The 118,172-nt window shown below is 55.0% G+C and overlaps 2 protein-coding genes across 12 annotated transcripts; both read right to left on the bottom strand.

Annotated features, from left to right (window-relative positions):
* Positions 1 to 4,540: 4,540 nt before the first annotated feature.
* On the bottom strand, positions 4,541 to 61,802 carry SLC29A1 (solute carrier family 29 member 1 (Augustine blood group)). Of its 6 annotated transcripts, XM_073338503.1 has the most exons (14): positions 23,970 to 24,473; positions 22,884 to 22,963; positions 17,603 to 17,687; positions 14,962 to 15,043; positions 14,643 to 14,833; positions 14,231 to 14,370; positions 13,747 to 13,881; positions 13,202 to 13,299; positions 12,813 to 12,909; positions 12,436 to 12,527; positions 12,195 to 12,303; positions 11,649 to 11,734; positions 7,612 to 7,811; positions 4,541 to 5,752 (listed from the first exon to the last, which is right to left on the bottom strand). In XM_073338503.1, exons 3-14 carry the CDS (start codon positions 17,629 to 17,631, stop codon positions 5,641 to 5,643), a joined length of 1,371 nt encoding a protein of 456 aa, XP_073194604.1. In that variant the 5' UTR covers positions 17,632 to 17,687; positions 22,884 to 22,963; positions 23,970 to 24,473; the 3' UTR covers positions 4,541 to 5,640. The 6 variants fall into 6 exon arrangements, with proteins under 6 accessions (XP_073194604.1, XP_073194607.1, XP_073194608.1 ...); XM_073338506.1 differs by lacking the exons at positions 22,884 to 22,963; positions 23,970 to 24,473 and adding an exon at positions 61,738 to 61,802; XM_073338507.1 differs by lacking the exons at positions 22,884 to 22,963; positions 23,970 to 24,473 and adding an exon at positions 47,742 to 47,764.
* Positions 61,803 to 67,047: 5,245 nt separating this feature from the next.
* LOC140909372 (uncharacterized) lies at positions 67,048 to 114,444 on the bottom strand. 6 transcript variants are annotated; one of them, XM_073338500.1, is made up of 35 exons: positions 114,349 to 114,444; positions 113,687 to 113,755; positions 110,734 to 112,131; positions 106,710 to 106,817; positions 101,068 to 101,229; positions 99,900 to 100,031; positions 99,469 to 99,660; positions 98,779 to 98,862; positions 97,496 to 97,614; positions 97,212 to 97,326; positions 96,216 to 96,302; positions 95,629 to 95,744; positions 94,517 to 94,664; positions 93,682 to 93,791; positions 93,190 to 93,280; positions 92,893 to 93,042; positions 92,384 to 92,521; positions 91,471 to 91,727; positions 90,936 to 91,059; positions 90,385 to 90,579; positions 89,307 to 89,462; positions 87,718 to 87,938; positions 86,573 to 86,750; positions 85,898 to 86,056; positions 84,783 to 85,175; positions 84,140 to 84,259; positions 80,062 to 81,924; positions 78,414 to 78,494; positions 77,349 to 77,435; positions 76,044 to 76,135; positions 75,588 to 75,673; positions 71,985 to 72,051; positions 71,334 to 71,506; positions 70,088 to 70,231; positions 67,048 to 67,739 (listed from the first exon to the last, which is right to left on the bottom strand). In XM_073338500.1, exons 3-35 carry the CDS (start codon positions 111,151 to 111,153, stop codon positions 67,522 to 67,524), a joined length of 6,786 nt encoding a protein of 2,261 aa, XP_073194601.1. In that variant the 5' UTR covers positions 111,154 to 112,131; positions 113,687 to 113,755; positions 114,349 to 114,444; the 3' UTR covers positions 67,048 to 67,521. The 6 variants fall into 6 exon arrangements, with proteins under 6 accessions (XP_073194601.1, XP_073194600.1, XP_073194598.1 ...); XM_073338499.1 differs by lacking the exons at positions 113,687 to 113,755; positions 114,349 to 114,444 and having other exon boundaries at positions 110,734 to 112,464; XM_073338497.1 differs by lacking the exons at positions 84,140 to 84,259; positions 113,687 to 113,755; positions 114,349 to 114,444 and having other exon boundaries at positions 110,734 to 111,905.
* Positions 114,445 to 118,172: the final 3,728 nt, after the last annotated feature.

Here is a 118,172-nt window from a genome sequence, read left to right as displayed (position 1 = left end):
TGTTGGTCAGGGGTAAATACACCCACCAGGATGGGGCTGTACAATATGCTTGGCCTAAATACACCGTTGGGGCTAGGTGCTCGGAGCTGGATGCCCCCCGGGCCATTTGTCATTCCTGTCCCATGCCGGTGGCAAGATGCTTTGCAGCACAGCGCCACCTCTGCTACCTCCTGGCCTTCCTGCTGACTTCTGGGCGGGGACAGAGGCTCCCTGGGACTCCCAGCCTCCGCCCCTACTGCAGCCCGCAGTGTGGGGCCCACCAGGGTTTCCGACTTAATTCAAGAGGAAATGAGCAGGCGCAGGCGATGAAGGATCTGCCCAGCCCGGGGCCTCCCCCTGGGGCCGCTCCCCAGAGGCGCGCGCGCGCGCGCGCGCCCGCGGGGGGGGGGCGCCGCCTGGAGGCGGCAGCCGGGGCCGAGGTCCCCGATCCGGATAGGGGCCGCCCAGCCTCCTCGGGCGGGGCCAGCTTCCCCATAAACTCCCTTCTGGCGGCTGCCGCGCCCCGGCCGGGGAGGGAGGCCGCAGCCGGCTGAGCAGGACGCGGGGAAGCCGGTCCCCGCGCGAGCCCCTGGGGGCGCCTCGACCCCCCCCCGCCGCCCCCCAGCGAGCTGCGGCGCACGTGGAACCCGGGGGGCGGGGGCGCGCGCGGCGTCCTGCAGGCTGGGATTTGCACAGTCACCCCGGGGCGTGACACCCGGCGGGGGGGGCAGCCGCTCCGCGTGCCAGAGTGGAGGGGAGGGCGGGACTATTTCCTGAGCTGCTGTGAGAGGCGGCGGAGGGACACCGGTGGCTCGGCCGGGCTGTGCTGTAACTTTCTTCCAGTAGTTTCCATGCTAGGCCTCCCCCTCCCCCTGCCGCCCCCCCCCGCCCCCTCTCCCTGGGGAATCCGCGGTGGCTGCAGCAGCCCAGTGCCTGACACTGCAGCACCACAAGGGGGAGCCCTGGCGCAGGGGGAGCTTAGCGGGGGAGGGTCCCCCCCGGGCCCTCCCCTTGCTGCCCACTCCCCTTCCCAGTTACCCCCAAGCCTCCAAAGCTGCCCTGCAGCCAGATGTCCACAGGGGAGGGAGCTGTGGCTACCCTCTTGGCACCTATTGAGCCCCCCAACCTCCTGTGAGCTTGGGGGAGGGGATGGCTGCACAGAGGGGGGTGCTCAAGATGGGGTGGGGGAAAGGCCCCCCGGATTTACCCCACATCCTAGATAGGCTGACACTTTACAGACTCAGAATGAGATCAGCTCCCTGCTGCAGGGAGCCTGGCAGGCCCACATCTCAGGACGGAGGACAGTATGGTCTAGTGATTAGAGCCAAGGGACAGGACTCCTGGCTCTGCTGTGTGACCTGGGGGCACCTTCTCCCCACCCCTGGACCTCAGAGTCCCCATCTGTAAAGTGCTCCTCTTTGTAAAGCACTGAAAGGCCTGGGCTGCCCAGTTTGTGCACTGATTTAATTACCTCCATCTTGGTGCAACCCCCTGGAGTGGTCTTAAATTGGTTTAAGAGTGGAGCTGCCCTGATTTAATGACCTTGGTTTATCGGTGAAAAAAGAGAAATTGCTAGATAAGGACAAACGATTGGAATAGAACCCAGGAGTCCTGACTCCCAGTCACCCCTGCCCTAACCACTAGGCATCACTCAGTTTATCCAGGCATCACTTTATTTCCACACTTACCTGTCTCTTTCCCTCCCTTGCTCCCGCGTTTGGTTTGTTTGCAAACATTCATGTTAAGCTCCTGTTTCCAAAACAAACAAAAGAAAGGAGGGGAAGAAGAGGAGGGTGATGTCTGAGCCAGTAACTGCTGTCCTCCCTTGGTGAACCAGTTTGGGCCTCAAAATGGGGTGGGAGGGGTTGTCTCTGGGTCATAACTTCCTCCCCCCGGGCTGGCAGTGCAGGGATCTCCCTCAGATCACAGGAGCTACCTGCCCTTTGGTAACACCTGAATAGTTTGTCATGTCAATTAAGTCTCAATGGATGGAATTGCCTGCAGTTCTGGACCCCTCCCCATGGCACCACCTAGTGCCCAATCTCCAGTATGACAGGTATTTGCATTGCTGTGTTGCCAGCAGGGACCCAGCATACATGGACCAGTGGAAACAACCAGCGGCCCTGCAACAGGGAAGGACTGCAAACCCGGCGCCCAGGTAGTTGCCCTTGGGATCTCTGGGCCTCTCAGCCCCTCTTCACAGTGTGAATTGAGTAAAGGCGTCTCCACTGTGACTGGAGCACATTCCTTCCTGGTGGGGCCTGGCCTCTGAGGATGGGGCAGGTGTAATCATAATTAACCCAGGCAGGGATTGATGCTGTGACCCAGTTTGGGTCCCATCCACACTGGCTGGGCCACATCAGGGGGGGAGCCACTTCAGTCACAATTCAGCCTCTACTTTAACAAACTTATTGCCCCCATGACTGGGCAGGGATTGCTCTGTGGCACCCCTCAAACACCTCGCTCGGCAGTGGGGACAGGACTTGGAGCCTTCTGCTCCGTAAGATCCAGCAACAAGGAGAATCTCTGTTGCCACCAGTATTGGACCTGTGACCCTTGGGAGCAATTCCAACACCATCCCATCTGGGGCAGCTCAGGGAAAGTTGGGACCAAGACTTCTAGGGAGGGAAGGAAGTGCTTCCCATTAGGGATGAGGGCACCCTGCAGATCTGCGATGAACTGGAGAGCCTCACCCCTGGATTGAGGCAAATGTCCCCTTTGCGGTGATGATAGTTTTTCCAGAAACCCAAAGGAGAGCTGAGAACAGGGCTTAGTTGGGGAGACCCTGTGCACCATACTTCCAGTCTCTCCCAATGGCTTTCTCCTGCTTTTCCTGCATGTTTTCAGTCTGCAGCTGGGCAGGTGCTGCTCTGGAGAGACCCTGCTTCCCGAACAGGCAACAGGTAGCAGGGTACTGGAGCACCAGTCAGCTACATTTGGACCAAACCCTTTGGAATCAGACAGCAAATACCTATGAGGAGGCCAGAGTCCCCCACCGTTGGGGGTCTCCCCAGCTGCCCCCCTCCATGAGCATGTCTAGGGGGAGCCCTAGGCTGGAAGTGACCTCTTTAGTCTGGGATGGACACCCCCTGGGGCCTAGGGAAGGAGCATGTGTCCTCTGGCCTCCTCCTCCTCACAGAGAGTGGAAATGATCTGAACCCTGCTGAGATGCCAGAACAACACTGCCATCTCCACCCCGGGGCACATCCTGCCCCGTGGGAGGTTCCTCTGCCATCTCCAGACTGAATGCATGGTTACAGTGTTGGTAACCCTGGGACAGGTGGGTGGGGAGAGGTAGGAATGAGATGCCAGGACTGGAAGGGAAACACGGGAACGTCTGGTCCCTGAGGTTGGCTGTCTGGTGTGTGTCCCCCCAGTCCTGGCTCCTCTCACACACAGGGCCCTTGTTTTCTGGCCTTAGGGAGACAGCAGCTCTTCTAGGGCTCAGGGCCATGGGAAGAATGACTGGACAACGTGGCTGTTGTTACAAACCTGGCCAATGAGTACATGATTCTGCTTGACTTTCCGGAGACCATGGGCATGAGCTCTGTGCTGAGCCAGATGCACACTGGGGTATGCAGCTCGGGATGTGCCCCGGCCAGTTTGAATTTAGCTAACAAGAGCCCGTAGCTGCAGCAGCATGGATTTCAGCACAGCCTGCCCAAGATCCTGGGATATATTCCCATTCAGAGCCTGCACCCGTGTGGCTGTGTCTTCTCTGCTATGTTTGGCTGTCCTAGCTCACATGAGTATGCCTCTGCGAGCTGCAATCACACCTTCAATGACTGTTTACACGTACTCCAGGGGAGAATCAAAGAGCAAACCCTGGGGGTTTTGCACAGCTAGGTTTGGTGCCAGGGATGCAACTATCCTGGACATGGGTTACAGGTGGTAGATGGAGGGCATCAGTGGACTATGCTGGGGTGAAGCTGGCAGGTGTATGGGCAGGTAGTCCTGGTGTTCAGAGAAACCAGCGCTGTCCCTAGGAGCAGGAGATTGTTTCTGGGGAAACTGCTTCCAAGAGAGGCAAAGGGGCTGGGACGCTCAGACAGGACAGAATGCTACAGTTCACTATTGTGGTCACTAGGGGGCACAACAGCTCAGCCAATGCACCTGCCAGGGCAAGTTTTGCAGAATGGATTTGATTCTCAGAATAGCTTAGCACCCGCACCCCACACCACCTCTCAGAGCATGAGATCCCAGCACCCCCAGCTTGTTGGTGCCAGCCCAGACCTCTGCTCCCACAGCCTGCCCGTACTGCCCTGGACCCCCAGCCTGCTCTCAGTACTCAAAGCACTGGCCATGTCTCCATGCGCTGGGGTTATGGTTGGGACCCCCTGCCCCCTCACTGTCCATGGAGCCCCCCCTGAAATGGGAAGCCAGAGTGGGAGTGAGCTGAGCAGGGGCTGAGGAGAGAGACACCAAGATGTCTCCACACCAGTCCCTTCAGCCCTGGGGGCCTGGCTCTGCTGGGGCCGACGCGGGTGGCTGAGGCCTGCATGGTGCTCGCGCTCCCCTCCCCCAGTGGCGGCGTGGGAGTCAGTGGCAGACACATGAGGAGGCATGTTCACTCTTTGTATAGAAAAAGGCAACTGTACAGCTACATTTACAGAGACAAACGGGCCGGGCCCCCACTCGCGCCAAGGGGCACCCAGCCCGGCAAGGCCTCACGGAGCATGGGGTGGCTCATGGCAGTGCTGTCCTGCACTAGCCTTCTCACTCTCTGCGCCCCGCCCCCAGCCAGCATCCCTGCTCCACTCCGCCAGTGCCTCCTGCTGGGGAAGATCAAAGTCTGGGGCAGTGCAAGCAGCTGGGGTCAGTGTCACCTGGAGGGAGGGCAGGAGCAGGGGAAAGGCCAGGGCAGGAGGAGAGGAAGGCAGTGCAGTAATTAAGGCATCTGACTGGCATTCAAGACACCTGGGCTCTATCTGCAGCCCTGCCCCAGTTCCCCAGCTGGAGTATGGGGTCATGACCCTTCCCTAGCTCCCAGGAGGGAGGGGGAGGAATAAAGCCATGAATGTCTGAGAGGCTCAGCAGCCATAGAGATGGGGGGTCACACACGTATATAGGGCGGAGCGGGATGGAGTGCAGTCTGCAGGACTCCCTTTCACTCAGCCAGGCATGGGGCGTTTCCCTTGCTAGGGGAGGGGGAGAGACACTGGACAAGGGTGAACGCTCCAGGGACCCCTTGAGAGGAGGGCGGGATGGGGAGAGCCAGTCACAAGCAGCCCCCAAGGGGGGCAGTGCCCCAGGCACTCTTTTTTCTTTTGAGCTAAGGACCCCAGACTTGGCGGGTGTGATATGAATTTGAGGCAGGATCCTGGCATCTGTGTGTGGGGAGGGAGTCACACGACACGGGGCAGGGGGAGATCTGTGTGTGCAAGGGATCCAGGGGTCACACACAGTATGGTGGGCACACAGGTCCTAGAGCCATCACACAAGCTGGGGGTAGGGCAAAGTGGCCCAGCAATGGGAGCCCCAAGCCATCCTCAGGGCAGGTGGAGGTTGCTCCCCAGGTCAGAGGGCGTAAGGTCTGTTAAAGCAGTGAGAGTTCATAGCAGTACACAGGAGACGTTCCCCACGGCACCGTAGCCTCTATGTGCTGGCTGGGGGATGAGAAGCTGAACCAAGCATGGCCTCATTGTCCATGCTGCCGCCCCGCTAGATCACCGTCCGGAAGAGGAAGGAGAACACGGCTCCCAGCGCCAGGCCCAGTGAGAGGAAAAAGGCCATGATGGCTCCAGCTGTCTCGGCTTCATGGGCGAGCACCTTTCTGGGGGAGGAGAGAAGCGTCAACCCAGCAGCACTGTGCACCAGCCCCAACCCTTGGTGACTCCTGTCCTAAGCCTTCCTGTAGGAATCAGTGCCCTGCAGCTCCCCAACATCTCCCACTCCATTCTCAGGGCTGAAGGGAAAGGGAACGAGAACCTAGAATGAACTAGGAGTTGTCTTTGGGGAATAATCCTGCACCACCCCAAACAGAAGGGTTGGGAGGGACCTCAAGGGGCTTCTCAATGCACACTTCAGCAGAACATGTGGGAACTAGAGCAGGGGGGCTGCCCCCACCCTCGCTCGCAGCCGGCGCCCTCGCTCCTGCCCCGCCCCTCCTGCTCTTCCAGCTCTGGTCCCCCCACCTGTGTGGCACAGAGCAGTTAAAATATTTCTGCTGGACACCCCACCCCTTGTGGCAGAGTCGGGCTGAGAACCCAGGTCTCCCGACTCCCAGATCTGTGCTTCAACCCCTGCTTGTGGGTCAGAGCAAGGGACTGGGGGGATCCTGGGGCACACACAGGGTCTTCTCCCCGCCCTGTGGCCAGGGCCGCTTTAGAGACCCATTGTTCTACCGCCAGAAAGAAGCCTCAAGTGCCTGACAGAGAACAGTTTAGTCCAGTTTCCAAGGGCCCCCAGGATTGTGGTACTGACACTGCAGGGAAGGAGGGGACAGGATGGCATGTGAGGGGGAGCAGCCTGCAAAGGGCCCCCCATGTTGGAGGGCAGGAGGTTCCCTTCACGCCACTGGGAATGCACTTGGTGAGCAAGTTCATTGAACTGCCCGGCTGTTATGCACTGGAAAAACACTGGCGGAGTGTGTGTAGGCCTGACACGCCCGTCGGTGGTGCTCTCGTGCTGCCTCTGCTGACTGTGCTGGAACATGGCAGGCAGAGCAGAAGTCTGCACTAAGGGTGGTGCCCAAACCAGAAACCTGCTCTTTTCAGGCTGTGGGAGGAATGCAGGGGCTGGGGCGGGGTGTCACGCCCAGCCACACGGGGCTGAAGCTGAGCCAGGGGTCGAGCTGGCGCTGTATGCGGAGCAGGGGGTGGGGTTAGGAACCAGGCCGGCCAGCAGCAGGGAGAAGCGCTGGCATGGCTGCCACTTGATAATCACTCACGCTGGTGACGGGGAGAGGGAAAGGGGGGCCGGAAGGGCACCTGCTTCTGGAAGGGAAGGGGGCCGAGGAGGCAGTCGCAGCAAAGGGCAGGGAGGGTGCTGACTGTTTCCCGGGGGGGCTTCTCTGCAGCAGTAACCCCATCCCCACGTCCCCCTGGGATGAGCGCCCAGCTCTGAGTTATGGGCTCGTAAAAAGACCACAGCTGCTAAGTGTCAGGCACAGCGCCATCCTGCAGCTCCCGGTGCCAGCATACCCCTCGCCTTGACAGACTGCAGGGCCCGGTCGACCCCAGCTCCCTGCGCTGGGGCCGAGGCTGTGTCCCTGGCCGAACGCTCTGCAGGGCCAGTCGCCTTTGGCTGCCTAGCTCTGGGGGCAGGTCCCCCCCCCAGCTATCGGCCCTGGCCTCTGTCGCTTTCACTCCTCTCTTAGGAGGCACAAGTCTGAGCTCAGCTCCTGGCTGGGGAGGAAGGAGAAGACTCGTGGCTGAAGCACAGGACTGGGAGCCAGGACACCTGGGTGGCCCGGGGCAAATCCTCCCCCCACCACCCGTTTCTCCCTCTGTAACATGGGGAGAGTGATCCTAACCCACTGCACCAAGGCAACTGGAAAAGCACCCGTTAGATAGGGGAACCCCCAGGCTGGGTCCCTGGGGCAAAATTGCCCAGTGCCCAGTGCAGCAGCATGGGCTGGTGTGTGGTAAGAGGTTGCTTGGCTCCCCTCCCCCAGCCACAGGTCACACTCACTTGGGCCCGAAGCACATGCAGAGGCTGGCCAGGTAGCCGTTGGAGATGGAGAAGAGGATGATGAAGCTGATGTACCAGGCGTCGTGGTGGAAGAAAACAGGCATGTGGCTGCGGGGTTGCACGTTGCATAGCATGAAGAGGGGGATGAAGACCATACGGGCAGCCACCATGATGGGCAGGAGCCGGCTGTCTTTCCCAGGCTGGGAGAGAGAGACACAGATCTATGAGTGGGTAGTGTGCCACAGGACACTGGGGAACTGGGCAGGTGAGGGGCATCTCCCCATGGCACCCTGCAGGGCACTAAAGGTGCATCTGACGGCAAGAGGTGAGGGTAGAGGGGGATCCATACAGGTAAGGCATAGGAAGGAGGCTGCTGAAGGAGCTTCCCATTGTCCCACTCAACTCTAGGCCCCCCCCTTCTAACCGAGGCAGCTCAGTGCTGTGCCTACCCACCTGAAGGGGGTGCTGCTGAGGGACGCAGGCTCCCTCTCTCTGCCCTGCAGTGCCCCTTGCACATCCTGCGCCCCCATCTGATGCGAATGTGGCTGGGGAGGACTGGACTTACTGAGCTCCTGCACTGCAGCTGCTGGCTTAGGCCCCAGGGAGAACAGCGGGGTCAGCAGGCAGGTCCCTGGGACGCAGTCCCTGGCTCCTGCAACCCCTTCAGGTCCATTCCCTGGGACTGGGCTGGGGCTTTTCCAGCCCGCTGACTCGTGCTGCTGGAGCGCTGGGTGGCAGCAGGAGCCAGAATGCTGAGCCAGGGTTCTGCAGAGCCAGTAACGAACGGATGAAAAACAGGCTGATGGCAGCTGTGAAAGCCCTGCACACACGCAGTCCCCCGCCCTCTCCCGAGGGGACGGCCGTTCATGGGAAATGCCTGTATTCCTGGCCGGCTTTCACCAGCTCCCTGAGCTCCCCTGCCCCACGCTCTCTGACCCTTGGCCCTGGCTTGGCAAGTTTCTGGTCAGTCTCCCTTCTCCTGCCTGCTGTGTCTGCAGGTGTGAGCCCTCCCCAGGGAGCACTTTGGTTCCAGCTGGAACCTGCCCTGTTCGGTCCCTTCCCTTCGGCAGGTCCAGCTTTGCTTAGAGCCGAGTGCGCAGAGTGGAAGCCCCCATCTTGGTCTTTCTCCAGCAGGGTGTGAAAACGTGCCCCCTGGACCCGACGCCACTGGGACATCCCAGCCTCTCCTCTCAGTTCCACCTGGGCCTCTCCAGAGCGGTTGCAATGGGGCCACCATGAATGGATGCTACCGTCCTGGAGCCAGGATTGGCTGCCTACATCTGACATGAGCCTTTGTTGTCCCCTCAGCTTGAGACCCTGCAGGGCACATTGTGCTCATGACTGCCCCACCGCTGTGCCAGCCAAGCCCAAAGAGTTTGCTGCGGGATAGGGGCGGGCCAGTCCCAGTGTTTGTGGGTACAGCCAAAACCAGCATCCTGTTGACTGAGTGGCCCCGCCCCGGGAAAGGAGGGCCTCCGGCAGATCAGCCAGGCCAAACCACAGGCAGTCACATCCCCATTTCCATAAAGCTGTTTTGGAACCATCTCCAGCTGGGTCCTCCTGCCAGCAGGGATGTGGCCTGGCGAGGCAGCTCAGGGCCAAGGGCGAGGGCAGCCAGACAACGTGACCCCACTGCTGGGAGGGAGTTTTGGAGAGGCAGCTCCTGGCAGCAGGGGGTCCTAGCTCGGCCAGGCCGGCTGCCTCAGACCGGACAGGCTCCCCGTTGTCTCATGCTGTCAAGAGTTTATTCAAACAAACATCCTGAACAGTAATGGGGGAAGTGTTGTATGGGGCGCGGAAGAGGTAGGAAGAGCCAGAGACACCCCAGCCCCCTCCCCACCCACAGCAGCAGGCGCAAGGGATAGTCACTGCAGAGCAAAACTCTGGACCCACAACCTGACCCACTCTAGGCCACCTGGAATGTGAGAGAGAAAGAGTCCCCCAGCAGCCCTGTTAACTGTACAGGGTCCATGACACATACTCATGCAGATCGGTTTCCAAAACACCTCCCATTCCCTGGACATGGTAGCACCCTGAACGCTAGCTACAGGGGGCGGTGTTTAGCCTCGCTCCTGCATTCTCAGTTCCCTGCTGCTGGCCGTGCCTGGAGGATGGCAGGTGGCAATTCCAGGGCAGAGTGGGTACAGGGCTCAGACCAGCCGACACAGTCTCGGAGGCCCACACGAAGGGCCTCTGAGCCCTGTTATTGGGACAGGGCCAGACCCCACAGCAGACACCATAGAACTCCAGAGCGTCAATGGCACCATATGGGGCAGACCTGAGGGGGCAAGAGAAAGAGACAGAGGGGGGCCAGGGAAGGGGCAGCATTGGGCACTGCTGCCATGGAGGGGACTGTAGCCCATTTGGTGCCCTTTGTGAGCCCAGCCCTAGACTGCCTGCTAGCAGTGCAGCCCCCTGCTGCTCCTCCTCTGCCCTGACCAGCTGTTTGTGTAGCTGCAGCCTGGGTTTGTTTACAAGGAGGCTGCAATTGAGAAGATGATTGCCTCCAAGCCACACTGCCGGGAAAACAGCACCATGGGAATGTCTAACTGGAACTTCACAGGATCCCGTCCCCACGCCCATTCGCCACATCCCCTCTCGGACCTCCCCAACACCAGCTCCCTTCCCGGACCTCCAGCCTACCCATCTCTCTGACTTCACTTGGGCCCACGCCCTCCTTCCCAGCCGGAGTTTTCTCAGCACCATCCTGTCCCCGGCGGTGAGCTGCTCTTCCCTCGGCCCTAGCTCCCAGACTCATAGACTTTAAGGCCAGAAAGGACCATCGTGATCATCCAGTCTGACCTCCTGCACGTCGCCAACCACAGAACCTCACCCACCCACTCCTGTGACAGACCCCTAACTGCTGGCTGAGTTACTGACATCCTCATTTAAAGATTTCAAGTTAAAGAGAACCCACCATTGACTCTAGATCAAACCCACAAGTGACCCAGGCCCCATGCTGCAGAGAAAGGAGAAACCCCGTTATGGTCTCTGTCAATCTGACCTGGGGGAAAATTCCTTCCCGACCCCAAATGATGATGATTTAGTTAGACCCTGAGCATGCAGGTGGGACCCACCAGCCAGACACTTGGGAAAGAATTCTCTGTAGTAACTCAGAGCCCCAGCTAGCGTCTCATGTCCAGCAACTGGAGATATTTGCCGGCTGCCATCCCCACACCTCCTTCCCTGTCACACGCATTCCCAGAGCAGCCCATCTGTTGTTGCTCCCTGGGCTCCTTTCTCCCAAGTAGCTGCTGCCCTCTGCACTCTTCACAAGGCAGCTGATGGCTTCCTACCAGTACCACCTATGGGTCCCTTCTATGCCCTTGGCATCCTGCATCTTGCTTTTCTCTGGGCTCACCACTTCTCTCTCTGCTGTACTTTGCTGCCCGCAGCTGCTGGTGTCCCTCAGGGCACCATCCCCTTGCTTGCTAGTTCTCTCTGGAGTGCTTGTTACATCCACTTCCTGGGGAGTTAATTATAGACCCTTAAGCAAACGTGTCAGACTCAGCTGGGAAAACACCCCGAATTCACAGTGCCTTTAGCTTCTCCAGCCAAAAGAGGCAGGACAGGATTCCAGGGGGACGGGCTCCCTACAGCTCCATGATAGTCACCCCTTGCCCTTTCCTAGCATGTACACACAATTGTACTTGAGCCCCAGCCCACGGGGAGGTAGGGGTCAGCAGCTGAGGGTCACCTACTGTACAGGTGGAGAAATTGAGGTAGGGCGCAGGGAAATGACTCACACACGGGCATGCAATGAGGCAATCAGAGCCAGGGACAGAAACTAGGAGTCCTGACTCCCAGCACCCTGCTCTAACCCAACAGTCCTTGCTCAGCTCCCAGAGCCAGGATCAGAATTCAATGCAGAGCCCCGTGTGCTAACTTGCCAGCACCCACTTCCTTGTGTCCTGCATGGGCAGCTGGGCTGTCAGGACACAGGGCAGCCCTGAGAGGTGAACTCTGATTGGCTGACTGTGCTCCTAAAGGGTCAGGGCCCAGCTGCCAGGCCCGTGCCCCCTCCGCCCCACACTTACCCACAAGCAGACAGCTGTGAGGCTCCGTCCCAGCCAGTCGAAGATATTAAACATCAGGAAACAGGAGACAGGGATGAAGTACATCTCTGGAGAGAGAGGAAGGGTCAGTGACAGGTGATAGGAAGGGGTGGGGTGTCCTGTCTTCTGCATGAGGTGCCCCCCACCGTGCAAGGGGACAGGGGGATCAGGCCCTACCCAACAACACAGCCCCTCCCAGGGGTACAGGCTCGCACCCTCCCTCTCCCTCCAACACGCCTCTCCCTGCAGCTCAGCAGCCAGGACAGGGTCTGGGCCCAGCCCACACCGTTGCCCACAGATCCTGCCCAAGCCTAGGAGAGAAACCTGGCGCCCAGTCTGTCAGAGGACACAGCAGGCCTATCCAGCTCTCAGGTTGCCATCAGATGTCACTGGGGCCTCTCCCCTGTAGCTCCTTCCCCACCCGAGCCCCACTTTCTTCCAGCTCTGCCCCTGGGGGCCACTCCCTTCTAGCCTGCCCTGTCCCTAGTCTCCCTAGCAATGAACGAAGGGAAGCCTGCTGTCACTCACCCCACTTGCTGCTTCCTGCGATCGTGGACTTCACCTCGGCGGTGACTGCCGGGAAGACCCCAATGGTGACAGTAAAGACAAAGCAGACAGACAGAGCCATGACCCAGATCTGAGGGGCGAAAACAGAGCCAGGACCCGTTACCCAAATATGTAGGGACAGACCAGCTCTGGGGGGTCTCCCACTCTGGGTGAGAGACGTGGCCCAGGCATGAGGGGTAGGGGGTATCACCGACTCACATACCTTCTTAAAGATGCTGAAGACGGAGGGCTTCTGGCTGGAAACTTGGGGGGCTGTGTTGTTCGGGTACCTCTGTTCCACCCCATTGGGCTCGCCTGTAGGGAGAGACAGGAAGGGTGAGGGGAGGCCCTAAGGTGGTGGGTGACCCCAGGTGCAGCCAGTAGCTCCACGCTTGAGCCCAGTCCCAGAATCAGCACTGATCATGCCTGCGCCTTCCCCATCCCCTGGGATTCTGGGGTGGGCCACATGCAGAGGGGCTACAGGCTTCCCCAGAACTAGAAGCCTCCCCAGGTCCAGCTCCAGTCCCCAGCTCTCCCTCCAGCCTACCTGTCAATATTCCCCTCTCCCCTGGTTCAGGCTACTCCCCCGGCATGCCCCACCTTTCTTGATCAGGTCGATTCTAGTCTCCAGCTCAGCATGCCCCTCATGGACCCGATACTCGGTCTTGTCCTTCATCAGGTGGTAACGGAAGAAGTCCTGCAGAGAGACCACCCAGAAAGTTTGTGTGTGGGAAGGGGGGTGGGGGGGGAGAGGGGCAGGAGGAGAAACTCTCTGCCCCCAGGGATGGGGGCTGTCTGCGGCCAGGACTGGAGTGTCACGGGGGAAGCCTGCAGGCACGGGAATGAGGCTGGCTTCCCCTTGCACTACGGCTCCTCTAGAGCACAGCACCCCCACTCTCCTCTGCCGGATGGGTGGTCCCCTGCTGGGGTAGGTCCCCTGCCGGGGTAGGTCCACACCCTTCGCCTCCCTGAGAAGGGCAAGTCCTTACCAGGCGGGGCAGCAGGATGTAGGAGCCGATGGCCAGCAGGATCACCACGCAGGCTGTGATGAAGTAGCCGAATGCGCTGTCTTCCAGCAATGAGCCGCCTGGGAGCACGGAGAGGAGAGAGGCCGGAGGTGAGGGAAGGGCAGAGGGGGTTGCTGGGGAAGGCAACAATAGGGGAAGAGACACGCCCTGCCTCTCCCCTCCACGCCAGCTCTGCCAGAAGGACACCCCTCTCCTAGGACAGGATGTTTGCAGAAGCCTGTGGAGACCCCCCAAGCTGCCCCCTGCATGATCACCTACCCAATAATTGGATTTTAGTGCCCCTTCCAGAGTGACCCCCAAGTGTGCCCTTTCCTAGAGGTGCCCTGGCAGCTGGCTCTGAACTGTGTGTGTGTAGGGGGGGCATCGAGGGGACGGGCAATCTGCACACCCTCTGCACCGATCAGGCCCTCCTGCAGCTCCTGGGCACTGGCTGTGTTTTGCAGCAGATCCCACTGAAAGGTGGGTGGCTGTAGGGCTGTAGACAGGGCTTCATGGGAGTTACTCACTGGCGATAGCGCAGATCATGGCCAGAGCTGCGAAGGTCCCTGCCATGCCCTGCCCGCTCATGATAGGGGCGGTGTAGCTGACAGGCAGCAGCCCTGCCAATCCAAAGAGGCTGCCCTGGAGGATGGCACCAAAGGCTGCAAGGACAAAGACAGGTAATAATGAGGATCGGCAAATAGGGGTGACACATAACAGTGCCCTTCTCCCACCCTTGCTGTGAGACAAACAGGGGATCTGCACTACATCGCGGTCAGTGCCCCTGCCCAAGTCCCTATGGCGCCTCCTGCTGGGGGAGGAGTAGCCATGCATTTCAGTGCCAGGAGATCAGACCCAGATGCGAGACCCTGTAGCAGCAGAGTGGGTTGGCACTGCCTGGGGTAACAGCGAAGGGAGCGGTTGAATAGGGCCAGTGCCTCTTTCCACCCCTCTGGGGCCAGCTTCCCCGACCCCAGTAGCATCAAGGATTGCCCAAGGCCCCCCACTCACAATTGATGAGGATGATCTTGACCATGGTGATGACGAAGAAGGGGAGGGGCTCCAGGGGGATCTTTACCAAGGCAGCTGTCATCATGAAGACCAGCAGGATGGCAATCAGGCTGCCCAGGATACGGACTTTCTGGGGGACCCTGCAGGGCGGCAAGAGAGCCCCACAGTGAGAAGAGCCCCCGCCAACAGGGCCATGGGGGGCTGCGAGAGGCACCCACCTCGGCAGGCCTGCCTTAAAGGGGAATTGGGTCACAAAAGCCAGGCGTTTGGTGGGTCTCGTGCCGGTGTCGAGTGGGGATTGGTCCAGCTGGGCTCTGGGAGGATGGAGGGGACCCGGAGGGAGGCTGAGTTCTCTGCTTGGCCAGAGGGGATGGAGATGAGGGACCGGGCCAGGGCAGGGGCCCAGACTTACCTCTGGTGGAGGAAGGAGTTGAGGCAGGTGAAGATGAGCAGGGGTAGCATGGCACAGAGCGTCATGAAATTGTTGAACCTGGCCTGCAGGTGGGTGGGGGGAGGCTCCTGGCCCTTGTCCGTGCTGTTCAGCCCAGCGAGGGGCTCCAGGGAGGAAATGTTCTGGGGTTCCCCAAGGCGGTTGGTGAAATACTGAAAGGGAGAGAGCGAAATGAACGCGCTTGCCTCCGACACACCCATGCCACACGCACTTCCCTCCTGGCGCATACCAGCTCCCAGACCAACATGAGCATGGACCACACGCACCACACACTCCTTACCCTGGTGGCTGTCATGAAGAAATTCCATGGCAGCAGCGTCCCCAGGCCGAGTGTGAAGAATATCAGCCAGACAGCTTTATACCTGTGCGAGAGATGGGCAGAGTCAGAGGGGTCTCTGAGCAGGCTGCTGCTGGGACAGGTCAGGCGGTAGGAGGATGTGTGGATATTGCCCCCATCTCCTGACCATCCCTGGCCCAGAAGAGGGGAGAGGGGAAGGAGGCACTGAATCATGAAATAGCTCAGGTTCAGTGTTCATAAAGGGAGGGCAGAGGAGAGATTTTCTTGGAGAAGGCAGGGGCCTGGGCTACCTGCCACTCTCACAGCTCTGCCAATGCCCCTCACCCCTGACCTGCAGCCCCCCTGCTATCCCAGCCCTGGGCTCCCCACACACAGCTCTGCCAGTGCCCCGCACCCCTGACCTGCAGCCCCTGGCTATCCCAGCCCTGGGCTCCCCACACACAGCTCTTCCTATCCCTATCACTCCTGACCTGCAGCACCTGACTGTTCCAACCCTAGGCTCCCTTAAGCAGACATTAATTACATTCCTCAGGACAGTGCAGGCTGGTGCTGCTCAAGCTCCCTCACACAACACAACACAGACAGACACTAGCCTTTGGGGCACCCCTGCTGAATTCTGCAGCACTCTTACAAGCACTAATGTCACCGGCCAGTTCCCAGATTCAGAGATTCCCAGGACAGAAGGACCATTGTGACCATCTAGTCTATCGCCCCATATAATACGGGCCAGAGAATGGCCCCAGAATAATTCCCAGAGCATATCCTTTAGAAAAACATCCAGCCTTGGTTTAAACACTGCCATTGTTGGAGAATCCACCATGATCCTTGGTAAATTGTTCCAGTGGTTAATTACCCTCCCTGGTAAAACTCTGTCTTATTTCCAGTCTGAATTTGCCTTGCTTTGACTTCCAGCCATCGGATCGTGCTGTACCTTTCTCTGCTAGAATGAAGAGCTGACTAACAACTATTTGTTCCCCATATAGATACTTATAGACTGGAATCAAGTGACCCCGAACCTTCTCTTTGTTAAGCGAAATAGATTGAGCACCTTGAGTCTACCACTATAAGGCCTGTTTTCTAACTTTTTAAATCATTCTTGTGGTTCTTCTCTGAACCTCTCCCCAATTTATCAACCTCCTTCTTGAACCATCTGTGGACACCAGAAATGGACACAGAGTGTGCCAGCAGCAGTCATCCCAGTGCCAAATACAACCGTAAAATAACCTCTCCACTCCTACTTGCGATTCCCCTGTTTATACAGCCCAGGATCACTTTAGCCCTTTTGACCACAGTGTAGCACTGAGAGCTCATGGTCAGCTGATTAGCTGCCAGGACACCCAAGTCTTTGCAGAGGGTTCTCCATTCAGTGGGGCACTGTGCCATTGTGCCTGTTTTTACAGAGGTGCTGAACACCCCGCAGCTCCCACTGGCTTCACCTGGGCCAGCGAGTGCTCAGCCCCTCTGAGAATCAGGCCCTACATGTCCAACATGGGACACTCAAAGCCTATAGCTGCTTTTGTCCACCTAGGCCTTAATGCAGTCGAATGGGCACGCGGAGTCCTGACTGCCCCTTAGTGGCAGCTCTAATCATAGTGCTGCTTAGTACAGCATCTGCCTGTTGGACCCAGAATCCCCTAATGGGAAGTTGGATATGTTGGAGTTCGGAGAAATAAGGCCAGGTGGGTTGTTAGCTGTGAACACCAGGGGCTCCCACTTCCTTACCCACTGTGTATGCCTTCCCAAAGAGAAGAGACTGGGTGCCCCCAACAAGGTGTAACCGGGGGGGAGCTATATCTGACACTCCATATGGCATTGATGCTAAGGCAGGAGAATGGATCCCACTTGTAGGAGAGGGGCAGCTCTCTGCGGAAGGGACAGTGGGGAGAAGGGTGTCTGCTTGGCCCAGGACAGGTTGTGTGGAGCCCCCGCAAGTGCTGGGAGCAGCCCAGCCTCCCACTGACATTAAGTAAGAGTGCAAGGGTTCAGCTGCCCTGTGACCCAAAGGGGATTTCCAAGCTGTTATGAAAGAGGGAGGGAGCAAGCAAGGGTGTTGGCTGCTCACAGGCCCATGGCGGCCAGATACGTGCTGGCAGCTGGCAGATATGGGAGGGGGCCAAGTCTCTTAGCATTTGTCTTCTCCTCACAGTGCGGAATGTTTGCAGCCCGTGAGTTATGGGAAAACTGACAAGAGGAGAGCTGCCAAGGGAGGAGAGCGCCACAGACCCGATCCTGTTGCTTTAGTCACGTCGTGAGCTACAGACTGGGCTCCACCTAGAACGACATATAGCACAGCACTGGCTGCTGCTCCCCCAGCCCTCTGCTCCAGGGCCACGGCAGAAGGCAGGGGAGTAGGGTTTCTGGGCAGCAATAGCTCCCCACCACCCCACCTCCAAGTTTCAGGGACACTGGATTTGTCAAGATCATGGCCCCTGTGGGCTCATCCCAGGGTCCTTGGGCTCTTATGGCAGTCCTGTCACTTGGTGAGCCTGCCAGGCTGCAGGGAGGGGGTCCCGGAAACATTGCTGCAGCTGTGGTTCTGTCAGGAGGGGCTGGTCAGGGGACCAGCGCGGAAGGCGATGTTTCCAGGGGACGTGTGTGCACGCATACTAAGGCCTGGTCATACCTGTCTGAGGGACCGCTGCTCGTCATCATGGTGCCTGGTGGCGGTCAGCGAGGTTTGGTAACACTCTCACTGTGCTGCTGGCGTCCTGCAAATCCAAACCAAACAGAGAGCTTAGTGGGGAGCTGGAATCCTGGGAGCAAGGGGCGCAGTGCTGGTTTTAGTGCTGGGGGCATCCTGGGTGAGCTGGGATCAGCAACACTCTGAAAGGGAACAGTACCCGCACAGATCTGCCTCCCCTTTGCAGAGCTGCTGCTTGGAGCTCTTCGAAACGACTTGCTCAGGACAGGCTGGGATGCAGGGCAGTGGGGTCGGAGGCCTGAAGCCCCTTCCTCCTGCAGGGAAGCCCTGCCCTGACACTGCCCCTTTCTCCCCTGGGTGAGTTGAGCTGGCATTTTTCTCAGCTCCTCAGTCCCCTCTGCATCAGCCAGGCATATCTGTTCCCCTTCAGTTACATACCCAGCAGGTCCCACCCAGGAGGCCTGGCTCCTCCATTCTAGGCTATGTGGAGTCGCCAGTCCAGCAGTGACAAATACCCCATCTCCAGACAAGGGGAATGCCTGGCTCTGGCATGCTCTAGGTTCCTTTAAGCTGGTGCATATCTCCCACCCCCTTTTCTCTGCCATGTACACTGGAGCAAATCCTCCACAAGGGCTGAGGCCCCTCCCAACCCCTCTTTGGTACCAGGTGACAACGAACCTTTAGGCACCTGCTCCAGCCATGTCTGCTTTCTGCAGAGACCCGGCCCTGCTTTATCCCTATACACCAACGGCTCTTCAGCCCTGAGGATGGATCAAGGGCCAGCTGGAGGGTCTGAGCGTAGGCCAATCTCCTCCTCCCACAGAGACTGCAGGATTTGCTGCCCCATCATCAGCAGCAGCCCTAGCCTGGCCCTTGCCAGTTTCAACTGTTACTACATTGGGCACTTCCTCTTCACACGCAGTGGGCATACTCTGGGGTCCCCGTCTAGCTCACTCCCCTCTGCAGATCACATGACCCCCTAGACAGGGCAGAAGTGTGATCCCTTTTGTCGCTTATGGGGCATGACATAGTTACCTAGTACATCTCACCCACTTCCCCCTACCATGGCTACCCCCCAGGAGCTGCCTCCCAGAGAGCCAGCACCCAGCCACAGCTGGGACTGCTCCTCAAGGCTCCAGCATCAGCCTAAGGGAGCCCAGAAATAACAGAGAGCAAACGGGAAAGCCACTGCATCTGGTGGGAGAAAGCCTATTCAAGGCGAGGAGTTCAGCTCAGGGGACACGCGAGTGCAGGAAGGAATTTGGGAAGACCACTATGAAGGTGGAAGGTGCTGCACCAGAAGAGACTAGTGGGCCCATATGCCCAGCATCCTCTGTCCTTGCTGAGCTGGATCAGATCAGTGGGCCCATCTAATCTGATGCCCCCTTACGTCTCCTGCTGCACTGGCTGCTGGTCCCAGTACTTAATGGCACAAGGAACGTTTAAAAAAAATCCTCATCATGCACCTGGCCAGGTGTGCAACCCTCTCCCCAGCCAGCTGACACTGTGAAGCGTGACATCCAGTTGCCCGTAGGTCAGCGTGCAGAAAGCTGCAAGCATTCCTGCTGCACATCCTGCTCCCTAGCCAGATTCATCCTGCCACTGCACAAGGGGCCCAGGGCAACTGGATCCCTCCTGTTGGGAGAGTTCCAGTGGGGCTGACCAGAACCTGGATCCCAATATGCCGCCTGATAAACGCCCTGACTGTGAGACACACCCCTGCTCCCCCACCACACCTGCATGATAGAAGGGCTGACGGAGAGGCCGAGCCCATGCACACAGCTGGGGATGACAGAGCCAACGGAGGCTCTGGCAGCCCCATGCCCATTGATCAGGAAGGCGTGTCTGAAGGCAGTGGAACTGTGTTTTGCCTCCCACGGGAGTGAGTGCCAAGCCCCTCTTGGTCATGGGGGCTGCGTTGGAGCAGATGAGTTGGTGTCAGCTGGCGTCAGGTCACATCACACAGAGCCAAGGGAAGGGAAGTGAGGAAATGGAGGATTTTGCGGAGGGGATAGCGTGTGAGCAGTACTACAGGCTGCCAGCTTCAGGATCCCAGAGGAACGATGGAGCAGGGCAGCAAGGCCCAGGAGCTGGGGAGTTTGCCGGCATGGGGACGGCTCTCCCTGCCAGCAGTGCAGCTGCAGTGAGCCAGCTTGCAGCAGCCTCTGAAAGCCCACCTGTCACAGGGCCCTGTCACACCTGGTTTAGTTCTGCTGCTCTGAGCTGGTGGGTCCCCACACACTCCTCTCCCAGGCCCCTCTCTCTGCCCCGAGGGGGCCACTCACTCCTGTTTCCCTACTGACTGTGAGCCCATGTCACTCTGGGAAGGGTGAGCGGGCTTCCTAAAGGAAGGTGCCATAGCTGCTTAACCCCATGCTCTCATTTTGCTAAGTGCCTCCATTTCTTTCCAGAGTGCTGGCTTATTGCAAGCACACACAGACCAGCACTCATTACTCCCAAATACCTGTAATGCAGCCAGCTCAACACAAGCAAATCAGTGTGAGTGACCCAGCCTGTGCCGCCTTGGGCAACCCAATAACAGTGCCCTACAACCAACCAGCGTATGTAGCCCAGCCTTCACTAGCAATCCTGCGATAATGCCCAGCTCAGCTGGGCTAAGAAAGCCTGCGAGACAGCTGCTGGGCCTGCACTCTTCCTCTCAGAGGATACATGAGCCTTCATGGATCATGAAATCCTCCGCACATCAGGGAGAGGAAATACTTTTTTCAAGGTCATGGCATAACAGCTTCGTGACAGTTCTGCAGAGCTTAGAAATGAAATCTCCCTGCAGGGGAGGGATGTGGGAGCCCTTGTAATAAGCCAGGCTGCTGCTCCCTCTTGTGAATCTGCTACAGGGCTACCTCTGACAAACTGCATGGCCCTTTCAGGGCTTCAGGCCACATGGGATGCCATGAGCTTTCCATGGTCAGTACTTTCACCCCTGGTATGCGCCAAAAATGGCTGTCAAGGACATTGTTCCCATAAAACGATCAGGACAGGACAGGTCCAGATGCCTTTTCTGCCCTTATCTATAGATATTCTTCAGAGAGTCAAAAGTCTTTCCAGATGTCCCAGTGCAGCGGCTGACTTGAAGGGACTCCCATCTGAGTTCATGCTGTCCTTAGGGGAGTGCCCATGGACGCTTTTGATATGGATAGAGTGTATATTTGGCAATTGTATATTGAACGCAAAAATCTCACTGATGCTGCACTATGGTATATCTCAGATTTCACACTCCCACCTGGCTCCCATATGGACCCTAACCTGGCTGCTATTTAAACTAAAGGGCAATTGGGCACAACAACATATGGGCATCAACTGACTATGGACACCTTTAGGATGGTAATTAGAAGGTTTCTAACCCTCAGACAGATGAGGATCTGGACCTCCCAATAGGAGTTGTAGGGGCAAACCATGATCTAGTTTTAAGAGTGAGCTGGACAAATGTATGCGTGCGATTGTATGATGGGGTTGCTTGTGATCGAAAGGTCAGGGCTCAGCAGCCTTGGGGCTCCCTTCCAGTTTGCCTTATGTTCCTAAAAGGTTTTGTTTCAGGGTTCCAGCCGGCCACCCTGAAGGGGTCGGGAAGGGATTCCCCCCTCCCTGCCAACATATTCTGGGAGGTTTTTTTTTTTTTTTTTAAATCTCCTTCCTCTGAAGCATCAGGGATGGCCATGGCCAGAGATGGTTCATTGCACGGGGAGGGTTGGAGCTCTGAGATGGCACCAAGCACTCTCTCTCAGCTACTTGCCCCACATGCTCGAGGTCTAACCGATCGCCATATGTAGGGTTAGGAAGGAATTTCCCCCCCAGGTCAGATTCGGGGAAACCCTTGGGGTTTGGGTTTTTTTGCCTTCTTCTGCAGCATGTGGGTCACTTGCAGGATTATCTGGGTATATCACACTTAATCATTTCCCTGTCATTGCAGGGGAACTTGGTCCCTCCTATCCTCTGCCTGTGGCACATGACAGTCTAGTCTCCTGAGGGCTGTAATACTTTGGTCTCATTGCGGTCGTTGGGTTTCGTGTGCGGGTGCTGGGAGGTGCTGTTGGTCTGAGATATACAGGAGGTCAGACTATTATGAACTGGTGGTCCCAGTTTGGCCTTCAACTCTATGACTAAGGAGGCTGTGGACCCACTAATTTGGAGCTGTCTGGCCTGGTGAGGGTCAGGTCCCTGGTAAACGCAGGTTTTTACAGTTAGCCTCTTGTATTTCTACACCCCAGGCAGAGGCTGTGTGCACAGAGAGCTGTATTTGTGCACGTGTGCATCCAGGAGACGGTGTGTCTCATACTGTTCCCAGAATGATGACAAACCCTTTGATTCAACAGTCACCATCAAAGAGCTGATGAGGAAACAGCCACAGTTTCCAGTCATCCTCTCTCTTCCTTCCTGGGTCCTGTTTTCAGACATCCTCTTTCACTGCTCGCCTGAGCCAGAAACCTGGGAACCCCACAGCCACTTCCCACAGGCTTCCAAACCGAGGCTTTGCCCCTCCTTGGGAAGAGGCAGCAGGATCATGGCAGTCTCTGAAGGGCCAGTGCCTAGAGTCTCTGCTCCATTTTTACAGGGCTCTGTATGCTGGGGCCACTGAGAGAGAGAGACTAAGCTCTTCAGAGGAAGTTGGACATCAGGCTCCCCCATCCTGCTCGGGTGTCTCTAATGGGGGCAGTAATGCCTGCTCTCTCATCCCGGCAAAGCTGCTGACAGCCCTAAGACTCTCATTCCAGAACTCACCCCCTTCCTCCAAGTCAGGGACCCTGCAGCAGCTCCTAGCATTGTCCACAGCCATGACTCTGTCCTGTCCTGCTCCATTTTCACTCCCCCATTTCTTTGGCAGGGAGTGTGAAATCAGCCAGCCCTGAAGAGGAGTCATAATCCCAGCACTCTGGGAGTGAAAGGGTGACCCGAGCCCAGCCCCTCTCAGCCACCCCATTTGCAGAGCCTCAGGTGGGAACTCTGCAGCCCGTGGGAACTCCCTGGGGAAATATAAAACCAAGGTGTTTTATCTTTCCTAGCACCCGGCTCCTTCTTATCACAGCTGCCCAGAAGTCTCGGGGGAGTGGCACAGCAGTGTTTCAGAGCTGGGATATGCCTTGAGTTACAGGCTACAGACCACTGTACCAGCCACTTCCAAAGCTAATGAGCACAGCTCCTGACACTGTGCGGGACCTGAGCTAACGTACCCGGTCAGCACACTCCACGCTACTTGAGGAGCCAAATATAGCCAGCTCCCCAGGCATTCTGACCCAGTTTGACTCACCCAGCCTGGACCTCACTGGAATCCCTCCTGAGTTACACTGGCATGAGAGGAGAAACAGACCTTCCAGGGAGAATCCAGGGCTGCAATAACAGTGGTTAGTTACCGATGGGGTGTAAACGATCACAAACAGCTGCAAGTGGGTGCCTGGAGTAAAGCTGTGCTACTGACCCTGATCTGGCACCAGGTGAGTGTGGAGAAAGAGTGTAACACACATGCTGAGGGGCTCGGTTGGTTGCAGCAGCTAATAGGTGGGCACAGAGTAAACTGAAGAGCTGCTTTATCTTACACCCACCTGTTAGTTACTTCTCCCACCACACACTCCCCGCTTAGTGCATAAGACAACTCCTTTCAAACCCCCACATCCAATGCCAGATCCATGCCAGTCACACAGCTTTCCCAGAGCATTCACTCCCACCTGCTTCCCGACCATTCCACACAGTTCTGCTAGAAGTGGCCCTCAGGCTCAGAGTCTGATCAGAGTTGTACAGTGTAAAGCCAGTACTACTGCCTGGAGTGACTTCACATGTACCCTGCTGTAACTGACAGCACAATCAGACTCTGGGTGTTTACATCAGACTAAAGAGTTTTCCGTGAAAAAGAGAGAGAGCTGGCCCATTGAGTTTGGGGTAAAGTTTCCCTGCAGATTGAACTTCTAGGATCCCTGCCTACTACCCCTTACCAAATGCCCCCATCCTACCAGCCAGGTGCTCTCGATAGCTCCTTCATGCTCTCTGTGCCCTGGGCATGCTCCCAGCTCCCCCAGAATTACGCATATTTTGGAACAGTTCTTAAGAGACTAGCATATAAAGTAGATCATTAGGGAAACTCCCACAAACACAGCCGCTTAAATAACAGCGCAAACAATGCCGTGTTCTCACAACAGGAGGAGGACTCAGCCCCCATGCTCCTGGCTCCCTTCAGCTGCAGCAATCTCCCAACCCCCCTGCTTCCGCAACATGTGACAGAATGGAAACCGACCTGTTGTCTAAACCCAGCTGCAGACCCTTAAATCCCGCAGCTGGGAACAACTGGCTGGTTTGGGGTGAGGATCCCCCTTGCCCCAGTGGACAACAAAGAGAGATTTACCAAGAGGGCAGGTGGGTCTCCGTCAGTCAGGTCGCTCCAGACCCTTCAGGCTGCCCTGCGGCTGGTATCTGAGCAGTCCCACAAGCTGAGGCCAGCACTCTTGATGTGGGAGGGGAAAAGCAGATACAAGAACTGACCCGGGCCTCTTTCTGAGAAAACACAAAGAACTCTCCCCTGACAACCTACTATGTCAGAGGAGTGGCGATAAGCTACTCTCAGTGTGGATACCAAGCACGTGGGACAGGGCCTGTCTCCCCGATGAGATGTCACACAGGGATCCTGGTTACTTATGCCCACTAGAGATTCCCAAGCACTTCTGGTGATGCAGGGTGTTACGTCCTGTGCCCTGGCCTCATCTCAACTTGAGCAAGTCCATTCAGCCACCCTCACTCTCCTTGCTGTTTCAAACAGATACTGAATTCCTGCCTTGCTTCATGGCTTAAAAAATTGTGCCATGTCACTGTGCACTGATAAAAGGCTGCCACGCTCCACCCAAACAGTGGCTGCACTGGAGCAACCGGAGAAACATTGTGTGTATGTGAAGGAGAGTGTTTAACAGAGGTGACGCCAGTGAACAGGGGGTGGGGGTGGGCACTGTTTCTATACAGGCAGTAAATCTGTGTGCATTCCCACTTGAGTGTAACGCAGTACGGATACAGACAGGTTGGAGGGAGGGACCTGTGCCCCAGGGCCAGAGCAGAACTCTGGCTATCTATCTCCACAGAGTTAGCCACACACAGGCTGTCTCTGCTCTGCCCCAGACTCAGTCAGGGAGTCTAAGGGCTGGGGTGTGCAAACTGCTAGCCTGCTGAAGGAAAGATCTATACACATTTGAACTGATTTCCTGCCTGGGCCAGTTTTCTCCCCTAGAACTTACTGTGATGGTTCTCAGGGTACCCAGAACTTGGCACCTGCTGCCTCCAGAGCAAGAGAGCTTGCCTGTGGTAGCTAGGTATTAGCTCCCTGATACCACCAGCCTTCCTAGCTAGTACAGTAGGTTTTCCCCTAAAGTTCAGTCTGTTGCAAAGTTGGCTGACTTCAGACGAACCAGGATCCAATCTTTTATGAAACACGCTCGCTTAACAAGACGTCTTCTCGGTGAAGGGATGCAGAGGATCATTCTCCATGCTGTGATAGAATGAATTAGAATTTTGTTTTCATTCACAGACAGGGTGACCCTATCTGTTGTATCCTTCCTTTTACCTCCAAGTGGTTTCAATGTTTATAGTTTGTCTTTGATGGTTTTCTATTCACTGTTCTCAGTTGCTGCAATTGTAGAAAATTGAGCAATATGTGACATAATCAGTTAGCGCGGGGGGGGGGGGGGGGAGGAAGAAATGTTCGCTTCCACTTGAATGGGCCATCACCAAGATGACTTAATGCTTCCCTGTGGACTCATTTTTACTCCAAGACCATAAGGTACAGCTTTCAATATAGTTACATTATTCCTTAAACATTACACATACACACAATGGTTATAATAAGTATTAATAAGTTACAAGCACTCAGTAAAGACATCATATGCTACCCTTCATGGATAAACACCCAGAAAATGGTGTATGAGGTGGAGTGAGTTTGTCAGGTCTGAGACAGGAGTTGTTTGTAAAGAACAGTGAGCCCTTTGCCCAATGGTACCAATTGGCCTCTGTGTCACAAAGACCCATTCCTACCCAAATCCTAAGTTCACCAGAACTAGGACCCTGGTAGGTCAAAGCAGGCTTTGGAGAAATTAAAAGTGGTTACCACAGCAATAACAAGGAAGAGCCAAGAGCAGCTGACTGTAAAATACCTAGGAAGGGAGGGAAGGAGGTTGGCCTTGCTCAGAGAAGCAGATGCCACTGAAGTATCCTAGGAGTTGCAAGCCAGGTCATTGAGGGTTTACAGAAGGAGGCTCTGCCATAGAGTTAATATTAGTCTATTAAATATCCAGTGCCCACCCAGCATCCAAAATTGTACCCAATGCTTCAGTGTTTAGCCCCATGTCCCATGGTGCCACTTCCAAGCCAGCACCATGGTAGGCAGCAGTCAGTCCCAGGCCTTACTTGGCATTCTCCAGAGTCCTAACCAACCTCCTCCTGCTGAGCTGTCACAGGCTGACACTGCCCCTTTAGGGCAGAGCAGAGCCAGTGCATCCTGAGCCTCATCAGCTCACTCCAATTCAAAGGGTGGGGCGGCACTGGGTGCTACCAAAGATCCGGAAGAGGACCCCCCCCGAGAGAAATATCTGGTGACTCAGGGCTGCCTGGCAGCACTGACTAGAGGAACAAGGAAAGAGGCAAGTTAGCACTACCAGAGTCTGTATGTTTGGAACCTGGGAGAGGGCTGAAGGTGGGAGAGCAGCAAGAGAAGGTTGCTGGCTGACATCCCCCAGCCAAAGAGCCAGAACTGGAGGCAGGAGGAGAAGCAGCAGCAGCGGGAGCTGCCTGTTGGCTCTAGCTGGAGATGGGGACAAAGGAGGGTGGAAGGCAGAGGAGTAAAGGAGGGGCCTACCCATTGCCACCTCCAGGGCTTGAAAGCTGGTACCAGAGGAACTGTGAGAGGGCTGGGGAGAGTGAGGGATGCTTCCCTGGCAAGGATGCTGCCAGCAGAGAGGCTGGGGAGTTCCTGCTGGGAAGAACAGGGGTTGCACGCCAGGAGGAAGGTCTGGGCTGGCTGTCCCAGCAGAGGGACAGGAGGAGTGACAGAGTCTGGGTGTGGCGGGTGATGCCAGAATGTGGTATGTATTATGCCCATGGCCAAGAGGATGTGTGATTTTCAGGACAGCTTGCACTGGGGTGATAAATGGACTATGGTTTGGGACTTTTGGTAATAAACTCACCCCAAGGAAGGGCATTATTGTAGCAAGAGAGCCTGCACTGGAGTTCTTGGGTTACCGGAGAGAGGGACACTAAGGGCAGGCCACACATGTCATACCATGGCTTGCCACCTGAGGTGCTGCAGACAGGGCTGCCTTCTGATACCGGCCATCGTTGGGAAAGGGAAAGGTGGTACAGCAGAACCTCAGAGTTGCAAACATCAGAGTTATGAACTGACCGGTCAGCCACGCACCTTATTTGGATCAGGCAGCAGCAGTGACCAACCCCTCCCTCCCCGCCCCCGCACACACACAAATACTGTACAGCACAGTACTACATTCAACATAAACTACTAAAAAAATAAAGGGAAAGTTAAGAAAAGAAAGACTTGACAAGGCAAGGAAACTGTGCTTGTTTCATTTAAATTAAGACCGCTAAAAGCAGCATTTTTCTTCTGCATGGTAAAGTTTCAAAGCTGTATGAAGTCAGTGTTCAGTTGTACACATTTGAAAGAACAGCCAGAACATTTTGTTCAGAGTTACAAACAAACTCCACCCCAAGCGTTGGTAACTTGGAGGTTCTACTGTAAGTGCTGAATGGGGTAGTTGGAAAAGCTCTTGTTCAGTGGTAGTGCTGGGAAAGCCTTCATCCAGCATAGTGGTGGCAGTGGGGGATCCCACACTGATTCCTGCTTCCCTAATGCACCCTGATTTTCACCCCTTCACAGATCTTCTCCCTTTTTCCCCAGGTCCCAAGGATACCTGAGCGCACACACAGTCCTTGCTCTCCTCACCAATCCCTGCCCCAGAGCCTAACTCTTTGCGGCCTGTGTGTTTGAAACTAGCATTGAAACCCCCATTTTCACATCCCTCTGCAAAGAGTCCTGCAGTTGCTCACTATCCCCCAGTTCACCAGTCTGTGCAGCAACAGGAGAGAGGAGCAAAGTCTCCTTTGTGGGGCAGTGTGCATAGGAGGCGGGAGGTCCCTGGGGGTGCTGGAAGGGAGTGGGAATGAGGGGGGTGGATTCCAACCTTGTTGCTTCACTCTTGGCACAAGGGTCTAGAGTCAGGACGGAGTCAAATAAGAGAAAGAAAGAAACTAGGGGCAGATGAGAAGCTAGCATGAATTGGCAGAGCAACCGAGAGGGTTCCTGGGGAGATTATAACCTCCTGCTCCTTGGGTACTGGGCCTGTTCTGCACAGCTACTAGTCAGTGGGTTAGGCCCCAGCCTCTGCTGATGCTCAGAGCAGCCTGGGCCTTGTTTGTTTTCAAAGGGCAAGGGTGGCTGGTTCCAACATGACAACAGCTAATGCTAGCTTTCCTCAGGTGAGGAAAATCCATCTGTGTTTCTCCTCTGTGTTTCTGTGGCTGGTACTGCAGCTTGGGGGACAGTGATTGCTCTGGGGATTTCAGAAGGGTGGACCCCCAATGTTAAAGGTGCCGATATTCCCCCCAGGGGAAGTGCCTGGGAGCTCTCAGAGCCAAACACACCCTGGCAAGGGATCTTCCCCCTCCCTTGCGAATAAGTCACATTTCTCTGGCTCCTTTCATAGCTACAGGAATCACTTGCCCATCACTGAGACATACTCCTCCAAAGGTGGCTGTGTTTATGTTTTTGTTCCCTCTCCGTTAGAGTGGCCATGTTTGCTGGGCCCACTCCTCCCTGACCACCATCTCCAGGTGGAACTACACAGTGCCAGGAGCAGCCCGGTGGTGTTGGAACAGCCGGGAACAGCTGTGCTGAGCTGGCTGTAAGCTGGGAATCGCATTCCCCCCCACAGGGGGTTAAGCTGCTAAGAGCTGCCCTGAGCTGGTCTTGGGCTAGCAGCTGCCATTCTGTGGCTCTTAAGAGAGCATTCAGAAGCCTAGGGCAGCCAGCAGCCTCTCCCAGGTGCTCACCCTCTGTGCTCCCCAACTCTGGCCTGTTGCTGGTTTAGCCCTGTAATTCACCCCCAAGCCTTAGCTGCCCACAGCAGGTTAGACCCCGACTCCCTGGGGAAATACAGAGTGAGGGTTGCCCTGACCCTGAGGGCAAGGGGCCGCTTGCAGAGCTTGGGGCTGCTGCACTTATGCAGCTCCTCTCCCACTGCTTGGTGAAGGTGTAGCTTCCACTCAGCTATTTCTACTATTCAGCTGCTCCTGCTTAGCTATTTTTAGGAGGCCGCTGGGCTGGGGAGCCCAAATGAGACTTGCAGCTGGTTCCAATTTAGAGGTGGAGGGGGAAATGCAGCCAAAACCGAACAAAATGTTCCGTGGGCTGACCATTACCATTTCCCCAAGTTGCAAAGATTTATGAGGGGGGGGCCTGTGGGGCTCTTCCTTAGGATTGGCAGCCTCACTAGGAGCTAGGCTTGCCACTCAGCTCAACCAGCTGCCTGCTGTTCCCAGCGGGATGTCCGGTGGCAACGAGGCTGGGATTTTCTGCCCTCTCCATCAGTCATGGCCAGTTCTTAGTATGGGCATGACAGAAATGCAGTAACTATTTTGGGTCCCAGCCCCCAGAGGGCAACTGGCCCCTCCCTCTCTACCAGACAGAGGCAGAGCAGGGCCAGAGCCGGTGCTCTGAGAGGGAAAGGGACATGCCTGTGTTATCCCCACCATGGGAAGTGGGGCAGGGAGAGAGGCAGAGGCAGGAGAGGCTTTGGGGCTGAACCGTGGGCCTGGGGAAATGCTTGGCCCTGCTCAGGGATGCTGAAGTGGTGCAGCTTTAGTACCAATCCCTAACGCTCTCCAGCAGCAGATCTGCTAGCACTTTCCAAAGGGGGTCAAAGTATTCTCTCCCTTTTACAGCTGGGAAACGGATGCAGGAAAGTGACGTGACTTGCTCAAGGGCTCTGCAGGTCAGTGGAGGTAGAACAGGTGCCCTGAGTCCCAGGCTCCATGCCCTGGAGGTCAGCTGCATTTGAAAGAGGCTACCCTGGTATCGGTTGCTAGCTCAGCCTCATCAGGTGGGCAGGGGCATGAGACTTCAGTGCCAGGGAAGGGATGGGCAGGTGCTACATGGGGTGGCCCTCTAGCTCTGCTGCTGCCCCTCAAATCGGAGCTGCTCTCTCCCACCGTCCTACTTTCACTCACACTCTCCAGACAGACTATTGATTATATCAGCTGGGCTAGTGAGAAGGGTGGGTGGATGGGGGAAGGACAGGCTGAGCTCTGCAAACTCATCTCACTTGTGACCCGAGTCAGAATGTGAACCCAGCTCTGCAGAGGTGGAAGGCCAGTGCACTAACCCTCTCCCGTCAGCTCTCCACTTTGCACCCTGAGTTACATCCCCCAAACTCTGCTACAGGCTAAACAGGAGTTTCTCTGCACTGGACCTTGGGGTAACAGCCTGATGCTAAGGGGCCATTCGCTCCCCATTCTCCACGACCAGAGAGGTGTCTGTCACATGGCTGGAGCAGGGGTGTCCCTGGCACAGGCATGGCTCCAAGGAGCAAATGGAGAGTGGGAGTGATGCTGTGGCCAGGTCTCCTCACCCCAGCCACATAGCTGGAATTAGGTTGGGGAGGCTTTCCCACTAACATGCCCTCCCCAAAATGGCCCCGACATTCCCCCACCGGCTGAGGGGGATCCCTGGTCTTGCAGGCCACATCCTCCCATGCTGCAGGCAACTCACAATGATGGGGCAGAGCCCTCCCCCCCCCCCAAGGATCGGGTAGCCCCAGGAGATGCTGATCTTCAAACCCCATGGCTGAGAGAGCTCACGTGCAATGCAGCCAAGTACCAATGCCATGGGCACTGCCCACAGCAAGGGAGCTGGCTGGAATGCTAGCTCCACCCCTTCAACACAATCACACCCATGAGCAACTCCCAGGAGGTCTCCCCCCACCCCTAGGCACACAGGGCAAGATGGGACAAGCAGAAGGACCAGCAGGGTCACTGTGAGCAGTCGAGAGGCGGTAGGGTGTGTCCCTGTGTTTAGCGCAATGAGGCCCTGACCTTGAGTGGGGCCGTAGATAGCTCTGCAATACAAATGATGAGATGCCTGTTGCTTGGCCAGGGCAGAGCGGGTAACCTGTCCCCCTGCAACTAGACACCCTCATGCAGACCCCCACTACTGGCTGTCAGTCAAGGACCAGCTGGGGCAGCACATGTCCCTAAGTTCTGGGTTCCCAACCTGGGACAGCTGGGGATGGATTGTCCGGGGTGCACCCACAGCTCCCATGTACTTTAACTGGAGCTGCGGGTGCTCATGCCTCTGAAGTCAGGCCCTGGCCCTTGTCTCAGCAGGCACACCCACAGCTCAGTGAGAGCAGCTGAACACCATGGCACTATTTGCTAAAAAGCTCTTTAAGGTGGGGACTCTGTCTCCACCAACATCACCCACAGGAGGGAGGCATTACTAGCCAGAGGCACAGCTGCAAGACCATGAGCCCCTCCGTTCTGAGGAGGGGGCCTGAGCAGGCCAGCCCCTCCCTGGGTGCAGGCTGACCCACCTAGAGATGGCTCAGAGTCTCACTAGAGCCTGTCCCAGAGTCTTTAATGTCAATACGTGTTGGAATGTTTGTGGGCTGGGATGACTGATAAAGGGCCCATTGGCAGAACCCTGCCTAATTAATAGCTTTCTGGCACATGCGCCTGTGCGAGCCACCGGGAGGTTATTGTCTTTGTTTAGACAGCAAAGTGATGTAGTAGGGCTGGAGTTTATCTCTATTGAAAGTTCCTTTCAGCCCCAGACATAGGGTTTACAGCGGAGAGTAGCTGACAGGAAGGGATGGGGCCCAGTATCCCCCCCAAGCAATGGGAGAATCAGAAATGGCTCAGCTCACTCCCCACTTCAGGTCTGGCCTTTGCCCAAAGATCATGACTGCTCCAAAGCCAGTGCGGAATCCTGCTATCTACTGCATCATGGCAGCCCCACTGGTGTGACAGGGGGTGCCGGGAAGAACAGAGAAGAAGGGGCCAGCCACACCAATGAGATCATCACGCTTTTCAGTTGGCTGGTCCTGGAAGAGCACCAAGAACTGATCCCCCTCCAGCATGCACCAAAGTCATGTTAGGGTGGACTACCCTTTCTACAAAGACCCCACGGGGGCCTTGACTCCAGCCTAGAAAGGAAACTGGCTCACACGGCGATTGGCCAGTGTCTGTCTAGACAGGGCTGGGATGAGGAGATGCCTCAGTCGAAAGGTCTGGATTGTACTTTATGGGAGAAGAGGAGAAACAAAGACTGTACTAGAGCCACAAAGGGAGAAGGTGCCAGAGCCAGGCTAAAGAATCAGCAGTTCCTGGATCCATTTCCTGTGCTCTGCCCCCTAGACCAGGCTGCTCTCTCACTGTCTCAAGAGTACTCCAGTTATTTGGAAGTCAGTTCCTGGAGGATGTACCCAACACAGGGAGTTGAAGGCTTGGCTGGTGTCAGCAGCTACTGGCAGAAGCTACATTCTGCACCAGGCTGCAGCTACATCAGCATCAGAGGGGCCCATCAAATGGAATTGATAGTGAGGCCCTAGCACTGGGGCTGGCCATCCCCTCACTCCCCAGACAGAGCCCCTCTCTGGGCTCACAACTCTAAAAGGAGAAATCTCTCTCTGCCCTTCAGACCCAGCATCCACCGCAGAGAGGAGAGGGAAGGTTGGCCAGAGAGCAGGGCTCTCAGCGGACAGTCTGCATGAGCTGAGGCTGAGCAAGCCCCGATGTAGAGCCTGGTGAAAGAGCAGGGAGGAGCAATCTGTGCCTGCAATCTCCCCTCCCTCTGCCCAGGAAGAGACACCAGCCCAACTAGCCACCACCCTGAGCAGGCTTCAGAGAGGCACCGCTCCCTCTACCCAGCTGGGGTAACAGTAGCATCCATTCCCAACAAGCTTTACCAGCGGTGCACCCAGCAACCACCTCCTTTCCTGCCACCACTGGGGATAGGGGGATCGGCTGTGTTTAAGAACACACAGCACAACAGGCAATGAAGGAGAGTCCCATTTACAACCAGCACTGGAAGAGACATTTTTGAGAGACCAAGCTGAATTGCCTGAATTTCAGTCTGGGCAAAACAGCAAGGTTAATAATGCTCCTCTTCTTGCCAGAAGTGCCTTGAGATCTTGAATAAGCACAAACAGTCAAGCCCCTTGGCAGCATGGCATGCCCTAACGTACACTAGGATATGGAGTTCCATACTTTGAGAAAGCCTGCCCCATACAGAGTCATGCCCATGAGTCCTCCTCCGCCTTCAGCGAGCACTCCTTAGCTTCTGAGAGCTGATGGGGTTGTGACTGTGAGAGAGAGCTGCAGACTTCTTGCAGGCACACCAAATAGGGGATGGGAGATCCTATAGCACTAGGCTGTCCAAAAAGAATAAAATCCCTGCGTAATTCACAGAGCAATACCATGGGAGTACCACAGCAGCTGGCTTCACCAGAAATGGCATCGAACCCACAACTGGATTCTGATGTAAGACATTCTAGGAAGAGACAAAGGCGTTTCCTTCAACCTGGTGCCAGAACCAGACGCGGCTGGTTGAAAACCAGAACTGGCAGCTCTCCTGTGCTCCCAGCTCAGCACAGACCAGGGAGAGGGGGCCAGGATGTGTCTCTACGGTCTAGACATGGAAAAATCCCCCTGGAGAAGAGTTATAAGTGTCTCACAGGATGGAGTGTCCGTTGCTTCCCTAGGGAATCTCTACCACAGGCTGGTGTGGGGAGATAGAGACATGCTGCAGCAAATCCAGAGGCCCCTGGGAGAATCTCCAACTCCTCTGGATGGGGATCTCAGGGTGAGCTGTTTTGGAAGACAGGCCTGTGGAACAGAAAGCTTCTGTTCCATCCAATGGTAGGGACTAGACCAGGGGTAGGCAACCTATGGCATGTGTGGCACTCACACTGCCTGGGTCCTGGCCACCGGTCCGGGGGGGTTCTGCATTTTAATTTAATTTTAAATGAAGCTTAAACATTTTAAAAAGAAAAGGAGTACTTGTGGCACCTTAGAGATTAACCAATTGAAGTGAGCTGTAGCTCACGAAAGCTTATGCTCAAATAATCGGATGCATACTGTGGAAAGTATAGAAGATCTTTTTATACACACAAACCATGAAAAAATGGGTGTTTACCACTACAAAAGGTTTTCTCTCCCCCCACCCCACTGTCCTGCTGGTAATAGCTTATCTAAAGTGATCACTCTCCTTACAATGTGTACGATAATCAAGGTGGGCCATTTCCAGCACAAATCCAGGGTTTAACAAGAATGTCGGGGAGGGGTAGGAAAAAACAAGGGGAAATAGGTTACCTTGCATAATGACTTAGCCACTCCCAGTCTCTATTCAAGCCTAAAGTTAATTGTATCCAATTTGCAAATGAATTCCAATTCAACAGTCTCTCGCTGGAGTCTGGTTTTGAAGTTTTCCTGTTGTAATATCGCAACTTTCATGTCTGTAATCGCGTGACCAGAGAGATTGAAGTATTCTCCAACTGGTTTATGAATGTTATAATTCTTGACATCTGATTTGTGTCCATTTATTCTTTTATGTAGAGACTGTCCAGTTTGGCCAATGTACATGGCAGAGGGGCGTTGCTGGCACATGATGGCATATATCACATTGGTGGATGTGCAAGTGAACGAGCCTCTGACAGTGTGGCTGATGTTATTAGGTGTCCCCTGAAAAGATATGTGGGCACAGTTGGCAACCGGCTTTGTTGCAAGGATAGGTTCCTGGGTTAGTGGTTCTGTTGTGTGGTGTGTGGTTGCTAGTGAGTATTTGCTTCAGGTTGGGGGGCTGTCTGTAGGCAAGGACTGGCCTGTCTCCCAATGTTTGTGAGAGTGTTGTGTCATCCGTCATCCATTTCCAGCACAAATCCAGGTTCCCCCCCCACCAACCCACTCTCCTGGATTTGTGCTGGAAATGGCCCACCTTGATTATCATACACATTGTAAGGAGAGTGATCACTTTAGATAAGCTATTACCAGCAGGAGAGTGGGGTGGGGGGAGAGAAAACCTTTTGTAGTGGTAAACACCCATTTTTTCATGCTTTGTGTGTATAAAAAGATCTTCTACACTTTCCACAGTATGCATCCGATGAAGTGAGCTGTAGCTCACGAAAGCTTATGCTCAAATAAATGTGTTAGTCTCTAAGGTGCCACAAGTCCTCCTTTTCTTTTTGAGAATACAGACTAATGCAGCTGTTACTCTGAAACCTGTCATTAAACATTTTAAAAACCTTATTTACTTTATATACAACAATAGTTTAGTTCTATATTATAGACTTATAGAAAGAGACCTTTTAAAAATGTTAATATGTATTACTGGCATGCGAAACCTTAAATTAGAGTGAATCAATGAAGACTTGGCACACCACTTCTGAAAGGTTGCCGACCCCTGGACTAGACCGTCCCGCAGCATCACTGTGTTATCTGGCTTCCAGGGTGGATGGAAACAGCTGGGCTCTGCCTGTTGTTGTTAAACAGGGTGTGGCATTGGCACACACCTCCAGCTGGAGCAGTGCAAGCGGCTGGAGAAGCCAGACAAGGTGGTGCAGTTCAGATTCTGAGCCGGCCTGCAAGGTCTATGGCAAAGGTGTTAACTCACTGCGGAGAAGGCTGAACTCCATTTTAATTCTGGGCTGGTGTATGAGGTTATGACAGTGTTCTCCCAGGGATGGGTTGCACAAAGATCAACGGGAGCACAGGCCCTTATGTACTAAGCAAGCTGTGTGATGATCAGTTCTTTGCACAGCATCACTCAGTGGGAGAACACGTTCCCCTTTAGAGCCATGACTATCTCGGATTCATTTCTCTTCCTTTCCCCCACCCTCCTTTGTTTCTCTCCCTCTTCCCTGCCTTTGTGTTCTCCTCTCTTCCCTCTGCACATCCCAGTTTCCTCACCTTGTGAACTTCACTCCCAACTAGAGCTGGTCAGAAATTATCCATGGGACTGGCTTTCTGTCACAGAATGCTTATTTGTCTAAATCTAAGCTTTCTGGGGAGATGGTTCCATTTCACTGAGGGTGCCACAGAAAGCAGGCGGGGTTCTGGTTTGCTGATCCCTTGCCCATCCGGCTCCTGGCTCTTGGGGCTTTCAGGTTCCCATCAGCCACCCAAACTCCTTGGTAGCCCAGGGTCTGTAGCCCCGAAGGCTCCCCTTTCTGTCACAGCCAGTAGCTTCCTCCTCCTTGGACAACCTAGGATGTGGGGCTAACTGCAGAAGGTGGAAGACTCTGGACTGCACGTAGGAGGCCCTGCTCCGTGTGTTCCGGCTTCCAGGCAATCACAGTGAGGAGGAAGGTCAGGCTAGGCCAAGTCCTCAAGTGACTGAACAATAATACTAACCCGCCAGCACTAGCCAATTGATTAACATCCTCCACCCAGGAGATAATGAGGTACTAGCATTAATTCCTCATGGTAGGATTCTTCCTCTCATTAAGTAGCTTGGTAAGGGGAGGAGGTGCAGGGACACCCTGCAAGACCCAAGCTCCTCACTTCCTGTGCCTGGGATCCCAGCCCTGCTGTGTGGGTTGAAGCAGATTCCTTCTCACCCAACTCCTCACCCTCCCATTTCTGAAGGTTTGTCTTCCCTGCAGAGCTAACTCGTGTGATCTATGCTCAAGTTACTCCTCTCAAGTTGGCCTAGCTTGAGTGACAGCAGCCACACTATGACATAACATGCCAGCTGCTGTGTCTTCACTGGCTCTGCACTCACTCGCGTGTAGCACTAAGGGTACATCTACATTAGAAACCCTACAACAGCACAACTGCAGTCAGACCGCTGTAATGTAGACACTACTGCAGTGATGGGAAGCGTTCTTCCATCACTGCAGTAAATCCACCCCTCTGAGAGGCGGTAGCTAGATGTACAGAAGAATTCTTCTGTCGACTTAGCAGTGTCTACACGAGGGCTTAGGTCAACTTCAATACGTCTCGTAGGGGAGTGAATTTTTCACACCCCTGAGTGACTTAGCTAGGTCGACCTAACTTTGCAGTGCAGACTAGCTCTGTGATTGCTGGAGCTGTTTCCCATGGCTCCTTGTGCTGCAGTAAACTAAGCCGCTCTTTGAATTCTTTCCCAGTGAATCGTGGGAAGGCACTGGAGGACTAGCAGCACCTGGGTGGAGCTAGCTTGCGTCCGCATTACAGAGTGGTCACGTTAGCGACTGGTGAGTTTTGCTCACTCAAGCTTTAACTTATACCCCTGAAGGGCCACACTCCAGTCAGGGTTGTGGGTGTGTGGACAGGACTCAAGTTAACCGAGTGAAGACAAGCCCTGAGAAACTCAAAGCTATTTAGGGCAGGAGCTGGCTGCTGCCACAGAGACAAGAGGATTACATGTTCTGGGATTTCACAAGAGGGACTGGGGATTTCATGTTTTGGCATAGACCCTGGACAATAAGGGAGCTGTCTGCTCCAGCTAGCTCAAGGGACAGGCCTAGGGAGGCAGCTTGCTGCTCAGGATGAAAAGGGAAGCATATCCCAGCTGTGACATTTGGATGACTTGCATACCTCTAACCCAAGGGAACCTGCCAGGTGTGGGATTGGGGGTCGACACTCATGATGAGTCTCAGGGCCGACCCCAGAGCCTGGTCACCATCACCCCCAACTCATAGCTGGAAGGTGCCCCACTCAGAGAGTGGGCAATGGCTGGTACAACTGAGATCTTAGTCAGCTAAACTGGCACTAGTGCCCAGCAAGGTTGGGATACCCCCATCTGGCTTCTATAAAGTCTACTAAGGAGGGGTGGGCGCAGGGTCCAGTGTGTGGCGGTCTCTGGTCCTGCTCCTATCAGATTCACTATTAATACAGTTGTCACTCTCAGGAAAAGAAAGAGATGCTCACTAAAATTTCCGGGGTGTCTGGTCACCCCATTCAGAGCAATTCCTACCTTGGTCATCCTCTACAGCCACTAACCAGGGGGAGTGCAGGAGACGAGGCAGCAGGGCCAGATACAGGAAGCTACCCCAGACCACCTTCCAGCTCCTCTTACACAAGAGCCTTCCAAACTGAATCCATGTGACACAAAGGGGTTACAAAGAGAGCACTCTAGCTCCCCACAGCCATCAGAACACAGCAGCTTCCCTAGTCCCACACACCAAACCTCCTTCAGAGCTTCCTTCTTCCACCTCCCCTTCCAGCACTGCTCTCCTCTCCAGCACTGCCTACACCCTTATTGGGCTGGATCTGCCCACGGCAGACTGTATATTCCTCGGGGCTGGGATCTTGCCTTAATCCCGCATGTTTGTAAAGCGCCCCACACACAATGGTGGGTACTACTGACCTAAGAGCAACAACATGAGCAGCCCCAAACAGCCGCTCCCATCGTGGGCACTGAAGACATCCACCCCTGCCCAGTGCCACGGCGGTACACGGTAAAGTCCAGCGCCTGGGCCAGGCTGCATGGTACAGTTGGGACACCGCCGCCACCACCTCCCACCCGCTGCCCCAGCAGTAATCATTACAGGGACATTCAGCCCCACCTCGGACAGGGAGCAGTGCCGCAAGGGTTAACGACCATTGCCTGGCTTTGGGGAAAAACACGCTCCTAACACATTCCACTTCCTTGCCCTACTCCAAGGAACTGGCAACTGGCACCTCCCTACCCACGCCCCGTCCACTGGGTGCTGCTAGCTTCCTGTGCCCGAGACGTTCAGGCGGTGACACTGTTGGTGAACTGGGACACACCCCCACACCCGAAGAAGTGCCTGCTTCGGTTACTCCACAAACTCCTGGGGTGACGACCAGCAATGGGGCAGGCTCTGCCCGAGGCATCTGCGTACAGCAGCAGGAAGCAGATTTACACGTGGCTGGCAGGAGAGAGACGGGGGAGCGGCTTGTGGGAAGGAGAGGGGAGGGGGCACCGACCCGCAACACCCGCTGCTCGGTCGCTAGTGCCGGGGACCCATGTGCTGGGCAAGGAGCAGCTCGGCCTCCCCTACCCGCGAGCCAGGCAAGCGGGTCAGAGCCCCCTCCCCCCATCGGGATCGGGCCCCTTCCTCTCCTACTGGGGGATGAGCGGGGCGGGGGGGGGGTGGACTCTGCTTCCCCGGAGCGCGCAGTCCGCCCCCCCGCCGCCAGCGGCTGATGTCCCGCCTGTCCCAGGGCGGCGGCGGCGGCGCAGGAAGGGGGTCGGTGGCCCAGCCTCACCCACCTGCTCCGGGACGGCTCCGCGTGGCCACACTCCGACGGGCTCTCAGTCCGCTCCCGCGCTGCTGCGGCTGCTGATTGCCTGGGTGGTGGAGGGAGCCACATGTAGCCAGCGAGCTGCTCCGGCTCCGCCCATACCCTCCTTCCTCTCCTCCCCCAGGCTCAGACCTCCCTGTTCCCTCGGCCCCAGGCCGGTGCCCTCACTGCCCCCGCAGCACCTTCCCCTCCACCCTCTCCTTCCCCAGATACCCTCCCTCTGCCCCAGGCTGGCACCTTCCTCTGTCCCTCTCCGCTTCGTGGCTGGTACCCGCACCCTCCCTAGCTCCCTTGCTCCTCCTCGCAACCGGCAGTCCTTCCACTCTGGCGGGCACCACCCCCTCGCTTGTTCTCTGATGCCCACCCACTAAAGCATTCCTTGCTCTTCCCCTCTGCAGGGCACCAGGTGCAGCCTCCTCCACTCAGGAACCAGCCCAGGGCCCAAAGTGGGTCATGGATATTTCCAAAGCTAGGGGCTGGGGATGAATCTTAACAAGGCTCTTGAGTTGTCTGCCAGGCACCACAGCCCTTGGCAGAGAGCCCTTCTCCTCTTCAATAAACCCCACTCTGTCCTGGGTGCCTATTAAACAGGCAGCAGGAGCCAGGAGATGCCAGGGTTTATTTATCATTCCAGAAACTCGTGAGCCACCGGCGCCTCCTAGAAATTCTGCTGGGAGTCAAGCTGGCTTCCTCCTCTCCATTCATTGTGTGCTGCACAGGGGATCTGGCATGAAAACAGGCTCTTTGCCCCCTCATCTGCTACTCCTGGGCTTATTCCCCAGCTGAGCTCAGGATCCTGAGGGTCACAGCACTGCCACCCCCACTGCAGCCCCATGCGGAGGAGCAAGAAGCCTCCAAAGGGGCAAAGAGCTTATTTTCTCGTTGTAGTCCCCAGCACGCAGCAGTCAGGGAGAGGAATGCACAGGACCAGGAGCAGAACTGTTTCTAACTGGCCTACTTCTCAGAATCCCTGCTACTCTGAACAGCTGTTCTAGCATCACTCAATAATGATTGCTCTGCCCATTTTTGGCCCCTTCCATGTGAGGATCCCAAAGTACTTTACAGACATCAGTGAATTCAGCTTTTCAGGCCCACTGCATGGTTTAGGATCCTGCTCCTCAGCTTGTAGATGGGGAAACTATAGCACACAGGAGGGACAATGACTTGCGTAAAGTCACACGGTGAGTCGGGGCAGAGGATTCCTGGCTCCCAAGCCAGTGTTTGAACAAATAAGCCATCCTTCCTCTGCTTCAGAACACCGTTCTTCAAAACCAAGTGGCATGGACTGAAGGAGCTCAACTCCCTACACACAACCTCCCCGGTGCGAGTCTCTGCCTACCTCATCAGACCAGTTCCGCTTCTGGCTGACGTCCCACGTTGGCTGTCCCCAGGCTGGGTGCATGTTGCAATACATTTCCCAAAGCACCGGAACACGTATGCTGACTCTGTCTCAGACCTTCTCTAGACTAGGAGTGAAGGTGTGACGTTAGCACACGTTGGAGGGCGGAGAGACTAAAGCTTTACCTAACTTTACCTATACTGGTACAGTCAGTGCAGTGCAACCTCCTAGTGTGACACAGTTATATGTGTACAAATGTGCTTCAGACCAGGATAGGTATTCCCCTTCCTTATGGGAATAAGCTATACTGGCAAAAGGCACCTTTACACCAACATAACTACGTCCACAGGAGGGGTTGCACCAGTGTAACTATATTAGTAAAACAAAACACAGCCCCCACCCAAATATGTGTAGGTCAGACTTCAGCAAGTGAACATCCCATCATAAACCTAGTCTAGGCAAGGCCGTTTTGCTGAGGCTTGCCCCGTAGGGTACGTCTAAACTAGAAAAAAAGGTATATTCCTAAACTGAGTTAGCCATCCCCATTAGAAATACCACTACTTAGTACCTAATCTAAATGCATTATAGAATCATAGACGTGTAGGGGAAGGGAGCTCAAGAGATCATCCAGTCCACCCCCTGTGTTGAGGCAGGACCAAGTATACCCAGACCCTCCCGGACAGGTGTTTGTCTAACCTGTTATTAAAAAACCTCCAGTAATGGGGATTCCACAGCCTCACTTGGAAACCTAATACAGAGTTTAACTACCCTTATAGTTAGAAAGCTTTTTCCTATTATCCAGCCTAAATCTCCCTTGCTGCAGATTAAGTCAAGCACTTCTTGTCCTACCTTCAGGTAGGTCAAGGAGATAAAGAGGACAGGTGCTCTTGTTAACAGCCCTTAACATATTTGAAGACTGTTACCAGGTCCCCCCTCAATCTTCTTTTATCAAGACTAAACATGCCCAAGTTTTTTAACTTTCCACATAAGTCAGGTTTTCCAAACCTTTGACCAATTTTTTTTCCCCCTCTCCTCTGGGCTCTTTCCAATTTGTCCACCTCTTTCTTTGCCATTGTAGGGGTTGACCCTACAGGATGCACAAGAGAGAGATACTTGTATTCAATCATCATTAGGGTTAACCCCATATCCATAGGGCAGTCATTACTCCTAAAGAGCTAGGAGCCAATCTAATCTATAAGTTTGTTTCAAGTCACCTGTCTGCAGACTTAGGGCTTGTCTACACTACCGAGTGGGGTCGATCTAAGATACGCAACTTCAACTACGTGAATAGCGTAGCTGAAGTCGACGTACTTAGATCTACTTACGGCAGTGTCTTCACTGCGGTAAGTCGACAGCTGATGCTTTCCCGTTGACTCCGCTTGCACTTCTCATTCTGGTGGAGTACCGGAGTCAACTGGAGGGTGCTCAGCGATTGATTTATCGCGTCTATACTGCTGATCCAGCAGGTAGTGTAGACAAGCCCTAAGATGGCCTGCCACTGGGGTCACCTTTGCAACCGTGAGATCTAGATTTTTTTTAAAAAAAATCAAATCTTATAGGGGACGCATCAGAGAAGTCAGTTACTTTGTCTCACCACAAACCAGTCCAAGCCAACCATTGATCAGAGCAAACACAATCAGTCATATTTCCAGCTGACATACAGTGATTAAACTGATTAGACTGGCTCTAAACACACCGTTGTACTAAAAGCAACCTCTGCTTGTGCCCTGGAAATTAGCACACAAATGTAATCATATGCTCTCAGTACACAGCACCCCTTCCTATGTGTAACTCAACTAGACAATGAGGTCACAAGCAACGTTCCCTCTAATTTTTGACAGGCCATGTGTGCAAAAAAATTTCTTCTGTGAAAATTTTTGTGTGCGCGGTGTTTCACTGTGTGTGGGGGGGGTTAGGATCTGTGTGCGTGCGCACATGCACACAGCTTAGAGGGAACAGTGGTCACAAGAACCCAGAACCAACGGCAATGGCAGGAAACGGAAACTGCAACTGCTTACCCAAAATCCCTCCTATTGCAGCCATCTTATGTTATTAAGACACACACAAAAAACCCATCTGACTTTTTGTCAGCTTCAGATGGTGACAGAAATTAAAGATGGAAAAACCTCCAGTAGATCCCAGCCTCTCCATATCCCAGGGCAAGATTATTCTCTGTAGTCAGACTTCTGCAGCTGTGGAATATGTTCCAGAATCCAACCCTGGTTGAAGAATCATGCTCCAGCATTGCACTTTAATTTAAAAAAAGAAAATGTTTGTAGCCCTTACAGTTGCAAAAAAGCCTTGAAAATATGATCCAAATGTAACCAAAGCAGTGATGCCTGAGTCTGCAAACAGCCGGAAACAATAGCTCGGAGAGGGATGAACCACCCCATTCACCTTAATGAGGCACTGACTCTGAGACTGAATATCAACATAAACAACACAGGGGCTGCTGATCTGAGGGTATTATTCATTTCAAATCAAAGTCATTCAAAGCCTTCTTTTGTCATGTAAATGAAGCTCTTAACGAATCTCCCATCTGCTACATCAGAATGTTGCAGAATCAAGGGGTCACGCTGCAGAATTCAGGCCCATCTTGCCAGAAGTGTATGGAGCCTGTCCTATAGCCTACTTCTCAGAGCTTTCTCCCCTCTAAATTGACATGTCTTGAGTGATGGGAACTCTGTCAGGGAAAAATCTTACTGTAGGAGTAAAGACAGACAGAACCTAAAATAAGACTCAGAGGCCAACAGAAACAAACAAGATCAGACAGAGACTTGCCCCTGCGCTTCAGCAAACCTAAGAGTTAATGATCTCTAACTTAATATGCCTTCTGTTTCAAGTGCAATGGGTCTGAGACGCACCAGAAGGTCTCACTGAAGTCTATGGGTGCTCAGCCCCTCTGAAGATCAGGCCCCGCATGTCCTCTTGAGACCTCTGCACTCAGGGCTCAGAACTGTAAACTGAAGCAAAAATCCAAGGTAACAATCTGCTGTAGATTCCACAAACTCTCTGAGCAAGTCATCCACAAAGCTGTTATTTGTGCCCCTGTAATTTCAGGAAGCGAGTGCTCTCAGGGATGTGGACAGTCAGAATGCAAGGGGAAGGGAGACACCACCTCCATCTGGGAGGATGTCATAGGAAGTTTCTACTTCAGGACCGGACATTTATATCCCACTGTGTTCCCCAAAGGGTTCACAATCAACATAGTATTTAGCGCTTTCAAGCTTCAAAGTACTCGACAGACATCATCTAATTCATTCACAGACCTCTGCAAGAGACGCCGGAGCTTCCAAGCACAGGAATAAATTTCCCTTCAGTAGAGTCTCTAAGCTTAAAATCCATTAGTGCCAAATCGCACAGCAGCCATCAGTGGCCACCAGAAGACACAAGCCCAGCAGAATGTAGGAAATGACAGAAGGACATAGCAGTTTTTATTTTCAAAGTATTGTATGCACACAGAGGCCCTGATCCTGCAACTGGATCTGTTCAGGCAAACCCTTGGCCCCTGTGGATCCAATTGCAGGAGCAGGGCCTTGGGTGAGGTAATATCTTCCACTGGACTAACTTCTGTTGGAGAGAGAGACAAGCTTTCGAGCTTACACCTGAAGTAGAGCTCTGTGTGGCTCAAAAGCTTGTCTCTCTCACCAACAGAAGTTGGTCCAATAAAAGATATTACCTCACCCAACTTGTCTCTCTGATATCCTGGACTCGACACAGCTACAACAGCACTGCAAGGCAGGTAGGCAAGTCAATGTTGTTATGAGAACTTACCCAAGAACGGAAATCCAAATGGTTGGGCTACTTCTTTAAACTCCACCTAGCAAACAAAAACTTCTGGCAACTGCCAAAGGCAGAACTGAAGCAGGCTTCACTCAATTAGGTGAATTGAAAGTCATTTCAGGGCAGCATCCACTCAATGATATTTACGAACACGTCTGCCTTTGTTGTGTAACTCACATCACAGCGAGAGACAGGAGTGCGTTTGAAGGTGACGCTAATTCTGTTAAGTAGCCCTGGATCTGAAGTGTAATTAGTGACTTGCAGTTCATGTGGAAGGGTTTTCATTACAAGGCAGATGAATCACCCTGTATCCTGTGACTCCACCTAATCCACATGCAGCTAGGAGCCCCCACTTGAGCAGCTACAGTCTTGCCAAATATCTTTCCAATAATATCTCAGTCACTGACCAAAAAAAAAAAAAAAAGAAAGAAAGATTCACGCGCCATCACAGCACTGCGTCTAAGCTATTTGGCAGGAACAAACACCCACAGTAACCTAAGATACCTTTGCTCAATCCTGGAGAAAACCAGGGCTTTGTGCAGAAATCAGCACTGAGAACTTTACAAATTATAGCTACCGCACACTGAGCTAAACTGTGTTCTGGATTACAATTGCTGCCTTGGAGTCTAAGGGGAAGTAAGAGCCCCCCTTATATCCCTGCATAGCCTCCCTAGGGAAGATACACAGGCATAACTGGGGGCTGTGTGCCCACTACTCCTTCCTGACCTGATGGATGGGGCAGGGCAGTGCATTGGCTCCAGCCCCTGTAATGTTCTCATTAACACAGCTGAACCCTCATGGTGTCATCACAATTTGCTTCTGCTACAGGCCAGCAACAATTCTGGAGCAAGGGGGAAGCAAAGAGGACGCTGTTCCTCTCTAAGACCTCCCCCTGCACTGTTTCTAGGGTGGCACAGCTACAAGCCAACCCCGCTTGCACCAGAACCATGATGCAGCCCACTGGAGCTTCTGAAACTTTCCAAAGTGTGGAGCGATGGACAGAAAACTCCTCACAAATGGGCCATTTGTATCCTTCCCCTTCAGTTATTTCTTTTAAAATCCATAAAAAATGTGCTACATGATCTCCTTTTACACATCCCATTTCCTGCAAAAAGTTTAACAAAAGCTTCATTTGTTTTCAGCCATTCAGTGTCTTCTACTTAAGTAACAAAACCCAAAGGGAAAAAAACAAACACCTGTCTTCGAGGGCAGCAGCAGAAAATGGGATTTGCCCTAGGCATTGGGCAATACACCAGATAATCTCAGGGTCTATTTTTTTCCCCTTGGCCAATATTTGATTTCTAGGGCCCTAGAGCTGGTCAATATTTGTATGATCTCAGTCTGTTTAGAATCCTTTACACTTTGCACCCATACAGAACCTTTTGTCTGGAGATCTGAAATACTTTACAATCATTCATTAACTAACCCTCACAACCCTTCCACAACATGTAGAGTACGAGCACTATCCTGGGGTTACAGATGGAGAAACTGAAGTGCAGAGAGATTAAAACGTCTTGCCCAATCTCACACAAATGTGTCAGTGGCAGAACTGGAAACATAGCCCAGGAGTTCTAAAGTATCAGTCTCCCGCTCTAATAACATGACAATATTCCCTTACTGAGCCTGGAAAAGCATCTGGACTTCCAAACGGCTTTAGCTACTAGACTTTGCTTGCTAGTGAAGTACTGTTTGCTCCCTAATGCACAGGCAAAATCTAGTATTGCTGTTGTAACACAGTCTGGGGCTGCCTAGCACCCCTTCCCTGTATAGACAAGAGCAGCAGAGACAAGGATCTATAGACACCTACAAATGAGGAATCACAAGCCTGTAACTCTTATGCGTTCCCATGCCCTTTGCCAGTTGGCACCAAGAGGTCCTGGGGTCACCCCTCCATCATTTTGTTCCAAAACAGAGCTCAGTTTAGAAGGTACTGGAGAGCATAGGAGTCTGGGGGCAAGGAGCCTTTATCCTCTAGGCTACTGCTGATTCCAGTTACAGCTCCGGTCAGCAGTGACTGAGTTGTCCTCTTCTGACAGATGTTCGAGGGCCCACGTGTGAACTATGTGAGTTGGTGGATTCTCAGCCCAGTTCCTGGGGGACGTGTGTCCATGACACAAAAACCACCATCACTTTTGGCACTTATTGGCCCACTTGCTGGCAGTCTCAGCAGAGGCCAAGGAACCACTAAGATGGAGCTCCTGTCTAGAGAGGGTCCCTGCACAGCAGGGCTGAGGACCACTACACTGGCCTGGGCAAGTCCTTGGCTCTGTGTGTAGAGGCCACCCGTCTGCAGAGATCAACCTGGCACCTGTTGTCACCAAATCCATTCAGGGTTTTCTCCAAGTGGATTTCCTGTTCTAAGCTCCCCGGGCCTGACAGCTATGGGCAGGATGCCAAGAGGTCACCCTGCTGCAAAGGGCTCTATAGGAGCAAAGGCAGAAGCACAGGACTTGTGTCATTAGTGTCTCATTAACACAAAAACAAGTCCATAAAACTAGCCATGCAAGTCACTCTGCCATGGTCTGCATCCTTGGGACTGCGGAAACCCTCGCTGGCCCGCAGGCCCTCTTAGCACACCTGGAGCCAGCTTGCTGAGCTAATCCCTCACTACCAGTCATGAGACCCAGAATCTAGTCTCCCAAGCACACCTGGTCTTAACCAACCATCTGTTGTGCACTGCAGAGCAGGCCATGCTGCAGTAGGGAGGACAGTAGCGGGGACAGAGCTGCTGGATGGGCTAGAGCGCTCACTTACCACATCCAGTGTAGAGCAGCTGCCTCCTTGAAGCCCTGCACAGCTGTGGAGCCTTGTAGTGGATCACACACTAGTTTGCAGCAGCGGCCCCTGCCCTGATCCTGAAACTGGAACATGCTAGCCTTGCCCTGGCTCTGGGAGAAATGGGTTGAGTGGTGTAACAGATGTTTCCCATCTCAAAGCTGGAAGCAGCCCCTTAAATCACCAGCTATGAATAGTGCTGAGAATCAGGAGCTGCTGGGAAACCGACAGAGAGTTTATTAAAAACAGAGAGGGGTGGCGGGTGGCAAGGAGTGGGGCTGAGGGCACAGCCATGATGAAAGGGTGCATCTGGAGCAGAATCCCACTCTGCATGTCCCTACAGATGCAGGAAATGACTGCCTTTTCACTGCTGTTCTTATCAAAAAGGGGAAGGGGGCATGTGTGTTTTAATCAGCTGTCCCAAGTGGCGCTGGAACTATTTCAATTGCCAGCCAGTTACTGACAATGGGAAATAAACCCACAAGCTGGGGCCTAGCAATTAGGTTAAAAATGTGACTTTAACATCTGCTGATGATTCATTTGTAGACAAAAATAAACAATATGAGTGTCTCTATTAAAAAACACCAACCGAAGAAACAGCAGCAGCCGCCTGGTGTGTCCTTAGGTTCTGGGGATGGGGTGCAGAGCAGGGGTGATGCATTATTTTATTTTTACCTCCTCACTTTGCCAGGCTGGGTCAGAGATCTATGGGCATGGCAAATCCACCATCACATCTATTACATGAAAGCTTAGAGGTTTCGTGGGAAAGAGCCAGGGGGAGCTGGCTGGCTGATTGAATAGCCCCTTGACAGAGGATGACAGCTCAAAGCAGAGGTTGGCCCTTGTGTGTTTGAACAGAAAGTGAGGAAGAGGTGGCAGGACAGCTGGGAAACTAACTTGGTTTCTTTTTGCGGGCTGGTTTGTTTCCAGGGAAGAGTATGTCACAGTCCTCTCCCAAGCTCTGCCCACAGCTTGAGTTCTACTCACTGGCATCATCACTCATAGTGGACTGTGCAGATCTTCAGTGTGATCTTCCCTCTCCTTTCTTGCATGATTCAACCTGAAGTGAAATAGTTAACAAGGCTGACATTTACATGATCCTCACCTTGATCATAATTAACACCTCACAGAGAAGAATGGGGGCAGTTCACATGTCCTAGAGCACCTGTATCAGGCTCTCTGCAGACTTAGGCATTGCTGACATTTGTGTCACGATTTGAAGTTTTTCCTTCACAATCTGAAGGGCTACAGATTTATTTTAGCTGAATGCTGAGAAGCTGCAGCACAAGCTGCTGATAGCAGGTGAGAATTCTGGCTGCCCAGCTGCCATAAGCCAGTCCAGTTCCACTCCAATTGTCTCTCCAATAAGCTTTTGCTAGAAGCAGCTGCCTAGAGCAGGCTGTGGATAAAAGTGAGGCTTCAAATCAGCAGAGAAGTCAGAGATGGGAGATGCCTTAGTAGATTCCACCTAATCCCTCCCAAGGAGGGCAAGGCAGGATTAGGCCCTACAGCACATCCCCCAGGGCTCTGTCCAGCCTAGGGCCTCCTTCTCTGGGGAGGTAATTCACAGCTAAGTGCCGGGAAGGTCCTCTAGACACAGCCCGCATGTTTCCCTTTCATACTTTTATCACTGGCTCCCCCATCACTGCACAGCTCCTAGCTAAGAGCCAGGCAGGGTCAGGTCCATGCTGTATTGTGGGGGCCTAGACCCAGCCCTGGCTCCAGTAGAAGGGGTCAGAACTAATAACTATTTTCACAGGGCTCAGTGGCCATGCAAATGCATGTGATGACTGCCCTCTGCTGGGGAATGACAGAACGCACCTGTACGTATGATTCCCTTCCTAAAAGCAGAGCAACTGTTTTGACGCCCTCCCTCCCGCATGCGGATAGGGCTGCTCACCGAGTCCCAGATACCCTCTGGGGGCTGATAGCACTTTCTGTGCCCCCCAGGAGCATAGACAAGGCAGCCTGCTTGTGCCTCTAAGTCCCTGATGATGCATATGGAGACACAATGGGTCACAGTGGCTGTTGTGCCCAGAAGGCCACCCCAGGCAGTAAGCCCAGTGACGGGGCGCTCAGACAGACTAACCGATACCAACCCCGTGCTTGCCACGCTGGCCTGAGCTCCTAGTCCCTTCCCTCTGGCACGGACACTCTCCTCTGGGTGAGGCCTTGTGGGACTCTAGCCATCTCTGCTATCCTGGGAGGGGCAGCGGAGGTGTGGGCTCTGCCTTTCCGGCTCAGCGGGCACAAACAAACCCACACTGTCTGTGAGTCAGGCAGCAGCCCTGCGAGGGGCCCCTTGGGCAGCTCAGCCCACCTGCCTCCCCACAGCAGGGCCAGGCTCAGGGGTGTCTAGTGCCCCGTGGACTGTGGGAGGGGGCTGGGTCTGTGGGACTAGCATGACATGAGGCTAAATCCAAACTGCAGCTCCAGGGAGCTGCTGGTCACTGTATAATCACCAGGGCAGTCTGGCACAGCTGGGAAGGAGGGGGAGTTAAAGGCTTTGGGAGGCAGGGCCCCTAAATGCTGACACTGTTGGGGTCACACAGTCCTTGCTCCTGGCCAGACCCCTCCTCCCACACTCATTTAGACCGAAGGACACCCCTATATGTATGTGAGGGGAAGGCCACTCGCTCTCTTAGGAAGCAGGGCACAGGCTGATGGCTTCCCCCCATCACAGCCTGTAGGGGGCTTTCCACTCCACCCAGTTCACAGGCCCATGGGGGAGCAACTGCCCCCCTGCCAAGAGTGCTGTCTATGGTGCCATCTCCTGGACAGGCCAGCTTTGTAAGTGATCTTTTCCCACCTCCTTCTCCCATGCCAGCAGCCTCTCCTGTAGCTCCCTCCCCAGTCCCCCTTCCCCACTTCCCTTCCCCACGCCAGCAGCCTCTCCTGTACCTCCTTCCCCAGCCCCCATTCCCCATTTCCCTCCCCCACGCCAGCAGACTCTCCTGTAGCTCCCTCCCCAACCCCCTTTCCCTCCCCCACGCCAGCAGCCTCTCCTGTACCTCCCTCCCCCATGCCAGCAGCCTCTCCTGTAGCTCCTTCTTCAGTCCCCCTTCCCCACTTCCCTTCCCCATGCCAGCAGCCTCTCCTGTACCTCCCTCCCCAGCCCCTCTCTTTCCTGCAATCCCCCTACCCCTAACACCTCCTTCTTTAGTCCCCCCCAGCACCCTTCACTCCCTTTGCCACTCCTCCACTTCTAACATTCCCTTCTTCCCAGCTCCTGTCCCCTCCAGTGCAGGCCACACCTTCACTCCCTCCTACTGTAATAATTAACCACCTAATGGCTCCAAGAAAAGGAGGACTTGTGGCACCTTAGAGACTAACCAATTTATTTGAGCATAAGCTTTCATGAGCTACAGCTCACTTCATCGGATGCATACTTATGCTCAGATAAATTGGTTAGTCTCTAAGGTGCCCCAAGTACTCCTTTTCTTTTTGCGAATACAGACTAACACGGCTGCTACTCTGAAACCTAATGGCTCCACTTCACCAAGCGGGGGAGGCTGGACAGCTCTGCTGCTGTGGTGCTGAGAGCAGAGTGTGCCCAGTGCCCACATGGCTGACTCCTCAGGCATTACACGCTCACAGCAGGGTGCAGGGGGAAGGAGATCCCGTATACATCACCTGGGAGGGACCGAGTGAGACCCCAGCGAACTCCTTACGTATAATGTGGGCTTGTGTTCGTAGAGCGGTTCCAGGAGTGACCCCTGTTCACATGGGGCCCATGGGGTTTTCCAGCTTCCTGCTGCTCTGGGGTAGGTGCGGAGGGAATGAACCGCTGGAGGCTGCCCACCTCCCATTCATCACCCTTACCCCGTTACCCAGGCCCTGCCCCCTCAGCCACAGGGAAGCCCTTTTCGCCTTGCCTGTCAGGCCCCAAGTGAATTCCAGTGGTCACGTCACTGCCCCCCGCCCAGGGCACTGGCAGAGCACGGACTTGACAGACCAGCTCAGCGAGTGCAATCTGCACGTGAATGCCAGCTCCTTGGCTGCTGGAGCCAGAGCGCTGAGAAGGAGCAGAGCTCTCTGCTGAGAGTGGCTGCTGGAGGCCAGCCAGGCTCATCAAATACAATGAGGGAGAGATGGACAGCTGGGAAGGATCAAGTCCTCCGCAGGGGGAGGGAGCTGTCACAGAGGCCCCCTCACTCTGAGACTGCATGGTAGCTCCCCTTGCAGGACAGCTCCCTGCACCTCCATTCCTGCCCGCCAAGGCAGCTCTCCCCAGCTCAGGACTCCATGCCCGCTCCCATTGACCCACAGGACGGCATGCACAACCCTATTTTATGGCACCTGCAGCTGTGCCGTCTGCGCCCTCCAGCACCCATGTGCAGGTGGTGCCGCTGTAGCTGGCATGGCAGTACTGTCTCCCTGCCTATGAGCTCCCCAGAAATGGGGGCTTCTTACAGATTTCTAAGAATGTGCCCATCACCTCGGCTTCTGGGCACACTTACAGAGCTTTAAAAATCGGAATGAGCCATTCCCACTGAGCGCTGCTCCTTCAAAATCCAGTGCCACACTCCTGTGTAGCTACTCCCTGCACCTTGCACTCCAGGGGCTGCCAAGCTGGCACATGGCCCCAGGGTAGCAGGGTGCCAGAGGAACCCAGACTGCCCCTGGGAGGATGCACTATACCACTGTGTTTTCATCACCTGCTTGTCCCAGCTGCTGAATGCCAGCCCTGACAGCCAAAGGATGAGAAAGGGACTGGGAGACGACCCTCCCCGGCTGCAATCAGATGTCCCGTTCCTTGGCAGCACTAGAACAAAATCAGTGTCTGGGTTCGGGGCTAGCATGACCTTAGCTCATCCCAGACCCAGCTTTGCCACCAGGAATGCCAGGCTGTAACACTGACAGCATACCTGAGTTCTGGGCTTCCCATCCAATCATGTCACTGAGCCACCTGTGTTTGGGGATGGGCAGGGATTTGGAGCTACTGACACTGACATCCCAGCTACCAGCCCTGCAGGCGCTTGGTCTGGCTAACATGCTTCCCTGCCAGGGATACCTGGTCCTCTCCAGCATCACACACACAGTGGATTCAAAAAGGCCTGCAGTAGTAAGCAGTGTTCCCACACCTTCTCCCCTTCGCTGCTAATGCTAATGCCCCAGCAACAGAGAAAGCTGTACCCACACTACCTGTAGATGCTGCAGCTATGGAGCTATCCCTCCCCACAGACTCAAGCTCCAGCCTCTTACTCTTCATTTTAAAGAGATACAGTCTCTAGCTGCCATGGTTATGCACAAAATCTTTCAGTGCAGCCCCAGTCGCCTGCCTGAGTCTGCACACAGCCTGAAACAAGAGCTCCAAAAGGTTAAGTGATCTCCTGAGTATCCCTGACAACAGGATTGTCTGGCTATGCAGACTCTCTCCTCAGACCCTATGCTACCAGCACTCCTAACTATCTTCGAGACACTAATGACTTCCTGAGGAAACTACAATCCATTGTTGATCTTCCAGAAAACACCATCCTGGCCACTATGGATGTAGAAGCCCTCTACACCAACATTCCACACAAAGATGGACTACAAGCCGTCAGGAACAGCGTCCCCGATGATGTCACAGCAAACCTGGTGGCTGGACTTTGTCCTCACCCACAATTATTTCACATTTGGGTTCAATATATACCTTCAAGTCAGTGGCACTTCTATAGGTACCCGCATGGCCCCACAGTATGTCAACATTTTTATGGCTGACTTAGAACGACGCCTCCTCAGCTCTTGTCCCTTAATGCCCCTACTCTACTTGCACTACACTGATGACATCTTCATCATCTGGACTCATGGAAAAGAAGCCTTTGGAGAATTCCACCATGATTTCAACAATTTCCATCCCACTATCAACATCAGCCTGGACCAGTCCACACAAGAGATCCACTTCCTGGACACTACAGCGCTAATAAACGATGGTCACATAAACACCACCCTATACCGGAAACCTACTGACCGCTATATTTACCTACATGCCTCCAGCTTTCATCCAGACCACACCACACGATCCATTGTCTACAGCCAAGCTCTACAATACAACCCCATTTGCTCCAACCTCTCAGACAGAGACAAACACCTTCCAGAACTCTATCAAGTGTTCTTACAACTACAATACCCACCTGCTGAAGTGAAGAAACAGATTGACAGAGCCAGAAGAGTACCCAGAAGTCACCTACTACAGGACAGGCCCAACAAAGAAAGTAACAGAATGCCACTATCCGTCACCTTCAGCCCCCAACTAAAACCTCTCCAGTGCATCATCAAGGATCTACAACCTATCCTGAAGGATGATCCCTCATTCTCACAGATCTTGGGAGACAGGCCAGTCCTCGCTTACAGACAGCCCCCGAACCTGAAGCAAATACTCACCAGCAACCACACACCACACAACAAAAACACTAACCCAGGAACCTATCTTTGCAACAAAGCCCATTGCCAACTCTGTCCACATATCTATTCAAGGGACACCATCATAGGACCTAATCACATCAGCCACACTATCAGAGGCTCCTTCACCTGCACATCCACCAATGTGATATATGCCATCAGGTGCCCCTCTGCCATGTACATTGGCCAAACTGGACAGTCTCTACGCAAAAGAATAAATGGACACAAATCAGATGTCAAGAATAATAACATTCAAAAACCAGTCAGAGAACACTTCAACCTCCCTGGACACTCAATTACAGACCTAAAAGTCACAATTATTCAACAAAAAAACTTCAAAAACAGACTCCAACGAGAAACTGCAGAACTGGAATTTGCAAACTGGACACCATTAAATTAGGCTTGAATAAAGACTGGGAGTGGATGAGTCACTGCACAAACTAAAAACTATTTCCCCGTGCTAATTTTCCCCCTACTGTTTCTCACACCTTCTTGTCAACTGTTTGAAATGGGCCATCCTGATTATCACTACAAAAGTTTTTTTTTCTCCTGCTGATAATAGCCCACCTTAATCGATTACTCTTGTTACAGTTGGTATTGCAACCCCCATTTTTTCATGTTCTCTGTATATATATCTATATCTTCCTACTGTATTTTCCACTGCATGCATCTGATGAAATGGGCTTTAGCCCACGAAAGCTTATGCTCAAATAAATTTGTTAGTCTCTAAGGTGCCACAAGTCCTCGTTCTTTCTCCAGTATTTATCTTCTGTCTAAGCTAACAGAGGAAACAGATGCTTAATCCATGTTTTGGGAAGGCAGATTTTACACGTGATACTTCAGAAAATGTTTTCTCTTTAGATCTAAGCAGTTGCTGAGCTATTGTTAAACATTCCCCAAATGGCTGGAGCGCTCCCCAGCCTTAGCAGCTCCTGACATTTTTACCATCATCTCAGTCATGTTAGCATGCTCCCAAGCAAGAACACTGCATGGAGGCCAATATGTACAGTGCCATGACACCATATCACAAACAGGGAGGAATTAATCTGCAACATCCAATCGTAACTGATCAAATCTTACCGCAAAGGAGAAATGAGGGAAAGCACCCAGCCCTCCCCATATAGCACTCTGAGCAATTTCCCCCTCCTCCAAAAGTCCCCCTCCAAAGAAGACCCTTGCAGTGTAGCCTGAGGTCAGCAGACCTGGCCTATTTTGGCCCTGGCGGGGGGAAGAGAGTTCCAAAGCCAAGGGGCCCATACAGAGAATACCTTGCCCCCTGCCCTCTGTTTCATACCGAACAGTGCCACTACCTCAATTGCAGCAATATGGCACGGGGAAGAGGCAGTCTCTCAAATAGGCAGTTCCTGGGCCATCTGGGGCTTTCCTGGTCTTAAACTCCATCTAGACATCCACAGCATGCATCCCGGAGCACTGATGGCACGTGTTCCCGGCAAGATATACCACTGAGTGGGCAACGCGAGCTTCTTCCGGGATTTAAGATGCAGTGTGATGCAACAATCCAATCCTGAGGTGGCAAAGGCATGAATCAAAGTAGCAAAGTCCTCATGGACAAGCAAAGAACGTGTCCTGTCTCCTCCTAGCCGGATACAAATAAGCTGATTAAATAGTAACTGGCAACCTACCCAGGTTGGGACTGCAGTAACACATGGCAGGCAAACATCCTCACTGTATCTTTTTGTTGCTATCCCCGACCCACCAACGATCTCTGCACTGGGCTGAGCTAGCTGGCACTCAACCATGCTGCAGTCCAGCAAAGCACTGCAAAAGGGACTTGCCTGCACCAGCTGAGTAGGAAGAGATAAGAACTGTTATAATTATTGGGCTTAAAAATTTACTTTATTTGTAAGCTTAAATGTAAAAAGTATGTAAAAGTTTATAAGATGTTACAACAATTTGTAACTCTGTTTGCTTGCTTGGGAATTAACTACGGAAAATAGGTCAAGTAGTTTTTAATGCTAAGTGTTATGAACTAATGCAAGAAAACCAGACAGACAAACTCAATTAGTCTAAACAGAAAAAAGCTGACTAATATGATTTAAGGACTGTTAAAAATAAATTAAATAAACAACAAAAAGACATGACTCCTGAAATCAACAGACTAAAATTAGTGCAGCAAATATGAGGCCTAATTGGTGGACAAAATAGTGAGAGATAAACTACACCACCCGCTTTTTTCCTTTTGGGTTTTTTTAAAAAGAGACTTAAAAAGACCCAAACATCTTGTCTCCCCACCACATTTTAGCTTCTTTTGTTTTGTTTTATTTTATTTTATTTTTCCCAGCCCTCAAGACAGAAGAAGCAGATCAGGATGAAAGCTTTTTTCTTGCGCTTGTTTAAGGAACTTGTTTTTTATTTGAGAGTTAACGTTCAAACAGTTCAAAGGCTAATCAACACTTTTATCTCGTCACCCTTAAAATCAATACAACAGACCACAGGCCCGGAAACGGAATGGCTTAAGGCCATGCCTAACTTTAAGCACATTGACTTTAATGGATCTACTCACAAAGTTAGACATGGCCACGAAGCTGGTCTGAAGACACTGCAGCCTGGCTCTGCAGGTTGTTATGAAAGCCTGCCAAGCCCTGGACAGAAGGGTCTGTCAGAGGAACAATCCTCCCCCTCCACGCCCCAGGAGAGTGCATGGCCTCGTACACGGGACAAAGGAAGATGGCTCCCTATCCCATCAGTGCGGGGAGTACTGGGCCCTGGAGGAGTGATCCCACAGGGCTTGCTGGGGGAGAGAGTAAAGTCCTGGAGTGTTGTGTGCTGGGCACAGTTCACAGCAAAGGCTGCAGCAGCGAGGAGACACAGTCTTAAGGCCCTGCTAGCAGCTCCTTCCATCCCGGGTTGGGAACAGCCTTATCTCAATCCCTCAGATAAAGAACAGCTCTGTGCTAAAGACTATCACAGGTGGCTTTCTGGACTGTGCAGAGGGGCCAGCAAGAGGCCCATAGGGAGGGAACAGGATTCTCTCTCCCTAGCATTTCACTCATTCACTCCCTGGTTGCCAGTCCCTGGCTTGCTGACTTAAAGAACATAAGAATGTCCGTTCTGGGTCAGACCAATGGTCCGTCTAGTCCAGTATCTTTCCTGTCTGCGACAGTGGCTGGTGCCAGATGCTTCAGAGGGAATGAACAGAACAGGGCAATTTCAAGTGATCCATCCCCTGTTGTCCAGTCCTAGCATTTAGAGGCTAAGGACACCCACAGAATGGGGTTGCACCCCTGACCATCCTGGCTAATAGGTCCATCCATTGATGGACCTATCCTCTATGAGCTTATCCAATTATTTTGAACCCAGTTATAGTTTTGGCCTTCACAACATCCCTTAGCAACGAGTCCCGCAGGCTGTGCATTGTGTGAAGAAATACTTCGCTTTGTTTGTTTTAAACCTGATGCCTATTAATTTCACCTCATGAAACTTTGCAGATCATGAAATGTGCTCATGACTCAGGAAGGTCCAGTCTCACAGCAACCACCCAGCAAATGGTGACAGCTCCGCCCAGTCAGAGAGAAATGCCCCAGCTAGTGCCACTGGGCTGCACTGTCCCTTTCACTCGGCCCATCCCCTGCCTGGGACCCCCATATTGGAGGGGGTCCTCCAGAATAGGGCCAGAGCACATTGTCCAGAGGAGTGGGGGTATGTGTGTGTATCCCTGTCCACAAAGGTCTGCAGCTCCAGACCAGGAAATCCTGCATATTTCACCACCACCAAATTCACCACAGCAGCAAACAAGCCAGCTGACAGCAGCAGGACCAGGCACAGCCCAGCTCCTCCTGGTGAGTGGGTAGATACTTCTCATGAACTGCCACATGACCTCTCTGAGCCCCACTGGGCTCTCTAGGGAGCAGCCACTTCTGGGCTAAAGCACCTGATGGGTGACAAAGTGTTAAAAGTGAACTGGCCGGGGAAATCAAACTCCCTCCCATGAGGATCCTGGGTGGCAGCACTAACCTGACTCATCCCAGCCATTGTTGAGCAAACAGGAGGCATTTATGGCCCAATATCTGAACACTTACACTGGCACCAAAACTAGAGGAAGAAAAGGTCTGTTGGTCTCCTGAGTGTCTGAGACAGGCCTTATGTGCAACAGCTTTGATCTATCATCCTCGGGATTAGGGCCTAGGATGCTCCTGCAGGGCCATTCAGCTTCCTTTTGAGCTGGCCCACCAGTATTGAACAGGGGGCACCAGGACAACCTGGTCCCTGCTGTGGGACTTTAGCTGGTGTTACAATTTCAGGCGTCTGTATAAGATGCTGGTTTGGTGTGTGTGATCATGTTGCTGCCCCCAGAGGCCAGATTGAGGGATTATAACAGCCTGCTATTTAGTGCCAGCTAATAGAGTTACTCCCTTTGTTCTTGTGCTTTTGGAGCTCCAGGTATTGGTTTCAATTCCCTATTTCAGCCATGGAGCCCTACCCCTTGTCCCTATGGCAAAGCCAGAGAGGATGGGCAATTATTCAGGTGTGACTGACTACCTGATCTGGGCTGCCTGAGAACTGAGGGAAAGCAGAGAGAGGCAGATGGACTGTAAGAAGACTGGCAGGTAGGCAAGAGCTTTTAAAACACAGTGATGAGTTGGCTAGCAAACCACTGCACTCTGCTGCTTGGAATCCAAACAACTGAGCTGGGTGCCATAAGCCCTGTACTGCTATGGCAACTCTCCCACAGCTCCTGTGGCTGGGCCTGTGTCAGTGGAGCATGAGGATCTGAATGCTATCCCCACTGCTGCTGTGAAGTTCTGAGAGGCCACAATGGGCACAGCAGAGACAACGGTGAAATCCCAGGTGGCCAAGGATTTGCTCCAACATCAGATCTTTCCCTGCTGTTTTAAGTCAACTCCAACTCTGATCCACTCAGACAGCAGGAGGGAGCAGCCTCCCTGCTAACCCAGCAATACACCTGGATGGCTCAGCCAAAGGCTCCCTCGGGATGTGGGAAATCAAGCGATACAGGGCTCCATATACAGCTCACCTTCAGCCACAACAACAGGCAATGGATTTCCCCTTTAAGAAAGCTGGGGAGGGAAAGCTTGCAACCCCATATGCCATGCAGAGAGCAGGAGTTGTCCTGCACTGTTCCCTGACAGGGATCAGGGTAGCACATGAGGCACACGGGAAATGGATTAGGTGGTTTATAGACTTAAATTCCCCTGTGGCTTGATGTACGTAGGTAAGAGGACAAGAAAGTTAAACAGGAGTGTGAATGAGCAGAGTGCTAATCACCCATGATATCAGGGGATGGAGGGAGATGGCGAGCAGCATCAGGGAAGGAAGCTGCCCCTTTTGGCCTCTGCTTCACACCTTGGGCGAGTAGAGAAGCAAAATGAACTGGACAAGATCTCCGCAGCACAAAACTACTCACAGCAAGTGAAGTGCTCCAGAGGTCTTGCCCACTTTGCTTTGCTGTTCCACTCACTCGCGCAGTGGAGTATTGGGGAAAGGGGGCAGTACTGGAAATGGTGCATGTGGGGAATTCGGGGGTTGTGGGTGTAGCTGATGAGGTTTAGGAGTAGCAGATCGGGCTCTATCTCCCTTGGCAGGAAGCAGTTTCAAGATGCAGGGAACTGGTATAAGTTTTGAGGTCCAACTGCGTGGGGCCTACACTACACCGGGGAGGTGGCAGGGAGCTTTCTTAACGGTTGCTCCCCAACAGGAAAGCTGGGCCTGTAGTGAAAGCCCAGGACTGGGAGTCAGGACACTTGGGTTCTATTGCCAGGTCTGGAAGGAAGTGTGGTCTTAAACTGTAGTGGTTAGAGCACATAACTGGGAGTCAGGCAGGACTCCTGGGTTCTATTCCCAGGCTGCGTCACCTCGGGTGAGCCACCTGACATGTAGTTCTAGTCTGAAAAGTGACTCTCCGCCCATTGCCTCTCTCCACTGCACTCACAGAACCAGCCTGCAGAGCCATCTGAGATAGACAGCCCCAGAGAAAGGACTGGGGCTCCAGCAGCCATCCTGAGATGGCTGACTCACTCCTTCAGTTCTCAGCTGATTGTAATGCAGAGGTTGTCCCCAGGGCAGCATCACTTGAACAGCACACAGCAACCCACTGAGCAACAGACTGCCCCTCTGGGCTGCGTGTCTGGGAAACCAGGAGAAGTTTAAAGCATCACACAAGGATGCATGTAGCTGAGTGTTGAGCATCAGGCCCATCCGGTTCCTTGGAGAGGTGGCTTCAGACGGGGCTCAAGGCATACTCCTGATGCCCAGAACAGGAGTTGGCATCCTCACTGGGGAAGACAGCTCGCTGTTCTGGTTCCAGAGCAGTCCCTTGGCAGGATTTGTATTCGACTGGGTAGAAGGACAAGGACTGTGCCCACTGGCAGGGATTGGATGGGCTTGCATTGGAACTGAGCCAGCAGAAGGGGGTTACTTGCTGTCTGATACCGAACAATGTCCCTAGAACCCTGGTTTATTCCACACTGAGAGCCCCACCCTCACAATCCATTGCGGCTGGGAAGCAGCTCAGGCTCCCTCCAACAACCCATGCTGACAGCTGCCCTGGAAGACGAATTGCTTCACAATGCAGAGGGCTGGTGCCCCAGCATTAATATTAGCACTACAGGTTTCAGAGTAGCAGCCGTGTTAGTCTGTATCCATAAAAAGAAAAGGAGGACTTGTGGCACCTTAGAGACGAACAAATTTATTTGAGCATAAGCTTAACATGCATCCGATGAAGTGAGTTGTAGCTCACAAAAGCTTATGCTCTAATAAATTAGTTAGCCTCTAAGGTGCCACAAGTACTTCTTCACAGACATAGGTAGTGACTTACTCACAGTCACACAGCAAGTCTGGGACAGAACCCAGGAGTCCTGGTTCCCAGCCCCTGCTCTAACCACACTGACAAAACACATTCTTGTACTCCTGAAGGCAAACTCTTCACTGCTGGACAAATGCCCAGCTCACCCTCTCTCCCTCCCAGTTAGCTCCCTACTCCAGCTTCTCAGACTGCCCTCACACCTTGCTTTGCTGCTTCTCTTTCCCCGAGGAATGCCTAACTCCTGGCACCACCCCATCCCTGAATTCAACCTATCACAGACTGTGGACATGCTGCTCCCTCCTGATCTGGAGGCAGCTCTGGGCAGTAGGATGGGAGGGAGAGGGGACTGTAATGGAACTGGACACCGCACTGAAGGGACAGCTGCTGCATGAGCTGCCAGCAAGCTGTGTGGCCCTTTAACGGGATTGCAGACTAAAGCTGTGACCTTGAGAGCCCAGAGCATGGTGCGCACAGGTAGTACCTGCACCTTCTTCCTGCCCCTGACACACACACGGGCACCCTGCAGAGGGCCAGACTCAGCCATTCAGAGCTGAGCCTAGCTACAGGCTCAGGATTTGCTGCCTAAGCCCGAGCCTGCCCAGGAGTTCAGAGCAACAGAGAAAGTCCAGTGGTGGAGGGGCACCCCTCCCGAGCAGTTACAAAGATGTTGATGTATAAGCTAAAAGAAAAGGAGTACTTGTGACACCTTAGAGACTAACCAATTTATTTGAGCATAAGCTTTCGTGGGCTAAAACCGACTTCATCATGGTGCATCCGATGACGTGAGCTGTAGCTCACAAAAGCTTACGCTCAAATAAATTGGTTAGTCTCTAAGGTGCCACAAGTCCTCCTTTTCTTTTTGCGAATACAGACTAACACGGCTGCTACTCTGGAACGATGTATAAGCTGAATCTGAGCACGTGTGGGACGTCAAAGGAAAAGCGAGCCATTAGGTAGGGTCTGAAGGGGGGCTGGCACGGGGAGGTCAGTCCATGCATAGCTGGTGTCATGCACAAAGGTGGGAGAGAGAGGAGAAGGGGCAAGGACATAAAGAATGAGACTCGAGATGCAGGCGAGGGCAGAGCCGCATAAGGTGGCAGGGCAGCAGGGATGGTGCAGTCTGAAGGCTGGTCCACAAACAGATTTTGTACTGCTATAGGGGCATAGCTAAATCAGTGCAATGCCTTAGTATGGATGCAGTTATAGCCGCATAAAGGTGCTTATCGCAGTATTGTTCCTCTGTCTGTCATCAGGCCCTTGACAGGGTGGAACCGTGTCCTGGCGAGGGGGCTGCACAGCTCGGACGATATGTTTCTAAACCAACAGTCACCACAGGATACACCCGGTGTGTAGATAAGCCACGCGTGGGGGGGGGGGGCAGGGTGGTGATTGGGAATGAACCGCGGGGGGCTACACAGGAATCTGGGGGGCGGGGGTGGGCAGAGCAGAGGGGGCTGTGGTGACTGACAGGGCAGGAGGCCGGGCAGGGAACCTAGCCGAGCCGCCAAGCCCGGGGGGCCCGCAGCAGCTCCAGCCCAGGGAGGGACTCGGAATGCCACGCGACGGGCTGGGAGCACACTCGGCGCGCGCAGGGCTACACCGGGCAACTTCCGACACGCGGCAGAGCCCGCGACCTGTCCCCGCAGCAGGGAGGCGGGAAGCCGGGGCACGCCCGGGCGGGCGGGCGAGCGCGGAACTCCGCTCTTGAACCTGCAACCTGTAGCTCCCCCTCCCCCTCCCCCGGCGCCTGGGACTCCGCCCGGCGCGAGAGCCGGGCCGCGCCAGCCCCGCGGCACAGTGGCGGCGGGTGCTTACATGTCTCCCGGGGCCGCAGCGGTGGCTGGTTCCTTCTCCCGCCGCCTCTCGCTGACAACTCTCGGGGGAGGCTTAGCGGTCCCTGCTTCGCGGCTTCCCGGGCTGCGGAGCGCTCCCCGGGTCCTAGTGCTCATCTTCTCCCAGAGGCTGAGTGCGAGGGGGTGCTGGGGCACCCTCCAAACAGGCCACTCCCCCTCACCCCTGACCTGCAGCCCCCCCCCCGCTATCCCAGCCCTGGGCTCCCCACACCCAGCTCTGCCCGGACCCCTCACCCCTGACCTGCAGCCCCCCCCCCCGCTATCCCAGCCCTGGGCTCCCCACACCCAGCTCTGCCCGGACCCCTCACCCCTGACCTGCAGCCCCCCCCCCCGCTATCCCAGTCCTGGGCTCCCCACACCCAGCTCTGCCCGGACCCCTCACCCCTGACCTGCAGCCCCCCCCCCCCCCCGCTATCCCAGTCCTGGGCTCCCCACACCCAGCTCTGCCCGGACCCCTCACCCCTGACCTGCAGCCCCCCCCCCCCCGCTATCCCAGCCCTGGGCTCCCCACACCCAGCTCTGCCCGGACCCCTCACCCCTGACCTGCAGCCCCCCCCCCCCCCGCTATCCCAGCCCTGGGCTCCCCACACCCAGCTCTGCCCGGACCCCTCACCCCTGACCTGCAGCCCCCCCCCTGCTATCCCAGCCCTGGGCTCCCCACACCCAGCTCTGCCCGGACCCCTCACCCCTGACCTGCAGCCCCCCCCCCGCTATCCCAGCCCTGGGCTCCCCACACCCAGCTCTGCCCGGACCCCTCACCCCTGACCTGCAGCCCCCCCCCCGCTATCCCAGCCCTGGGCTCCCCACACCCAGCTCTGCCCGGACCCCTCACCCCTGACCTGCAGCCCCCCCCCCGCTATCCCAGCCCTGGGCTCCCCACACCCAGCTCTGCCCGGACCCCTCACCCCTGACCTGCAGCCCCCCCCCCGCTATCCCAGCCCTGGGCTCCCCACACCCAGCTCTGCCCGGACCCCTCACCCCTGACCTGCAGCCCCCCCCCGCTATCCCAGCCCTGGGCTCCCCACACCCAGCTCTGCCCGGACCCCTCACCCCTGACCTGCAGCCCCCCCCCCCGCTATCCCAGCCCTGGGCTCCCCACACCCAGCTCTGCCCGGACCCCTCACCCCTGACCTGCAGCCCCCCCCCTGCTATCCCAGCCCTGGGCTCCCCACACCCAGCTCTGCCCGGACCCCTCACCCCTGACCTGCAGCCCCCCCCCCCGCTATCCCAGCCCTGGGCTCCCCACACCCAGCTCTGCCAGTGCCCCGCACCCCTGACCTGCAGCCCCCCCACCACTATCCCAGCCCTGGGCTCCCCACACCCAGCTCTGCCAGTGCCACTTGCTCCTGACCCGCAGCAGAACAGTGGTTCTGGCCCTTGGTGTGTTGGAGGGGTGAGGGGCCTGAGAACTGTTTCCCCCTTTGTCTGGCCCTTCCCCCAGTCTTGATAGCTACCTGACTGAACCCAGCCTTGAGTCCTCAGCAAGAGTGTCTGCCCCTAGTTCTCTCCCTCTGCAGCCCCTCATCCAGGAGAAGAGGACTAAGGCATCCCACACACCAACGCTCCCTGACCATGAGGGGACACCCCAGCCGCTCAGATCCCTTCCACATTTGCCACCATTTCCTTGGTTCCCAAGGCCAGGGTGCCTAGGGCTGGACTCAGATCCTTCTCCAGGCAATGCTGTGAACCTCCCTCTGCAGGATCTCCCTCCTGGCAGGAACCGACTGAGGTGCTGCTTCTGAGAGCTTCCTGGGGCACAGCAAGCCAGCCCTGTGAGTGACAGACAGAGGCTCCCTCCCCCAGAGTAGGGAGCAGTAGTGGGCATCCCTGTGGGGCAGTAGTTTGCCCTGAGAGACAGGGGACACCCTGGGACAGGGACCAGAACAGCAGCTCCATGTAACCGGTTCTGCTTCTGCCTCCTCCCCAGGGGCCCTTTCACTTCCTCATGTGGTGTAGGCCAGCCCAGCATATTAGCCTTTCTACAGACATTGGGGCAGGAGGGTTCAGAGCTTTGCTCAGCTCCAGGTCCTGGCTCAGTGGGGGAAGGTGCAGACCCAGAGGGGACCGGCCAGCCCTGTGGAGTTTACAGCAGGGTCCCTGAGCTGGTGCCTCTGTCTCCAGGATCACCCCACACCAGAACAGCCAAGTTACCGTTATGAAAGCATAATCTGCGTTCCCAGAGCTGGGCTCCCAGGACCCCTCATCCCCCCACATTCCAGTGCTCCAGCCCTGCAGGGTCAGGGCTCCCCTATCACCCTCATTCCTCACCCCACGGCCTTGTGCATCTGGGTCCCACACGCTCTCCAGCCCGTTACCTCAAGGATCCAGCTGTCTCTGGGGTTTACACTGCCATCTCTTCTCTGCCGCTCTTGGCCGAGTAGTCCCAGTGCATGTCTAGCACCCACAGGAACGAAGCGCTTCTTAACCCCAAAGCTGAGCCAAACCCTTCCACAGACTGCGCAGCAGGTGCAGATTTAAGAGCCATGCTGCTGGCTGGGACTGGCTCAGCACAGCCCCCACTGGTTCAGCCGGTGGGCGCTGCCTGCAGCAGCAGTTTGCAAAAGGAAGCAGCTTCACCCCACAGAAACTGCAGGGGAGGTTTGTCAGTAGAATGTGACCTGCCTGGGAGTCCAGGGCTAAATGACAGAACCCATAAAGAAGGGGGCTGTGGAGTTTCATGGGCTGCAAACGGGCAGGGCCTTGAGTTTAGGGTTCTTCCCAAAGAGGACCCCTCAAGCCACACAGTACCAGGCAGGGGCATGGGCTTCAGTGCAGAGCTGGAGGGGAGAGCGCCCCCTACTGAGACACCTACACTGCTGCCTGCAGCACTGCACCCCCTCCCAGGCTGGGGCATTGGGGTCAGTACTGGCTGTGACTGGACAGCACCCCTACGGTCACCCACACCTCTCTCTTCAGCACCCTGGCTTTTCCTGCTGGCTCTCGTCCCAGTACAAGGCCTGACCCTGTCTGTTACGCTGGCGATTTGGCAATGAGGACGCTTGTCCCACCAACGACTGGACTGAGACCCACCAGCCCCCCTCACACAAGCCCTCAGCAGCCATGGAATGACGCTGGGCCATTGCTGACCAGCTGCTCTTTGAGTAGGGGGTGGCCAGGTCCTTGAGCCCATCATCACAGCCAGCTTCTTCCAGCCTCTGCCAGGGCTTGCCCCCTCCCCAGTCCCGAGAGCACAAGGCTCCTGCCGCGGGGCAAGAGGCTGCCTCTCTCACCTGCTCCCATCAAGAAAGCATGGATGCTGTGTTTACTTTGGCGAGAGTTAAAAAAAGAGGAGTACGTGTGGCACCTTAGAGACTAACAATTTATTTGGGCATAAGCTTTTTTCATGTTCTCTGTGTATATATATCTTCCTACTGTATTTTCCACTGCATGCATCCGATGAAGTGGGTTTTCGCCCACGAAAGCTTATGCCCAAATAAATGTGTTAGTCTCTAAGGTGCCACAAGTATTCCCTGGTTTTTTTGCTGATACAGACTAAAACCACCACCACTCTGAAACCTGTCACCATGTTTGGCGAGAGTGAAAGCAGGTGATTGAGTTGGCCCAGCACCCAGGAGGTGGAGGCAATAGGAGCGGGGCAGGGAAGCTAAGAGGAAGACTCTTTCCTGGGCTGAAAAGGGGGAAGATATTGGGAACATCCCTGCATAGGTGCCAGGCTGAAAGCCCTGAAGACTGACTCCCACTGTGTGCACAGACAGGTAAAGCCTGGCCAGCAGCAGGATCAGCATCCCCTCACATGCCAGCCAGTGTGCCACAGACCTTCCCCTGGGGGAGAGGGGAGCTCAGCCTCCATGGCCCCACCGGCCCCTGACCTCACAGCCGTGGCTCCCAACAAGGTAGCCAATCAGTGTCAGTTCTGCCTGTGATTTTGTGCTATGGCCCTGGGAAGTGGACCAAGACCTGCCCATTTCACTCCACAGGTATCAGCTGGGACTGAGCAAAGATTAGAATGGAACTCGCTAACCACATTCTGGTGCCAGGGGACCCCACCCTTACCTTATTTGCTCGGCCCAGGGGCCCTGAGGTCAGCCCCAGGGGCCGCGCCGGCTCACACATTAGAAGTTGCAATTCGTTTAGAAGTTCCTTTTGGAAATGGGAAAAAACCCAGATACTCCAGTCTGACAGGCCCCATCCCCCCCATCCTGCCGGGACTTGCTGTAGTACCATGCACCAGTAGATCCCAGCCCTGCAGTAAGAAAGGGGCTAGCTAATGGCCAGGGTGCTGCAGAGATGTGGGCAAAGGGAAGGATGGCAGCTGTGAAGCTGGTAGGAGCAGCCCCTTACCCTGAACTTGACACACTTCCTTGGTGCCCACGGCCTTCCCTGTGATCCTAGAGCATCCCTGTCTTTTAAACCCAATCCTAGCATCTCAAATCCAGCAGGGAAGAGAGGCACATGTGTGTGGGGGTGGTTGGGGAGACAGCCCCGCTGGTGTGATATGGCTCCCCTTTCCCCTGGCGTTGAGCACAGTCCCCTACTCCATCCAGTGCCTGATACCCTCCCACTCTGAATGGCAGCCCAGGGAGCCCACTGGCTCCCCTTGTGCCCAGCCCTTGTGCCCTTGTGGTTGGTTAGGAGCAACCAGAGGCAAGTGCAGCCCAGTGCAGTTGCTGCAAAGCATCTGTGGTCTCAGTGGACGGAGTAATGAACCTGCCCCCTACACCAACCATGTGAACTGGGGCATGGCCCGGTGTAAATCCCACCTGAGCAGTGGGTGAAAAACAGGCGCTACTTCTGGACTGAGCTCCCCTCGGAGGGATGTCCGGGGCTGGCCTGACGCACAGCTCCTTCTCCAGGCAGGTCTCCTAGGGGAGGGGGTGGCAGGGGCAGGCAGAGGAAAGCTCACCAGCTTAGCACTCAGTGGTGTGGAATCACCTCCAGGCTGTGTCCCCGGGGAGGGAAGTGAGGTTTCCTGTAGACCCTGCTCTAGTTGGGGTCAGCTGGGCAGCTCGGGGCTGGGCTATGAGCTACCACGGACAAGGAACGCTCCGGAGCAAGGCTTCCCAGAGAGACTCCCAGCTCCCCCTGTAATTTTGGCATTCCAAGGAGCCCCTCGCCAACCCAGAGCAGCGCAGACTAGGCCCCTTCTCCTTTGAACCCAGCACAGCTCCCCCTAGAAAGCACTGATTCCTAGAGCACACCTGGAGGATCTGAGGAAGGCCCCCTGGCATGGGACTCAGGAGAACCGCAGCCCAAGTGAGCCTCCTCCTAACACTGGCCCTGCTAGAAAGGGGAGGAAGAAACAGCAAGATAGTTTGATTTGTTTGGTTTTAATAACAATAATCCCTTTTCCCCGCCCTGGACAGCATGTGCCCCGGGGTGTCTGGGGAACCAGCTGCCCGACACCCCTCCCTGCCACAGGGCTCCATCAGCTCCACTGGCACACAGAGACCAGGCCCTGCAAGCTCAGCGAGAGGGCTCTGATAGATACAGCAATGCACTCCCCTTCTGCTCCTTGTCTGCCAGAGCAGCCTGGCCCCTGGCATCTGCTTCCTTTAGGGGTGGGTGGGTGAGGGGCAGCCCCTGGGCTGGTATGGCCCAGCACAGCAGTCTCTCTCCCCCGCAGTACTCCCATCAGCCCTGGGGAGAGAGGGAGCCCTGTGGACAGGTGCTGGGCGGAGAGGTCCTGCTAGGATGGCACATGAGTGGGAGCTAACAGGCTTGCGTGGAGGAAGCAACGGCAGTCTCAAGCCCTCTTGCAACCTGCATCCCCCCCCATCCAATCGGCTCATTCTTTCTTCCCAAAGAACTTCTTAAAGACGGATTTGTTCTTGTGGCGAGAGAGGGCGCCTTCCCGTGGGCTCCCCGGCCTGGCCACAAAGGAGTGACAGCGAGCCCTGGGCATGGCCACTGCCTGCTCCCCGATGTACAGCGTGATGGAGTAGCTGTTCCCAGCCTCCAGGGGCTCCTTGGGCACCGACACCGGCGTGATCTTCTGGTAAGTGGCTGAAAGAGATGGAGCATTGGACAGGTTGCAGCTTCCCATGGAAACACCACCACCACTGAACTATCAAGGGCCCTAGGATATGGGGCCTTTCCCCTCCAGCCCCAGCTCCTGTATGGCCCCTGGTCAGAGGGATGGTCTGGCTTGCCGGACGGGGGGTGTCATAACCCAATTCCCTCTCAGGAAGTATGAGAGCTTTGACTAGCAGGGCCCCAGCTCCAATCTGGTCCCACATGTGGGGGACTGTCTGGATAAGGGGCATTGGGGAATGGGATACAAATACAGGGACTTCCTATCCACTTTATTTTGGGAAAAAGAAAAGGAGTACTTGTGGCACCTTAGAGACTAACCAATTTATTTGAGCATAAGCTTTCGTGAGCTACAGCTCACTTCATCGGATGCATACCATGAAAACTGCAGCAGACTTTATATACACACAGAGAATATGAAACAATATCTCCTCCCACCCCACTGTCCTGCTGGTAATAGCTTATCTAAAGTGATCATCAGGTTGGGCCATTTCCAGCACAAATCCAGGTTTTCTCACCCTCCACCCCCGCCACACAAATTCACTCTCCTGCTGGTGATAGCCCATCCAAAGTGACAACTCTTTACACATTTATTCACAGGAGAGTGAATTTGTGTGGGGGGGTGGAGGGTGAGAAAACCTGGATTTGTGCTGGAAATGGCCCAACCTGATGATCACTTTAGATAAGCTATTACCAGCAGGACAGTGGGGTGGGAGGAGGTATTGTTTCATATTCTCTGTGTGTATATAAAGTCTGCTGCAGTTTCCACGGTATGCATCCGATGAAGTGAGCTGTAGCTCACGAAAGCTCATGCTCAAATAAATTGGTTAGTCTCTAAGGTGCCACAAGTACTCCTTTTCTTTTTGCGAATACAGACTAACACGGCTGTTACTCTGAAACCTGTCTTTATTTTGGGAGTAACCTCCCCAGGTACCCAGAGAAGAGACCCATCTCTATTGCAGATGTGTCGCAGTGAGGAGAAGGATGTTGGTGCCATCACATGGTGGCCTTTGGCAATGAAATTCAGACCTTGAAAAGGAAAGCCTGAACTTCCTGGGGAAAGGACACCTTAGGGATGGGGGGGAAAGTCTGCGGTTCAGCTGAAAGCCAGTGACGCTGTGCTTAGTCCAGAGGTGGGCAAACTATGGCCTGCGGGCAACATCCGGCCCACGGGACCCTCCTGCCTGGCCCCTGAGCTCCTGGCCCAGGAGGCTAGTCCTCAGCCCCTCCCCTGCTGTTCCCCCTCCCCTGCAGCCTCAGCTCACTGCGCAGCCCCTGGGCAGTGGGCCTGCGAGCTCTTGCCAGGCAGCACAGCTGCAGAGCCGCGGCCTAACCCGGAGCTCTGTGCTGCGCGGTGGGGAGGCGGCCTCTCCTGGTGCTCTGGGCGGCACGGCTGTAGCGCCGCCAGCCTCTGGTGCTCCAGGCAGCGCAGTAAGGGGGCAAGGAGCAGGGGGGGTTGGATAGAGGGCAGGGGAGTTCGGGGAGGTGGTCAGGGGGCAGGGGTGTGGATGGGGGCGGGGCGGTCAGAGGGCAGGGAACAGGGGGGTTGAATGGGGGCATGGGTCCTGGGTGGCAGTCAGGAAGGAGAGGGGGGCTTGGATGGGGCGGTGGGGGGCAGTCAGGGGCAGGAGTTCTGGGGGCGGTCAGGGGACAGGGAGGGGTGGATGGGGCAGGAGTCCCGGGGGGACTGTCAGGGTGTGAGAAGCGGGGGGCACGCCTGGCTGTTTCAGGAGGCACAGCCTCCCCTAACCAGCCCTCCATACAATTTAGGAAACCAGATGTGGCCCTCAGGCCAAAAAGTTTGCCTGCCCCTGGCTTAGTCCCACAAGCCCAGGCAGAGGCCAACCTGGGAAGCTCATCCTCTTTACAGCTTGAATGGCTCTTCTAAAACCTGCATATAACTGATACACTCTCCATCCCCATCCTCATCCCCGAGTGGGTTCAACCAAGCATGACTCACAATCCCAACCCTTGCAGATCGGCTCTGTGATGGGAACACAAAGAGACTTGGATCTCAGCCCCCTTCCCACCACCTCTGACTAGCAAACCACTTATATGTAGCAGCCTGCCACAGCCAGCCAATAAGAAGCCAGAAGCCTGCTAAGGCCCGTCAGTCAGGATTCTCTACCACCATTTATGCCAGGATCTCCAAGTTCTTTACAAGCACAGCTCCACTGAAAGCGGGGGTCAGGGTTACAGAGGGGGAGACTGAGGTGCAGTTTCCTCTCTGGACAAAGGGCCAGAGCCAGGAACAGAGCTTCAGCCCATGGGCTCCCAGTCCCCTGCTCCTGCCACTAACCCAGTCTTCCTGTGCTGCATACCTGAGGTGAATGAGTGGGACCTCCTCTTGTGAATCACCAGCGCATCCTCCTCCTCCTGGTAGCTGTTATCCTGGGACTTTGGAGACCCAGCAGGCAACCACTGTCTCTGCCCTGTCGTGTGGCTGACGGCTCTGTGATTATCTCCTAATGCAGAAAGGGGAAACACAAGGAAAGGAGCTTATATATGTCAGACAGACAGAGAAGGGCTTCTAAGCGCAGATTGTTCTAGCTCAAACTCAGCATGTTACAATGGTGCTGTGGTTACAGTGGTGCAGCCTGGTAAAATGCAAGGTGACAACAGGATGCCACTGCGCCAGCCCCAAAGAGCCTTGGGACACTTGTACAGCCTGCAGGGGAGGATTAGCCTACCAAACCCAGGATGGTGATGGGAGCAGAAGATGGGACCTTTCGCCTCTGGAAATCGGTAGTGACCCAGCCTCATTCCATGGCTGGATTGCGCAAGGGGAGCTGGTGGGTTTCGGTCCAGCCACTGGTGGGACAAGCGTCCTCATCACAAAATCACCAGCTCAACAGACAGGGTGAGGCCTGGCATTTGGCGGAGAGACCCACATTAAAATCAGGGTGTTGCAAGGAGGGAAGGAGGGGACTCAGTAGGGGGCGCTCTCTCCTCTTGAGTAGCAGTGACCCAGCACAAAGATAGGGGGTGCTGTGCTGCAGGGAGTGGTGGAGGTGTCTCAACAGAGGATCAGCACTGAGCCCAATGCTCTGAAGGGGGCTGTGCTGCAAGGAGGTGTTGTGTGTAACTCAACAGGGGGCGCTCTCTCCTCTGTCCTCAGTGCCCAGAGGACAGATGAGGTGGCTTGGCCAGGGCACTCTGCACAGGAGGTGGGATGGGGGTGAGCTGCGGGGAGGTTAACCCAGGTGTCCTGCCCAAACTCCAGCGTGGGTGAGTCCATGGTGCCTCTCCAGCTGGAGGGAGGATTCCAAGGGCATTAGTGTCTCCCACTCAGCTTGGTTCCTTCCCACCGCATAAGGGCTGATGTCACTTGTACGCGCTTCGTACCAGCCCTGAGACCGTGCAGGAAGGCCCTGCTGGCGGAAGGACTCAGGACACGATGCTGGAACCTGCAGCTCGGGCGGGGTTATTATGGAGCCACCTAACCAGGCGTGAGTGGAGTAGTGTGAGGAGCACTGCTCTGCTACAGAGAGCAAGGGACACTGAGCTGGGCACCTGAGGAGAGGCCCCAACAGGCTGGGGCGCTGGGAAGTCACCACACCCACCCACCTGCTTGTGAGGCTGCTGAATCCAGTGGGTCCTCCTGTGTCCCATAAGGCAGCTGCAGCCTGGCACTCGACCTGGGCAGCAATGTGATCTCTTGGTTCTTGGCTGTAACAGGCTGATGATGTCCCAGGAGGTGGGAAGAGCTGGAGCTTCCAGGCCCAGAGATCTTGCTGGGTCTGTGTACGAAAGGGAGTGGCAGAGAGACAGATTTACAGAGCTGGTCTCACCTGCAGAGAGGGCCTGCTCACCTCAGGCAATCTGACCCACAGACAATTCAAACCAGCATGGGCAGGACCCCTACCCAAGAGCTCTGAGTAGGGGAGGCATCTAATGCAGGCCTCAGCCTGGCTCACCTGAAGCTTCTTCAAGGCCCAGGAAGCTGGGTAACACAGCATGCTAATGGGGTTGGGAGGTGATACTAAACTGGGAAGAGCTGCAAACCCCAGTGAAGATGGGGCAATATCCAAAGGGACATGGAGAGGTTAGAGACATGGGTAGGTAATGGAAGGAGATTTGGCCTGGTCAGTGCAGCTAATTCATTGGGTCAGCACAGTCCCCTTCTGCTACTCTGCAGAGCCCTGGAATGAGTGGCTCTGAATGCCAAGCGTTAGCCACCATCTGCTCACTGATTGGACGGGGCTTCCCAGCACTCACCCCATAGCAGAACTGGTCCCTTCAGCAGGCTGCGTGACTGCCTGGAAATAATCCACTTCAGGGAAACCTGTGGGCAAAGAAAATATCTATTGATAATGTGGAAAAGAGCCAGCAACGAGAGTCCTGAAATCCACAGATGGTAGGGCCTATCTCACGCCATGCTGGGCTGAACCACCTGGGGCCAAGGCCAGAGAGGTGCTGAGAGTCACGGGTGCTCGGCATGGCTCAGGGTTTGCCCTTCTGTGCTCAGTGTCAGGTCAACAGCAGAGGTTCCCATCTAGGGGAATGGGTTACGGAGGCTGCCTTGGGCAGCCCCAGACGGCCTGGCACCTGGGATGGGTGAGGGCAGTGCCTGTCTGCAAGCTGTCACCTTATATTGAAATGTTTCCAGTTAATATAGAGTTATTAAAGATAAGGGTGCAATAAAACCCAACTTAGTTTTTGAGCCTTTAGGTCGGTTACAGAAAACGTATTTAGTAGAGGACCACTAGGAGACACTTAGAACGATGAAACTAAACTTTATTCAAAAGCAAAATGCATCGCTAAACAAACAGGGATGTGATTACTATTTACACAGTACCACAATTCTACTTGCACACAAAGATGAAACAGTGTATCAGCGAGCGAATGGACCACTGACGACAGAGTGACGTCCAAACTGATAATCCTGGAACTTAACAGGACCCTTTGGACGTTAATTGGAGCTCCTCCCAAATTAACAAAACAACTCCTTTTATCATCTGTTATCATACTACCTAACATTAAACTGCCCCTTACCATAATTATATTTCCTCCTCCCCCTTATTGGCTCTTTACATTACACATTATTTAAATGAACATCTGACCCAAAATCCTTCTCATACGATCAATACAGACAGAATTGGGAAAAAAAAACATTCACATTTCTCAATTATTCATTAAAAACCCTGCTTGAAGCAGTTATAACCAAAACATAACGGCACCATAACTCAGCTTATGTCCTTGCTAACTGCAATATTCTTACTGTCTCCAACTTATCTCTAACTTCCTCACACTAACCACCTCCATTTCCTAGACTCCTCTACACTTCGGCTAACTTTAAGCCAAAGTCTAATTTGTACATAACATAGGCTACAGACCCCAAGCATGTTTTCTCACAGAGGGACAGTAATTGGTGTGTGGTGGGTCTGACAGGTCTGGGTGTGAGGAGCAACCCAGCTGCATGTACGAAGGGCTTGTTTACAAGGGGGAGTAATCCACTCTATGGGGTTATGATTTCGAAAGCACGCTGACATCTTGCACATTAATTGGTTCACGTAGACCCTGCTGGTGTGCTTGAACACAGTGTTGTTTGAAACAGCACTACATTAAAGCCCACTCGGAAACCTTTGCTGTACACCAGCAGAGTCTACACAGAGCAATTCGTGCACAACACTTTGGTGTGCTTTAGAAATCACACATCCTTACAGCACATTCCCACACAGAGCCCTTCCCTGCTGCACATGGGGGCATTTTGATGCTATTTTTCTGTCCATGTTCACAACATGAAGGGGCACTAGAATGAAAATGAACTAGGGAAGCGGGTCCTGGCTCAGTGTCCGCAAACTAACCAGCCCAAACCCTTCTCCACAGCTCAGGCACCAGGACAATAATGTTTGGCTGTTTACATAACTCCTCTCCTCCCCAGGAGCCCAGCAAGTTGCCCAAACTCCAGACACTCAGCACCGTGGAAATGCAGCCACCTCTCAGGTGAAGGGCAGAACCAGGCACACAAACCACTCCACCACAGGGAGAGGCAGCAAAGAGAAAATTTGGCGAGCACATGGGCAAAATCCAGTGTGCCCAGGAATTCTGAGTGTCCCTGCAAAGCAGAAGGGAGTGTAGGCTCTAAGGCCTGGTCTGAGAGATTCAGATACAGTAACCTGCATGGGACTCTCACTGCATAGAGAGCAGCACCTGAAGTTGGAGCCTATGGCTCCAAGGAATCTGGGAAGTTCCCCTGTAATGAAGTGGGACTGTTAATGTTTTCTCTGAATAGTGTGGGGGTGCCTCAGTTTCCCCTATGCAGTTCTTAAGTTTCTAGGTGGTGGGATAAGGGTGTATGATCATTGCAGAGCCCTAGAGGGAGGTGTGTGCAGGGGTCTGGACACAGAGAATGACTGACACCCTGTTTCCTGGCAACTGATGGCCTGGCCCTTCCCCTCTGCAAGGTGAGAGCTAAAGGGTTGGAGAACAAAGGGATCAGGTGACCTCCTGGCCTGGGAAAGGGACAAAGCCCAGAGGAGGACCGCTGGAGGATGAGTCAGCTGAGGGCTAGCTGGGGAAGATGAGTGAAGTGCAGATGTGGTTGTCTGGCTCACTGCCCCCCAAAATGGACCCAGCTGAGGGGTCCTGTTCTCTGTACCTACAAGCTCTGTTTTAGACCATGTTCCTGTCATCTAATAAACCTTCTGTTTTACTGGCTGGCTGAGAGTCACGTCTGACTGCAAAGTTGGGGTGCAGGACCCTCTGGCTTCCTCAGAAGCCCTGCCTGCCCGGACTCGCTGTGGGAAGCGCACGGAGGGGCAGAGGATGCTGAATACTCTGAGGTCAGACCCAAGAAGGTGGAAGCCGTGTGAGCTTCTTGCCCTGAAGACAGTCTGCTCACAGAGAGGAGATTTCACCAGAGTCCTGCCAGGCTTCGTAGGGAGCAACTCCAGAGCATCGCCTGGGGATTCCGTGACATCCCCTCCTGCTCTCACCCTCAGCTACCCCCTGAAATTTATTCTAAGGTGAGTTTGGGCCTTGGGGGGGATCACGCTCTCACTTGGAAACCTCCAGCAATAGGGGGAGGAAATGTGCTTCAAATCCCCAGGTGCCCTGTAGAGCAGTATGTGACAGGCCCAGGGACTCATGCTGGCCCACGGCAGGGTCTGGCTCTCCTTAGCCTCATGCCCTGGAGTCTCAATGATTCTCTCTCACACCTGGTTGGGATTTCGTCACAGTGCCTGAGCCACCTGCCTGAGCACAGACCTTGTTTAATGGTCATGCCCATAGGAGTGCCTCAACCTCATGGGATCTCACCAGTTTTATGGCAGGGGGACTCAGCTGCTATCAGTGGAGTCACTCCTGATTTACACTGGAGCATGTGAGGTCACAAATCAAGCCTTGCCCTGAAACTTAGGAGAAGGGGAGAAATGCAGACCTCTGACTCCTCCTGCACCAGGAAGTTCAGGAAGGACTATCGCTTGTGTTGAGAGCAAAGCAATGAAAGCACAGAATGAAGCTTCCTGCACAGTTCATCCAACGCCATCCCATCCCCCTGCTATTCCAGCCCTGGGCTCCCCTCACACAGTTCTGCCAGTGCCCCTCACCCCTGACCTGCACCCCCCACCCCCGCTATCCCAGCCCTGGGCTCCCCACACACAGCTCTGCCAGTGCCCCTCACCCCTGACCTGCACCCCCCACCCCCGCTATCCCAGCCCTGGGCTCCCCACACACAGCTCTGCCAGTGTCCTGCACCCCTGACCTGCAGCCCCCCTGCTATCCCAGCCCTGGGCTCCCCACACACAGCTCTGCCAGTGCCCCTAACTGCTCCACCCCTGCATTGCATCCTGCTCTGCCAGTGGCTGGAGTGTTCCTCACCTGAATTCTGCTGCAGTTTGGAGACCCACTGGTTCATGAGCGGCTGGGATGGAGCTTTCAAGAGGTACTCAGAGCCATCCCGCAGCCTGGGAGGAAAAGAGCAAGTCAGCAAAACGATGACATGAGGTGCAAATTCCTACCCCACCCCTCCCCAACCCCACCAGCCTAGGAGTCAAAGGGATAGAGGATGGAATTACACTAGAACCCCATATTCACTCCCCCTGGGCTACAGGCCCCAGGGCAAAGGAACCATGCCTCAGTGATTAGGGCCTGGTCCCCAATGCTCAGGGGCTGGCATTTCATCGGAGCTGACTGCTTATCATTATCTGGCTATGCATGTGGTCAATTAAGGGCATTAATCACAGCACTATGAGGAGGCCAGCAGGAGGCACTGTACTTATGGGACCACTCACCCCTCCTGAATCTCTATGGAATTGATTGGTTGGGGTTACTCACTGTAGCCTGAAGCAGTTGGTCTTTTTGGTGTACTCTGTTTCCCGGATGCACTGTGCTCCCGAGAGGTTCAGGGGCAGGGCCACCACGGAGCTCTGCAGCACAAAAGACAGCAAAGAAGACAGTGAGGCCTCTGAGGCTTGGGGCATCTTTTCCCTGTGCTAGCAGGATTCCCTCATGCCTGTGACTCACAACTAACTAGTGTCCATTCTGCTCCATGGTCCCCACCACACCTAGGATCTGCCACAAGGGGTAACAACCAGGACAAAGCTGTTCCCGGCCAGCAGAATGGGGGTGTATGGGGGTGTGTTCATGAAAGGCAAGGCTGGTGAGCAGCAGCGTTCTATGGTCAAGAGACTGTGGGCATCAAGGGGGGCAGCTGTGCCCTGTAGGTGCATGACACTGTGAGGGGCAGAGAGCTGGAGACAGGGGATGGGGGCAGCTGGCAGCGCCAAGTAGGTGTGAAAGGTGAGTGAACCCCTGTGTGTGCCATTCAGTGGGTCTCCGGCGTAATCAGCTAAGGGAATGCTTTGTGCTTGTATCCCCTCCCCCTGGATGCAATGCCAGTATCACCCAGAGACTGGGAAACCAAGGCCACCTCCCCGGCTCACAGAGAACCCGCACTTAGGAGGAGCACCCCAAGCACCAACCCCCTAATGGCCTGAAAGAGGCTGGCAGTAGCAGAGGATCCTGAGGTAGCGGGGATGTCTGCATGGGTGGGGGACTTGTCCTGCCCCTTCAAACCCAACAGGGCTCCCCCTAGCCAAAGGCCCAGACACAAAGAGACAGGCTGGAGAGCAAGAGACCATGGTTCTCCTCTCAGCTCCAGCCATCTTCCCAGAGATCCTTGCTCCCCCTGCTCACCTTGCCAGCCCCACCACCCTAAACCTCAGCCGCATGTGGTGGCTGGGAGGTGAGGGGTTCATTCCCCCATCTGTCCCAGCCCTGTGATCTGCAGCCCCCTGCCACTGATAATGATTTGCTCTTCAAAGCACTTGCATGCATTCATTAATGAAACTGTACTACCACTGTCCGCTATTCCAGCGCTGGTCTGCAATCTGAGGGGGAAACTGAGGCATAAAGAAGGAACTTGCTCAAGGTCACGCAGTAAATAAGTGGCAAACCCCTTCTTCAACCACTGCCACTCCCACTGACATTTCCCTTCCCCCACCTAGAGCCAAGAACAGAACCCAGGAGTCCTGGCCGCCATTCTTCCTGCTCTCACCAGTGGACACTGCTCTATCCTCACTGTCAGCCTCACATCCCCGCCCCGCCTCTCCCTGGGAGAGGCCCAACTGCACACCGTACCTTGAGAGTGTCCTTCCTGTCCTGGTAGAAGCACAGTGTCTGCCTCATCAGCACCGCATGGAAGAGGTTCCAGGTGCGACAGGTTGCCTAACAGATCAGAAGCAGAGGCCAAAGGTGAAGCAGGCAAGGCCTAGCCCAAACAGCACAGCATCTCTACCCTTGCTCCGGGGAGAGTGCCAGGCAGCTGACGTAAATCAACGTGGAGCTTTGCTGACTTCAATGGAACTACGCTGATTTACACCAGCTCAGGATCCAGCCCATTGACTTCAACGGAGCTGCACCCATTTACAGGAACTGAAGATCTGGCCGTCGATGTCCAAGCACTAATTCCTCTCTGTTTGTGGCATGTCATCGGGCATGTTGCAGATTGACTCCAACGTGATACCATCGCTTGGCAGGGCCTGACAGGGGTCGTACAATCCTAGAAGCTACTATAAATGACTGGTATTCTGAGGAATATCACTAGCTCCATGCTGCAGACGCTGACCAGGGTCAACTTCCAGCGTTTAGGGAATGTTTAATAACAGCTCAGTAACTGCTTAGATCCTACACTCAAAGCCATGCACCGAAGTGTTACAGAACTGCAGACCTGATTAAGCACCGGCTTCCCCTGCTTAGAAAGAAGGTAAATACGACTGGCGAGAAGTGCTCTGGACAGCTTGGGAGATCAAATCACCAGCTCCATGACTCGGGAACAGCTGGAGAAACGCTCAAGGAGCTGTTTAGATGGGCAGAATTTCCCCTTTGGGGGTTTTATCCATTTTACCTTCAAAACAGGATCCAAGATTTTCAACAATGGGGGCCTCCCGTTAGGTACCTACGTGCACAGCCAGATGTGCCGTGCACCCCACACCTCACAGTGAAGACAATGGACGTTGCTGGGTGACAGCATCTTTGAGAACCAGGCCACTGACTTGCGTGTCTAGCTATGCACTTAGGAGCTTAACAGGCCCCGCTTCTGGCAGTGTATCGAACATACTGTGTGTGTGATTAGAGACTGATAAAGTTAAAGAAGGAAAATGCAGCCCAGGGCCCACAGAGAAGGCTGGGCAGCTTCTACTGTACCTTTCTGCCTCCTGTCTGCAACACGTGTTTCCTTTCCAGAGTCCCTTCCATCATCTGAAACTCCATTTTACTGGGGGGTGTCTGCAAGGAGACAGGCAATGAGCAAAGCAGCCCCAGCACCACTGGGCTGTTGGGAGTGCAGTCCCCCGCAGCCAGCCATCCAGGGGGTCCCACAGCCAGCCAGGACCATAACTTGAAGCCTGCAATGGTAAATGGGTCATTTGGGGTCAAAGTCTCTGTCAGAGGGATTATAATGGGGCCATGTGTGTCCTGATGGAGACATATGCTGCCCTTCCGGACCTAGTGGGAAGGCTCAATGCTGCGCAGATTCAGGGGTGACAGTGAGCTACTGTGCAATGAGACCTTCTTGGGATCCTGTATCCCTGACACATTAGCTACATGGTTCTTCCCAGCCCCATCCATGGCCTCTGGGACCAGAAGACAGCAGTGAATTGCAGAGCAGGGAACCACAGCACAGAGACCATCTTCCTCACATTGGCCTGGATTCGCAGTAAGCCCCGTGCATACATAATCTGTCCTGACAGGGTTATAAATCCACCTTGCTTCAGAAATCACCAGGACTAGAACCCAGCCCTTCAGTTCCAAAACACAGTCCTCGTTCACTTGCTACAGGAGAACTCCCATGGCTGGCACTCACAGACCTTTCATCCTTCTGGTGCATCGAGTCATTACAGGGCAAGACTGCGCCCGTGCATACAGGCTCAAAGGCAGTAGGTTCCAGCAAGTATCTGCCTCGCCATATCCTCACACTATGCACACGCCTGCAGTAAGCACATGTGCAGAGCAGACGTGCATTGCATATGCCCAATCCATCTGTGATCTTCTGTTTAGAGCAGTGGTTCTCAACCAGGGGTACTCATCTAGTTATTTGCCTAGTTTTACAACAGGCTACATAAAAAGCATCAGCGAAGTCAGTACAAACTAAAATTTCATACAATGACTTGTTTATACTGTTCCATATACTATACACTGAAATATAAATACAATATTTATATTCCAATCGATTTATTTTATGATGATACGGTAAAAATGAGAAAGTAAGCCATGTTTAAGTAATCATGTGCTGGGGCACTTTTGTATTTTTATGTCTGATTCTGTAAGCAAGTAGTTTTTAAGTGAGATGAAACTTGGGGGTACGCAAAACAAATCAGACTCCTGAAAAGGGGTCCAGTAGTCTGGAAAGGTTGAGAGCCACTGGGTTAGAGCATGGGATCACATCTCCCTCTAGCGGCCAGTCTCTGCACCTATCTTAGCCTGCTCCTGACTCCCAGCTAGCAGAATTACTGCTTCAACTCAAGTGGCAGGAGGAGGTGATTTTGGTGCTGAAACGCTTGGGTTTGACCCTGCTGATTGCTGTGGGTGAGGTTTGGGTTTGAGCCTTGGCACAGGTTGGAGATGGTGTTCGGACAGCCAGCTAAGCCCCACGTGCTGCTCATGAGTGACCCTTTGTGGCCAGTGCAGGAGCAGGTTAGCCAGGGGAACCGTGGCTCAGAGGCCTGGTATAAAGCAGGGAATATCTAGTTATCCGGACCGATCACTGCAGTGCCTGAGAGTGTGCAAAGGGGACAGTACAGCTTCTGGCAGGTCTCCCCCAGCCCCTAAGAAACAGTACACAGAGCCCACTAACCTTGCCAACGTCTCTGTCCTCTTCCTGATGCTTCTGCTGGTTCTGTGGGCAGCTGCCCTCCACTGATCCCATGGATGCAGCCTCCTTTACCCCACAGGGCTCGTCTTGACAGGGGAAGGATGCCCAGAACCCGCGTGGGCTGCCCTCACTACCGTGCCCATCACTGGTTTCTCTTTCCCCGTCTGGGCTCTGAAGGAGCTGGGTGGAGTTGGGAAGGGTGAACTTGGCTACCAGCACATTATTCGCTGATGTTAAGATCAGTCTCCCACGGGAAACCTCTGGGCTCTGTGCCTTGTCTGCCTTGTTCCGCGACATGGGGTGGGCATCAGTGTCCGCACAGGGGCTCTGCTTGTTGCGTCCCTCCACGTTCCTCCAGATGGCCTGGAGCTCCTCCTCCTCCTCTTCAAACAGCTCGTGGTCAGGGTGGCAAATCTCAGCTGAGCCTGGGAGCTTTGCCCCTTTGGACAGCCCTGATCCGGCCGCCCTTCCATCTGGAGCCAGGCCCTGGCGGTCTAACCCTGCCGACATGAGGCTACGTGGCTGGGCACCGAGCTGGCATTCAGACACAGACAGCAGGGTCGGTAGCTTTGCACACCTTCCAGAGCGTGCCATCAGGCTTTCCTCCAAGGCCTCCTGGAAGGGGGCAGACTCTAGCCGATGCTCTGGGGGATCTTCCTTTAGCTTGCCATTCACTGCGGGATGCTCTGGTTTGGCTGTGCTGGGGTCCCCTCCGGCACCACTCGTGTACTTAGTGGGAGAAGGCCTGAGCTCCACCTTAGATGCTTCTTCGAGTCTGGGTTTGCAGCCTGCTGGCTTCTCGGCCTTTGCGCTGCCGGACGTGCCCAGTGTGGCTGCCAGCTTGTCCCACTCGCGCCCAATCTGCTCATGCAGCACGCTGATGCGGGAGAGCCGGTTCAGTCTGAAGTCCAGGAAATCATCACTGCCACTGCCCTGGCTCCTGGGAGTCCACTGCTCCTCCCCACAGGGGGTGGCACCAATGCCCTGCGCCTTTGGCCTGCGGTAGCTCGGGCTGAAACTCACCTCTTCGAACCAGGTGCCTCCCTCGCTCTTAGGAGCCTTCCTGAAAGCATCCCTTGGCCCTCTGGGCCTTTGGCATGTGGCCAGTGCCTGGTTCAGTGTCTCCTTCCGCAGGCTGGCCCCATTCGCCTCCCTCTCTGCCTCACCGGTGTCCCATGGAATCGCCCCACCATCCTGCCTCACCTCCTCCCCTCCTGGCACCTCCTTCTGTGCTACTTTAATGGCGTCCTGGACATTACCAAGGAGACCAAGGTCCTTGGGCAGCTCCAAGCTCAATACGGACCCCAGGGAAAGGTGCTGGCAAGCACTCTTCGCCACCGCCAGCTGGGAACTACTGGGCCCCCAGGCTTGGCTCAGGAATTCAGCTTTGGGGCCACTAGATGCCGCGCTGACAATGCCACATTCTGCCTCAATGGCCGTCCCCAGCGGATTCTTCACAAGGTCCAGCAGCTGCCCAAGCCTGGGGTTCGGAGGTCTCCCTGCCAACTTCTTCCCGCTGCTGCACTTGGGAGGCCAAGTGTTGCTGGGATTGTGCTTCTCCTCAAGCAAAGGCTGTAGCCTGCTGGGACCTGCTCCCACGATGCCCTGCAATGTGAGCAGCTGAGCATCCTCTGCCTTTGCCTGACCCTTTCTCTTCAGGCTGCTGAGGAGGGAGCCGGAGCTGATCTTAGGCAGGGTGTGGAAGGCGGCCTCAGGCCCGGGGCTTGGGACCAGGGAAACATGTGCTATGGTGGGCGCTCGCTTGGCTAGCCGTGGCATGGTCGAGCTCCTGCAGGTGGCGTCTCGATCCCCCTCTTTCTCCTTCACATGCAGGTAGGTGCTCACCTGGGAAACACAAGGGTGGGGAGAGACGTGAGACTAACCCGTTGAAACGCTCCAAGTCACTAGTGCCCAAACCTGTGTGGGCATGGCCCTGGACCCGCTCATGGGCTGGGTCCTTAATGGCATACACTGGCACATGGCTCCTCCTGCCCAGCTGTCAGTCACACATCACAGTAAGCCTCATTCTCGTCACACAGTGGCCAGCGGGGTCAGGCAACCCAAGACGCATTCCAGGATGTTACAGTCACTTGGCTTCATTGCTGGGGACCAGCTCCCACAGTCCTTTTCTAGTGTGGGGCAAACCCAGTGCTGCCTGAATGGGGGCTGCACTGGCCAACTCACCAGTTGGGCTGCTCCTAATTGTGCCCCCAACACCTGTGATGTGCCTGGGACTACAGATCCCAGCATGCAATGCTTCCAGGGCACTCAGTGGCTTGGCATGCTGGGAGATGTAGTGCAGTAGTAGTAGTGCCCCTTCATATTACAGAGGCTAGCAGTTGCAAAACCCCACAGGCCCTCTGGCTGCCCCAGTATAGCAGAGGCTGGCTAAATCGTTCAAATAGCACCGATCCCCTCCCTGTACCCTTTGCCGGCTGGAGCCCATCTAGCAAAGGAGACTCAGTCGCTGCTGGTGCCCTGATGCTGGGATTTTGCTCCCTCCTGTTTGTGCCAAGTGGGAGGACTCTGAGCTCTTGGGACTCGCACTGTCCCTGCGTTCCCCACCACTCAGCAAAGGTGCCTGTTTCTTACTCCAAGCCAGTGCTGCTCAAACTTATTACACAGGAGGGCCACAGAAATCTACGCACAACCTGCTGTGGGCCAAACACATTCTACGTATTTTAATAAAATTTAAAGTCACCTGTATTGATTTATATTTTAAGTTCAGCTTGTTTCATACGTGTTTCTATGTACAGTATCGTCTATTTACACACACATGTAAACTAAATGATGTACACATGATGACAAAACGCTAATGAATCGGCCATTAATATATTGTGTTCAAACCGGCCATGGGCCTTATGAAATGTTCGGGTGGGCCAGTGTACAGCCCGCAGGCCGTAAGTTGGGCAGCCCTGCTCTAAGACACCTCCCCCTCTTCCATGCTCACAGATCTTCCTGGCCTTTCCCACTGGAACAGGCAGATTCTTTAGCAGGTCTGCGCAGCCTGAGGCTGGGTGAGGATGCTGGCAAAGACCTCCACCCTCCTGTGGCGGGGGGAATGGATCAGCACTTCCCTGAATTCAAGGCTGGATGCTGCCTGCTATCCCTGAGTCTTCTGGCTGGCTCCCTGTTCCTCTGTCCTGTTCAAGTGAATGAACTATTCCTGTAGGGGCCTGGTCAGGTCACAGCTCTGCTTCCGAGCGCCGGCCCAGCTCATGTAGCACTGAGTCCTAAGCCTGCCTCACACCTAAGCACCTGCCCTAAGCCTGTGACTGTCCAGCGATGGTGCACACTGGGATCTGCTCAGCTTCTCTGTGCTGGGTTTTTGCTGATTCCGAGAGCTCCCGGGAAACCCCCTCAGGATAGAAATACACAAGATAGGGAGCATTAAACAAACACAATTCTGTGTGAAAGCAGCACCAGTAAAAGTGCCTGCCTCACAGCCCCGAAGCCCTCTAAGTATCCCCAGGACAGGCCTGGCTCATGCAACACACCCTCCCGCCACCAGTCTGCCCCAGGGCTCCCTGGCACATTCAGGCCTTGGCTTCTCTGCTCAGGCTGGCAACAGGACTTGTCACCACCGGCTGGATTGTGGGTTTGGAGAGCTGCCCCCTGGTGACTGGACTGAGACCTTCTGACTCATTTCACCTCCCAACAGCCAGCAGATGGAAACCACTTACCAATAGGGGCCAGACAGCAACTGGTGTCCGAGAGGTGAGAGGCCCAGTAGCCCATTCCCTAGCCCCACTGGGCCAGCTGGTGCACTGACCTCATTCTGTGGAGTACTGTGACACCAGGCAGCCCTTGGGAGGCCATTTCTCATGGCAGGGTTATCAGGATGGCATGGTGCCCTCCCTGTTCACCCCCTCCACTGCTGCAGCTCTTCTAGCAGGGGGATAAGCCTTAGCCTGGCCTCTTGGCCAGGAGCCAGCGGGGACCAGGAGCAGTGTCAGAGAGAGGACACAGAGGGACTCACGGGGACAGGACGGTGTGTTAGTATAGGGCAAGCTCACGCCATGCAGCCACTGTGCCCGGCATGCAGCCCCTGGGACGTTACCTCTTCCACGGGCTGGCGAGACGGCTTTTTCTTTCGCTTTAAACTACCCAAAGTGTTTCCTAAAAGCCCCTGGCAACGCTTCCAAAAGGTTTTACAGCCTGAGGGTTTAGTGCCAGGGAGCTGAGTGTGGGGAAAGAGAGACACAAAAAGAAAATTGAGGGAGGAGAGCGGGTGGCCTGTTACAGCGAGGAGGAGGAGGGGAGAAGGGGGGCCACAGTGCTAAAGGCCAGCCCCCTGCTTGAAATCCAAGGGAGCTTGTGCTGTATCTGCCAACCCGAGTGGCAGGGACACCGGGGCTGGGGCTCCCTAGTCCAGAGTGTCCACCTGCTTCGCTCTTGATTCATCCGAGAATCTCCTGAGCTCTCAGCTGCTCAGCCTCAGCCCCGGGGGTCTGGGTTCACCTGGAAACACCCCCACTCTGCCATGCCCTTCCAAGTGCACCTGGCAGTTTCCAAGCCCTACAAAGCCACAGCCCTGAATTCACCTGCAGTTGGACAAGCTCTGATCTGGGGCACAGCTCCCCTAGGCAGCTCTATCGAGAAACATGGTCTCTCCCGTCTCCCCTCGCACCAAGCCTCCTGTGCACAGCACAAGCTAGCAGCCCTGACAAAGCCGTGTGTCTCCCCAGCATGACATCACCTACCCTGTGCAGGGACTCTTCCCCCGGCATCGCTCCAGCCAGCTGCAGCTTCTTCTCCCCCTTCTTGCCAATACTCAGGATCAAGTTGACTGTCCCGCCCAGGCTGCTGGGCCCAGACTGCGGCACCAGCAGCACTGGGGACTCTGAGGGATCCAGAACTAAAGTCTCCTTGGTGGTTTCCACCTCCAATGGGGTGGAGTCCCCAGGATCTTCCCAGCTTTGCTCCAGCCCTCGGAGGGCATCTGGGATAGATGGGGCGGAAGGACAGGCCACTTCCCTCTCTTGCCTCTGGAGCTGTGGTGGGGTGAGGGAGCACAATGTGGGCTGAGGCCCTTTAGAAGTGTTAGGGCCCAGGATGCCATCTGCTCCAGGCACAGCTGCTTGGGCGCATGGGTCCTGGGAAGTAATAGAAGACAGTGAAGAGGTGGGGTTGTGGGAATGGCCTGCCCCCTGTCCTGTGCACTTCCTTTCCCTCCCCGGTGCCATGATACCCCCCTGCCCTACACCTGGTTCCTCCGCCCCCCATTCCATTCTGCTGTGCCCCCTCCTGCACTTCTCTGTACTATGGGTGTGCAGTGGGATTTGGTGGTCTCCCCCGCAGGAGCCCTAGGACTCTCACACTCTGTACATGACAGCACTGGATGCCAAAGGCAGTCTGGACGCACGGATCTCCAAGTGCTTTACAGGCACGAATTAATTCAGCTTCACAGCCGCCACCCCCACTCTGGGAGGTGGATCAGGAGCATTACCCCTGTGTTGCAGGCGGGGAAACTGAGGCACAGAGCAGGGCTGGGAGTCACTCAAGGCTGCAGAGTGAGTAGCAGCTCCAGGGCTAGAACCCAAGAGCCCTGACTGCTGGTCCTCTGCTTTAACCGCTAGCCAGCCTGTGGTGTACGGCTTCCCTGAGATTCTCCAGACGGAAACAGCCACCATGGTTTATGTGAGTCTCCCTGATTTTTGCCCTGGTGGACACAATGCCTGTGTATCTGCTCCTGTCCCATGCTGGCCTTGTGCAGAGGCCTTTCATTGTGCCAAGAGAGGCGCCTCAGCTGGGCTGAGCAAACAGCGGCCTGACCCATCCCCGCTTGCAGACTGTCCCACAGCAGCTACGGACTCACCTGGCAGCTGGGGGACACACTCAGCACAGAGTCCACGGGACCGTCTTGGCCCTTTTTGCCAGCACTCTTGTTCCCAGAATCCCAGTGGTGTTTCTGTGCTCGCCAGCGCACCAGCACCCATCCCAGCATGCTCTGCAGCTCCTCCAGGCGTTCCTTTATCTACCGGGAGAACAAAGATGCCAAGGGCTCCTGTGAGAACTTCAGCTCCCCTCCTCTACTCCCCAGACACAACTTCACCCTGGGATCGGGGACAGAGAAGCCAATGGGGAGCGTAGGATGCTGAGAACCCTTCGTTGGGGACTGGGGAGTGGTGCTTTCTTCAGGAACAACTTCATAATGGGCCCTTTGGGGTCAGGTCTGGAAAAGAAGCTGAGCCCCAGCAGGTCTGTGTTCAGTATCCATCACATGGGTAACCACCCCAGCCAGCGGGGTGGTCTGACTGCCCCTTGCAGGGTGGGTGGTTGAGGCTGGCTCCCCCTGAGCACTAAATGGCTTCTTGGTAAATCTGTCTCACTGGGCTCCCATAAGCGAATGGTTTGGCTGGGCACTATGCAGAGGACTCACCTCTCTGATGACCCAGCAGGTTCCATCTGCCCTGTACCAGGCCAGAGGCTGAGCCCCCAGGGTTTTCAATGGGGAGCTCATGAAGCATCCCCCAGTCCACCTCCTGCTTACCGTCTCACTCAGGTAGTGCTCCTCGGACACCAGCGTCTGCCCGGTGGATGCCAGCTCCTCAAACTCCTTGAACTTGCCCTCAATTTTCCTCTCTAGCTCCTCCCACTGAGTCTCTGGGAGCCCATGAGCACTCACGCTCTCCGAAAAGATCTGAGCCCTTGTGTCCTCTGTCCAGGAGCTGCGAAGACAAGGGGACAGGGCCATAAGGAGCCACTGGGACGACTGGAGGGAATACAGCTGCCGAACCAAACCGTAGCCAGTGCTCTCCTCCCCTCTCCCCACCCCGTCCTAGGAGGGCACAGGTGAGGAACTCCCTCCAGGCTGCAGGCTGAGCCGGATCTTCCATGCCAGGGTTTGAGTCTCCGCTAGGTCAAACTATCCAGAGAACGTCCCTTCAGTGACTGGCCCCCTGCTCCATGGGTTTGGCCAGCAAGGAAGGCAGAGGAAATGGCCATGCTCTAACTCAGTCTCTGCAGCAGGGAGTTCCCCCACCCCCCTCTGAGGCATGAACAGAGCTGCCACCTGACAGGATGCGACTGCGACTGTTGTGGCGCTTGGTGTGTTGTTAACGCTTCCCATGGACTCCTGCAGCTTTCCTGCGAATTTCTGCCATCGCCTCCCATTGCTCTCAGTGCGACTGAAACCGCAGGCTGCCCGCTGCCATTTCCCTACAGCTGTGCTGGTGGCGCTCCGGCTTCCCAAGCACAGACGTCACCCATAGTTCTCACCGGGACTACAGCCGGGCTGCCTTCGGGGACGATGGCCACCATCAGGCTCTGCGGCGAGCCCAGGAAGCCATGGGGGCAGAGAGAGGGAGAATGTGAGGGCTGGAGGCTGAGAGAAAATATGGGAGGAAGGGAAAGGCAAGGGCCAGGAGATGATGGGGAAGCCTGGGGAGCGACAGAAGAGTGGCAAACATCCTGGGGTTCTCTGGACATCTGACTTTCCCCAGGGAGCTATTTCAGCTCCCCTTGCACCTCCCCAGTCTGCTCCCCAGAGAGCAACACCTGGCCAGACACTTGTGAACCCCAAGCTGAGCACCAGCCCTCAGGCTGTCCTCCCTGGATCCCAACTTTACAGGCAGGGCCGGCTGGATCACAAAGGCAGTTGGAAGGGAAGACGCCATGCAGGCTGCAGCCACTTACATCATGGCTAAGTAATCTCCAAAGAACTGCTGCAGCCGACTGGCCTGCTGCACATGGCCCTTGTTCTCCAGCACCAGCTTTTGCAGCTCCTCCCAGGCCTGCAGCATCCCCTGGATCTCTGGGCCCATGTCATGCATCCGAGCTGGGCAGAGCTTTTCCAAGTGGATGACTGCCTTCTCCAGCTCCTCCACGTCCCCCTCCAGCGCCTCGGACATGTTGAACTAGGGGACATAAGACAAAAGGACTCTGGACACGTAAAAGAGACCCTCTTGGCAGGGGGCTCCCAGCTCCCTTCCCCATGGGGGAGTGTTTTTCTGCCTCTCTGCCTGAAGACAGGAGGGGACCGAGGCAACCGTGCCTACTTGGCTTGCCAAGTTGTTTCCTTCCCCTCCCACTTGGGGAAAAAGATCAGGGTTGGGAATCAACATGGCAGGGCAAAGCACTGGGCTGACTCCCTCAGGCACTGGTACCTAGAGATGGCACCCAAACCCAGGCCCCCTGCATGACAGGGGCAGACATTAGCCACTAGGCCACCAGGCTGAATCCCTTCAGCATCGCAGGAAATGCAATGTAGAGAGTTAGGACCCACACCTGATCCTCCTGCATACAGCTCAGAGCACTGAGCCCCTGACCATGGGAGCAGCCTCTACTTTATCATCTCTCCTGTGCGACAGGGGATGGGAGTGCAGGGGGAGATATGCTCTGTGGGGAACTGTGCTCTGCAGGGTGCAGGGCATGGGGGAGCAGAGGATGGGGAAGAAGGGGGTGGGGGAGCAGGGGATGGGGAAGCAGGGGGAGCTGTGCTCTGTGGGGTGCAGGGGGTGGGGGAGCAAGTTGTGGGAGACCAGGGGAGCTGTGCTTTGCGGGGAGCAGGGGACAGGGGAGCAGGCCGTGGTGGCACAGGAGGAGCTGTGCTTTGTGAGGAGCAGGGGATGGGGGAGCAAGGGATGGGGGAGCAGGGGCAGCTGTGCTCTGTGGGGTGCAGGGGATGGCGGTACAGGGGATGGGGGTGCAGGCTGTCGGGGCACAAGGGGAGCTGTGCTCTGTGGGGGAGCAGGAGATGAGGGAGCAGGCTGTGGGGCGCAGAGGGTGGGGGAGCAGGGGATCTGTGATTTGTGGGGAGCAGGGGGTGGGGGAGCAGGGGGTGGGGGAGCAGCAGGGTGAAGAGGGATCCAGGTTTCCCAGCAGACAGTTCCGCTCTGCTCTGCATGGAGCTGGTTCCCTCCATAGGGATGCAGAATGGAAAGATGTGTGAGTTGTTGGCAGCCAGACCTTGGCACACAGGGGCTGACGCAATCCCTTCCCCTCTCCCTGCCTGGCCACAGGGGGAGTTGACAGGAAAGGCCTAGAGACAGCTGGAAAATTCCAGTGAGCCCTTCATAAAAGGCCAGGGCTTATGGCTCTTGGGCCTGAGGGCTAGAGTCTCCCTGAGGTGACCTCGTCTCTACTCCTGACACCCTTGGTAACCCCTAGCTCCAACATGCCTGGCAACATGCCAAGGCACTGCAAGGCTCCCAGGAAGCCAGTAGAGGCCATCGGTGACTCCACTCACCATGGCAAGTCAGAGCGGCGCAGTCTCTGGGACTCACCTCCATCTCCTGCTGCTGGCTCAGCAGCCCCTGCAGCCCCTGCAGGTCCAGCTCACTCTTCACTGTGACAAAGCCACTCTCCACCTGGGCGATATCACGGGCCAGAGCCTCCGCTCTGCATCGAATGGCCTCCATGCGTGGAAAGACTCTGGCAAGCTGGGAGAGAGAAAAGTGAGGTGAACCCCAGTGTGAGCTCCCTTCAGAGATGCTCCTTGTCCTCACACGGATGCTAGCAAGCTGTGGGGCGCAGAAGAAGAATAGGGATAACTGTGCAGCACTAGCATCAGCTGCCTCAGCCTTGGCTCCCAACCCCCTGCTCTAACCACTAGGACAGACTCCACTCCTAGGGACAGGTATAGGACCCAGGAGTCCTGTCTCCCAGTCCCCTGCTCTAGAACACACTCCCCTTCCAGGGTCAGGAATAGAACCCAGGAGTCCTGGCTCCCAGCCCCCTGCTCTAATCACTAGACCAGGGGCGGCCAGCCTGAGGCTGAGAAGGAGCCAGAATTTACCAATGTACATTGCCAAAGAGCCACAGTAATACCTCAGCAGCCCCCCAGCAGCTCCCCCCACTCCAACCTGCAGCACCTCCTGCCCACCGTCAGCCCCACCAATCAGTGCCTCCCACTTCCTCCCCACGCCTCCCACCCACCACAATCAGCTGTTACCTGGTGTGTCAGAGGCTCTGGTGCAGAGGGGGGGAGAGCGAGGGCATGGCAGGCTCGGGGGAAGGGGTGGAGAGGGGGCAGGGCTTGGGGCAGAGCAGGGGGTTGAGCAGTGAGCACCCCCCAGCACACTGGAAAGTTGGCACCTGTAGCTCCAGCCCTGGAGTCGGTAGCTATGCAAGGAGCCGCATATTAACTTCTGAAGAGCCGCATGCGGCTCCGGAGCTGCAGGTTGGTCACCCCTGTACTAGACCCTACTCTCTCAGGCTGGCACTATGCATAGGAGCCCCCCTTCAGTCAGACTCTACTGTTCTGCCCTCACCTCTGACTGAGCCAGCCGTGCTCCGCATGGCCACTAGTGGTGTGTTACCCCCTCCTTCTCAGTCAAAGGCTCCTCACGCCAGGTCCCTTACCAGGCGCTCCAGACTCTCAGTTTCAGCTGCTGCCTCCATGACTCGCTCCCGCTCCTTCACCACGTCGTTCAGCATCTCCACAGCCTCCTGCAGCTCACCCAGGGGGCTGCTCATGTCCTCACGGCTCAGCTGCTGCCCAGCCTGGGCCAAGGGGAGGTGCACAGGCTCCTGGGAGCCCAGCCTGCTGGTCCCGGGCTAAAGCAAACACACAGGGACGCTGGAGCTTTAGAGAGAGACTGGGACACGTGGGGTGATTCTGGCACCACCTGGCCTGCGAGGGGTCCCGTGGAGCCTCCTCACCATGCACTCAGGGTTGCTGATCTCAGCCATTCCCCAGGATTGAGGTCAGTGGCCACTGTGCCTCCCCCACCTCAGAGCAAACACTGGCAGCTGCTGGGGGTGACGCTGGAAAGCGAGGGGTTCCAGTTATCCCCCACCCAACCCCTGACCTCACTCAGTCAGCAGTAGGGCCCCTCCACCCAGACTGACCCAGCAGGGATGGGATTCCCAATGGGGGCCCGAGTCCAGGCCCATCCCCACTCACTCCTCACCAGCGTGCTGTTCTTCTGGCTCAGCACCTCCTCCTGTTGCACATTCTGCAGGAACTCAGACAGCACCAGGGAATCGCGCACGTCCTCCGCCCGCCGCTGCAGGGCCGCCCGCACGCACCCCAACCTGGCACAGCAAACGCAGCAGTGGGGCAGGAGCACACGGAGAGGCAGCGAGGCAGGGGGATCCTCCTTCCCACTGCAGGGAAATCCCCTCCCGACCCTTCAGTGCTGCCATTCCCCAGTGCTGCCCCCCAGGGGGCTCCCACCCCACTGACACAGCCACCCCCTTCCATCCCCCAAGGTCGTCCCATTGGAGGTCTCCCACCCCTCTGACACCACTGTCCCCTCCCATTCCTCAAGGCTGCCCTCAGGGGATCCCCTCTCACCTCTCTGATGCCACATCCTCCCCAGAGGGGGGAATCCCCTCACACTCCTCCAACCTCATCTCTTCCTCACATCCCCTGACACTACCTCCCACTCCAGCAGCCTGTGCTCCCCGTAGTCCAGTTCCCAGTCCTGTTTCCCCAGGACTCACTTCTCCTCCATCATCTCCACCTTGCTCTGAATCTTCCCAGCCATCACGTGCTCTGCAGAGGGCTCTCTCCCCATCTCCTCCCGCAGGGCTTGGAGCTTGATGCCCCACAACAGGACCTGGTTCTCCAAGCAGCTGATCTCCTGGAGGTCCCTGCGGAGTTCCTCTGGGCTCCTCATGGTGGCGGGCTCCGACAGCGAGCCCACCACCCCCTGCAGCCACTGCTCAGCCCCATCCAGCTCTCCCACCAACCGCAGAACCTGCAGGAAGAGATTGGAGAGTGGGACAGACAGGACCTCCCAGGCCAGATCCCCCTCTGTCCCAGCCTCAGGGTGGGCAGGAATGAAAGCCCCTGAGGGCGCCGTGGCATCGTGTCGCAGGGAAGACCAGTTCGGTGTGACCCAGCACCGTGCTATCCCACCCAGGGCAGCACGTTTCCATGGACCATCGCAGGGCTCTCCATGCTGCAGCACAAACAGCACCCGGTTGCCCACCTGGAGGCATCTCAGACACAGCAGGGGCAGTCCTGGCTGTGCCAGCATGGAGGCCACTGCAGTGCCAGATCCAGCTGGAGGAGCAGAGGCTTCCTGAGCTGGCTCCACACAGGGCACCTGTCCCTCCCAGGTGGTGTGCATGGCACTGGGCTAACTGATCTTTGGGGAAGGCCAGGCAGCCAGGGCCATCACCCCGCACCCTGCTGACACTCCCCGGGAGACTCCCTTGCAGGGGGCTGCAGCCGAGGCTCAAGATGGCCCCTGCACCAGCACAGCCCAGAGAACGGGCACAGCGATCCCTGTCCCACCAGTGCCTGCACTGGGGCTGCCCCTGTGTCTCATGTGCACCCCCTTCCCGCCCTGCTCACACCCCTCTGTCTGATACGGGCTCATGCCTGGCAGAGAGAGATGGCACCACGCACCTTATCAATCTCCCTCAGCGCCGCACCGTTCTCCCGGTGCCTCCTCTGCAGCTCCTCCCACAGCCCCTCCAGCTCCTGGAGGATGCCTTCCACCTGAGGTCTCCCTCCATGGCTGCCACACAGCAGCGTCTGCCCTTCCTGTGGGACACGGACACGCATTGTCAGGTGACGCCCACTTGGGCGTCCCGCTCTGCAATCCCTTAGAGGAGCCTGAGAATGAGGCACATGCTGAGGACAGGGATCTGCTCTTCCCAGCCCCCCTGACCCTGGCCACCAAGGGGGCATGGATCTCACTGCCCACTCCCATCCCTCCCCAGAAGGCAGCGGAGAGGAAACTCCTCCTGGCGCCCCAGGTGCCTGGCAGGGGAACCCAGTGTTATTCTCCAGTTGCACGAAACACCTGCCACCGGGGATGCCATCAGCATGGCGCCCCCTCTGCATCCCCAGCAGCGAGTTGTAGAGGGGGACTTCCCGTCCCACACAGTATGCACCCCACAGCTGGTGCTCACCATGAGCAGGGCCTCGATGCTGGAGCTGTTGCCCAGGATCTCCTGCTGCAGCGCGGCCTGCTGGCTCTGTGCAGCCTCCAGGCTCTCTGCGTCCTCCACCTGGCTCAGCCGGATGCTGAGCCCTACGTTCTCCCTCAGCCAGGACACAGCCTGCCGTACACCGGAGGAGAGACAGCGCGTTACTGCCAGCCGAGGCGTGGGGGGCTGCGAGGAGAGGGGGAGACACATGGGGGAACACCCAACGCTGGGACCCAGGGACAGGGGCTGGGACGCGCCTTGGCTCATTTGAGACGTTACCACGTTAGCAGCCTGACAGAAGTCCTGCAGCTTGGCCTCCTGCTGGGGTGGGCCCCGCACAGCATCCGACTGTCCTGGGGGTTTCCTCCTCCTGCGGGAGAGAGGCAGAGTCATGGACAGTTTCTCTCCTACTACAGGGACCCCTGCAGGCTCTGCCAAAGGACCAGGGCAGCCTCATATCACAGATATGAGATACAGCTGCAGGGCAGGGGCTGGTATCCATGCCATGGGGGCCCCACAGGTTCAGGGCATGGGGGCAGCTGCCTGTACCAGGGAAACCCCAGGCGCCCATGTCCTTCCCTGCCTGCTATGCCCCTTCTGGGGACTAGGTTCTGGAGCTGGGGATGGATTCTTACAGCTAAAGAACAGGCCTAGCCCAGCAAATGCTCTAGGTCCCCTCCCCTCCCCTCCCCTCCCCCCCCTCCTAAGGAATACCTGGCCTATACCCCAACCCTGGACCCCATTCTTGGGAGCAGCCTGCCGAGTCAGTACCTATTACTGTTGCTGTGGCAGCCAGGAGTGGCCTGCTCTCCTGGCGAGCTCGGGCTTCCCTCCTCGCCTCTCACATGCTCCGTCACATTCCCTGCAAAGTCCTTCTGCACCTAGGACACAACAGGAGCCTCCCAGGATCCCATTCCTCCCTCATCTAGCACCAGGTGGAGGAATGGGGACCAACAGAGCCAGCTCAGCCTCCCCCCGCACCAGGCCTAACACCTACTCCTCTGCTGCCACACACAGAGCACTCCAGGGAGCAGGGCCATCCTGGCAGCAGCACAGGGTCCAAAGCAAAGCCCGGTGACAGGTCCCTGGGGCTGTGGGTGGGGCGGGTGCTGCTGTGCAGCCCATCCAGAATTCCAGGTGCCAGGGCGACATCACAGACGGACGCAGGTCAGAGCCCAGAGGGACACACAGGAACATGTGCTAGGTTGGCCTGGGCAAAGGTGTATTGGGAGGAGGGGATCTGAGCCGGTGTGCGGGATGCATGAAGGGGCAGGTGTGTGCAGAGGTGGGGCACATACAGCACTCCCAGACCATCCCACAGGTCAGTGTTCAGAGCCACACACAGGTCACCTGGGGCACTGCACACAGGTTCCAGGGTTTACGTGATCACAGGCTTATCACTCAGAGTTCATAGAGGGGGGTCCCAAGCGTTAGCGAGGGTGTCACAAGAGGGGTCACACAGCTGTCACTTAGGGTTCACGGGCTCAAGCTCTTTCCCCATGTGCCTTTGCTGGGTGTCTAAGGGAAGTGGCTCTGGTTTGGCTGCTCTTGTTGCAGGGAAGGGGAGGGCTGGGGAGAGGGGCAGGGCCCCAGCTACTATATTCACCATACGTAACGGGACCCTCCTCCGCTTGTCTCCGGCTTCCCTCCCTGCAACTCCCCCACTGCCAGCTTCTGTATGCTCAGGGCTCAGGGCATCGGTCTCTCTCATCGGCAAACTGCTCGCCAGGGCCAGCAACGGTGACTTCTCATTCCTGGGAGATGGGGAGCACACACAGGGCGAGGGGTGGGGAGTGAGAGGCAAGAGGAGAGAGAATGGGGAAGAGAGCTCTAAGCTGTTCTGGCCCCGTGAGTCCTCTGGGGTTGACTCAGGAGCAGAGTCTGGCTCATGGCAGCCAATAGTTGATGTGGGTTCTGCCCCAGGGACCCCGCTCCAGGCAGGTGTGGGGAGCCCCAATACAGGGGAATCCAGCAGATGACGGAGAAGTAGGGCCAGATTTTCAAAAGCACTGTACACCCAGTAGCTCCCAACGGCCTGACCCTACCTGTGTAATGGGAGCTGAGCTCTTTGGAAAGTCCAGCTCTTGTTTCCCAGAGCTGAAACCCCAGCTGCCAATGGCAGGCAGCTCAGATTTGAACATATCCATAGAATGGGCCAAGCCAACGCCTTTCCCACTCCACCAAGCTTGTGGGGATCAGCCATGACCACGGATTCAGATTCTGTAAGTCGGGGAAGAGCAACTTCAGCCACTCAGGAACCAGCATGTGTGTAAACCCAAAGCCACCCTGCCTGTTTCTGGCTATGCTGTCTTGTGATTGGCTGAGATACTCAAGCAGCCCACTCTCTAAGTCAATCAAATAATAGCTCAAAGGGCAGAGGTTACTCTGGTGCATCTCATAGGTCACTCCATCTGCCCTCAGAGCCTCCTCTGAAGCATTCTCCCCAGTGTACAGAAGAGAACACTGAGGCACAGAGCAGGGCAGGGACCTGCCTTCCAGGGCCACACAATGAGACAAGTGCAGAGCTGGATATAGAACCCAGGAGTCCTGGCTCCCTCATGCTTCAAGTCACACACCCTTCTGCTCACCAGGTCTTGAGGCAGGAGTGGGCAACAAGTGACCCCTGTGAACGCACCCGCTTTGCTAAATTCAGCCCTGGGCTTGCTCTGTGTTTAGGGGGGATGCTAGTGAGTGGGTTGCTACGAGGCTCTGCTGTACCTCAGCACCTGCTGAAGCTGGGCCCAGCTCTCCTTGACGTCTCGGTGTTTGTGCAGGACTCGTGCTGCCAGGCTGGGATGGAGGCTGATGAGCTGGGACACGGTCACATCCAACATCTGGAGGAGCAAGAGGGGCACGAAGTGAGCTAATGGGGCTGGCTGAGGGTGACCATCCAGAGACCAGAGCTGAGCACAGAGGCTACCTGGGAAATGCTGAGTTAGCCCTCCAGGGGCAGGTGAGCAGCAGGACACAGGGCCCCAGCTCCCTTCTAACAAGCCCTCCCACTGATCCCTCCTCTCCACACACCAAACCTTGCCCAAGATCCAGCCCCTCTGAGATGCCAGTCTGGTTAGCTGAAGGCAGCTCTGGATGCAGCCACCCCTGTTACCCCTTGATGCTGGCAGTTCGGCCAGATGAAGGTTTGACTCCAGGCCATTCTGCCCATGCCACACCCTGCTAGGGGCTGTAATGTCCGTGTCCGAGCCGGGTGGTGGGGGGAGATGTCCCGTCAGAGCACACGCAGTATGCCTTACCTCTCAGGTGAGACATTTCGGGTGAGTTTGGGACAGCACAATGTCGACACTTACCATGACCTGGCTGGCAATATCCCTGACGTCTCGGTCCCGGCCAGGCTCAGGGTCCCCCTGCTTCCCCACGCCACAGAGGTTCCTCCACTGCAAGAAGCAGAAGCACCCATTGTACCCCTTAGGGGAAGGTGGGGACAGGGCCCCGCTCTCTGCAGTGCCTCTGTGCCATTTGGATCCCCTCTGAGTGATCCTATCCCCCACCCCATGTCACACAGGAATCCCCTCCTCCAATCCTGCTCCCCAGTGACAGGAGCCATCAGCCCTGTCAGCACCAGCAATGATGTAACTAAGGGTCTGGCTGAGGGGGGCGGCAACTCCAGAGCAGGCAGGGGAGCTGGTAACTCAGCCCTAGAACAGGGAGTCCCCAGAACGTCACCTTCCCAGAGATGCTAGGGAATGTCCACCATTTCCTGGGAGTAAAGACAGGCCCCAGGGAAGAAGAGGCAGAGTGTGGTACTCCTCCATCAGGCCCCCCCATGGCCTCCTTCTCACGCTGGGCTCTGCTCACAACCTGGGGCTGGGAAGAGTCCTCACTTCAGCTCAGTTCCAAGTGCCTGATAGGGATGGGGCACAGGCAGTGGGGTAGCTCACACTCTGACTGGCCAGGAGAGCCAAGCTCTTTTTCTCCACGCAGCATTGGGGGTCCCCCTCTCCCTACTTAACTCCCTTGATATTCTGTACTGCTGCTGCCGAGCTGGTGGCCAAGGAGGAGCAGAAACTGCTCATCAAGCCAATCGGGGCGGGGCGGGGGGGTGAAGGGGGAGCTGTAGAGCTTTCTCCCTGGCCCCCTGGTGGGGAGAATACTCCTTCCACACCCTCCCCAGCCCTGTGCTAGCCCAGGTGTCAGGGGCTGAGAGAAGAGTGGGCTCTTCTCCAAACTGCCCTTGCTTTGGGAGGTCCCTATAGCCCGGCATGAGAACTTCCCATCCTTGCACCCGCGCCCCTCAAACCATCGATGGGGCCGGAGCTGATCCCGCTCTGAGCCCTCAGCGGTACCTTGGCGTGGATGGCTCTGAGGAGCGTGTCCGCTTGCTGGAGGAAGGCAGCTGCCTCAAGGGCCAGCTGCAGGGTCTCATGCTGTTCCTTCAGGGTCCCCTGGAGCCGCAGCCACCTGGGCGGAGAAAGCAGGAGGAGGTTATTGCAGATCGCGCTGCCCAGTGCGGCCTCCCCCAGCCTCCTCAGCCATTCCCACAGTCACGTGACTCACAGGCCAAGACCTCCCTGTGCCCGGCCTGCCTGGCTCTGCAGCCCCCAGGTAGCTGTGACTCCTCCCCACTCACATTTTATTGAGGTGCTTGCGCCGTGCAGAGATGCTCCTGCTCTCACTCTTGCCAGGCTTCTCCAGTTTCTGGGCCAGGCTGTTCATCTCTTCATGCAGGCCCTGGAATTGCTGCTCCTCCTGCGCTCAGACAGAGAAAAAGAGAAATTCCACCAACTCCCCTGGCCCAGCACAACGAGCCAGTCCCCCAGGGAGAAATCAGCTCCTGGCTCCAGCTCCGGTTGAGCACCAATGTGGACACAAGAACAAATAGATATAAACTGGCCATCAACAAGTTGAGGGTTGAAATTAGGCAAAGGTTTCTCCCCATCAGAGGAGTGAAGCTCTGGAACCGCCTTCCGAGGGAAGCAGTGGGGGAAAAAAACCTAACTGGCTTCAAGGCTGAGCGTGATAAGTTTATGGCGGGGATGGTATGATGGGACTGCCTATAATGGCGTGTAGCTGATCTGTGACTGCTAGCAGCAAATATCTCCAGTTGCTGGTGATGGGACACTAGCTGGGGAGGGCTCTGAGTTACTACAGAGAATTCTTTCCCAGATGTCTGGCTGGGGGTCTTATTCACATGCTCAGGGTTTAACTGATCACCATTTTGGGGTCAGGAAGGAATTTTCCACTGGGTCAGATCGGCAGAGACCCTGGGATTTTTTTTTGCCTTCCTCTGCAGCAGGGGGCACAGGTCACTTGCAGGTTTAAACTAGTGTAAATGGTGGGTTCTCTGTAACTTGAAGTCTATAAACCATGATTTGAGGGCTTCAGTAACTCACCCAGAGGTTATGAGTCTGTTATAGGAGTGGGTGGGAATGGTTCTGTGGCCTGTAGGGTGCAGGAGCTCAGACTAGGTGATCATGATGGTCCCTTCAGGCCTTAAGGACTATGAGCTCCATTTCAGATGCTCCAGCTCTGGCTGCTGAGAGACTTGGGCAGGAGCCACTGCCCAGCTGGCTCTGGGGCCCCCAGCACAACGGGCTCTGTGGCTGAAAGGCATGGCTTCGAAGAGCACTCTGATGCTTGTGGCACCAGGGGGCGCTAGGCTCAACAGTGTGAACATGCAGAGGCCTCCCCAAAGGATAGCTGGGTGTTACTGAGACGTTCCCGGTTCACCCCGGATCAATCAGTCATTGCTCTGGCTATAACACCAAGCCAGTGAGGAGCTGAGATGGACTGCTGGCTGGGAAGTCTGAGGTGTCCCCTGGGGGCCGAGCTACAGCTGAGAAACGCGAGACATCCCCTGGGGGTGGGGTGACAGGAACCAAGCCCAAGCCAGGCCACGGGAGAGACACTCACCTGTTTTAAGTCAAGGATGCGGCGGGTGAGCTGGATCTTGTCCATGCTCTCTTGCAGGAGGGCAGTCAGCACAGGCTTCTCTTCCTGGGACATAGAGGGGGCAGAGGAAGTCAAGGGATCTACAGAGAAACAGCCCCAGACTGAGCCTGAAGCAGGAGGCCTAGGGCGAGGGCAGAGCAACTGGGAGTCAGCACTCCTGGGTTCCACACCCAACTCACTCTGTGAACTTGGGCAAGTCCCCTCCCCTCCCCGCCTCAGTTTCCCCTTCTGTAACTGGGAGAAATGCCCCGGAGCACCGTCACCCTGTCCATGGGTGATCTCCGCTCCGCTCTGCGTTACACAGGCAGCTAGGTCCTGGTTGCCATGGCAAATGCAATTTGCCTATAGGCTGAGAGTATGAAGATACCATTTTTAATCAAGTGGCATTTCCCTGTTAGGGCCCTGGCCCCACCTCCCCAAGCCCTACAGTGCCATCCTGGGCCCCAGGCTGCTGCCCTGCCCTTTCCAAGTGGCAGGTCTCTGCTCAAGGGCCAAACCTTTGGCAGAGTCAGTGGCAAGGCTCAGAGACCCCGCTGCAGGGGCAGGGTCCCTTGGACATTGCAGGGGGTGAGGCACATTCCTAATGCATCACCAGGCAGCTGGGAGAAGGCTGATGAGGTCCCACCCAGCCTGCTCTCCCACTCCCCATACCTTCTGCCTGATCCAAGCCTCCAGCCGCTCTGCTCTCCTGTTGAACTCCTGCAGGTTCCGCAGCCCACCCAGCGCTTTGCTCTGATTCCCGGCTGTCTGCTTCAGCAGCTGCCACTGCTCCTTCAGGGCCAGCAGCTGCCTCCTGACGGTCTCCCCACTGGGGCTGGGCCGGCTCATGAGCTGCTCACCCATCTGGGGAGAGGAAGGGAAGCAGCTCAGAGAACCTAAGCCTTGAATCCACTGGCTTGCTGGGGTGCTGACTGGGCATGGAGGGGGACAATGACACAGGGATAGCTAGGCACTGCCTGGGTGCTGGAGAGGACAGCACAGACCCAATCGGGTCAGTCCTAGCAGGATTCAGGCTGGATGCCGGGGGTTGCTGGGGAGGAGGCTGGAATGGGAGTGGGTCTGTCCTGGAGCCCCCACCATACCTGGTTCAGTTTGATCAGCGTGTTCTCAAAATCCTTCATGTCTCTTTGCAGGGTCTGTGCCACCCGTTCCCAGTCCTGAATATTGCAGCCATCCTTCAGGTCCCGCAGCTTCCCTCGCACCCAGCTCTCGGCCTGGAACACAGGGAGGAGCTCTGATCTGGGCATGCCACTGAAACAGGCCTGGGGACAGCACTGAGCAACTTCTTCCAGGAGTTGGCATGACGGCTGGTAAATGGGCCCATCCCAGAGAGGGATACATGGGGCCATTGGTCGGATGACCCAGCATGGCAGGGAGATGGGCCCATTGGTGTGAGCTGGGGTAGCAGGCAGCAGGGGATACTGGGCTAGATGTCCCATTGGTCTGAGGTGGTGGAGGTGGGGATACTGGGGAGATGGGTCCATTGGGCTGACCTGGCGCAGGAGCTCCTGATCTGTCAGAACGAGAACAGACTAACTGCACTTGTGAGTTCCCTGGAATGGGGCTCTGGGCACAGCCCCTGGGAGAAGGAGACTGAAATGCTAAAGCCCAGAATTTCTGGCTGCCTCTGGAGAGCCCTGCATTCTGGCTGAGCCACGTCCCCCATGCCTGGCAGCCCTTTGCAGGCTGAGTGGAGAGGACAGAGCCGGGCGGGCAGGCCTCACAGGCAATCTCTTTACCCGCCATGCGAGGAGTCTGTTCTCCTTTCATTCTCTCTCCCCTGCTGCCCCCCGCCCCCCTGCAGAGCAGACAGCAACACCCCTTCTTCGTGACCCCTTTTCCTGTGCTGCCTCTGCTGCTGAGGGGGGAGGAAACTGGGCCCCTGTGCAGGCTGACCCACGCTCCCTGGGGCAGACGGCCTGGAGAAAGGCAGCCAAATATGACGTTATGCCACAACAACGGCTTCGCTCCGAGCTGAGCGTTCACTCCCCCCACACTCCTGCTGCTCAGATGAAAGGCTTCCGGCCATGGACACATCCCCGCTTCATTCCTCCACTGGAGCTGGAACGAAGGAGCTCTCTCCTACCATCACTGCTCCCCCCCAGGGACCAACCTCACTACCCCCAGTAGAGAGGCACATCGTGGTGGTCAGCATCCTGGGCAATTGCTCCATTAACCAGACATCCACTGAGCTCCCTGCTCCCAGACCTTCCTCCAAGGATCCCCAGAACAAGGTACCCCAGACTCTACCTGCATGATCTCTCGGTTGAACTGGACTATGAGAGGGCTCTGGTTAGGGAGGTTTGCCTTCCCTGCACTGCTTCGGATGCCAGTTTTCAGCCCAACCACTCCACTTGGCTCCTTGTTCTTGACACTTTCCTTCCAGGGGGCTGCTGCATGGCATCCTGAAACCTAAGGGAGTCAAAGAGAGGAAAGACTTACTACGCTTACCTGGGGGTGGACACACGAGCCAACCCAAACACACGCATGAAAGGGGATGGCAGCCTGGTTTGTTTCCACAAACATTAAATACTATCCATTGGCTTCAACAGCACCGTGCCAAGACACTCCAGCTGAGGATCTGGCTCACTGACTTCAATGAGTTACACCAGCTGAGTTTCTAGTCCTGTGTTTTTCTGAGACAGAAATCACTTTCTTTCACAGAATTTGTCGTGGCATCACAAACACACATGGGTCTCTGCACTCGGCTACTCCTCGGGACAATCCATGCTGCAAAAAGTTTGCAATCTAAATAGACAGACAATGTAAAATGCAACCATCTCCATTTGCTTCCTCTTGGTTCAGTATATTTCCTCTCCCTTATGTTACACAGGAATTGCTTTACTGGATCAGCCCAGAGCTACATCCAGATAGGGTTTCTGACAGTTGCCAGTAGCCCATGCTTCAGAGGAAAGTGAAAGAAACCCTACAGTAGGGACTTGTAAGAGAACCTACTCCCGTGAAAAGACCTACTAGTTAGAGGTTGGCTTATGTCTAGAAGCAGAAGAGTTCACAACCCTTCCAGAAATTTCTCTCTCTTAAAAATCCTTATCGTTGTATTTCTGGACGTTCTCATTCTCCAGATAAATCTCCAATCTTTGTTGAATCCTGCTAAGTTCTTGGCTTTGGACTTCAATGGCATCTAGTGGCAATGGGTTCCACAGCCCAATTGCGCACTGCATGAAGAGGTGTTTATTTTGGTTAGTTTCAAACATACCACCTTTAAAATTCACTGGATGCTCCCTATTCTAGTGTTATGAACAGAATGATCTACTTTCTCTACATTTCATTAGCGTGTATCCTTTGATCACATCCCATCTTATTTATCTCCTCTTTGAAATAAACAATGCCAATCTTTTCAATCTCTCTTCACTCTGAAGTGTTTCCAGGTCTCTAATCAATCTTACGGCCCATCTCTGAGTCCTCTTTATTTCAGCTAGTTTCTTTGTGAGATGGATGAGCGGAATGGGCATAATACATATTTGTACAATGACATTTTTATATTTTCTGTATCATTCTCCATCCCATTCCTCATGCATCTGAACATTGGTTCCCTTTTTGGACAACAGCTCCCTACTGAGCAGAGGTCTTTATTGAGTTGTCCTCCGTGATGCTCAGGTCTTTTTCCTGATCTGACACAGTTAATTTAGAACCCCGTAACAGGGGTTCTAGAACAAGTTTTATAGTGGGGGGACTGACAGCTATCAAACCAAACTGTAAACCCTGTATATGATGGAAACCGTTTCAAGCCGGAGGGTACAGCAGCACCCCCGCACTCCTACTTCCAGCACCTATGCCCTGTAAGGTGTTTGAGTCGTTCAAACTATTCCTTCCAACATGCATTACTTTGTATTTGTCATCACTCACTCTCACCCACCATCATGTTGTCCATTTACCTAGCGTGGTTAGATCCCTCTGAAGTTCCTCACAGTCTTCTCTGGACTTGACTACCTTAAATACTTTTGTGCTAGCTGCAAATGTTCGCACTTCAGGACTCACTCCCTTTTCCAGATGAATACATCTGTCAAACAGCACTGGTCTCAGTCTGGAGCCTTGGCTCACCTCACTGCTAACCTTCGCCATGTTGAAAATCAACCAGTTATTCTGACTCTCTGTTTTCTGTCTCTGCCAGTCTGCGATCTATGATGATATTTTACCTCTCACCCCATGGCTCCATAGTTTTCTTAATAGCCTCTTGTGCGGGACTTAATCCAAGGCTTTTTGGAAGTCCAAATAAATTATGTCAACCACTTTGCCTTTATCCACTGTTTTATTGACGTGTTCGAAGAGTTCTGATAGATCAGATTCTCCTCGGCAGCAGCCACGCTGGTTAGTCCCCATGATTAGATATGTGATTTATAATTCCTACTTTTAATCATCATTTCAATTCGTTTATCACATGCGATGGCAATAGGCGGGCTGTAATGCCCAGCATCACCCTCCTTCCTATTTAGAGACAGAGACAACGTGTGCTGCTCTTCAGCCCTCTGATTAGCTGATTTTAGTGAAACTGCATATTTTTGTGAGGAGCTCAGACATTTGTTACACTCTCTCTGCATCTCGCCCTCCCGCCCCCCCCAGCTGCCTCCTGCTCCTTCTCAAGCCTGGCCCCAACCCCTAGCCCTCAAGCACAACATCAAAGCACACTGAGTTATCTTGGAAGTTTCCCTCTACTCCTCCCACAGAGCACAGGGAGCCATCAGCACTGTGTCAATTGCACTCAGCCAGAAAATGGAGTGGAGCAGCCTGTGAGCGCACTGCCCTCTAGCATGGGCATGTCAGGAGTGGGGATCACCCCTGCCCCCAAAGGATCTCTCTTCACATGTTTAAACTACTTTGCAATGTGACAGATTTTGTGCTTTCTGATCAAGGACTGGAAATAGCAAGGGTTTGCAGGTCAAGCGAGAGGGGCGTTGGCAGAGCTGTGTGAGGAAAGCCCAGGACAGGAATAGTGGAGGGGAGGGCCAGCACTGAAAGGCATGAGCAGACCTGCATCAGGAGGAAGTTTGCTTAGTGCCATCTCTCTGAGTATTGCCTGGTTCTCTCATTTTCAGCTGCCTCCTGCTAAAAGGAATAAAATTCACCCAATAGAGAAATGGTTCTGGAGCTCTGTCCTCTTGGGGAAGGAGCTACAGTGCCCTGATCCCACATGCATGCCTGCCCCCACCAGACTCTGAGGGCCCTGGGGACAGGGTTTTCCTCGCCCGAACATCCAGTGCCCTTTAGTGAAGAGCAGAGCTCCGAAGCAAGAGAACAACTGAAAAAGAAGGGCAATTCTCCCGCCTGTCTCCCTCCCTCCCCACTTGGCACTTCTTCGTTCACCAGAAGCTCAGCCCACAGCAACTCCAGGGGCATCTGGAGACTCTTATTTGAAGAAACTCATCAAGGGGGAGAAGCTCTGCATTTCCTCTGGGGTTTCGCTTTCGTGGTCCGTGCTGATGGAATGTTTTGTCCAGGATCCAGCTCCGACGGGGGCGACGGCTAAGGTCAGCCAGCGACGGAACTGGCCTTTCTCCAAGCTCAGCCCGAGGTCCAGCTGCACAAACCTCTGCGGAGGGCCGGGGTTGTGAGGCTCTCATGTTCTGCTGCATGGAGGGAGCTCAGTGCCAGCCTCTCCTGGGAGACGGAGCAGACAGAGAAGGCTGGCATTGCACCAGCTATGGGCATGCCCCACAGAGCTTGCAGTCCGGGCACAGGAGGCACAAGGACAGGGATCCGGCAGTGGCCGGTCAGTAGAGTGTGATGTGCCATGGTTTTAATAGTTAGGGTTCTGTGCACACCCTGAGGAGGGAACGTAGGGCCTGGTGGATCAGGTTGGGAGGGGGCAGATCAAGGCGCAGCACTTGGCACGGGGTGGGGAGAGGTGGACAAAGGCCGCGCTGTGGGTGGTGAGTTGGGTCATCTCTTGTCAACAGAGCTGTATTCTTACAGGATGATTTCCCCCACCCCCAGCGTGACTGCTTGCTGAGCCAGGCCCAGCCAGCCCTGCTGCAGAAGGCAAGAAAAATCTGGAGACTGGTTCATGTGAAGGACATACTCCCGCTGCTAAGGGGTCAAGGCCAAACCAGGACGCAGCCAGGTTACAGCAGCAGCCTCTCCTTAGAGCACAGCAACAGCCACGCAGCCTGTGGGACACACTGGCTGAAGAACTCTGGCCACACTTCCATGTCCCAAGTCCTTATTGGGCCCAGGACTTTATTGCTCTACGGCTAGCTCCAAGGGGCTTTCCTGTACCTCTCTGTGCCTGATTGTGGGGTGCCCCAATCTGCTCCCAGGAAGCCTCCAACAGCCTCTGGGGGCTGGAATTCTGTTTGAATGGGGGACCAGACATCCTGGCCATCACCCCAGCACTTTGGCGAGAGAAGGCAGGGGTGGTATGACAGCTGCACTGTCCACAGGAGACTCAAGCTCAGAGCTCCAGCAACAGGACCCAGGGGAAAGAATAAAACAGCTGGACAACTAGGCTTGATCCGAATTGCGTGGACAAACCCCTCCTGCATACGACCCCAAACCAAGCCAGCAGGCACTCTGCTCACTGCCTCCTTCAGCAAACCTGCGACCCTCACCCAGCCCTCTTACCAAACCTGCCCTTACATCAGGGTTGGACTAAGGCAATCCAGGGCCCTAGACACACCCCCTATGGGGGTCACCTTGCCATGGGCATGCACGGCTCTGCACCTTGCCCTAACCCCACTTGGGTCACTTGTACCAGAGCCATAGGCTGGGCTGGTGGGATCACTGCTCCCTGTCTTCAGGGCACAGGAGTCACAAGGACAGGGAACAAATGTTCAGTCTTGAGAAAACATGACATTGTTGTTAGCTTTTAATTATGCAAGGTTCTGTAGCAGAGGACTCAAGGGAGAGGGGATTTGCAACACCACCCTAGCAATGAGGGTCTCCCCAACACACAGAGTCCTCTGCTGGGATGGTATCAGACAGTGGGGACCACCTGGAGCAGTGCACCCCCCTCAGAGCACTCGTTTCAGGCTCTTGGCAGATGGCACTGCGCTCGTTACACGTGGGCCACATTTTTCCAGCTTTTCTGCACAACCCCAAGGGCTAGAGAAATAGTTTTTAAAAAACCCTGGAAAGAGAGATTCTGATGCTGTCATGTGACTCCAGGAGCCGGGGCCCTGGGCACAGGCCCATGGTACCTTCATGCAGCTTTGCTTAAATAAGCAGCAGCAACGCTTGTGCGCACGGACGCTCAGCGACAGGTCTACAGGCAGCATAGACTCTGCTAACACTGTTACTGCTTCCCCAGGAGACCAGAAGCAGGGCACAGGGAGGCCGATGAGAAATGAAAGCCTGAGGAGGGAGGGATGGGACGCTGCTTCCCTTCAGGTATCCATCCCTGGACTCTCCAGCCCCCCACACCTTCCTGTTTAAACGCTCAGCCTGTTCCCTTTGCTGCTGCAGTCCTCCCCACACTAGGCCATTCAAATGGCTGGAAGCCCAGGATGTGTCTGCACCAGTCATGCACTTTTCAGAGCAGGATCTGATGCACCCCCCTGCCCTGCCCTGGATGGAGGCAGCTCACAGTTGAGTCCGCTGGGCCTGCTTTACAGACATGACAAGCTCGCTCAGTTATAGGGATTGGCCCATGCACAAAACTCAGCCTCAAACTACTGAGCTGGCAAGTAGCATGTTGCCCCACTGGGCCAGGTTTGCCATGAGGCCCCTAAATGAGAGTCTCCGCTAGCCCCTGCTCCACTGGCTTTTCATCACAACTGCAGGCCTGGGAGGAGGGATCTCACTTTTCCCTGCTACCCTTGTGCTCAGGAAATGTCCTCTGCAGACCACATTCACACAGCACCAAACCAACCCAGAATATCCCACCCCAGTACAAGACCCACACAGACCCTTATAAATCAAGAGAACCAGGGACGTACCATATGGAAGGGGGGACCTTTGTCCACCGGAGAGCAGAAATCACCAGCATGGAGGCTCCTGGCCTCCTGCTTTTCTTCCTCCACATCCACTTCCTTTCTGAGAAAGACCTAGAGGTGGAGAAGAAGCAGTCTGTAAGGGCTGAGTCTCACCCACTCACCAAGAGAGGCTGGAGACCCCTTCACCGAGCAGCCAAAGCCTGGGTTCCTTAGATAGGGGCTTTCAGGTGTAGACCCCTGAAGGTCATAGTGACATACTGCCTGTGTTTGCCTGAACCCCCACCACCCTCCTGTTAGTGGCTGTTGATCCTGCTAGGAAAGGATTAAGTGGGTTTGGCTGCCTCTCTGAGGCAGGTGGCTCAGCACCCCACCTGTTTGGGGAGAGAAGATCTGGGGTGTGGGCTGAGCTGGCCCAGAGAAGAAACCCTAGGAGCAGTCAGGCTTGGGGAGAAAGTCTGATCTGATCTGTATGTTGTTACCTTGTTACTGCTAATAGAGCCAGAAAGAGGGGTGTGGGATTGGTTCGACTCTGCACAGTGTGTGGACTGTGTTTCAGAGCAGGCTGGGAATTATACCCAGGACTCCTAGGATACTGGATGCTTGCAAAGCTCCCATCTGTGCTGGCAGAGAGGCAGGTCATCTTTAACATCCGGAGTCACTTCTGCTCTTATAGTACAGGGGACAACAGCTGGAAGCCAGTAACAGGGGTTTGCTTACTGTGCACAGAGAGTCCTTGGGGTATGTGCTAATCACTCCCTATCTTTCATATCATCCCTTCGGGAATCACAGCACCGTAATACTGCCCACATGCTGAGCTCCTGCCACCTGAGGGGCTCAAAGCACTCTACAAACATTAGCTCCCCTCACACAGCCCCCTCAGAGGTGGGTCAATACCATTAGCCCCATTTTACACACAGGGAAGATAAATGACTTGCCCCAGGGTACACAACAAATCTGTGGCAGAGCTGGGAATAGAACCCAGGATTCCTGGTCACACCTGCTCTAACCAATAGACAATACCTTTCCCTGCGAAAGCCATTCTAGGCCAAGTCTTGCTCACCACCTTCCCTCACAGGTATAGGCTTCAATGAGGCTCCTCACGGGAGTGAGGCATGCAGGTCTGGACCCCATGGGTATGTCTATGCTTCAAAACAAACCCCATAGCAGCGAGTCTAGAGACTCAGGCTCACAGAGCTAAAAACAGCTGTGTAGACATTCCCACTCGGGCTCTGAACCCACCTCCTCCCCAGTCTTTACAGCCACTGCTGCAGTCGCACTAGCTTGGTCCTCTCAAGATGGCTATCTAGAGAGACCTGTGCAGACACAAAATATGTATCTGCATCCGATCCACAAACATGGTCCACGGAAATCTGCGTGCACAGATTCGGATGTCTGCAGATATCACGCAGCTACTCGCAGATTTGCAGACGTCCCAGGAACCTCTGTAGCTGACACACCCTGGGAAGCCCTCGCACTACCATTTCCCTGGCACCTATGCTACCACGCAGCCCTGCGACAGCACTATCTGCCTCATCTTCACCGGAGGAGGCAGCCCACCCTGAGCAGGAAAGGGGACATGAGGTGGCAATGGATGATCAGACACAGCAGAAGAGTCTAACTGAGCTGAACGTTCCCAGACAGAACCATCCTGGCAGCTGCAGGATGAGCAGATCTCACAGGGAGCAGGGCTCTCCCTGCCCAGCCAGCGCCCACAGGTCTGAACCCCGCCAGAGGTGACGGACACATATGTACATTAGCGTCTATCCTGTTTGGGGAATGGCAGGTGGTTAGAGACACTGAGCGGCTGCTGCTGCTGTGCCAGGCACAGTATCCTGGGAACCACTCATGGGCAGTCCTGTCCCCACACCCATTGTGGCCTGTTTGGCCCTTCCCCACCCAGCGCTCAGCAATGGGAGATAAGCCTGCAGGTGACCCAGGCACTTTATACACACTGTGCCTTGCAATCCACCAGCTTCAGGAAAACAGGGCTGTCAGCATGAGATGACCTCATCCTTCCTGCCAAACTGCTGCGCCCTTTCCCAGCCCCTACAGCAGACAGCTCCAGAGTGCACGTGAAATGAAGAACTAAGTTAGGCCTCGCCTTGCTTTGGGGATTGGAGGCTGCAAATGAGAGGCTGGTGCCCCTGGCTGGCTGGGACTTTCACTGCCCAGAGCCACCCAGAGGAGGAACCAGCACAGACCCCCATAGGGCTCAATGCCAGGGAGACATGTGTGTGCATGCACACACATGTTCTTGGCTGAGGATTCAGGGTGATCTTAGAGGACTCTTCCTTGGGGTCTAATGAGATAGTGCAGTGAGGTAATGTGTTCGTGGGTCACCACTGAGAACCTGGACATCAATCCTGATTTCACTCACAAGTGAAATGAGCTTAGTGGCCTCAGTTTACTCTCCAGAAGATGCTTCTCTGCATCACAAACCACAATGTTAATTTTGGCATACCAGTTTGCACTCATGAGGGCTGGAACAGCGGGAAGAGGAAGGGAGGGGCCGGGGGCTACAATTCAGGATCAAAGGGCATTGTGTGTCGGAAGTCCAGGGTGGGAATAGCGGGGGGCTGCAGGACAGGAGTGAGGGGCATCAGCAGAGCTGTGTGTGGGGAGCCCAGGACTGGAATAGCAGGGAGGAGGGGCTGCAGGTCAGGACTGCAGTAAGGGGCATGGACAGAGCTGTGTATGGGGAGCCCAGACCTGGGATAGCAGCGGGGGCTGCAGGCCAAGAATGAGTGTGTACTAATGTTGTTCTCTCTCTCTTCCACCCCACTCTCACCCTGTCTGGATATCATAGTTCCTTCTCTTCTAACCCAGCTTCCACTCCAGCACACTGTACTCCTTCTAACATGTCCCGACTCCCTATCAGCCCTCTGTCCTTCCCTCTCTTACAAAGCCCTATTCTGCAGGCCTTCCCTCCCTTCCAGCCCCCTTCTGTTGGGGCTGACCCACTCACTCAATCTCCCGAGTCCCAAACAACATGGGGGAAAAAGCAATTATTACATGTCCCGTCCCCACCCAAAAAAGCTAAGGCAAAGGATCTATGAGAATCCCCCTTTCATTGCCCAAGCCGGGGACTCCTCAGTCAAGCTGCCTAGCAATGATCTGCCTGTGTGCTGAGCACACCAGAGGCTTGTGTGAGGCTGTCTGGCCTTTACCAGCACTGAAGCTCAGAGGTTTGGTAATGACGTACTCTGCTCTCTTCCCAGTCTTGCCCCACTGTGCAAGCAGCTGTTTTGGGGTTAAATCATGGGGAGTTTCTGTTTGAGATCTCAGCTGCTTTCTCCTGATACCAGCCTTAGTTCCACCAAGGGGGTCTTCTGAGCTCAAGCATCAAGCGATTGATTATAAGAGGCGTGTGTTCGAGTGGCTAGAGCACAGGTGACTGGCTGTCAGGACTCCTGGGTTCTGTTCCTGACTCTGACATAATGTGTGGTCCCTGGAAGAGACCTTCCCCTCTGAGCCTCAGCTTCCCCATCTGTAAAAGGGGGATAATGATACTGCCCCCCCACCCTAAAATTGCTGTGAGGTCCCCAAGGGAGAGGTGTGGGGGTTACCACAGTGAATCAGAGAGGAGCCCTCAAGAGCGCTTGAATTCAGATGTATCCCCAAAGGCATGCTCATCTTCTTGTCTCCAGACTCCCCCTCACCCCCACTACGGGTTTCTTCTCCCTGGGGGTGGGGGTAATATTGCCTCTATGGGCTCATGTGGTTGGTTCTCCTGCTGGTCTTCAAACAAACAGAGAAGCAACCGAGCTCCCAGCAGCCCTTTACAAGAAGGGACGTCCTTCCCTGAGAGAGACCCATGTTTGTCTCCCTCCATACATTGCCTGTGCTATCTCCTCTCACTGGGAAGGAAAGAGAGCAGCAGACATGGAGACTCCCATACCTGAGGATTGGGGGTGGGGGGGGCAGATCTAGCCCTGTTGTAACAGAGGGGCAGAATGTAGAGCAACAGAGCACAGCAAAGGACCGTGTCTATGCAGGGTCCTGGGGCCAGGGTACAAAGAGTCCTTACCTTGAACTGAGCCTTCCCTGGTCTGCTGTTGTTGTTGTTGTGATTCCTCTCATAGCTGGTCTGGACCGGGACCCCAGGCACCCCTTCCTTGCCTGGGCCAGGCTCCCCGTGCCAGTTAGATAGTGTGATCTTCTTAATGGAGCGGGCTAGTGAGTTGCGGTTGAGCTGGTCCTCGTCGGTGATGCCCTCCTCAGTTGGGCTGGTGCTCTGGAACCCGCCTCCAGCGGGCAGAGGGCTGGACTGGGCCCGAGCCAAGTACAGGGGGACACACTCATTGAGGTTCTGGCGCAGGGCATGGTTATCCAGGCCAGCCATGGTGTCAGGGCAAGAGTCCCCAGGGAAGTCCACTGTGCACTTGGGCAGGGAGAGCTTGGTGCTGATGGTGAAGGGCTGGATCTTCCTCGCTGTGCTGCCAGACATCCTCCCCCAAACATCGGCCTTGTGGAGCCCCCAGGAGATTGTGGGGAATATCACAACCCCGAACTCCCCACCCGCTGCTGCCAAAGGAGAGGCGAGGCAGAGAAGGATCCAGCCAGCAGCCTGCAAACCTCGAGGCAAGGAAACGACACAGGATTTCAGCTGAACTCCGCCTCCAGAAACAGAGATGGAGAAGCCCCAGTTGGTGCCGTCTAGTCCATCCCCCAGGGCCCTGGGCCAGATCACTCCCCAGGCCTCTGTCCAGCCTCCTTTGAAATGGCCCAGAATGTGGGGCTTCCAACCGTCCCGAAGGGCAAAAGTCACAAAATAACCATAGCACGCCCCTTGGAGGGGAGGGGGGCAAAGGGAAGGATCCTCTTCCAGAGGGGCTGTCAGAAAACAGGAGCAGGAGAGCAGGAGAGTAGAAGGGAGGTGAGGGGGGGAACGGATCCCATCTTCAGACCAAGATGACAAAAATGATCCTCCCAGGAAAAGGCTGAAAACGGGGCAGCTCTGCACAGCTGAGATAGGGAGTGATGAGTCTGCTCCCAGGGTGCTGGCCTGGTTCCCACAGGGTGTTGAGAGACCTTCCCCCACTCCCAGGCTGGCTGCTGGGGTCTCTCCTCCCCCCTCGGTGGGCTCCGTGTCCTCCCCTGGACTGGACAGAGCAGACGCAGAGTGCTCTCCTCTGCTGGCAGGCTGCGCTCCCCCTCCCTGGCTGGGTGCACGGCGCTGTCCCCCCAGCGCCGGGGGAGGCTCGAAGTCTCAGTCGTCCGCCTTCTTGCGCAGGTTGAGGATGCAGAGCAGGCAGGTGAGCACCGCCTCGCGGGACTCCCGAGAGCCCAGGCGGGCCGCCAGGCGCCGGAGCAGCGGCAGGAGGCGCTTGCGAGCCAGGAGCAGCAGGCGGGCGAGGAGGGTGCGCAGCAGCGGCAGCAGGAGCAGCGGGGCGGGCATGCTGCCCTCAGGGCGCCGGGCCGGGCTCTGCGGAGCAGACGCACAGTGGGGTCAGCAGCCCGGGCGGGCGGTGCATCCCGACCGCCCGCTGCGGGGATCCGGGCCGGCGGGGCTCACGTCTCTCCAGCCCTGCCCGCGGCATCCGTCCCCCTCCCCCGGCCCGGCTCCCTCTCCCCCGCGCGGGCCCAGCCCGTCCGGCAGGCAATTCCTGAGCATGAGGTCATGCGGCTCCCGAGCTCACTTCCAGCCCCGCTCCCCGGAACTGTGGCGGGGGCCCGGGGCGCTGCCCTGCACAGCAGCCCGCCACGGGGCGGGGGCCGGGATCCCAGCTGCGGCCCGCGCGCCGCCCTGCCCCGCGGCTCTCTGCTGCCCCCTGGCGCAGCGCGCGGCCCGGGGCGGGGGCGGGGGCACACATCATCTCCGAATGTGCCCGGCGTTGCCCAGGCAACCGAGCGCCGGAGGCGATGATGCAATTGAATTCCACCGGGATGGGCGGCGGAGCCGCCCTCGGCAAGGAAACTTCTCAGGGCGCCATGGCAACGGAGAACACTACGGGGGGGGGCGCCGCCGGGCCAGCCCTCGGGCTCCCGTCCGCTCTGCAGGCCCGGGACCATCGCCTCTGCTGGCCCCTTGCCCCAGCCCGGCGCCTTGCCCCCGCGAACTGCCCGCTGCCCTCCCGCAGTCTGGGCCTGGCTCCTTGGCGGCGGCAGCAGCACCCCAGCGGGGCTCAGCCTCACCCCTGCAGGGGCGCAGGTGTCAGCAAGGATCACAGGGGATGGGCTGGTCGGCTGCCTGGGTTATATAATAGGGTATACAACTCCTGAGTGCCAGCGTGAGCCAGAGCTAGGGGGTGGACTGGGAACTGTTCTGCTGTGAGTCATAGGCCCCATACTGCCAGCCGCTCACCGGACATCTTTAGGTCCAGTGATAGGTGCCTGGGCTCTCACAGCAAGAGGAGGGGAGGTCTATTCTTGCTGCCCCACTGAAATTCCCCATGGCACCAGCATGCAGCATAGTGGCGGTGGTGACCATAGATTTTCTAATACAATGCACAGGGAAATCTGTCCCAGGGGACTAGGAAAAGCTACCTAGTAGGAATGGATCTTTGTCCATCCATCTGACATATTTCTGTGGCCTCCATCACCATAGCATTTGAGCACTTCACGATCTGTAGTGTATTGATCCTCACAATACCCTGTGAGGCAGAGCTATCATCTCCACATTATAAATGGGGGACAGAGAGACTAAGGTTGAAGATCACACAGGAAGTCTGTGGGAACTGAACCTATGTCTCCTTAGTCCTTGGCCAGTATCCCAGCCCCTGAGGCTGCCTTTAAAAGTGGTCGCCTGTGACTGAAAGCTGCATATTGGAGGTGCACAGCCTAGGGCAAGTCTCACTATCTGTTATGCATAGCAGGGAACATGCCAGCCTAGTAAAGCACCCTCTATATTTATGAATCGGGATACATGGTAGTGCCTGTCCAAGAGAAGCTGGAGGATCCAACCCTACACCACCAGCAAGAGGAGCTCAGCTAACTGTAGCTCTACCTTGGACTGTGTATATTACACTCAGCCTTCTTACCGCAAGCTCAGCAACAGTTTTCCCCTCGGGCAGCTCTCACTCTCGAGATGGCCTGTACCTGGGAAAAATCTAGGAAGACAAGAAAAATACCCATGGTAAAATAATCCTCCTTTTATGCAGACAAGGAGGTATGGTCTGTGCCCCATGGGTAGATTTGGGGCCTGCTCCGGCAAACACTTTGCTATCTTGAGTAGCCCTATCGCAGCCTGTGGAGTAGCCCAGAGAAGGATTCAGTCCAAGGGTTGAATTTTATACAGAGCAATGGCTTCTTTAATAGCTCATTGCCAGCAGTCTTGATCTTGACTGTCTCCTGTCCCCATCTTTGTCCTCCCCCTCTCTGGCACTCACTGTCTGCTTGCACACATCCCCCTTCTCAGAGCAATTAAAATGCCCAGCTCCAAACAGCACTTCTTCATGGTTAGACTAGAGCGAGGTTATTGTAGCAAAGAAACGTGACCCCGCCCCCCAAACAAAGAGTCCTAGCCCGCAGCTTCTGAGTGTCCCTTGGAACAAGGGTGCCAAATGCTCTCCTGAGGGAGAAAGGTGCCCCTATGGATTAACCCTGTCTTGGGATGCACCCCTGAGTTCTGGGGCCCCAGCACTGAGATTCCAAATGGAAATCATCCCTAAGAGAGGACCCATATAACCCATGTGGCTCTTACAGTTGTTGGGATCCTTCCTTCTCCGGGATTGCTGAGGGAACAACACTGGATCTTTCCCCAAAGAGGAGTCTTCACCGCCTCAGCTCCCCCTGACAACCTGACCTGTCTCCAGCACAAACAGAAATAATGTCCCCAGCAATGAGAAACAACAAAAATTCCCCTCCTCACCAGCTGCCCCTTTAAACTCTCCCTTCGGGGTGGGGAGGGGGGGAAGGCACATGCTCAGTGTAAGTGATAGTGCGCGACCCTGTGACCCCATCTGTCGGGGATGGTTGTGCTGGCTCCCGGCACATGCAAGGCGGTTAGCGCTGGGGGCTGAAGGAGGGGATTGCAATAACAACATCTGTCCTGCACAGTAACACAATTTGGCAGCAACAGCAGCGCAGGGTTCTGTTTCAGTACAAGGCCCCATTGAAACCCCAAACAGGCGGCTGAGTTAAAAATACAGCCAATCCCCCACAGCAACTGCTGCCCTGTCACCCACACCCTGCTCCTCACTGTCTACTGCTTCCCCTGTGGAGAGTAATACATCCAAACAACACAGGCACTTGTGCTTCAGCCTAGGAGAAAGTGGGAATGGGGGCACATAGCCAGTGGCATTCAGGACTGCTCCATAGCTCTCAGAGGGAATGGAGGACTCAGCAGCAGAGGAAATCTGTAGAGGTGTTAGGAGCAAGTTGACGACAGCCCATAAGAGGCGCTGTAATCTGGTGTCACTGGGGGCTCCAGAGGCTATGAGGCTGGCCTTTTGGGGTGCAGTAACTATAGTTTCTAAGGCCACCTGGCAGCTGTTTGTGAGCGCTGCTGTACCCTAAGGGTGTCCTGCATGAAGACTCTGGGAACCTTAGCCAGTGCTACCTACTTTATTTTGGTTCCCGCTGGCTGTACAATAGGGGAGATATTTATACTTTGGGAGGAAAGGGGCCTTGCTCTGTGCTCTCCCGTTCTCCCTTTGTTATTACCCTACCCCTCAAAAAGCCAACCTTTCACTCTGGCCCAAGAGAGCTACAGCCCAACAACCCTGTTCTAAGCACTGACCGGATTGGGTCCTTTTTAAGCATTTCAAGGTCCTCAGTCTCCATGTTGCCATCAGCCAGGGGAGTTAGGACCAAGCTGAGGATCAGAACCTCTGTTCCAAATGTATTTCCTCTGCAGACTTGCCCATTCATGCAAAATGTGCCACAGGACCTGCGATCCTGAGCAATTTCCATCCACTTGGATGCTAGCAATGGGTTTTGGTGCCATGTAGATCGTACTGGGGAGTGCTACTTTTGGGTATTGATGCCACTTACATTCTAGTATCAGTTAGGAACACTATTGCACTCATGCAGATTGCTATGTGGAAACATGAGGTGTTTTCTTTCTTGCTGTCTCCAAAACATGAATAATAATTGGGAATCATTTAAGAACACCTTACTAGATGCCCCAAAAGCCACAATATAATGAATATAAATCAGAAGTTAGGAATTGTATAAAATTGATAAGGGAAGCCAAGGGATACAAGGAGAACTCTATGGCCAGCAGACTTAAGGACAACAAGAAGACGTTTTTTAAATATATTAGGAACAAAAAGAATCCTGGCAATGGTATGGGTCCATTGCTAGATGGAAATGGTAGAAAGATCAAAAATAATGCAGAAAAGGCACAGGTATTCAATAAATATTTCTGTTCTATGATTGGGGAAAAATAGGTGATGCAGTTTCATCATATGGTGATGACAACACTCTTTCCATTCCACTTGTATCTCTGGAGGATGTTAAACAGAAGCTATTAAAGTTATACATTTTGAAATCAGCTGGATAGCTTGCATCCGAGATTTTCAAAGAACTGACTGAGGAGCTTGCTGAACTGTTAACGATGATTTTCAATAAGTCGTGGAGCACTGGGGAAGTTCTAGAAGACGGAAGAAAGCTAATGTGCCAATTTTTAAAAAGGGTACACAGGGATGACCTGAGTAATTATTGATCTGTCAGCCTTACATTGACCCCAAGCAAGATAATGGAGTGGCTGATATGGGACTCTATCAATAACAACCTTAATGAGAGTAATGTAATTAAAGCAAATCAACAAGCATTTATGAAAAATAGATCCTGTCACACTAAGTTGATATCTTTTTTTGCTGAGATTAAAAGTTTGGTTCATAAAGGTAATAGTGCTGACATAATAGACGTAGACTTGGGTAAAGTGTTTGACTTGGTGCCGCATGGCGTGTTAATTAAAAAACTATCATGATATAAAATTAGCATGGCACATATTAAATAGATTAAAAACTGGCGGGTCATCAAATGTAACAGTAAACAGGGAATCGTCATCAAGCAAGTCTGTTTCCAGTCAAGTCCTGCAGGGATCAGTTCTTGGTCCTATGCTATTTAACGTCTTTATCGATAACCTGGAAGAAAACATAAAATCATCACTGATAATGTTTGCAGATGACACAAAAATTGGGGCAGTGGTAATTGGTGCAGAGGACAGGTCACTGATACAGAGTGATCAAGATCACTTGGTAAACTGAGCGCAAGCAAACAATATGCATTTTAATATGGTTAAATGTAAATGTATACATCTGGGAACAAAGAATGTAGGTCATACTTACAGGATGGAGGACTCTCTGCTCTATCCAGTGACTCTGAAAAAGATTGGGGGATCGTGGTGGATAATTAGCTAAACAGGCGCTCCCAATGTGATGCTGGTGCCAAAGTGCTAATGCAATCCTGGGATGCATAAACAGGAATCTTGAATAGGTGTAGAGAGGTTATTTTACCTCTGTATTTGGCACTTGTGCAACCACTGCTTGAATACTGCATCCAGTTCTCATGCCTACAGTTCAAGAAGGATGTTGATAAATTGGAGAGGGTTCAGAGAAGAGTCATGAGAATGATGAAAGGATTACAAAACATGCCATATAGTATAGCCTCCACAAGCTTACTCCATTTAGTTTAGCAAAAAGAAGGTTAAGGAGTGACTCAATCACAATCTATAAGCATCTACATGTGGAATAAATAGTTAATACTGGGCTCTTCAATCTAGCAGAGAAAGCTATACCACAATCCAACGGCTGGACCCTGAAGCTAGACAAATTCAGACTGGAAATAAGATGTAAATTTTTGACACTGAGCGTAATTAGCCATTGGATGGATTCTCCATCACTGGCAATTTTTAAATCAAGATTGGATGTTTCTCTTAAAGATCAGCTCTGGGAATTATTTTGGGGGTAGTTCTATGTGTTAAAGTGGAGGTCAGGCCAGATGATCACAATGGTTCCTTCTGGCCTTGGAATCATAGGTGCTGGAACTAGGGGCCCTGTCTGCCATCATATACAGTGGTTTCCATCATATACAGGGTTTACAGTTTGGTTCAATGGCTCTCAGCACCCCCACTATAAAAATTGCTCCAGCACCCCTGCTTGGAATCTGTGAATCTAAGGGTCAGGTTCTAGCTAAACACCCATATAGGGACTGAGGGAGAAGCTCTGAGAAGTCCTAGCCCCATAGTCGCTGAGCTTTCATACTGACACATACATAGAGATTTGCACATGGGGTGATGAGAACAATAAAGCAGGAGCCATAGAGCCTGGTGAAAAGAGCCCTGTGTCTCAGTGGCATTCTCTCTGGCACTAGATCCCCTCGTTCTAGCCCCTAACTAGCGCCTGTTCAGTCCCACTCTTCACATTTACCAGAATCCCACCTTCCATTGCCCCATTCAGTCCCGCCTGTCCAGGATGCAGATCAAGCTGCCTCACGCTCTTTCATACACCTTGTTCCAACTGCCTACCCTGCTAACTGGCCCAGTCTACTCATTCCCCTTTGAGGCGGTGTCTGGACAGG

The sequence above is a fragment of the Lepidochelys kempii genome, chromosome 3, assembly GCF_965140265.1.
Source record: "Lepidochelys kempii isolate rLepKem1 chromosome 3, rLepKem1.hap2, whole genome shotgun sequence".
In the NCBI taxonomy this organism is placed as follows: Eukaryota; Metazoa; Chordata; order Testudines; family Cheloniidae; genus Lepidochelys; species Lepidochelys kempii.
Note: the sequence above shows the minus strand (reverse complement) of the source record. Positions and strands in the feature narration are given on the sequence as shown.

Coding starts and splice junctions, on each gene's coding strand:
- SLC29A1 (XM_073338506.1), bottom strand. CDS start 17,631: ATGATGACGAGCAGCGGTCCCTCAGACAG. Junction 14,371..14,642: donor AACTCCTTCCTCCACCAGAG/GTAAGTCTGGGC, acceptor GCCGCCCTGCAG/GGTCCCCCAGAAAGTCCGTA. Junction 13,882..14,230: donor CAAGATCATCCTCATCAATT/GTGAGTGGGGGG, acceptor TTGTCCTTGCAG/CCTTTGGTGCCATCCTCCAG.
- LOC140909372 (XM_073338500.1), bottom strand. CDS start 111,153: ATGTCTGGCAGCACAGCGAGGAAGATCCAGCCCTTCACCATCAGCACC. Junction 96,303..97,211: donor TCAGAGCCATCCACGCCAAG/GTACCGCTGAGG, acceptor TGCTTCTTGCAG/TGGAGGAACCTCTGTGGCGT. Junction 95,745..96,215: donor ATATTGCCAGCCAGGTCATG/GTAAGTGTCGAC, acceptor TTGCTCCTCCAG/ATGTTGGATGTGACCGTGTC.